At 48.0% G+C, this 121,896-nt stretch overlaps 3 protein-coding genes across 8 annotated transcripts in view; 2 read left to right on the plus strand and 1 right to left on the minus strand.

Annotated features, from left to right (window-relative positions):
• CRTAP (cartilage associated protein) overlaps nucleotides 1-12,544 on the minus strand; it is a 24,053-nt gene extending 11,509 nt beyond the window's left edge. Inside the window, exons 1-4 of the mRNA XM_066246119.1 lie at nucleotides 11,976-12,544; nucleotides 6,046-6,195; nucleotides 4,626-4,797; nucleotides 2,250-2,378 (exon numbers count right to left, since the gene is read on the minus strand). Coding sequence (XP_066102216.1) covers nucleotides 2,250-2,378; nucleotides 4,626-4,797; nucleotides 6,046-6,195; nucleotides 11,976-12,452 — 928 coding nt within the window. The 5' untranslated portion in view covers nucleotides 12,453-12,544. The remainder of the gene's footprint in view (nucleotides 1-2,249; nucleotides 2,379-4,625; nucleotides 4,798-6,045; nucleotides 6,196-11,975) is intronic.
• Nucleotides 12,545-25,775: 13,231 nt separating this feature from the next.
• On the plus strand, nucleotides 25,776-118,047 carry GLB1 (galactosidase beta 1). The gene is made up of 16 exons (XM_066246102.1): nucleotides 25,776-25,949; nucleotides 48,577-48,746; nucleotides 52,172-52,322; nucleotides 53,285-53,345; nucleotides 54,853-54,947; nucleotides 60,711-60,891; nucleotides 64,260-64,318; nucleotides 66,816-66,937; nucleotides 67,038-67,078; nucleotides 71,373-71,485; nucleotides 87,652-87,726; nucleotides 89,853-89,942; nucleotides 93,888-94,001; nucleotides 95,964-96,095; nucleotides 99,101-99,352; nucleotides 117,455-118,047. Exons 1-16 carry the CDS (start codon nucleotides 25,878-25,880, stop codon nucleotides 117,722-117,724), a joined length of 1,998 nt encoding a protein of 665 aa, XP_066102199.1. The 5' UTR covers nucleotides 25,776-25,877; the 3' UTR covers nucleotides 117,725-118,047.
• Nucleotides 26,143-31,390, plus strand: TMPPE (transmembrane protein with metallophosphoesterase domain). Of its 6 annotated transcripts, XM_066246114.1 has the most exons (3): nucleotides 26,448-26,466; nucleotides 27,161-27,247; nucleotides 27,544-31,390. In XM_066246114.1, the coding sequence occupies exon 3, from the start codon at nucleotides 28,093-28,095 to the stop codon at nucleotides 29,437-29,439; it is 1,347 nt and encodes a 448-aa protein (XP_066102211.1). In that variant the 5' UTR covers nucleotides 26,448-26,466; nucleotides 27,161-27,247; nucleotides 27,544-28,092; the 3' UTR covers nucleotides 29,440-31,390. The 6 variants fall into 6 exon arrangements, with proteins under 6 accessions (XP_066102209.1, XP_066102214.1, XP_066102211.1 ...); XM_066246112.1 differs by lacking the exons at nucleotides 26,448-26,466; nucleotides 27,161-27,247 and adding an exon at nucleotides 26,143-26,232; XM_066246117.1 differs by lacking the exons at nucleotides 26,448-26,466; nucleotides 27,161-27,247 and adding an exon at nucleotides 26,147-26,232 and having other exon boundaries at nucleotides 27,984-31,390.
• Nucleotides 118,048-121,896: the final 3,849 nt, after the last annotated feature.

The following is a 121,896-nucleotide window of genomic DNA, read 5'->3' on the forward strand; positions in this document are numbered from 1 at the left end:
AAAAAGGGGGGGGGGAGGGCTCTTCACAAGCAAAAACACTGCCTAGTAGGAAACTATCCCTTTAACACTAGAATCTAGTCAATAAATAATTGCTGGGAGCCTACTGTGAGCTCAGCGCATGTTTGTAGATTATATAGAACATGACTCTTTTCCTCTCTGCTAAATAATCCTCTACCAAACAGCTAGTACCAGGGTTACGGTGATAATTAAAACCTCATCCCTGACACCCATGAATGGGGACTTATGGGAAGAACCCCTGTTTAAAATAAGCCTTGTTCTCTTGTTGATCTGGGAAATGTACCGACTGAAAAGGCGAAGCCCTTCCTGGCGTCCTTCGCGGATGTTCAGGCTGCCAGGAGACCAGGTTCACTACCGAGAGAGGCAAGCTGCCTTACCCAGGAAGTCCTGGTGTAAACGACTGGTTCAGAGGAACGATCTCGATTAAAAGCATAGATTTGAAATATATGTGTGTATGTGTGTAGAAAAATCTCCTTGGCCCTGGCCGGTTGGCTCAGTGGTAGAGCGTCGGCCTGGCGTGCAGAAGTCCTGGGTTCGATTCCCGGCCAGGGCACACAGGAGAAGCACCCATCTGCTTCTCCACCCCTCCCCCTCTCCTTCCTCTCTGTCTCTCTCTTCCCCTCTCGCAGCCAAGGCTCCATTGGAGCAAAGATGGCCTGGGCGCTGGGGATGGCTCTGTGGCCTCTGCCTCAGGCGCTAGAGTGGCTCTGGTCGCAGCAGAGCATCGCCCCTGGTGGGCATGCCAGGTGGATCCCGGTCGGGCGCATGCGGGAGTCTGTCTGACTGTCTCTCCCCGTTTCCAGCTTCAGAAAAATACCAAAAAAAAAAAAAAAGAAAAATCTTCTTTCCTTTTCACCTTCAGCAGGCAAGTCTTTCAGTGTGTCCTGAAGAGGACAGGAGACGGGGTAGAAAGGGAGGTGACTGTGGCAGGAAGAGGGAACCCAGCTAAGAGCAAGATGCTCCCAGATGGGAAGGAGTGCTGTGGAGGCCAAGGGCACCTGTCACTCCTCCTGGGACAGCCCCGCATGCCCGAGGCCAGCCGCTCCTAGGTCTGAAAGGTGGCCCAGGGGAGTCTAGCCAGACGCTTGCCACTGGAGCAAGGCACGTCATCAGTAGGGCACAGTAGTCCAGCTGCAAGTGTCCCTAATACTCTTCCCGGGCTCGTCACTGAGCCACCAAGGTGCACGCTGCTCAAACACGTGGCCCTCGGCGAAGTCAGTCACAGGGAGAGGAGGAAAGGACAGAAAGGACAGAATCTGAGGCCGGAACTGGGAGCTACTCTCCCTCGTGCCGTTTCCCCCCTTTGTTCTCTTAGGACGTTCTGACTTATGGACTCCAATCTCAGGCCAAGGGAAGGCCAGCTGGAATGAAATCTGGCAGTCAGAGGAGCGAGTCCCAGGATGGTGAGGAAGGGAAATAATGACAAAAGGAATAAACACTTCTGCCCGACCTATGATGGCACAGTGGATAGAGTGCCGACCTGAAACGCTGAGGTCACTGGTTCAAAACCCTGGGCTTGCCCGGTCAAGGCTCATACGACAAGCAACCAGTGAACAGCTAGAGTGAGGCGTCTATGAGTTGATACTTCTTGCTCTCCTCTACCCCTCTCTCTATATAAAATCAGTAAATAAAATCTTTAAGGCCTGACCTGTGGTGGCGCAGTGGTTAAAGCGTTGACCTGGAAATGCTGAGGTTGCCAGTTTGAAACCCTGGGCTTGCCTGGTCAAGGCACATATGGGAGTTGATGCTCCTGCTCCTCCCCCCTTCTCTCTCTCTCTCTCTCTCTCTCCCTCTCTCTCTCCTCTCTAAAAATGAATAAATTAAAAAAAATTTTTAAAAAATCTTTAAAAAAAAAAGAACACTTATATAGAGTACGCTATGCACAGTGTATGAATACCCCCAGCATCCCCATCTACCAGCTGATTTAATCCTCACCTGTCTCTTATGAGGTTAGTGCTATCTGTCTGCTTTACAGATGAGGAACCTGAGACACAGAGAAAGGAGGAAGTGACGAAGTTAGAATTTGCACCCAGGCAGTCTGGTTCCAGGGTCTATGCCCTGTGTCACCATGCCATGCTTGCTGCCTTTTTGTGCAAAGCATGGCACTTGCCCTTGAAGAATCCTCTCAAAACCGTAAGTAAGGGTTATCACCTCTCTTCTACAGAGGGGGAGGCTGAGCCTTAGAAGGATCAAGTACCTTGCCCGAGACCTCATAGAAGAGGACTACTTACACTTATAGTAAGCAAACTGCAAATAATGATACATGGTGGCCACAAATTTCTCCACTGGATAGCCTCCCACCACGGGGGTGAGGTTCTCTTCACACTGCAGTTTGCATTCCAGAACTTCCACGTAATGATCTGAAAGAACACACGCACATTTTCAGAGCCGTGCACGCATTACTTTCTTAGTAGCACCTCCACGCCCACCTCCCAAATGATAACGATAAAAGTGGTAAGTGATAAAGGTAAAATATTTGCAACTCAATAAAGGACTAAAATCTTTAATGTGCAAAGTTTCTCAAAAGTAATAAGGAAACAACAAATACCCAATATAAAAACAGTCAACAAGATGTTAAGAGAGAAGAAATAATAAAAAGTGGCTAATAAACATTGTGAAAAGATGCCAAACAGGAACAAATTTTTCAAAGAGTAATTTGGTGAAAATTAATCAAAGGTTAAAACACACATATCCTCTGACCCAGCAGTCTAGCTCTGGGAAATTTTTTTTAGACATGGTCCCACATAAGCACTGTTCATAACAGCAAACAATCTTGGAAACAGCCTAAATGCTAATCAACAGAATGATGATTAATTATGGTACGTAAAAACAGTAGAATATATATAGGCTTTGAAAGAGAATAGGTCTACCTAAATGTGGTAACATAGAAAGATATCAAAGACTACATTTCCCAGCCTCCTTTGCCGTTGAGTTGAGGCCATAGGACTAGCAGTGCCAATGAATGTGAAAAGCAACGACTAATAAATATGACTTCTGGGCCTGCTCTGCAAAAATCTCCCTTGTGATCCTTGGTCCCCTGCCTTTTCTCACTTCACGCAACCAGAAGCAAAGGACTCCAGAATAATGGGGCACATTTTGTTGAAAAAAAAAAAAAAAAACTGTAGAAGAACAAGCACTCTTTTACATTGCTGGTAGGAACACAACATGGTAACAAAATACTGAACAATTTACAAAAACACTCTTTGAGCAATTGATCCCACTTAAGTTGATTCTGAAAGCATGCCTCCATATTTAGAAAAAATAGATGTAATAGCAAAATATTGGAACAACCCACATGTCCATCAGATAACTGAATAACTGTGGTGGTACATTGCCCCCCTGCGGCCAATGAAGTATTTGGCAGCAGTAAAGAATAGTGACTCGATCTCAGTGTACTCATCAGGATATACTGTTTAGTGGAAAAGATAAAGAACAGAACAGTGTGTAAAGCATGGTACTTACATTGTATGAAAGAAGCAGACATTAAAATAAGAGGAAAATAGACTTGTATATACAGCCTTTATAGAAAAAATAATGATTCAGGCAAGAATCCCCAATAGATGCTGTATCAGAGGAGTGGGTGTGGAGGAGAGACGGAGTTTGATGGAGAGCAAGTTGTGACTCTCTGAAAATTATTTATTAATCTCAAAAGGGAAGAATAGTAATTATATTGTGGAGAAACTAGAAGCTGAAAAGCCGCCCACGACCAGTTACAAAGAAACCTCAGGGTAATCTGGACTACGTCTGAATGGTGTTTTAAATTTTCCTTCTTCATTCTTCCTTGTGTTTTTCTAAACTTCCTACAGTGAATATGCATTGTTTTATAATCAGAAAATATTTTTCCGGGCCCTGGCCGGTTAGCTCAGTGGTAGAGCGTCGGACTGGCGTGCAGAGGTCCCGGGTTTGATTCCCGGCCAGGGCACACAGGAGAGGCACCCATCTGCTTCTCCACCCCTCCCCCTCTCCTTCCTCTCTGTCTCTCTCTTCCCTTCCCGCAGCTAAGGCTCCATTGGAGCAAAGATGGCCCGGGCGCTGGGGATGGCTCTGTGGCCTCTGCCCCAGGCGCTAGAGTGGCTCTGGTCGCAACATAGCGATGCCCCGGAGGGGCAGAGCATCGCCCCCTGGTGGGCAGAGCTTTGCCCCTGGTGGGCGTGCCGGGTGGATCCCAGTCGGGCGCATGCGGGAGTCTGACTGTCTTTCCCCGTTTCCAGCTTCAGAAAAATACAAAAAAAAAAAAAAAAGAAAGAAAGAAAATATTTTTCCAAAAGTTACCATAATGACAACTACTTAGAGGCTTATTGTACTCTTCATTGTACCTTTATGTGTGCTGAAGAATTTCCACTATTAGAGTTATCTGGGTCCATCTCACTTTTCCAAAAGCCTATGGGGAGCTGTAATTGGGCAGGGCCGATAGGTCAGCCTTCTGTGGGGAGCTGTAATTGGGCAGGGCTGATAGGTCAACCTCCTCTGCAGGTCCGTGCTTAGGCACTATACCCACTATTTCTTCCGAAGCCCCTGCCAAGTCTGCCCTACGTCGGTGCTGGCTACACTCAAAAGTTCCTCAGAGGCCACGGGCATTTACATCTGGGAATTCAGCCCCCACCAACCTGCTATGGAAAGATAGAAGTCCTTGAAGTCCTTGATCTCCCTGGAGCCCTCGCAGGCTGCAAGACACTCATAAAAGGCTTTGAAGAAGTCAGGGAGGGCCAGCTCCATGTCCGTGATGGAAGTCCTCCAGTTCTCGCCGTTGTAAGCCCGGACCGCGCGAATGAACAGGCTCTGAAAAGCAAGGGGCGGCTAATGAAACTTCCAGACCTGAAGGGGGAGGGACTAGTCCTCCCAAAGGAATCAGACCAAACAGAGCTCCACTCTCATTAATTCTGAAGAAACCGCGCTGACCCTTAACTAAATATGAAATCAATCGGTGACTACTATTTATGGCTAGTTTTTTCTGCCCTGTGTACAACGGTACACTTCTTCTTTCACTTAATTCGAAAAGTCTCAGGCGCTTAATCATAAACTCAAGTTCAAACCAAAGATAAAGGGTAAGTGATAGTGACAGAAATCACAGCGGTGGCCCCCCCAGGGGTCAAGGGTTGGGACAAAGGCTTGACTGCAAAAGAATATGAGGGAACGTGGTCTCCTCTATGGAGGGAGCATTTTAGGGGAAATGACAATATTCTATATCATGATTATAGGACTGCATGTATTTGTCCAAACTCATTGACTTATACATTTAAATTCTGTACTTAAATTTTAAATTAATTACACCTAAATAAAACTGATCTTAAAAATTGAAGCAAGAAAAAAAATATAAGCTTGAGAGCAGGTGTCCAATACCTGTCTCTTAACAGTGAAGTAATAACTAGGAAGGCCATACATCGTCAGCATTAGTGACAGGGGAAGGCAGCCACGTGACGGACAGGGGAAACTTCAAGGAACTTCTGCTAACTGTTGACCAGACCGGGTCAAAGGGAAGTAACAAGGGTGGAGGAAGCAGCTTGGTCTCACAAGAAAGAGGGATGTTGGACACACGCGAAACCTGCTAACCCGGAGGGACCAGGACAGGGCTGATGTAAGCAGGGGACTCTCCATTCGGCTTTCCTTCTCAGCTGCTCCAGAAAGGGGGCATCGGAGGGACACCCCTTGGACTTGGAACTGTCACCAAGTTTCAAACCTCTGGGAGAAGGGTGATCTCCTTCAGCCTGGGCAGGGAGTAAGACAGGCAGAGAACGGAAGGGGCCTTGCTTGGCGCCCGGGGACACGGGCAGCTACTCCAATCAAATGACTATATTTCTAAAAGGGAGCATTTAAAGGAAGGGTGGCTTTGAAAGCATCACAGAATGTAAAATCTCCTTCTTAAATGGGTCAAATCTGTGCCAAAGTCAACCATTTCTACTGTCACGGTATTCATCGAATGTCATCAAAAGTCACTAGAAGTCCTTAGATGTCTATAGATGGTCACTGAGATACACTTCTTCAACAATTCACATGGCGACTGACCACTGTGTAAAACTCCCAATATACCTCGTATGACTTGGTTTCCAAGTCTTTAATGTAGTCCTCGGCGTCAGGCAAGCTCTTGTAATAAGCCATGTTTCTCTTCATCATTTCGTCGTCCGGATGCTTCAGGAGAAAGGTGTGAGCCGCTGCGATGGCTTTCGGGAAATTATTCGCCTAAAGTACAAAGGAGAAAGACGAAGGCTACTCAATGGATGGTGAGCAGTGATTTTGGCAAAACAAGGTGTGCTGGGTGCTTCAGTAACTCAGTGTTGCTACACAGTGTTTCCAGCTGAGAGTCCAGTGACTTCCATGGCCCATCGAGACCTGGTCCAGCCACTCTCCGTGAGCGTTTATTCCCTGAAGGTGACCAGATGGCCCCTGTGGGCCTTTTACACTCTACTGTCCCCCATCTCCACCCTGCTCTGTACCCCAGGAGGCTGGCCTTTATAGACTAGAACAACGGACTCCTTTGCCCTCTAGCTTCCAGTGGGGTTCATCAACAAGGAACCCCAACAGGAAACTAAAGGGAGGAAAATTAGTAAGTTTGGGTGAGTCTCCTGGCTCCCTCCCTGCCTAGTACAAAGGCTGCTGTGCACACCAGTAGCTCCCCCTATCTCCCAACAACCTTGATTAGGAGCCTCTCTTTCATTACCCACGCTCTGTTCCCCCTTTTCACACCACCCTGTGGGCTCAGCCAATGCGTCTACCTCCCCCTCCAGACGAGGATCGTTTTAGGACCCAGAGGTGTCATTCAGGTCTGCATTCCTCATGCCTGGCACACTTCCTGGGACAAGGACACAGGGTCCAGTATTTGGACATGAGATTATGACTACATAATATATATATATATATATATATATATATATATATATATATTTTTTTTTTTTTTTTTTTTTTTTTTTTTTTTTTTTTGTATTTTTCTGAAGCTGGAAAACGGGGAGGCAGTCAGACAGACTCCCGCATGCGCCCGACCGGGATCCACCCGGCATGCCCACCAGGGGGCGATGCTCTGCCCATCTGGGGTGCCGCTCTGTTGCAACCAGAGCCACTCTAGCGCCTGAGGCAGAGGCCATGGAGCCACCCTCAGCGCCCGGGCCAACTTTGCTCCAATGGAGCCTTGGCTGCGGGAGGGGAAGAGAGAGACAGAGAGGAAGGAGAGGCGGAGGGGTGGAGAAGCAGATGGGCATCTCTCCTGTGTGCCCTGGCCGGGAATCAAACCCAGGACTCCTGCGACTACATAATATTTTTAATAAAACAAATACATATTTTCCTCTTTTCCCCTTTCTCTTCTCTCCCGTGAGGCAGTGGCCAACCGATCCCGAGTTTTACTGCTTTAGGAGAGGTAATGTCTGGTCGGAATGCAGAAATTAGTCCTGTGACAAAAGCCCTGTGCCCTCGCAAGAACTTGGCAAGTGTGAGGAGAGAAGGAAACTGGGAGAGGGAGCAGAGGGTTGGTCTAAACGACTGGCCTAAAGAAGGAGAGGGAGAGAGGGTCCCCTAGGCTAGAAAACAGTTCCCCTTGGCATCTGCAGGAGAGGCAGGGTCTGTGACCCGGGGCTGCAGGTGTGGCACCCCTGTGGGCAGGGCCCAGGAGGGCCAAAGTCTTCAGAGAAGAAAGGTGTGCTGTGGGGGCAGGGGGGATTCAAGAGGGCCGAAGACAGAGACCTGGACACCTCCCTGTGCAGACACGTGACCAGCAACCAGCGCCCCTCCCCCATTGATGTTCTGGCTCTGGCTGTCCCCTACAATCATGGCAAAACCTGGTGCGGGCAGGGGAGGAACCCATACATGTGCACAGAGACTCCTTCAGCCAATCCAAAGGGACACTCGGAGGCAGGGATGAAGGAGCTCGTTTTGGAGAGAGAAAATGAAGGGATATTCGCTACACTTGGATTTCTGAGGATCAAAGGGTAGCACATATCTGTATGAAATTCCCCCAGAATTGGAGCCAACTCATTCAGATACAATGGCGGTGGCTGCAACAGAGAAGCGGTGGGTGGTGATGAGGGCAGAGTCCACATGTCAATGCTGATACTTTGGGAACAGCAGTCCGTGGCCTGAGGCGGGGACTGCATCGAGTCCTGGCCAGAAAGGGCCAGTGTGGCAGCTGGCAGGAAGGGAGGCGTATGAATGCAGCCCTTTTAAAGCCTTTACCAGTGAAATTAGACTCCTTGATTCTCAGAAGAGCACATAGAAAGAGGGGTGCAGAGTGGGATCCGTAAGGCCCCTCACTTAGGACCTGAGTTTACAAAAAGGAACCCCTTCCAGAAGAGGAGACGGTGACACTATTCACCTGAATTCAAACTCTGCCCGCTGAAATGTGAAGTCACATCTCAGGAGCTAAACGGCAGCGAGAGGCCAGCTGTGAGCTCCTGGGGGGCAGCAGGACAGTCCCCCCTCACCCCACCCCCGCTACCTCCTGCCAGGTGAGCCACTCCTCACTCGGTGTGGTGGCAGGCCTTCTGGTTTGAGAAAGAACAGAGTCCACGTCCGGGCAAAAGGTGGGGCGAGAAAGCCTGTGAGGTGGCCAGCTCTGTCAGCTCAGAGTTCAAGGTCATTAAGGATTCAGTAAAGTGCTGGAGCCCTTTCTCCTTGGCCTGTGAGGAAGATGAGCACTTCCAGGAGATGCCAGCCACAGAGAGAACCCACAGCAAGTGACATGAACCTCAGGTAGGCTGGTGACATGAAATCGATCATGGGCTTGAGTGGCTACACACCAGGAGGACAGCCCCTTCCCTTCTCTACAAAATCACACACGCACGCCTCCTCACCTCTCCAACAGTCTGAATGCACCGTCCCTCTCTGTGTGTTCAGATCAATCATTTGTCCTTAATCGCTGGAACAGACGCCCACAAATCAGACCAGCACAGGAGTATCTACCCCAATCCACCCACAGCAGGCGCCCCATCTCTCTCTAGCCTTCAGGGTCAGGTAGAATGTATGTGCCTGTCACCAGTCATTTTCTCTTTATCCAGGAATAAAATTTGAAAATATAAACATCATTAAGGAAAGAAAAACATACAACATCACCACCTAAAATCACTTTCTCAGAGATTCTCAGTTGCAGCAATGAAGATTCATATTTATTGATAAAATTAATGTTTTTTCTGCCCTGCAAGAGAACTCAAAATACTATGACAGATGGTATTTTACCGACTTTTAAGTAAGCGATTGTTAGAAGACCTATAAAGGGTTTTGAAGAGAGACTATGAACTTCCTAACCTTTGAGGACGTCATGATGAAGGAGAAAATCAGGCCTTAGGCTCACACCCAGTAAAATGCTCTTCCCCTTTTCCCTAAGTCACTTGTTTCAAATTCATCTATATATACTAAAGAAATCAGAGATTTTGGCATTCTGAAGTCCTAAAAATAAAGTGTTTCCCCCTCGACTATACGATCCAATTTTGCTTCTGACTGTATTTGCCAAAAGCTATGCAAAAAGGAGAAAGAATTAAACAAGTCATTTTTAGTTTAAAAACAGTACTGGTATGAGCCAGCCTTCATTTTTCAATGTCCTGGAAATTTATTAATCTTGTACCCAGTTCCATTTCAAAACTTTTTTTATTGCCAGGACTAACAGCCACAAAACCAATAAGTTACATAAACTGCACCCAAGCATAAAGTAACCCAGCCTCTCTTCTTTTGGGGGTTTTGTGCTATTTTATTGCTCATAGGACTGCAACATACATGTGACTGTTTCAGTGGAAATATGAAAAACACATCTTGCAGGCCAAAGATTCAAAGCTAAATTAAACAAAATAACCATCTTCTATCTCCAGAGTCTGGCAAATGCCATGCATCTAACTTTGTAGTTATTAAAATACGTGCAGCCTGACCTGTGGTGGCGCAGTGTATAAAGCGTCGACCTGGAAATGCTGAGGTTGCCGGTTCGAAACCCTGGGCTTGCCTGGTCAAGGCACATATGAGGGCTGATGCTTCCAGCTCCTCCCCCCTGTCTCTCTCTCCTCTCTCTGTCTCTCTCTCTCTCTCCCTCTCTCTCTCCTCTCTAAAATGAATAAAAAAAAAAAAAAAAAAAAATACGTGCAATAGCCTGACCTGTGGTGGCGCAGTGGATAAAGCGTCGACCTGGAAATGCTGAGGTCACCAGTTCGAAACCCTGGGCCTGCCTGGTCAAGGCACATATGGGAGTTGATGCTTCCAGCTCCTCCCCACCTTCTCTCTCTGTCTCTCTCTCCTCTCTCTCTTCCTCTCTGTCTCTCTCTCCCCCTTTCTCTCTCCTCTCTAAAAAAATGAATAAATAAAATTTAAAAAATAAATAAAACATAAAAAAAACAAAAAAAAAACAAAAAGACTTTAAAAAAAAAAAATACGTGCAATATATTCCTTTAAAAATCATTTTCAATTATATAGAAACTGGGCTTTGAGAGGGCTCTCTTGGCAAAACCCAGCGAAGACCTGCCAAGGTAAAGCCTCTTATCCAGTAACAGGGATTTCAGCCCATTCTTTTTTTTTTTTTTATTTTTTATTTTTATTCATTTTAGAGAGGACAGGGAAAGACAGAGAGAGAGAGAAAGAGAGAGAGAAGGGGGAGGAGCTGGAAGCATCAACTCCCATATGTGCCTTGACCAGGCAAGCCCAGGGTTTTGAACCGGCAACCTCAGCATTTCCAGGTCGACACTTTATCCACTGCGCCACCACAGGTCAGGCTCCATTCTTTCTTTTTTTTTTTTCTTTTTAAGGATTTTTTTTTATTATTTATTCATTTTAGAGAGGAGAGAGAGTCAGAGGAGAGAAAGACAGGGGGGAGGAGCTGGAAGCATCAACTCCCATATGTGCCTTGACCAGGCAAGCCCAGGGCTTCGAACCAGCGACCTCAGCATTTCCAGGTCGACGCTTTATCCACTGTGCCACCACAGGTCAGGCGATTTCAGCCCATTCTTAAAACTTGTGTGTGTCCGCAGAGTAAGGACGCAGAGGATAGAGAACTGTAATTTGTGGCTATTTTTAGCCAGCAATCATATACGATCTAAAGCAGCCGAAAAAAGGAGGAAGGCAACTGTTAAATTCTACATGAAGCCCTGGCCGGTTGGCTCAGCGGTAGAGCGTCGGCCTAGCGTGCGGAGGACCCGGGTTCGATTCCCGGCCAGGGCACACAGGAGAAGCGCCCATTTGCTTCTCCACCCCTCCGCCGCGCTTTCCTCTCTGTCTCTCTCTTCCTCTCCCGCAGCCAAGGCTCCATTGGAGCAAAGATGGCCCGGGCGCTGGGGATGGCTCTGTGGCCTCTGCCTCAGGCGCTAGAGTGGCTCTGGTCGCAACATGGCGACACCCAGGATGGGCAGAGCATCGCCCCCTGGTGGGCAGAGCGTCGCCCCTGGTGGGCGTGCCGGGTGGATCCCGGTCGGGCGCATGCGGGAGTCTGTCTGACTGTCTCTCCCTGTTTCCAGCTTCAGAAAAAAAAAAAAAAAAAAAAAAAAAAATTCTACATGAAAGTGGACAGCGGAGAGCGCCAACGCTGATGAATCAGTGCGTAAAGTCAGCTCCTCCAGGCAGGGACGTGTCCTCCCTACGTGTCCCTGCCCTTTCCCGGTCTCAATTTCCTCTTTAAAAGGGACTAGCCAGCTCCTCTTTGGCTCTATGTCATCACTGTACTTGAGAAAAAGGGATTTTAATGGCATGTACTGAAAAGAGGAGTCTGTCTTCCAATAAAAAGTAACAATGGTCAGGCACTTGGCTGGGTGCCGGACACTGCGCCGGGTGTTCTTTGTACGTATGCACTGCCTTAGAGCAACCCTTCAAAAAAAGTATTTCCATCTCTAAGAGGAAGAAGGGTCACAGGATTTGGAGGAATCCTCTGGCTGGGTGTTAAAGAGAGCCGGGCCCAGAAACCGCGGTGGAACGCGGCCTCCCGGCACGAAGGAGGCGGAGCTTGGGCCTAGGGCGGGGCGGGGCCTGGGCCGTGGGCGGGGGCGGGGCCGAGGGCGGGGCGGACTTGCCTTGAAGTAGGCGAACTGCAGAAACTTGTAAGGCTCCCGGCGCTGGAAGTCGGCCAGTACCTCGCGGCTGGGCTGCGACTGGCGGAAGGCTGGCAGGCCCTGCTTGCAGCGCTTGAGGCAGTGCGCCCGGCGCAGCAGGCCTCCGAAGAGGCGCAGCTCCGGGTAGCGGGCGAGGCTGGGGTCCGGCTCGGGCTGGGGCTGGGCCGCCGCGCTGCAGTTGCGGTGGCAGAAGGCCTCGCTGTCGCGCAGCAGGCGGTGCAGCCGCAGGCTGATCTCCAGGTAGCCCACGCTCTCGGCCCAGTGCTCGCCGCTGTACTGGTCCAGGGCGTGCCGGTAGGCCGACTCGAGCGGCATCAGCTCGTCCCGCGGGAAGCTGCGGAAGCTGTAGCGCTCGTACTGGGCGCGCCCCGAGCGCAGCGCGCAGCCGGCGCACAGCAGCACCAGCAGCGCCGGGGCCGCCCCGCGTCCCGGCTCCATCGCGCCGGCGGAAGGAAGGAAGTAAGGAAAGGAGCAAGAAGGAAAGGAAGGAGGACGGCACGGTGGAATGGCTGGGAGGCGGGGACGCCAGCCTCTGTCCCGCCCCGTCCGGCCGCCCCTCCCCATCCAGACGGGGGGTCCCGGCGCAGCCACCCGCACGGGCGGGGGTTCCTTGGGAAGGGCTCGCTGTCTTCTGGTTCCTACACTGTCCCACCCGTGCTGGCGACTCCGCTGCTCTTTAATATGGAGACGCCGGTCTGCAATCCAGACGCTGTCCTAATAGATCATAGATTAGCGCCACTTAAACTTTATAATCACTTAGAAGACGTGAAAACCCAGATTCCTAGACTGTACCCCCAGTTTCTGATTCCGCAAGTCTGGGGTGGAAGTCTGAGGGTTTGCATTTCCTTTTTACATATATAGTTATGACTCAGAATTTTATTGTAATGTCTCTTATTTTATTTTTCAAATAAATTTACATTCAGCGTAATTTTGTCTTAGTTTCAGGCGTACAACACAGTGATTAAACAATCATATACTTTACAGTCTATTTAAAAATAGAATATAGGCCCGTTATCTTTAAAAATTTCTCTCACTTGGGGTTTCTCTGATGTTCCCTCATGATTAGATTCAGATTAAGCTCATTTGGCTAAAATATCACAGAAGCAATATTGCATTCTGCTCTGATGTCACATGGGAGAAACACAATGGCCCTCATCAATGATGTTAATATTTATTATTACAAGTCGTGTCCATTTTCTCCACTTCATGTTTTTCTTTTGAAATTAGTAAATGGTTTTGGTATAAAATAACACTGTTCTTAACAGCAGAAGACAGAAATAACCTGTCCATAAACAGAAAATGGATGTTTTTAAGTGAGAATATGTACTCAAAGACTATTTTGCCTGACCAGGCGGTGGCACAGTGGATAGAGTGTCAGACTGGGATGTGGAGGACCAAGGTTCGAGACCCCGAGGTCGCCAGCTTGAGCGCAGGCTCATCTGGTTTAAACAAGGCTCACCAGCTTGAGCCCAAGGTTGCTGGCTCGATCAAGGGGTCACTCCATCTGCTGTAGCCCCATGGTCAAGGCACATATGAGAAAGCAATCAATGAACAACTAAGGAGCTGCAACAAAGAATTGATGTTTCTCATCTCTGTCCATCTCTCTGACTGTCTTTGCCACACACACACACACACACACACACACAAGACTATTTTACATTAGGAGGAGATGAAAAAATCATAACTACACATCACACAGTTAAATCTAAAAAAAATTAAAAAAAAAGAGGATAATGCCATTTGTCTAAACTATGTTAAAGTACACAAAATGTTAGGTATTTAAATAGTAGAGTCTTATCTCATACAAGCACACATGGTGAAACTAATAAAGAAGGAACCATGCACAAAAGCTTTGGATAATGATTTCCTGTAAGGCGGAAGGAAGGGCATGCAATTGGGAAAGGGTCACGTGGGGGTAGGGGGTGGAAGTGAGTATGAAGACATCCCCTGTGTCATTTTCTATGCTGTACATTTATAAATATTTTTAAGATGTTGTTTTATAGTTACTTGTTATTTTAGAACCTATTTTATAAAAAAAATTGCAATAGTGATGTGAAGAAAATAAAACACGGGAATGGGATGGGATGGGGGAAGGTTACACTTTGTAATAGTGCTACAAGACAATGTCTGGATCAGCCAGACAGACTGTTCCTCCTCAGCAGAGCGCCAGTGTTCTCCAGGTGATTTTAATGAGAAATTCTCTTTCACATCATTCAGTCAGTCTTCCAATCCAGTGTGTAGCATCCACCTTTTACCTGGTCCTTCCCTTAGCCCCAAATGCAAAGATGGATCAGATATAGAGCCTTGACTTCAGGGAACTTCCAGTTGAGCAGAGGAACTAAGTGATCTATTTCGTTTCTTTGTGTTTTGTTTTGTTACATAAACTTACAGTGAACTATTGTGTGCCAGGCACTGTATAATAGAAATAATCTCAAACCCTTACCCCAGGGAACTCCAAGTCCAGAGAAGACAGATAAGTAAATCTTCAATTACCTGCCCATTCGAGCTGGAATAGCGAGGTAAACAGAGTCCTGTGAGGGCCCCAAAGAGGGCTGGGTACACTTCAGGCTGCTCTAACCAAAATACCACAAACTGGGTGGCTTAGGAAACAGAAATTTATTTCTCACAGTTCTAGAACCCAAGAAGTCCAAGATCAAGTTGTTATCACATTCAGTGTGTGGTTCGGGCCAGCTTCTTGCTGTGTTCTTACATGCAAGGGTGAGAAGGACAAGAGAGCTTTCTGGGGTCTCTTACAAAAGCACTAATTGGGTCCCTGAGGGCCCTGCCCTCATGACCTAATCACCCAAAGACCCACCTCCAGATGCCATCCCACTAGGGATTAGGTTTTAGCTTACGAATTTGGAAAACATGCAAACAGTCGGTCCACAGCACTCATCTAGTCTGCAGGTGAGTCTGGGAAGTTTTCTTACAAGAAGCCGTGCTTGAACTCCTATAAAATGTCTGGAATGAACTAGAAGTTGGCTGGAAGTAAAACAGAGAAGGAAAAATTTCCCACAAAGGGAGTGATACATGCAAAGGCTCAGCTGGGGAAGAAGATGATGGGGCTGGAAGCTAAAAGAACAGTATAGGAGGACCCCAAAGTGATCATCATAAGATAAGGGCCTGAACTACAGCACAGGACATAAAGAGCTGTGCCACAGAGAAAGATAAATGTCAAGTCGGATATGTCCTTCAGCTACTGCCATCAGTATCTTTAATTAAGAAAGGCATTAAGCTCTGACTGGATAGCTCGGTTGGTTAGAGTATTGTCTCAAAGCACGGAGGTTGCTGATTTGATCCTCAGGGCACATACAGGCACAGATCAATGTTTCTCTCTTTCTCTCCCCTTCCTCTCTTTAAATAAATAATATATTAAAATTTTTAAAAAGAAAGAGGCATTGCCTGACCAGGCAATGGCACAGTGGATAGAGCATCGGACTGGGATGCGGAAGGACCCAGGTTCAAGACCCCGAGGTCGCTGGCTTGAGAGTGGGCTCATCTGCTTTGAGCAAAGCTCACCAGCTTAGACCCAAGGTCGCTGGCTCGAGCAACAGGTTACTTGGTCTGCTGAAGGCCCGTGGTCAAGGCACATATGAGAAAGCAATCAATGAACAACTAAGGTGTCACAACGAAAAACTGATGATTGATGCTCTCATCTCCATTCCTGTCTGTCTGTCCCTGTCTATCCCTCTCTCTGACTCTCTGTCTCTGAGGAGAAGAAGAAGAAGAAGGAGGAGGAGGAGGAGGAGGAGGAGGAGGAGAAAGAAGAAGGAAGAAGAAGAAGAAGGAAGAAGAAGAAGAAGGAAGAAGAAGAAGGAGGAGGAGGAGGAAGAGGAAGGAGGAGGAGGAGGAGGAAGAAGAAGGAGGCATTAAATCTAAGGTTTGAGTTGGGACTGAGCTGTGACCTGTGATCCTAAAAGCAAAACCTAGGAGGGCATCCTCAAAACCCTGGGTTGAAGAAAGCTCAAGAAATTTACTCAGGAAACAGTAGGCTGCCAGGCAATTTCATCATGCTGAGTAAATAATGATCTCATCCTGGGCTCTCTAGAAAACAGAGTCTGAGGCAAGAATTAAATGCAAAAAGTTTGTTTGGGAGACACAGTCCCTGACAGGGCATGATAGAGGTTAAGAAGCAACGTTAAGTGATGTGTTACTCTGCTGACTACTGCTTCATAAGAGCCTTGGACAGGTCAGTCAGTTTCTTGGCAGGTGCACCACGAGACCACGTGGAATGTCTCTGGACAGGCTGTACCAAGAAGCCGCACCTTGAAACAGTTCATCTGAGGGAGAAAGGGAGAGGAGATTTATTCACTGGCTCTTTCTTTGCTCGGGTCTCCCACTGCTCAAGGTTTTTCCATGGGGAGTAAACGCGCCTGCCCCTCTGGGCAGTGCTCCCCAGCCTCTGTGGTAGCCAGTTGGGAAAGGTGGCACTTTATTCCAGAGTCCAGATGTGTCTAGAGGGGTCAGATGGTTGGTTTGGGGTGGCAGAAATATTGTAGGGGCAGCTGAGAGGGAACAGTCAGCCTGGGGTTTGGGAGACTGGTGACCAGTGAACCTAAGGTGTGTCTGATACAGCAATCAGAGAGGTGTGATCACATTACCAGAAGCTGCAAACGTCAGTCTCTCCTAGAGCCTGAAGATCATGTTAAAAGTGACGTGGAGGCCCTGCCCGGTTGGCTCAGTGGTAGAGCATCGGCCCAGCGTGCGGAAGTCCCTAGTTTTATTCCCGGCCAGGGCACACAGAAGAAGCGCCCATCTGCTTCTCCATCCTTCCCTCTCTCCTTTCTCTCTGTCTCTCTCTTCCCCTCCCACAGCCAAGGCTCCATTGGAGCAAAATTGGCCTGGGCGCTGAGGATGGCTCCCTGCCTTCTCCTGAGGCTCTAGAATGGCTCTGGTTGCAACAGAGCGATGCCCCAGATGAGCAGAGCATCGCCCCCTGGTGGGCATGCCGGGTGGATCCCGGTCGGGCACATGAGGGAGTCTGTCTGTCTGCCGCCATCGCCTCCCCTCCACTTCTCATTTCAGAAAAATAAATAAATAAATGAATAAGTAAATAAAATAAAAATGACGTGGAGCAGGTGGAGATGACTGCCGACTGGAGGGACCTACCGTGCCTTCAAAATGTCCCAACACGTATCTCCAATTTACTGGTACTCTATGGCAGGGGTCCCCAAACTTTTTACACAGGGGCCCAGTTCACTGTCCCTTAGACCATTGGAGGGCTGGACTATTAAAAAAGCTATGAACAAATCCCTATGCACACTGCACATATCTTATTTTAAAGTAAAAAAACAAAACAGGAACAAATACAATATTTAAAATAAAGAACAAGTAAATTTAAATCAACAAACTGACCAGTATTTCAATGGGAACTATGGGCCTGCTTTTGGCTAATGAGATGGTCAATGTGCTCCTCTCACTGACCACCAATGAAAGAGGTGCCCCTTCCGGAAGTGTGATGGGGGCCGGATAAATGGCCTCAGGGGGCCGCGGGCTGTTGTTTGGGGACCCCTGCTCTATGGAATGGTGGGCCTGGTGTAGCCAACCTTCTGATCTTTGAAGAGAGGCTGGAAATCCAGGTTAAGTAAATTCCCCAGATTAAATATTGACGACCCCGTAATTATACAAAATTTAAGATGTTGGTAAGCCAACGTGGTGATTGTCAGAACAAACAAACGCTCTGGCCATATCTAGTTGTAACCTTCCATTGAGAGAGAAAATTCCTGTGGTCACTGAGAGAAGTGAGCCACGCTGAAGAGAGGGTGGGCTGAACCTAGGGGCCCAGGGGGAGAGGAAACAACAGGCCCAGATCAAACAGGAAGGGGGAAAAATACAACCCTGCCAAGATGCGGCTGAAAGACCCCAGGGAAGCGGGTGCTCTTGACAGGTAGGAAGGTGGTACAAAGAAGACAGGAGAGAAGCGTGTTTAAAACGAAGTCCTCATTCTTTCTCCCTAAAGCAGGCCTCATTTGGGGCGTTTTCTATTCTTGGATAATCATACCTGTTTTTAGAAACTGAAAGGGAGTTTGAAAACATAGGGACAAGGACAGCAGCCATCAGCAACATGGAACACTCATGACTGTCATGTGGTCTGCTGTTCCTGGCACACAGCTGATAACTGTTATTGGAGCTGTGGGGAACTCTCAGCCCATCATGGCACAATTTTATCTCTTATGTTTTCATAACCATACCCATCAGTGGGTTGCACAGCCTGACCCCTGGACACAGGTCTCGGGATTTTCTGTGTGAGAAAATCGAAAGATGTGAGGAAGATAAGCAATTTCTGCACAGCCGAACTGTCCACGTCTGCAGGCTGGAGTCTATTTATTTATTTTTTTTAATTTCTAGGGTTTTTTTTTTTTGGTTTTTTTTTTTACAGGGACAGAGAGAGAGTCAGAGAGAAGGATAGATAGGGACAGACAGACAGGAACGAAGAGAGATAAGAAGCATCAATCATCAGTTCTCGTTGCGACACCTTAGTTGTTCATTGATTGCTTTCTCATATGTGCCTTGACCGCGGGCCTTCGGCAGACCGAGTAACCCCTTGCTGGAGCCAGGGACCTTGGGTCCAAGCTGGTGAGCTTTTTGCTCAAACCAGATGAGTCCGCACTCAAGCTGGCGACCTTGGGGTCTTGAACCTGGGTCCTTCCGCATCCCAGTCCGATGCTCTATCCACTGTGCCACCACCTGGTCAGGCAAAATTTCTAGTTTTTTAAATTACTTTTCTATTTTGAGATAAGAATTCCTGTATGTCCTTTCCCTAATTCACCAATGGGTGACATTTTGCCTTATTTGTTCCATCATTTGCTCTGCCATTGTATGCATGTAATATATATGTATATTTATATAATATAGAAACATATACACATTATCATCACCATTTGAGATTAACTTGAAGACATTATGCTCTTTTACCTCTGAATATTTGAAAGTATATTTCCTAAGAACATAAGCACAATATTATTTTCAAAATTAGGAAATTTAAATTAATAAAATATTGGGCCTGGCCAGTTAGCTCAGTCGATTAGTGTCATCCCAAAACACGAAGGTTGTGAGTTTGATCCCTGGTCAGGGCACATTCAGGAAGCAACCAATGAATGCACAACTGAGTGGAACAACAAAGTGCTTCGCTCTCTTTCTCTCCCTCTCTCTCTTCCTCTCTCTGTCTCTCTAAAATCAATCAATAAAAAATTAATAGAATACTATTTTATAATCCATAGTTTATATTCAACTTTTGTCTAGTGTCCCATAATATATTTTGTAGTTATTATTTTTTTCCTGATCCAAGACCCAATCATGCTTCACAATTTGTTGTCATGTCTTTTTTTATTTTATTTTATTTATTCATTTTAGAGAGGTTGAGGGGGAGAGAGAGGAGAGAGTGAAAGAGTGGGGAGGAGGAGCAGGAAGCATCAACTCCCATATGTGCCTTGACCAGGCAAGCCCAGGGTTTGAACCGGCGACCTCAGCATTTCCAAGTCAACGCTTTACCCACTGTGCCACCACAGGTCAGGCTGTTGTCATGTCTCTTTGGTGGAGGCCTGTTTTTTTCCTTGCCTTTCACATTTATCTAAAACCTATTGTAAATTACAATAATATTAATGAATTTTTAAAAAATATTAGCTATGTAAAACTAGTTACATTTTTACACTGAAAGAAGGTCAGAACTGACATTGGGACTTGAAATTTGCCAAATAGGAAAGCTCTGTTAGGACCACATGGGAAAATTGATCAATCATAGGAACCGAGATTGATTTTGAACTTGTGTGCAAAGCCTTGTTAGGATAGACAAGCAAAGTTTTCACCTGTGTTATTGGGCCGCCCACCTCTCTTCCCTTCATTGTTCTTTTATTTTTATTATTTTTTAATTTTTTAAAATTCATTTTAGAGGAGAGAGAGAGAGAGAGAAAGGGGAGGAGCAGGAAGCATCAACTCCCATATGTGCCTTGACCAGGCAAGCCCAGGGTTTTGAATCGGCGACCTCAGCATTTCCAGGTCGACGCTCTATCCACTGCGCCACCACAGGTCAGGCTCTTCATTGTTCTTATGCTACTGATGAGGCCTCTGTGCTTCTCAAACTACCTTTTGGTGAAAAATCAATTTTGTTTCTATGGTTATCAGTGCTCTTTCCCATCTATCAAGGACCAACCTGTTGTAAAAATATGATGAGAATAAATTACTAGAATAAGCAAATAAAAATAAACATGCAAAATTCACACCCACCTTTTCATTATTAGATTTAACAGACAAATTTCACAAATTGCTACAAGTTTCGAAATAGCTACTTTGAATTTCTGTGCTTAAGCCACTCACTATCTTTGAGTAGCGCTGCTCTGTCTCAGGCATTCACTATACTTGGTTGTGTATGCGAACATCTTTTTCATCGCAGATGAGTCCTCACAGGGCAACAGATTTCTCATGGTCATGTCCTATTCCTTGCGACCTAGAGTAGAAAGTTTTATACCACAGCACACTGTATATCAGGGGTCCCCAAACTTTTTACATAGGGGGCCAGTTCACTGTCCCTCAGATAGTTGGAGGGCTGGACTATAAAAAAACTATGAACAAATCCCTATGCACACTGCACATATCTTATTTTAAAGTAAAAAAACAAAACGGGAACAAATACAATATTTAAAATAAAGAACAAGTAAATTTAAATCAACAAACTGACCAGTATTTCAATGGGAACTATGCTCCTCTCACTGACCACCAATGAAAGAGGTGCCCCTTCCAGAAGTGCAGCGGGGGCCGGATAAATGGCCTCAGGGGGCCGTATGTGGCCCGCGGGCCGTAGTTTGGGGACCCCTGCTGTATATGCATACTTCATTGGACAGGAACTGAAAAATAAAGCGTGGGGAGAATTAGGCGTGACCTTGTAAAGATAACTCAGGCTTTGGCCTGACCTGTGGTGGCGCAGTGGATAAAGCGTCGACCTGGAAATGCTGAGGTCGCCGGTTCGAAACCCTGGGCTTGCCTGGTCAAGGCACATATGGGAGTTGATGCTTCCAGCTCCTCCCCCCCTTCTCTCTCTCTGTTTCTCTCTCTCCTCTCTCTCTTTCCTCTCTAAAATGAATAAATAAAATAAAATAAATTAAAATCTAAAAAAAGAGTAATGAATGAATGAATGAAAAATAAATTAAAAAAAAAAAAAAGAAAAAGATAACTCAGGCTTCAAAGTCAGACAATGTGACTTTAGAGACCCATTACTTCCTGGCTCTGTGGCTATCGGCAAGTCATTTAACTCCACTGTGACCCAGCTTTCACGTCCGTGACATGTGGGTAATAACACGCCACTTGGATCTTCAGGCAGAGTGACACGCTGCTGGCAGAGCAGTCAACACAACCGTGGCTGTTATTATGATTGCTGGTTCGACTACAATACAGTGTCAAGTACTAAAATCTCAGAAACAAACTATAATCTCCAGCCTCTGGGCAAGGTTTTACTATAAAGGGCAAGGCAGAAAATATTTTAGGCTTTGTGGGCCATAAGGTCTCTGCTCTACTCTACTCTACTCTGCCACGCTAGTGCGAAAACAGCCACACGCAATGTGCAGAGAAGTGGGAGTGGCTGTGTTCTAATACAACTCTACGGACCCTGGCCTTTCAGTCTCATATTGTTTTCAAATGTCACAGAATACCACTCTTTCAAATTTTTTTCACCCATTTAAAAATGTAAAGATGTTGGCTCAGCGGTAGAGCGTCGGCCTAGCGTGCGAAGGACCCGGGTTCGATTCCTGGCCAGGGAACACAGGAGAAGCGCCCATTTGCTTCTCCACCCCTCCGCCGTGCTTTCTTCTCTGTCTCTCTCTTCCCCTCCCGCAGCCAAGGCTCCATTGGAGCAAAGATGGCCCGGGCTCTGGGGATGGCTCTGTGGCCTCTGCCTCAGGCACTAGAGTGGCTCTGGTTGCAACATGGCGACGCCCAGGATGGGCAGAGCATCGCCCCCTGGTGGGCAGAGCGTCGCCCCATGGTGGGCGTGCCGGGTGGATCCCGGTTGGGCGCATGCGGGAGTCTGTCTGACTTGTCTCTCCCTGTTTCCAACTTCAGAAAAATGAAAAAAAAAAAAAAAAAAGTAAAGATGAATCTTCACTGACAGGCCACACACAAACAGGCATCTGATGAGATTTGGGCTGCTGGCTTTAGTTTGTTTAGCACAACCTTGTGCTAAATATTTTCTGCCTCAATTCAGTTAAAAATGCCTGCTCTGTATTGTAACCTTGGGTCTATAGGCTGAGGGAAAAAAGGTGGGAAAAGTTGAGGCCCTGGCTGGTTGGCTCAGCAGTAGAATGTTGGCCTGGTGTGTAGAAGTTCCCGTTCAATTCCTGGTCAGGGCACACAGGAGAAGTGACTATCTGCTTCTCCACCCTTCCTCCCTTCTCTCTCTCTCTCTCTCTCCCTCCTGCAGCCATAGCTTATTCAAGCAAATTGGCGCTTGGCTCTGAGGATGGCACCATGGCCTCACCTCAGGTGCTAAGAAGAGCTCAGTTGCTGAGCAACAAAGCAATGTCCCAGATGGGCAGAGCATGGCTCTCTAGTGGGCTTGCCAGGTGGATCCCAGTCGTGATGCGTGCAGGAGTCTGTCTGCCTCCCTGCCTTTCACTTAATAAAAAATAAAAAAAGTTGAATCTGCCTTTTGCTAAGGGTTAAATTTTTAACTTTATTTTGCAATAATTCAGACTTAGAAAAAAGTTGAAAAAACAGCAGAAAGAATTCCTTGATTGATTTTCCTAATGTCAACATTTTACCACATTTGCTTTATGGTTCTATGTGTGTTTATACCCATTTTTTTTTCTCTGAACTGTTTCAGAATTAGTTGCAAAGATGATGCCCTTTTGTTTCCTAAAAACAAGAACATTCTCTTATAAAAGCATAGTGCAGTTATCAAAATCGATAAATTAATGTAAAACTATTATTTAATCTTTAGATTCTTGCATTCGTATGAAAATCAGGCCTAATTCTGATTTCATCAACTGCCCCACTAACATCCTGTAAGTGCCAAGCGTCTTATAAATATCACCTCTTGTAACTCCCCCAACAATCCAGTGAGTTTGACATTATTATCCCTATTTTACCAATGAAAGAACAAAGGCTAAGAGAAGTTAAGTAACTTTTGCACAGTCACACAGATATTAAGTGGCAGAGCTAGAATTCCAACTCTAGTGTACCTGCCTCCAAAGGCCTTGCTCCTTAGTTCTAATGAAATCTTTTTTTTTATTTTTTTATTTTTATTTATTTATTCATTTTTTAGAGAGGAGAGAGAGAGGGGGAGAGAGAGACAGAGAGAGAGAAGGGGGGAGGAGCTGGAAGCATCAACTCCCATATGTGCCTTGACCAGGCAAGCCCAGGGTTTCGAACTGGGGACCTCAGCATTTCCAGGTTGATACTTTATCCACTGCGCCACAGGTCAGGCCGCTCCTTAGTTCTAGATGACGACTGCCAAGTTTATAAAGGACTTAACAGAACAAGTTATGCATTCTAGGCAAGAAAAGAACTGTGAAAGTAAAGCCAGTGACTATATCTCAGTCTCTCAGGGAAATGTTCAGTGGAAAAAGAGAAGGGAATGAGCAAATGAAATTGTAGCTATTTTGTGACACAAAGTATAAGTTTTATTGGAAACACAGTTAAGATTGTTTTTTAACTATTTAAAAGTAAAATAAGAAAATAACTTTTTAACTAACTTTTTAAAAGTTAAAAAATAACTTTTTCACTTATTTTAAACACCTACACAGGAAAGGACTTGACACAAATAAATAACTTACTGAGTTATAGTTTGGCTCATACCCTTGTAACCACTCTGGTTCAAGAAGCAAAACTTCAGACCCAGAGCCAGAGGGAGCCAGTGATCCTTGGCAAGTTAACTCACATCGCAGAGCCTTTGTTTTCTCAGGTGTAAAAGAGATACTACTCCAGTCATATGCCGCATGATGACTTGTCAGTCAACAATGGGCCAACAGCAACCCCACAATATTCTAATGGAGCTGAAAAATTCCTATTGCCTAGTGATGTTAATACTGTAACATCCTAGCACAACACATTCCTCTCGTGTTTGCGGTGAAGTTAGTGTAAACAAATGTGCTGCACTGCCAGTCGCGTACACGTATAGCACATACAATTATAAACAGTACATTCTACTTGATTATAATAGGCAGCTATGTGACTAGTTTATGTATACCTTCTATTGTTTGCATGTATACTCTTTTACATATTAAAAAAAAGTTTACTGTAAAATAGTATGCCATGTTTATCTTGTGTCCTGATTGCATATTTTCTCTTGTACTTGATGATGATGATGATGATTATTGGGAGGCAGAGAGACAGACTCCCAGCATGTGCCCTTACTGGGATCCACCTGGCAAGCCCCCTATGGGCTGATGCTCTGCCTGGCTGGAGCATTGCTCTGTTGCTCAGCAACTGAGCTATTTTAGCACCTGAGGTGAGGCCATGGTGCCATCTCAGTGCCTGGGGCCAACTTGCTCAAATGAGCCATGGCTGTAGGAGAGGGACAGGGGGAGGGGTTGAGAAACAGTTAGTCACTTATCCTGTGTGCCCTGACTGGGAATCAAACCGGGAACTTCCACATGCTGGACCAACAACACTCTATGGCTGAGACAACCGGCCAGAGCTCTTGTGCTTGATTTATCCTCGTGCTGTTTTATACAGTAACATGCTGTACAGTCTTGCAGCCTAGGAGCAATGGGCTATACTATATAACTTAGGTGTGTAGTGGGCAACGCCATCTAGGCTTGAGTAAGTCAGCGATTTTCAATCTTTTTATTTTTTCTCATGGCACACATAAACTAATTACTAAGGGAAAAGAAGGCAGTGCTCCTGACTAAATACCACCATTTTCGTCTCATGACACAAACGGATTAGTTCCTAAGGGAAGAGGTCAGTACTCCTCTTTCTCCTTAGTAATTAGTTTAGGTGTGCCATGAGGGGAAAAAAAAAAGTTGAAAACCACTGGTGTAAGTGATGTTCACACAATGACAAAATCACCTAATGTTGCATTTCTACATGACTGTACTTTTACCCTGATTTGACAGATCTGTCTACATCGGTATCACAGGGCTATTGAGAGGCTCAAGTGCAAAATTCAAAGGTGGGAAGTGTTGCTCTTATCTCTCTAAACCCAAAAATGAAATAAAAATTCTGCAGACCCTGCTGTTTTGAAGGTTGGCATTTGGAATGGTTTTACGACGGCTGAACCATACCTCTAAATTTCTTAGTAACCTAGAACAGTAGTTCTCAAACTTCAGCAAGCACGGTATAACCTGGAGGGTTTGTAAACATACAGATTTCTGGACCCTCGAGTTCCTGGCTGAGAGTTTCTGGGGCGGGGCCTTGGAATGTGCATTCCCAACAAGTTCCTGGTATGCAGTTGGTCCAGGGACTGACTGCATTTCGCGCACCCCTGGTTTAGAGTTTTCCGGAGAATCCGGTGTGCAGGGCGAGGACTCTATCTAGCCCACTTAGGTTTATCTGGTGTCAGCTTCCCCTTTCTGTCCTCTGAGGCAGCCAAGGAGCACGGAGACCCTTGTTAAAGTCCAACCTCCGGACGCGTTATCAAGCCGCTGACAGCGGGGCCTCCCGATCGCTTTTGCAAAGGGTCCGGTCTGGCCGAGGCCGACAAGGGCCAGATAACTCCATCCTGCAGTCACGCGGCCGCGCGTGGCCTCCGGGCTGGTGCCGCGCGGGTTCCCCGCCCCCGGCTCTGCTGTCACCGGGAGGAGCGCGGGGCGGGGCAGGGCTGCGGGCAGGACCCGCGAGGGGCGGTGCCAGACCGCGGGTCCTCAGTCCCGTGACGCCGAGCGGCTGGCCCGGGCGCCGACTGCGGGGGAGTGGAGAAGCCAGAGGGTGGACATGCCGGGGGTCGTCCGCGTCGCCCCTCTGCTGCTGGTGGCGCTGCTGCTGGGCACTGCGCGTGGCTTGCGTGTAAGTCCCCAGGACCCCGCGCTTGGGATGCACTGATAGGCGACATGCTGGCGGAAGACAGGGCTGGGGCTGCGGCCAGCCGGGGTCCTGCAGGGCGAGGGGCCTGGGGCCCCGGGGGCGCCACAGCCGACGGGCAGCCTGCGGGGCGCAGGCAGCGGACTGGCCCTCCCGTCGGGGGCGGGGGCGGGCCGGGCGGGGCGCGCGCGTCCTTCCCGGTAGCCTGTCGCTGTGTGCTCCGCTCCGGTCGCCGGTTTCGCTTGGGCTACCCGAGGGGGTGAACGAGGTGCGCCCACATCCTTCCAGCTCTGCAGTTTTCCGATAGGGGGGGTTCCGAGTGGCGCGCGTCACTAGGGGAAGTCTGGGGCTCTGGCTTGGGGCGCCCTCCTTTGCCTAACGTGCGCTCCGCGGGGCGCTCCGGAAGGAGAAACGCGGGGTCAGGGGAGGTCCCCGCAACGGGAACTTTGCGTTTCCTAAGAGGCGTTCTCTCTTCAAACGTCTCGGGCCCTCTCGCCACTGGGTCTGTGCAGGGACTGGCGGCCCGGGCCGAGGGCGGGCAGGAGGCGGCCGGCAGGTGCAGCCGGAGCCGCTGGAGGGAGTTCTGCGGGAGCGAGTCGTGAGGAGAAGGGAGGGCGCACGTTTGGCGGGAGGAGGAGGCCAACGGGGAATTGAAACCAGCACCTGGCCCTCTGCAAGTCCAGGGAAACAACTTCGTTTCCGCCCGAGTCTGGGTGGGCTGAGACTGGGGCACGTTTTTAAGCAGAAGTCCTGAAATTGGAACTGGTTGACCCGGAAATCACACCCTTTGATCAAAGGCCTTTTATAACTTGCCTAGAGCAAAGCCAAACGTTTAAACCGAAGAATTTTAAGGATGTGGAAACACCTGCTGAAAAATTTTAATTTGGGGTTCTTGGGAAAAGGTCACCTTGAACATAGTATTTGCTAACCCTTGTCTAGTGGGGTCTGTGCTTTCTCTCTCCCTTGTTTTTGGCTAGGAAGCCTAGAAGACACCCCCCCACACACACACACTCCACCCCCACCCCCCACCCCCGAGCCAGGTGAGAGCTAGCCAGATGTGCAAACCACTGGGAACAGTGGCAGAGGATGATAGGTGCAGGGAAGACAAATCTTTATATTTAGGGGGGAAGGGAGAGATATGGATGAGCTGGTGGACAGGGCAGTCCCCTGAGTAATGGTTGCTCATCACTGTGCAGCATTTAGCAGCGGTGTACCCTCAGACTGCCGTGCCAGGGCCCGTGACACGGAGGCTGGCTTCATCCCAGGAATTCTTCAGTGTCTAGGTAGGTGTTCCTCCTGGGCCCAGACACTGAAGAAAACTGCCAGCGGAAAAGCTTTCAGTGACTTCCTTGTTCACATTTACTTAGAACAGCGGTTCTCAAACTTTTAACTGTCCTAGAAATTAAAACTAGATTTTAAAATATTTATTAATTTACTTCAGAAACAGTAAATCTATTACATGTTAAGATACTTACATTTTTTGGGGGTGGGACACTAATAGTGTTTCCCCCCGAGTTTTAGGGCGAAGGGTGGTCTTGGTTTTCATTTTTGCAAATCTCTTTCATGTCTGTCCTAATAGATGACAGTTGGATTCTCCTAATTGCTTCTGCATTCAGTATTGCCATAGCAAACGCCACGTAGCCTCTGGAAAACTCCACTGTACACACATGAGAGAATGGGAAAGGCAAAGGCAGTTACGACCCAGTGTTACTATGAAAACAAGTTGAACTGAATGGCCCCCTGGAAGGGTCTTCTCAGACCACACTTTGAGAACCACTGACTTAGAATAAAGCTATTCTTATTATAGAAGAAATTCAGTATGCATTGTGGGAAGACTGGAAAGAAGACGATGGAAACGGCCCACCATGTTATAATCCAGTGTATTAATCATAAAGTGTCACCACTGACGGGTGGCTTGGATCCAAGGCTGGTTGGGCAGATATAAGTGGCCTTCAGGTTTTGAATGGGGACAAGAAAGCTCTAATATTCCACAAAGTTGATGCCAGTTCCTGGTTGCAGGCGGACCTGACCTGGAACCCTCTCCTTGGCCACTGTCCTTTCTAAGGAACTGACCTTCCAGAGCCCACCTGCACGGAACGGCCAGGGGACCCTGCTAGGAGCGGAGAAAATGGTGACCTTCAGGCAGCTGTCCCTGGGTGCGAAGGCTGCCCTGGCCGCTGGCACCGTCTTCGTGTCCATGATTCTCTCCCGCTCCTACCTGTCCGAGAGCCTGGAGCTCAGGGCCTGGCGTTGGCTGTTCCGCCTGCAGCTTGCCCTGTTTGTCAACTCGCTCATGCTCATTGGCTCCCTCTACATCTGGCGTAGCGCTGTCAGCAACCTTAGCCACTCCCCAGCCGCAGAGTCGGCCTGTTTTCAGCTCTGGAAGATGGCTGTGGTGACGTTTCTGGCCCTGGCCCATTCCAGTTTCTTCACCATGCTCTTTCTCGTGGCGGAGGAGCCCTACCTCTTCTCCTTGGCCGCCTACACCTGCCTCGGGGCATACATCATCATGCTCTTCTTCCTCGGTACCCTCAGCGGCATGGAGCAGGCCTGCCAGCTCTTGGCCTGGCGCAGTGGTAGGGTCGTGGGCAGCCTTGACAAGACAAGAAAGCTGGCCCTCAGGCCGGCCCTGGCCGTGCTGGTGACCGCCGTGCTCAGCGTTGTCGGGCTTCTGAACGCTGCCCAGCCTCCGGCGGTGAAAACCGTGGAGGTACCCGTCCATCGGCTGCCCCCTTCGATGGACAAACTCAAGATCGTGCTCCTCTCGGACATCCACTTGGGCCCCACCGTGGGCAGGACCAAGATGGAGATGTTCGTGAAGATGGTGAACATGCTGGAACCGGATGTCACGGTGATCGTGGGTGACCTCTGTGACTCGGAAGCCTCCATCCTCCGGACAGCTGTCGCTCCTCTGGGCCAGCTTCGTTCCCGCCTGGGCACCTACTTTGTCACAGGGAATCACGAATACTACACGTCAGATGTCAGCAACTGGTTTGCGCTGCTGGAGTCCCTGAACGTCAGGCCCCTTCACAACGAGAACGTGAAGATTTCTGCCATGCGGGCCCAGCGCGGCGGTGGTGGTGAGGATGCCGACTGGATCTGCTTGGCTGGGGTGGATGACATCGAAGCAGACATCCTACACTACTCTGGCCATGGCATGGATCTCGAGAAGGCGCTGGAGGGCTGCAGCCCAGACCACGCCACCATCTTGCTAGCCCACCAGCCCCTGGCTGCCAAGAGAGCCCTTCAGACTCGGCCGGATATTAACCTGATCCTTTCTGGGCACACGCATGCTGGGCAGATCTTCCCCTTGAACGTGGCGGCCTATCTCCTGAACCCTTTCTTTGCTGGTCTCTACCAAGTGGCCCAGACCACGTTTGTCTATGTCAGCCCAGGCACGGCCTACTATGGGATCCCCATGAGACTGGGTAGCAGGGCGGAGATTACGGAGCTCATCCTGCAGCGGGCTCCCTGAGCCTGGCCCTGCCCTGTAAGCCTCTCCATTACCCCTGACCTCCCTTCTCTGTTCCTCTTCAGAACGGGTTGCCTGCTTTGTGCCCTCCAGCCTTTTCTGCCCAGCCCTGCTGACACACCCTTGTCACAAGCCTGGCTTGAACTGTTGATTCCTGGTGGGACTGCCTGGCAGGTTCACCCTGTAGATAGCCAGTTGCCTTTTTTATATGCGTTAGTGAGGCCACTAACGTCACATGCGTAAGAACAGGCGTCCATTTTCCAGACGATGTCGCGTAAACCCGAATTTACAGGGCTCCCAGGGATAAACTGAAACGGTGGGTTGCTTGAATGGGATACCGCTAAGCAGAGTAGGGAAGAAACGCCGAGTGCTTTTGGAACCCTCTGGAGGACTTCGGCAGTTTCGGGGGGGCACTGACGCAGAGCTTTCTGGGCGGGTCGTGTTGCTAGGTGAGCTGAGAGGGCCGGGGAGAGGAGGTGTTGGGCAGGTAAAATGTATTATGCTCACTTTGTTAAAGATGGTGCTGCCCCCCCCCCCCCCCCCCCCCCCCCCCCCCCCGTGGAGGCCGTCACCAGGTGATATTAATGTGTGTTGGGGGTGGGCTGTGGGCAGGCAGGATCCTTGTAGCCTGGGGCTTGGTTTTGGGATTAAGCCTTTCCCACCCTTTTTGATGTGGGGTGGTACAATCCCATCATGCCTCAGATAAGTGACTTTGTATTAGAGACTTCCCTATTTTGTATATTGGATTAAAGGTTTGGATTTCTACACTATAAAATAGGGGCAGAGCGGGAGCTTGCGCTCTCGGTTCCTGAGATTATCATTAGAGGAGAGAGCAGAGCAGAGAGCAGAAGGAGGCCACATGGAGGAGGCCAGGAGAAGCAGCCAAGATGGTGGAGTGCTGAGGGAGAAGCCAGTTAGTGCAGAGTTGTGCAGGGAGAAGGAAGGAGATGGGGAACAGAGGTGAATAAGTCTGGTGAGCTAGAAACCTTTGATTCTAGGAAACTCGGATAAGTCAGTAGCTTTGTGAGCACTGAATGTGAGTGGGTTTTGGAGCCCAGTGTGTGTTTTTACTTGCCCGCCGGGTGCAAGCTAGGATTAAAGATGATGGCCCACCAGGCTTTGGCTCCGTTGTTTCTTTACCGACTGTCCGAATCCAATGCGAACCTGCATGATCCAGGTGGCTGTGATGGTGGCCCTGGCCGTGGCCACTGGCTTTACAGGAGGTCTCCTCAGGCTGCTGGGGAAGCGTGTTTTCTTCCGCCTTTGGCTCTGTTGGCGTCATATTTATTGAGGGAGTCGGCCAAACCTGCCGGAATGCAGAGCACATCTTATGCCAGACCTCGAGGGGTGCTGTTTTACTGTCTGTGCTCCTGAGCGTCGGGGACCTGATGGGGATGGGGCGGATGGAAACGGCGCCCCAGGGCTCCGCGGCAGGTGATGGCAACAGTGCTGGGTGGGACTTCAGGGGCCGTTTGCCTCCTTTTCTACAATTGGGTGAGGTGGTTCGGGACACGCTGCTTACTTAGAGATGAGGAAACTGAGACAAAGAGCTGTAGGTAGGACATTAGCAACATGACAAAGTTACCGGAGATTCTGAGCTAGAAGCCACGCCTTCTGCCTCCAAATCTAAGGGTTCTTTCCACTCTGGTGGTTCAGTAGCTGTATCTGTTACAGATCAGTCCAGGATTCAAACATTCACCAGAATGAAGAGAACAAGGACCTAGATCCTGATGTTCTTTTTTTTTTTTTTTTTTGTATTTTTTCTGAAGCTGGAAACGGGGGGGGGGGGGGAGAGACAATCAGACAGACTCCCGCATGCGCCCGACCGGGATCCACCCGGCACGCCCACCAGGGGCGATGCTCTGCCCACCAGGGGGCAATGCTCTGCCCCTCCGGGGTGTTGCTCTGCCACGACCAGAGCCACTCTAGCGCCTGAGGCAGAGGCCAAGGAGCCATCCCCAGCGCCCAGGCCATCTTTGCTCCAATGGAGCCTTGGCTGTGGGAGGGGAAGAGAGAGACAGAGAGGAAGGAGGGGGGGGGGGTGGAGAAGCAAATGGGCGCTTCTCCTATGTGCCCTGGCTGGGAATCGAACCCGGGTCCCCCGCACGCCAGGCTGACGCTCTACCGCTGAGCCAACCGGCCAGGGCCCTGATGTTCTTTCAAAGTGGTTTGCTTGAGACTGATTTCAGTTCACCCATAACTACGGGGCTCAAGGCCTGGAAGGAAGTTGGCTAGTCTCAGTGTAGGATGTCTGTTAACATTGGAAGAAGAATCAGGAAGTTGGAGTCCCCTCCCTGGGTCTGGGCCTGATTTTTGTGTGTGTGTGTTAGAAACTTAGGCTCACTCTGTACCAGTGGGGAGTGGCAGGCCTCTGCTCTGGCCACCCACTGGGCCCTGGCAGTGGGGCGGGGACCATCCTTCTTTACCACATGGCTTCCAAAGCCTTGGCCTGACCTCGTTAGAGCTGACCTAGGACTCTGGCCACAGAATTGTAGGGCCATCTGTGCTGGCCACCAGACCTATAAAAAAACAGACGGGTTACCCTGTCGGCAGTGACCTTACCTCTCTTGGTCTGGCCCTTGTGCCAGACTCGAAAGCCCCTTTGACCCTGGGGTAGCCATAGCAGTCCTGTTAGGAAAGGGCCTCTCTGAGGAGACGGAGGACCTGGGCTCAGCATTGACATTTTTGTGACCAAGGGTCTTTCTCCGACAGGAAGAGACTCAGCCTGCTGCCCACTGGTCAGGCAGTGATGGGCAAATGGCTTGACTCACTGAGTGCTGGTTTCCCTCACTGTAAAATAGGGATAATGATCATATCTACCTCAAGATTGTTTCTGGGGAGGGGCTGAGACGTGCATAGGTTGCGCATGTCACGGTCACAATGGAAGCACTCAGTGTTGTTTATTTGTAAACATCATACTGGGGCTTCCTAAGGAACTATGAGTGGGTCGTATGCCGGCTGCTGCTGAGACCCAGTGATTTCTGGGGGGTTGCTTTCCTCTGCCTGGTGTATAATGGAATCCTGGTGGGGGGGGGGGGTCCTGAAGACCACCCTACTTAGTTCCAGAGAATTGACAGCAGGCTTTTCAGTCCAGTGTGACTGATTCCTCCCTGTTAGACACAGAACAGGTCCAAGGAATAGTCAGCAACACCTTCTCATACTTGACTTGTATTCCATGACGTGGTGGGAGTTTCCCAGCGGAAGCGTCTCCACTACCGTCCAGATGTGACCCTGAAATGCCGCGCTCTTCACGGCACCCTTCGCATTTCTGTTCTTCACCCCAATATCTTCTCTCTTAATGGCTGGGAGCAGGTGATGAGAAACATTTACTTGGAGCTTGAAAAATTCTTTCGATTTCATTTTAGTTTCTCTTTCTTTTAAAATCCATCAATGCGAGTTCAAATGAAATGCTTTTGAAAAGCAATAGCATGCGTAGTATGATCCTATTATTGTAAAATTTCAGTTCATGAATCCCGTTGTCATCCGTTTCAAATATCCATCCATCTTTCTGTCCCTTATTTTGTTTGTTTTAAACTCTTCGTTGTGGAAAAAAAAAAAAGTTAAATATGCACAAAACGGAGAGGACCTCTTCTTAAATCCCCACGAACTCGTCACGCAGCTTCCACAGCCTGTGACTGTCCTGCTGTTCTTTCTCATTTATCCCTGACCCACACTCTCTTCCTTTATTTTTTCTTTTTTGGCTGGACTAGATGAGGCAAACCTTAGAAAATATAATTTTACCCCAAAATACTTCAGCATGAATCTTTTCTAGAAAATTACATACATAATGCTGTTATATTCAATGAAATTAACCAGAGTTCTTTAATATCATCTAATACCTTGTTAGGTGGTTTGGGGCTAGAAGCCAGGTCTTCTACCTCTCAGTAAAAGTAGAGTTTTCTTTCCGCCCTATGAAGGTTAAGAAACTGAATCTGTTACAAATGAGTAACAGGATTCAAATGCAGTTTACTGTCTAAAGTGTTAGAATTATTGTCTTCATTTTCTTTTCAAATTGTTCTTTGTTAACATATAGAAACACAAGTGATTTTTGTATGTTGATCTTGCTTTCTACAGTTTTGCTGAATTCATTTATTATTCTTTCTTTTTTTTCATTTATTATTGTAACAATTACTTTTCTTGGTGTTTAGAATCTTCAGGGTTTTCTACATATAATATTGTGTCATCTGTGAACAAAGGTAATGTAACTTCTTCCTTCCCGATCAAACGCCTTTTATTTATTTTTTCTTGCCCAGGTGCTCTGGCTAAGACTTCCAATACTGTATTGAATAAAAGTGGTGCTAGCGAGCACCCTGGCCTTGTTCCTGATTGTTGAAGAAAAGCTTCAGACTTTCACCACTGAGTGTGATGCTAGCCATGGGCTTTCATGTATTGCCTTTACTATGTTGACATCATTTCCTTCTATTCCTAATTTACTGTTTTATCATGAGAAGATGTCGAATCCTGGCACATCTATTTCTGCCTCGACTGAGATGATCATGTGGGTTTTGTCCTTCATTCTGTTCGTGTGGAGTACTATTACATTGATTGAATTTTTGTATGTTGAACCATTCTTGCATTCCCAGAATATATCTCACTCTGTCATGGTGTATAATCCTTTTAATGTGTTGCTAAATTTAGTTTGCTGGTATTTTGTTGAGGATTTTTACATCAATATTTATTGATGTAAAATAATTTATTGGTCTGTACTTTTCTTGTTACATCCTGTCTGGCTTTGGTATTGAGGTCATGTTGGCCTCATGTAATGAACTTAGAATGTTCTCTCCTCTTCAATTTTTTGGGAAAGTTTCAGGAGGATTGGTGTCCATTCTTTTTTAAATGTTTGCTAGAATTCTATAGCAGAGCCATCTGGTCTTGGGTTTTCTTTGAAGATCTGCAGTTACTGAGTCAGTCTTACCAGTTATTGGTCTGTTCATATTGGTTTGTTCAGATCTTCTCTTCTTTCATGATTCAGTCTTGGTAGGTTATATGTTTCTAAGAATTTATTTCTTCTAAGTTATCCAGTTTGTTGGTATACAATTGTTCATAGTAGTCTCTCTCTCTTTTTTTTTTTAAATACTTTATTGATTTTACGGAGACAGGAGAGAAAGGGGAGCATGGATTGGGAAGTATCAACTCATAGGTGCTTCATGTTAGTTGTTCATTGCTCGCTTGTTGTATGTGCCTTGGCCAGGGCAGCCCAGGGTTTTGAACCGGCAACCTTGGCACTCCAGGCTGAAGGTTTATCCACTGCACCACCACAGGCCAGGCTCTTTTTTTTTTTAAGAGACAGAGAGAGAGTCAGAGAGAGGTATAGATAGGGACAGACAGACAGGAACGGAGAGAGATGAGAAGCATCAATCATTAGTTTTTCGTTGTGACACCTTGGTTGTTCATTGATTGCTTTCTCATATGTGCCTTGACCTTGCTCGAGCCGGCGACCTTGGGTCTGAGCTGGTGAGCTTTGCTCAAACCAGATGAGCCCGTGCTCAAGCTGGCAACCTCGGGGTCTCGAACTTGGGTCCTCTGCATTCTAGTCCGATGCTCTATCCACTGCGCCACCACCTTGTCAGGCTCATAGTAGTCTCTTATGATCTTTTTTATTTATGTGATATCAATTGTAATGTTTCCACTTTCATTTATTTTTATTTTTTTAAAGACTTTACTTATTTTTTTATTAACAGGCGGTTAGACAAGAAGTAGTTGCTTCGTTCTCGCTGTTCATTGGTAGACATGGAAGAGGGCCTGGCTTGTGTGGCGCTTTGGATAAAGTGCCAGCCTGGAGCTCTGGGGTCGCTAGTTTGAAACTCTGGGCTTGCCTTGGCTAGGCACATATGTGGTGGTGTTTAATATGTTGTCTACTTCTCATAGTTTCTGTAAACTGCTATAGCTAAAGATCTGTAAAAGTTAGAGCTGGAGGCTGGATAGATTCAAGTTTAACTTTGCCCCTTTCTTGATAGGAAGACTTTATTACTTCCAATGATACTAAGATTGACCCATGGGTCCAGGTGTTGTTAGCCTGATCCCTTCACTAGAAAGTTCCTCATCAACTTTTCATATAATGTTTCAGCAGTCATTGATGAGTGTTGTCTAAATTCATTATTCCACTTGGGATTGCAAAATGGTAATTAAAAAAAAAAAATAAGCCTGACCTGTGGTGGCGCAGTGGATAAAGCGTCGACTTGGAATGCTGAGGTTGCCGGTTCAAAACCCTGGGCTTGCCTGGTCAAGGCACATATGGGAGTTGATGCTTCCTGCTCCTCCCCCGTTCTCTCTCTCTTTCCTCTCTCCTCTCTAAAATGAATAAATAAATTAAAAAAAAAAAAAAAAAAAAAAAAAGCCTGACCTGTGGTGGCGCAGTGGATAAAGCATCGACCTGGAAATGCTGAGGTCGCCGGTTCGAAACCCTGGGCTTGCCTGGTCACGGCACATATGGGAGTTGATGCTTCTAGCTCCTCCCCGCTTCTCTCTCTCTGTCTCTCCCTCTCTCTCCTTTCTATAAATGAATAAATAAAATAATAAAATAAGTTAAAAAATATTAGGACATTAAAAAAAAAAAAAAAAAAAAAAAGACTGATTTAAAAAAAAAAAAAAAAAAAATAGTGTGATACCTATAATTCAGACTTGAGTAGGCCAGAGTACTCAATAGGCTTTCTAGGAATAGTTAGTCGGTTGTTATATATTCTGGAGACAATGGGAACTTCTTTCACCTCAGGTTATGCATTCTGAAGGGGTTTTTATGGCACTCAGGGATATAATCCTACCATTAGCCCCGAAAATGGCAAGTTTTAATTTCATCATGTCTTTTGAGTTTACTAGTTGTGGTTCTTCTACAAAGAGATCTCAGCCGTTGTGTGGTTACTCTGAAAAAAAGTCTGTAATAAAGGCATGGCACTCGATTCTCCTCCTTTATTCATCAGTGTTCAGGTCAGTGAGCTGCTGCCCCAACAATCTCCAAGGCTAACCAATAAGCTTTTCTTTGGGATGGGAGGGAGTATTCTAAGTTTGGCTATTTGTATATATCTAATGTGTTTCAATCTGTTGATGTGATACCTGTTTTGATGCTTAAAACATCCCTTCCTTGGCCAGTTAGAGCCCCTTCAAATTGGCTCTTATGTCAATTTGTTTTGACCCTAACAGTTTTTGATAGTTTTAGGCTTATTTTGGACATATTGCGCACCAGATGTAGATTAAGTAATTTCCTGAGGATCCTGGTTCTTCTTAGTGGGAAATGCTTAGAGACCATAATTTAAGTGCTAGAGAAACTAACTGCTACTGGCTAGTGTAGTTCTAAGCTGTTTCAGTGGATGTTGCTAAGAAATATAAATTTTTATAGAAAAAGAAAAAAGTAAGTTCATAATAGCATTTACAATGAAGATCGAAGATTATGGGCTTTTTTTTAAAAAAAAATTTGAGTTTATGTTTTAGAGCAGTTTTATGTTCACAGTACAATTTAGTGGAAGGCACAAAAACTTCCCACATGTCCCTGATTCCAGGGTTTATACCTGACTTTCTTTGATTTTGTTTCTCTTTTACGCTGAAATTTTTGATTCCTAACAACCCCGTGCAATTACTTTTTCCTACCTATATATAAATATTATAGATTCAAAATAGTAACGCGGTATGATTACTAAGATAACATCTCCTGGATTCAGGTTGTGTGTGTATTTTACCTGACAGTGTTTGTGAACCCTGGAGGATTGGTACTGGTTCAAACTGTCCTCATTTCTCCTTCCTTCTGTCATATCCTCTCTTCTTCCATTTTAATTTACACTCTTTAGCCACAGTCTTTTGGAATACCGAACAAAAGTTTTGCAGAATAAGACAGGCCTAAATAAATCAATAAAAATAGAATGCATAAGATTTTTGCAGTGTGTCCACGGATTTCTCCAGATCCATATTGATTCTTGCCTGTCTGATGTTATGGTGTTTCCATGGCATTTCCTGTTTGCAAGATTCATGGCAAGATCTGGCATAATTCAAGTATGTTTTATTATCTGAAGTATGCCTTCTCTTTCTCTTTGTTCTGTGAGCTAAAGGCTCTGGGAAGCCCATGGTGTGTAAAGACTCGCCCGCCCCTATCTTCTCTCCTCCCCTTAATCCCTCTCCTCTCAACCCGAGAATGCTAGCAGCCTGGGAGACTTGGAGCTCTGACTCCTTGGAGTAAACAGCTCGTGTCAGGAAATCTCCACGCTCTTGAGTCTCTAGGGCAGGGATCGGGAACCTTTTTGGCTGAGAGAGCCATGAATGCCACATATTTTAAAATGTAATTTCATGAGAGCCATACAACGACCCATGTACTTTTACACATTATCCAATAAAAATTTGGTGTTGTCCCAGAGGACAGCTGTGATTGGCTCCAGCCACCCGCAACCATGAACATGAGCGGTAGGAAATGAATGGATTGTAATACATGAGAATGTTTTATATTTTTAACATTATTTTTATTAAAGATTTGTCTGCGAGCCAGATGCAGCCATCAAAAGAGCCACATCTGGCTGGCGAGCCATAGGTTCCCGAGCCCTGCTCTAGGATGAGTAAAGGGTAGGTAGGGTACTGGGAGAGGGATAAGTGCTTACCAGAGTTTCACAGAGGAACTTGAAGACGCATCTTCACATAATTGGCATGACCCAAAACCCGTGATGTCACTGAGTTCCTTTTATTTCTTTATTCTAGTTGAGGAATGTGCACAAGTAATGCAAATATAATTATTGTTGTTCCTGAGGATTAGGAAATTTAGCAGGTGTTCACATTACCTGGTGATGTAATTAATATGTGTTATGTTTAATTACTAGGTTTTTTAAAATATAAGGTCTACCAGAAAGTTCTGTCCGTTTTTGGAATAAAACAAAATACAAATTTTTCTTACTGTCAATAAACTTTATTAAATAATATATTTCCACACCAATCCTATTTTCTGAATATGGTCCGAAATGGTTTGCTGAGCTGAATTAAGACGTTCTGTGATCTCCGATGTTGTCAGAAAAGGATCTTGCTCCAACATGGTCTTAACAACATCGTCATCGATCAAAGATGGTCGCCCAGAACGTGGCTTATCAGAAAGGTCAAAATCACCTGTTTTGAATTTTTTGAACCATCTTCTGCATGTTCTATCAGGAACTGTACCTTCACCAAACACTTTCAATAAATTTCTACATGCTTCTGTAGCATTTCTCCCTTGTTGAAATTCGTATACAATACAGTGGCGTAAATGAACTTTATCAGTAGCCATGGGTACACTATCGCTTCACACATAAGACTAACGTGAATCAACTTTGTTTTAGTTAATTTGCTACGTCAGTATGTATACATTCAGTGATAAAAATAGAGAGGCACGCATGCGCCAAATAAACGTGCTTACGTGTCGAAACTTGTGATAGAAACGGACAGAACTTTCCGGTAGACCTTATACTTATTTACTACTGGAATAATCTAAACTAAATAAGTAACTTTAAAATTATTATGTTGAGCTTGACTGGTGGTGACACAGTGAACAGAGTGTCAACTTGGGACGCTGAGGACCCACGTTCAAAACCCCGAGGTCACCAGCTTGAGTGCAAGGTTGTCAGCTTGAGCATGGGATCATTGACATGATCTTATGGTGACTGGTTTGAGCCCAGGGTTGCTGGCTTGAGCAAGGGGTCACTGGCTTAGCTGCAGCCCCCTGGTCAAGGCAGTATGAGAAGCAATCAATGACACAACTATGAGTTGATGCTTCTCATTTCTCTCCATTCCTATCTGTCTGTCTTTCCCTTTCTCTCTCTGTCTCTGTCTCCCTGCCTCTTTCTTACTAAAAAAATAAAAATTATGTTGGACAGTATTAAGTCCCTGATGTATGTTTGGTCTGAGGGTATTTATACTGCTGTGTGTTTTTTTTTTTCCCTCCATTAATATATGTATCATGTACATGAGGGGCCTTGGGAAAGTGTGGGATTGACCTGGCTCGGAATTACTTTTATTTTATATGTTTTCTGTGACTTCATGCATTGTAAGCACTGACGCTACCACTCCCCTGCAAGTGTGAAATAAAACTGGCTCTTCAGCATTTTGTCCCAGTGCCAATTAATTTAGAAGGGGTGGAAGTTGCCCACAGGGCACATTTGGCATTATTTTCATCTGGGGGGAATAGACCCTAAAGGCAGCCTTTCCTCCTCCCTCCTCCCCTTGATCACCTGTCAGTGGTGCCACAGTGGAGAGAGGTTAAGGAAGCTGGCTCCTTTAAGCTGGATCCTCTCAGATCCTTGGATGTCCTTTGGAGCTATGAAGTAGATTTTCCCCGTTAACCTTGACGGCGACAGTCGCCATTTGGAAGCTTCCTCTTGGGTGACGCTGCTCCTGCAGCTGTCTGTATTGTGAGTCTCTCCGTGCCGCTTGTCTAAGCTTCCGTTTCAGAGACTTGGCACTGCTCCCCAGGTCCAAACTGCGTTGTGTCATTTATATATTAAAATAGAGGGGCAGCCCATGGCATGTCAACCTCACAGTCAAAAGTTTTCTCATGGGAGACCAGCGGGGCTGTTCGCCGGGAACTGGCGCGAGAGAGGATGTGTACTGCTGTCCTGGCCACTTACAAACCGCTCTTGATCCTTCTTTTAAAGGTTTTTTTTTGTTTGTTTGTTTGTTTTTTTAAATTTTTATTTATTTATTTATTCATTTTAGAGAGGAGAGAGAGAGGGAAAGAGAGAGACAGAGAGGAGAGAGAGACGGGGGGAGGAGCTGGAAGCATCAACTCCCATATGTGCCTTGACCAGGCAAGCCCAGGGTTTTGAACCGGCGACCTCAGCATTTCCAGGTCGACGCTTTATCCACTGCGCCACCACAGGTCAGGCTCTTGATCCTTCTTATGGATAGGTTTGAAAAGATTAGAACGGTAGCCACCAACCAAATGCCAAAGGTTGTGTTGATCGGATTTTAGTAATCCCACACCCACGGGGCAGCTGCCACTGGGGCTACTACTTGTTTAATAAGTAGGCAGATGCCATCATCCACCGGGATCTGTCCGTTTTTTTACTGGGGCTCACAGGTCATTTGGGTGGGGAGATGATGGGCATGCCCTGTGAGTCTTTGTGGAGGAGGCACTATAGCTGCAAATTCAGGAGGAACTGTGGCTTTGCTCCAGATTCATCTTGAGTGGAGGGTCCAGTGCCAGGATTTCTACTTGACCCTTTCCTCCATAATGGCTCTTCCTCAGGGTGCCAGTGCTGGGGGTTGTTAGGTAAAACCATCCCAGCTTGTACTCAGGACCAGTGAGATAACCGTAAGGTAGGTCCTCTGACGTGTGGGACCCGCTGTGAGAAGGGCTTGGGCCAGGGCCCCTTTGTTCCCTTGGCTTCTCAAAAAGCAATAAGGGACAGTGACAGCATTTCAGGTCCCCTGGTATCTGTATTCGGCTCAGACCATTTCCAACAATCCTCGGAATGTCTGGGGGAGCCGCTTTCCTTAGGACACAAGTCCCACTGAGGAAGGATTGAAGGACTGTGTTGTGTTCAATACTTGGGATGACATCGCAGGGCCCTCCCTCAAGGGGAGGACTACCAGCCTTCGGTTCAGTCAGTTGGCTGTTTGTCAGAGAGCTGCCCCACAGCTACCAACTGGAGAAAGGGGTCCATTTTCCATGGCGGTGGCCGACATCAGCCTTTTGCTCATGAGATCTTGATTTGTTTTTTCTTGTTAGACACCCTCTCTGGTTGCTCAACCGTCTCGCTGTCTAGGAACGCTAGGGTTTATGAGCCACTGCCTAGGATGTCCACTGCTCAGCACGCCCTGGCTGCCATGGTGGTGATTATACGCACCTGCTCCTCCTGATGGCCGAGCGCTCTCTCTCCTTTTTAGAGATTTCATTGATTGCTGTTACAGAGGAGAGGAGGGGGGAGTGAGGAAGAAGTATCAACTCAGAGCTGCTTCACTTCCGTTGTCCATTGGTTGCTTGTCATATGTGCCTTGACCGGGCAAGCCCAGGGTTTTGAACCAGTGACCTCAGCATTCCAGGACAATGCTTTATCCCCTGTGACACCGTATGCCAGGCATGTGGTCGCTCTTTGATTGTCAGGAGCTCATCATCCCCAACGACACTACCGCAGAATTTTCTGTCACCGTTGGCCTACAGAGGACAGCACCCTCGTTGGGCTTTTCAGAGATGCCAGGCTCCTCACTGGTGCAGTCCTCCCTGAAGGGAGTGCCCTGGGTTGAAGGGTTGTTGGTGGGTTGTTGAGTCACCATGTTTACATTCCCAGTGCTATGAGCCATGTCTCATCTTCCTCAGGATGCCAGCGCCGTGCTGGCATCTCCGGACCATTTCCTGGAGGCCTGAATTGCACCCGGGTTCCGGGGAGCGATCCCCACAGCGCAGGGATGAGGTTCCGGTGCCTTACCAAGATGCTGACTGGCAGGTCACGGAAGAGCACGCCATGTCAGCAGACTCCCGCCATCCACCTTTATGTTCTGGCCCTTCAAGATGCACTCCCAGCATTCCCTGCGATTAAAGCCCTGAGCCTGACTTTTCTGGCACAGATGTAGGTCTCTAATCGTTGCCACGGAGGCCTCTGCGTTCACAGAATGCTCTGAGTGGGTGGCTGGCATGAGCCTCTCAGCCAGTCTCTTTCTTCAAAGCTTCCAAGTCTGTACAAAAGCCAGGCAACCTCACAGTCCTTACACCTCCCAGCTACACTGCCTCCCACGCCCCATTCCAGGGGGAGAGCTAATGCAGGTGCCACGGTTCCCCTCTGCCTGGACCGCCTCCCAGGCTGGCACAGGTGAGGGCCTCAGTATTTGTACTGCATACCTGGGAGTGTCCCCACCCACTTAGCGCCGGCTGCTGGGTTCTTGTTGCTGATTGACATACACAAGACGGCCAGGCTCAGACTCACATCCTGGGGCTCTGCTATGTAGGTCGATCCTGGCACCAAATGTCTTCCTCCGGGCTCCTCTGGAAGCCCGCCTTGAAATGGGCTTGGGTGCAGGTGGCCTGAGAAGTGATTCAAGAGTGCAGGAGTGAGGGGCAGGTGGGAAGAAGCAAAGCCAGAAGGATGCGTCTCGTGGGTCTCACTCTGGGCAACGGCCATGGTTCTGCCAAGGAAAGTGTAGATAGTGTCTCCGGGATTGAGGGCTGGCCTAGGGACATGGACTCCCAGTTCTCCTGGGCTCCTGGCAGAGCAGGGTCCTGTGGTGTTGGGGCAGGAGGGCACAATTTGAGATGTGAGTTTGAGTTGAGACACTGTCCTCGCAAAGTCTACCGAGCTCATGGCAGGGCTCTTGGTAGGAGCTGCAGCTGACAGGCATGTTTTTAAAAAAAGTTCTCCCCTTCTCTTAGTCTCTCTGTCGGAGATCTTTCCACGATGTCAAGAGGCCCTGGCCAGTTGGCTCAGCGGTAGAGCGTCGGCCTGGCGTGCGGGGGACCTGGGTTCGATTCTCAGCCAGGGCACATAGGAGAGGCGCCCATTTGCTTCTCCACCCCCCCTCCTTCCTCTCTGTCTCTCTCTTCCCCTCCCGCAGCCAAGGCTCCATTGGAGCAAAGATGGCCCGGGCGCTGGGGATGGCTCCTTGGCCTCTGCCCCAGGCGCTAGAGTGGCTCTGGTCGCGGCAGAGCGACACCCCGGAGGGGCAGAGCATCGCCCCCTGGTGGGCAGAGCGTCGCCCCTGGTGGGCATGCCGGGTGGATCCCGGTCGGGCGCATGCGGGAGTCTGTCTGACTGTCTCTCCCCTTTTCTAGCTGCAGAAAAATACAAAAAAAAAAAAAAAAGAGTAGACTTCATTACTCTCAGGTGCTATATACTATTTCATCATATATGTATATATACATACATGTAGATATAATATACACACTATAGGAACCATAATGTACTCATCAGTCCACTTACTTGTATCAACATTTTACTAGGAAAAAACTTCAGACGTACAGAGAATTGAGAGAATTGTCTACCCATGACCCGGATGAAAGCATTAACATATCACTGGCCATCTACCCCTCCATCTATCCATCAAGCCATTTTATTTTTTGGATACATTTCAAAGTAAGTTGCAGACATCAGTGCATTCACGTCCCTCCCCCCCCTTCTCCCACCCACACAAATATTTCAGCACCTATATCATTAACCAATTCCCACATTGCATTAGGCTGTTATGCCTCTTAAGAGCTCTTTCATTTTCTAACAATACTCTTATGTTATTTTGTTTGATTGGTTAGAGCGGCTCCATCACTGGACTTTCAGAATGTCCTACATTTTGAATTCGACTTAAACAGCTTTCATGGGTAGCATTGGATTCAGGTTCAATAACGAGGACTGCTTCTAGGAGAGGCTGTGCACTTCCTGTTGAGAGATATGCCTGCTAATTCCATTTTCATGAGGCTGACATTGAGCAGCGGGCCCACATAGCATCTGCCTGATCCCTTCTTCTTTTTTTTTTTTAATTTTTTTTTTTTATTTATTCATTTTAGAGAGGAGAGGGAGAGACAGAGAGAGAGAGAGAGGAGAGACAGAGAGAGAGAAGGGGGAGGAGCTGGAAGCATCAACTCCCATATGTGCCTTGACCAGGCAAGCCCAGGGTTTCGAACCGGCGACCTCAGCATTTCCAGGTCGACGCTTTATCCACTGTGCCACCACAGGTCAGGCCCTGATCCCTTCTTGATAAAATTTCCACCAACCTTGCTGATGGTTTTAACATCCACAGATGATTTGGCTTAAATTCATGACCTCACTATGCGTTAGAAAAGGGTATATTTTTCAGATTCTATTATTCCATCTTCATTTAGTAGCTGGAATCCTGTGGGATAATTTTCCACTGTTGACTTGTCGGTTGCCCTGAAATACAGTTTCGACGGGAAAGGGAAGTAAACCCCTCGGTTCATTCCCTTTGTCTCTGATTTTTGTTCGGAGTAAAGAGTAATCTAGAAATCTCCAAAGGCGACCAGTGAGTTTATTCCCCCTCTGTGCATCATTATAAACTCACAGGTGGTAATATCTATGCAATCTTTTTTTTTCCCCTGTTGATATTTTTCTTAAGTCTCTATCTCTCTATTTTTAAAATAATGCTCAGAATTTCCCACCTGGGGCCAGTGGAGCCTCTAAGCTTAGCCCCTGTGCCCTACATCTAACCAAGCCCCTGACCCTGTGGGGTCCACCCCCCATCACCACTGCCCACTCCCCTGTCACCAACATGGTCCATGTCTCTGCTTCCTTTTATGCCACTTCAGGAAAAGGCAAGAGTCCCAAATATTTGAAAAGATGTGTTTGAGTCTACCGCTCTTCCGTTGAAGTTGTTTTCCATTGCTTTTTTTTTTTTTTTTTTTTTACAGGGACCGAGAGAGAGTCAGAGAGAGGGATAGATAGGGGCAGAGAGACAGGAACGGAGAGATGAGAAGCGTCAATCATCAGTTTTTTGTTGCGACACCTTAGTTGCTCATCGATTGCTTTCTCATATGTGCCTTGACCACGGGCCTTCAGCAGACCAAGTAATCTCTTGCTCGAGCCATCGACCTTGGGTCCAAGCTGGTGAGCTTTTTGCTTAAGCCAGATGAGCCCGCACTCAAGCTGGCGACCTCAGACCTCGAACCTGGGTCCTCAGCGTCCCAGTCTGACACTCTATCCACTGTGCCACTGCCTGGTCAGGCTGTTTTCCATAGCTCTCGGCAGAAAGTTCAGGCCCTTAAACTTGGGCTTCAGGGCTCATTCGGTCTGGCCCCTGCCCGTCTCTGTTTCTGCAGCTGTCATGCTCTATCTGTGTGGAGGTCTATTGCTCCTCTTTTCTTCTTCTTCTTTTTTTTTTTTTCAAGGCGAGAGGAAGGGAGATAGTGAGGCAGACTTCCACATGCACCCTGGCTAGGATCCTCCCAGCAACCCCATCTGGGGCTAATGCTTGAGTATTGAGCTATTATTAGTGCCTGAGGCTGATGTGCTCCAACAGAGCTATCCTCAGTGCCCTGGGCAACGCTCGAAGCAGTTGAGCCACTGGCTGTGGGAGAAGAAGAGGGAGAGAAGGGAGGGGAGTAGAAGCAGATGGTTGCTTCTCCTCTGTGTCCTGGCTAGCAGTTGAACCTGGGACGTCTATATGCCGGCCTGGTGCTCTATCCACTGTGTCAGTGGCCAGGGTTTGGCTAACTCTTCTTCATCCTAGGGTTTCATTTAGACCAGGTGTTCTCAAACCTGCCACACATGACCTCATCTGGGGAGGTCTAAGAAATGCCAGTGCCTGGGCTCCACCCAAGATCACTGAAAATATGAATGTCTGGAGGATGAGGCCTGACTTCACTATTTTTTTTTTTTTTTTTTTGTATTTTTCTGTAGCTGGAAATGGGGAGAGACAGTCAGACAGACTCCCGCGTGCCCCCGACCGGATCCACCTGGCACACCCACCAGGGGCGATGCTCTGCCCCTCCGGAGCGTCGCTCTGTTGCGACCAGAGCCACTCTAGCGCCTGGGGCAGAGGCCAAGGAGCCATCCCCAGCGCCTGGGCCATCTTTGCTCCAATGGAGCCTTGGCTGCGGGAGGGGAAGAGAGAGACAGAGAGGAAGGAGAGGGGGAGAGGTGGAGAAGCAGATGGGCGCTTCTCCTGTGTGCCCTGGCCGGGAATCGAACCCGGGACTTCTGCACGCCAGGCCGATGCTCTACCACTGAGCCAACCGGCCAGGGCCTGACTTCACTATTTTTAAAAGCTTGCGTGCAGCCAGCATGGAGAATCAGTGTGGAGTGTCCCTTCCTCAGAAACTTGCCCTCGCCACCCCCCACCCCACCCCCCGCCTACCTGGGTTACATGTCATTTACTACCCTTGTGGCGTTCTCCTCAAATCCTTTTTTATCCCCAGCTTTGTTGAGATAGAGTTGGTGGATAACAATGTGTAAGTTTAAGGTGCTCAACGTGATGATCTTGTCTTTCTCATCTCAGCCTCACTGTGTTAACTCCTGGCTTTCTTCCACGTTAGACGGAAACGCCATGCGGGCTGTGGCCCACCTGGGTGCTCTGGGCCTCCTTAGCGCAGAGTAGGTGCTTGGCAGTATTTCTGAATGGATGGTTGGGAGGTGTTTGGGCTGGATTTCGAGGCTGTTATAAATACAGGGATGGCGCTTTGCTATGTGAGACGAAGGCCAGATTATACGGTCTGCCAACGTAATTTCTCACCAGCTCATCCCCGGCTTTTCTGAACCCCTCCCTCTAGACACACGGACGTCACACGGTCCTTTCCTGTCACCCCATTCTGCCCAAAGCTACTTATTCCCTTCATACCTGTTCAAAGAATGTCCCCAACCCACAGGCCCCCTTTGAACTCGAAAGAGCTTGTGGGAAACCCTTTTTTGATACCCTGTCATATGCGTGTTGTGAAAATGTTTTCAAAATTGAGGCACTTGGGATATGAAATAGTTTCCGTAGTTTGTGAGTTTTTTTTAGGAATATTTTGCCAGAGCCTTGGTTTATCAGAAGAATAAACTGATGTTAAAATGATTGTTTTATTGTTATTTATTTTTCACTTTTGGATAGCTTTATTGAGGTGTAATTCACATACAGTGAAGCTTCCCTTTGGCCCCAAAGCGATCTCCTTGGAATGGTTTAACTTACAGTCACAGGGCTCTGATGTCCTTGTTGGGCTTCAGGCCATGGGTCTAGGACCTATATGCTCTTGGTTGCTTCAGAAATGATTTCAAGGCTCCCTCATATCCCCCCACCCAAAGCTCTCACTAATTGTGATGATGCTGTGAAAAAAAAAAGTTTTTAAAAAAGTCTGTATAGTGACCTTGGAAGCCAAACACTACACAGGCATCTTATCAACGAAATGGTTTCTTGTATCCCTGGTTTTGTGGACCCCTGTGGCCTGCTGCTGCCTTTTTCATCCACCAGAGGGCAGTATTTCCCTCTGCCTAATTGTTGGCCTCCCCTCTGAGGTTCAAACCCCTAGCATTTCCAGCTTCTGAAGTCGTGCCAGAAGAGTGTTTCTCGACATTTGATCTGACTGCTAAAGATACCTCACATTGCAACCGCATGGAGACGTACATACCCCTGCAATCCTAAATACGTATATATAACAAAAGCTTCACAAAATAATACTTGTCTTTATTACGTGCAAGACACCCTCTTTTCTAGTCTCTTTTATTAGCAAAAGGTGCCCATCATCATCCAAACTGAGTTCGTGAACCACAAATTGGGTTGCAGCCCACAAGTTGAAAAATACTGCTTTAGAGTTAGTTCACTTAGTCCGACATCCTGCATTTTTACGGATGAGGAGATGCTGTGGAAGGGAACTGCCCAGATCATTCTGGAACTTTGAGCAACACCTAGGATGAGGCTCCAGGGCCTTGCACTTCTAATCTGTTGCTCTCAGCCCACTGACCTTCCTGTTGTACATCTGGTGCTCCAGCAGGTCGCAGCCACACGGAGGGAGGCATGCTTGTATGGGCGTTGTATTCCCGGCACACTGGGCTTTGCTGCACCAAGCGAGAGTCACCTCCATCAGGTTTTCTTTGGGGGAAGTATGACCTCCGCATCTCAGCCACTGACGGTCAGATCGGTGCTGGACTCTGGACGGTCAGCCCTGCACGTGGGTCCTCCGTGATTTCTGTTTCCTGAGCACCTACCGTGAACCTGGTTTAGCCATGGTTTGTTCTATAGCCCAGAAACCAAACATGGACCCCCACCAGCACCTGATGCAATTAAATAGGCAGGGAGTCGGCCCTGGCTGGTTGGCTCAGCGGTAGAGCGTTGGCCTGGTGTGCGGGGGACCCAGGTTCGATTCCCGGCCAGGGCACATAGGGGAAGCGCCCATCTGCTTCTCCACCCCTCCCCCTCTCCTTCCTCTCTGTCTCTCTCTTCCCCTCCCGCAGCCAAGGCTCCATTGAAGCAAAGATGGCCCGGGCGCTGGGGATGGCTCCTTGGCCTCTGCCCCAGGCGCTAGAGTGGCTCTGGTCGCGGCAGAGCGACACCCCGGAGGGGCAGAGCATTGCCCCCTGGTGGGCAGAGCATCGCCCCCTGGTGGGCGTGCCGGGTGGATCCCGGTCGGGTGCATGCGGGAGTCTGTCTGACTGTCTCTCCCTGTTTCCAGCTTCAGAAAAAAAAAATACCAAAAAAAAAAAAAAAAAAAAAAAAAAAGGGGCAGGGAGTCACGTGTCACTGTCATCGTGCTGAAGGTGCAGGTTCTCAAGTGGTCTCACCCTTGCTCTGCAGAATGCCTCCCGGAAGACGTTCGAGATCGATTACGACCACAACTGCTTCCTCAAGGACGGCCAGCGCTTCCGCTACGTCTCGGGCAGCGTGCACTACTTCCGCGTGCCCCGCTTCTACTGGAAGGACCGGCTGCTGAAGATGAGGATGGCGGGGCTGAACGCCATCCAGGTGTGAGTAGGAGGGCCCTGGGCTCTCCCCGCGGCCTGGACGCGCACATCTGGGGAGAGGGTGCAGCGCGCTTCTCAGTGCAGCCGTTTCATTGCTCAGCGTGGGAAACGGCGTCGCCTGGTGATCTGGCAGGGGCTCGTCATGAGCTTGATTGACCCTTCTGATAATTCATCACCTCTTCTAGTTTTGAACTTCATCGCCAGAAATCATAGAATGAATATCATCTTAAAAAGGCGAAGGGAAACCTGACCTGGTGGTGGTGCAGTGGATAGAGCATTGACCTGGGACGCTGAGGACCCAGGTTGGAAACCCCAAGGTCACTGGCTTGAGTGTAGGCTCACCAGCTGGAGTAGAGGGTCACTGGTTTGAGCGCAGGGTTGCTGGCTTGAGCATGGGATTACAGACATGACCCCATGGTCGCTGGCCTGAGCCTAAGGTTGCTGGCTTGAGCAAGAAATCACTGACTCAGCTGGAGCCCCCCAGTCAAGGCACATATGAGAAAGCAATCAGTGAACAACTAAGGTGCCACAACTATAAGTTGATGTTTCTCATCTCTCTCCCTTCCTGTCTTTCTGTGTGTGTCTCTCACTCACTCTCTTGCTAAAAAAAAAAAAGAGGCAAAGATAAGTAACAATGATTGAGCGTCCAGCATGTGTAGGGCACTTGACGTGCATGATTCCATTTCTTGAAGGTCTTACCATTCCGGTGTATAGCTGGTTGAACTTGAAATTCACCTCAGGACATATTTTCGGCCAGAAGTCCAGCTAAGATTTGAAGCTAAAGGTGTTTGTAAGCAGTGATAGTGTCCCTCAGCTTAGGGGAAGATGCCTTACCTGGCCTGTCTTCCTGGTTCTTCTGGGTTCATTCTGTAGCCCAGGGTTTTAGAATTACCTCAGCAGCTCTCTCTCTTCATCTCTTCTCTCTGTTGCAAGGTGACTAATTGGGAAGCTTTGGGGCGGCTGGCCAGTCTGGGTTTTGCACTGCTGATGTAAATTGCCGATAACTTGGCAAAAATATAGAGTGAGAAAACCCTGAGGCAGATTCCTGGGACAGATAATTTAGGGGGAACCCCACTTGTTATTCTGGTTCTAAGATCCCTGGGGCCTGTCCGTAATTTCAACCCTGTGTTCGAGGGGACTGAGACTGTCTGTTCCGGGGACCCCTGAAACTATAGACTCTTGGGGAGAGGACACAAGTCAGGGTCATCAGAGAGACCTCTGTGACCGGTGGTGGGTGGGTCTCTATTTAAATGTATATTCCATGCCAGAGGCAGAGAGGGAAGCTGACAGGGACTTTTGTCATTTACTTCCTGAGTGGTGTTCCTGACAAAGTCTTTGGCTAGGAGGATGCAAGGGTTGAAGCTTCTCTCATTTTATTAAACAGTACTTTTCTTTTCTTCTCTTTTTTCTGTTGGGCCATCATCTAACCAGGCATCCCCAAACTATGGCCCGCGGGCCGCATGAGGCCCCCTGAGGCCATTTATCCGGCCCCGCCGCACTTCTGGAAGGGGCACCTCTTTCATTGGTGGTCAGTGAGAGGAGCACTATATGTGGCGGCCCTCCAACGGTCTGAGGGACAGTGAACTGGCTCTCTGTGTAAAAAGTTTGGGGACCCCTGAAACAGTACTTTTCAAAAAGTAAGTACGTACAGTCATGCACCACGTGACAACGTTTCGGCCAATGACAGACCGCGTGTATGAAACAGTTCTGTAAGATTATAATGGAAGTATAAAATTTCTATTGCCCAGGGATGTCCTATGACATCATAGCCGCTGTCACATCGTAGTGTGGCACGTTCCCTGCATGTCTGCGTTGATGCTGGTGAGCACACCTGCTGCCCACCAGTCGGAGAAGTGGAGCACACACAGTGATGCACAGGACATTAGCATGACAGTGATGATAAGTGACCGTGTTACTGGTTCTGTATTTACTCTACTTTTTACTGTTATTTTAGAGTATACTATTTCTACTGATTTTAAGATTTTTTTTAAAATTTATTCATTTTAGAGAGGAGGGGGGGGAGAGAGAGAGAGAGAGAGAGAGAGAGAGAAGGGGGAGGAGCAGGAAGCATCAACTCCCATATGTGCCTTGACCAGGCAAGCCAGGGTTTTTTTTTTGTTTGTTTTTGTTTTTTTTTTTTTTTATATTTCTGAAGCTGGAAACAGGGAGAGACAGTCAGACAGACTCCCGCATGCGCCCGACCGGGATCCACCCGGCACGCCCACCAGGGGGCGACGCTCTGCCCACCAGGGGGCGATGCTCTGCCCATCCTGGGCGTCGCCATGTTGCGACCAGAGCCACTCTAGCGCCTGGGGCGGAGGCCACAGAGCCATCCCCAGCGCCTGGGCCATCTTTGCTCCAATGGAGCCTTGGCTGCGGGAGGGGAAGAGAGAGACAGAGAGGAAGGCGCGGCGGAGGGGTGGAGAAGCAAATGGGCGCTTTTCCTGTGTGCCCTGGCCGGGAATCGAACCCGGGTCCTCCGCACACTAGGCCGACGCTCTACTGCTGAGCCAACCGGCCAGGGCCGGCAAGCCAGGGTTTTGAACCAGCAACCTCAGTGTTTCCAGGTTGACGCTTTATCCACTGCGCCACCACAGGTCAGGCCTATTTTAAGATTTTTATTTATTCATTTTTCAGAGAGGAGAGAGAAGAGAGAGAAAGAGAGAGAAGGGGGGAGGAGCAGGAAGCATCAACTCCTCCATAGGTGCCTTGACCAGGGAAGCCCGGGGTTTCGAACCGGCGACCTCAGCATTCCAGGCTGACGCTTTTATCCACTGAGCCACCACCACAGGCCAGGCACTATTTTTTTTTTTTTTAAAGAGTTTGTTGTAAAACAGTATGTGGTGTTATTGTGGCCACAACCTCATCCATCTCATGTTTGTGGCGCCTCTTGACAGCATCATTTTCTCTTGTGTTTGATTTAATTATGTGCGGTTTTGCTGCACGGCCTTGTAGCCTAAGGAGCAGTGGGCCAGACCAGCCAGGTTTACAAGGGCAACTCTGTGCTGCTTGCACAGCGACAAAACCGCCTCACGACGGTTTTTAGAACGGACGCCTGCCGTGAAGTGGTCACTTAGCATACCTCTTATTACTTTAACTCAGGTATTTTCATCATTCCTGAGCCTTATACACAGTGTCATTTTTATGTAGTAACAATTTGTGTTTATGTAATTCCGTATCTTTTAAAAAGTCAAGCAGTAAATAGGAATGGACATTCTTTGTGGGTCCTACGTGTCCCCCACCCACGTTTGATTCACTTGGGCAGCCGCTGTGAAAACTCGGAACAAAGCCTGTTTCCCAAGAGGCTGCCCGCAGGAGAGGTCTGTGCACCCGTGCGTATATAGCTCTGCGGACAGCGCAGAAATGCCCGTAGCACGTCTGGACTGTTGAGCTGTTTCCGGGAAGGGGCTGTGTGTGTGTCTTGGCAGATACGTGCCCTGGAACTTCCACGAGCCCCAGCCAGGACAGTACCAGTTTTCTGAGGACCATGATGTGGAATATTTTATTCAACTGGCACATGAGCTGGGGCTGCTCGTCATCCTGAGGCCCGGACCCTACATCTGTGCAGAGTGGGAGATGGTGAGTGGGTGCAGACTGGCCCTGGTGTGTGTCCCGGGGCAGGGAGTGGGCTGGCAGGCAGGGACCTGTGGGAAAGGGAATCAAAGCAGTTTAAATAATCCTCCAGGCCCTGGCCAGTTGGCTCAGTGGTAGAGTGTTGGCTTGGCGTGCAGGAGTCCCGGGTTCGATTCCCGGCCAGGGCACACAGGAGAAGCGCCCATCTGCTTCTCCACCCCTCCCCCTCTCCTTCCTCTCTGTCTCTCTCTTCCCCTCCCGCAGCCGAGGCTCCATTGGGGCAAAGTTGGCCTGGGCGCTGAGGATGGCACTGTGGCCTCTGCCTCAGATGCTAGAATGGCTCTGGTTGCAACAGAGCGACGTCCCAGATGGGCAGAGCATCGCCCCCTGGTGGGCAGAGCATTGCCCCCTGGTGGGCATGCCGGGTGGATCCCGGTCAGGCGCATGTGGGAGTCTGTCTGACTGCCTCCCCGTTTCTAACTTCAGAAATAAATAAATAAATAATCCTCCAATTCCAGGTAACGCAGAACCTGTGACTGTAACCAGTGCAGGTGTCTTTTCCCTTCAGAGGTGCCCAGGCAGAGGGGAACAGGTGAGGGTCAGAGGTACGGGCTCCCCTCTCATTGGTCACTCACCCAACTCAGTTCCCTCCTCTGTAAAGAGCAGGTAAGGGGGTGGGGTCTGTCTACCTCACAGGGGAGCTGTGAAGTTCAGTGGAATGAGCTATATATATATAAAAGGCTTTGAAACATTGCATTGCATTCATGAAGAGTGATCATATTTTTACCATGTTCCAGTTTCTTATTTCCCTAAAAGTTTCTAAATCAGGATGCCCAACGCCCAACTCGAATACCCCTTCTCAGAAAACGTTTCTCCCTTCACGGCTCGTAGTGATTGTTATCTCCTCTAAGTGCCTTTTCATGAAACAGGCCGGGCCATTTAATGGCTTCCTTTCTCTCCTCTCCCAGGGAGGCTTGCCTGCATGGCTGTTAGAGAAGGAAAGCATTGTACTCCGTTCTTCTGATCCAGGTAAGTTGTTGCAGATGCCTTGAGAGAATTTATGAAAGCTCAGACAACGTCTAGCAAGAGGAGCAAGTATATATTTTGAAGGCTGGAGTACCTCTGGGCAAACACGTCTGAAAGGTCAGGGAAAGTGCTTATCACTGTCCACTGCAGAACACCAGACATCGGAAGGGAATGGAATAGGCTTTCTTGAACGACTTGACCAGATCTTGCTGACAAACTGATAACTCTCTGAGTTGGCATTGGGCCCTGTCTGCGGCTGGCTGACTGACGTGAACGCTCTGTCCTCCGGCGTTCTTAGAGTATTGCAGGGCCGGGGAGAGCGTCGGGCTGATCAACACAGCAGGCGCGCTTTCTGGAACGGTGTCTCCGGATTGCTTGGGACCACCAGGGCTTTCTACCCTTTCATCATCCCTGTGGCAGAGTGATGTGTAAATGATAGGGGTTTTTTTTGTTTGTTTTGTTTTGTTTCGTCAAGTGAGACAGACAGGAAGGGAGAGAGATGAGAAGCATCAACATGTAGTTGCCGCACCTTAGTTGTTTACTGATTGCTTTCTCATGTGTGCCTTGACCAGGGGGGGCTCCAGCTGAGCCAGTGACCCCTTGCTCAAGCCAGCGACCTTGAGCTACTAGCCAGTGACCTTTGGACTCAAGCCAGTGACCATGGGGTCATATCCATAATCCCACACTCAAGCTGGTGACCCTGCACTCAAGCTGGATGAGCCCGTGCTCAAGCTGGTGACCTCAGAGTTTGGAACCTGGGTCTTCAGCCTCCTGGGCCAATGCTCTGTTTGCTGCGCCACCACCTGGTCAAGCAAATGATAGGTCTTTATTTCTTGTCTGTTTAAACCACCAGAGGTTATTCTAGCTGCATGTCGACCTTCCGGAGCTTCAGTTTCTCTTGGTGGTGGTGGTGGTGGTGGTCACAAAAGCAGCTGACGCTGATGAAGTTCACTGTGTGAAAGGCACATGTGTGTCACACTCTGTGCGTGTTTGCTTCTTAGTGCATTCCCCTCACGTTTTGCACTCTTTAACATCCGATTAGTGTTTTCACACGTATGATCTTCTCATTTCATCCGTACGGCAACTGTATGAAGTACGTACTCTATTGTCCCTACTAGGCAATGTAAAACATATCATTTTTTGGAACTTAATTGTAAAAAGAGAGACAACCCTATTGTGACAGAGAGGCAGACCCACCGTTCAGTCACCCTTTTCTTCATTGAACACACAATGGCAGGCTGCCCCCCTACGCTCCAGGCTTTGTGTCCCGGTGGCAGGGACAGACACCAGGCATACCGGTTCTTGCCCACTGAGAGCTCAGCAGCGGCGACAGCTCCTGGCAGGACAACTTGTACCTGACTCTTAGGCCATGTTGGTGCCTCATTTCAGAAGGTGGTTGTTGAACCCGGTATTTTCTGATCTCTGCAGCCAACCCCAAGGTAATAAATTTGTGCTGTGTCTATTTGTACTAAAAGGTGCATGACGGTTTTAAAGCTGTCTTGTTTTCCAGATTACCTTGCAGCTGTGGACAAGTGGTTGGGAGTCCTTCTGCCCAAGATGAAGCCTCTCCTCTATCAGAACGGAGGGCCGATTATCACAGTGCAGGTAACCATGGAGATGTGTGCATGGGCTGCTGGTGGGGGAAGGCCTCCATCCATTCTCTGTATCTATAGGAGTGATGCGGACCTGAACTGCAAACGTCTGTTTCTCTTAGAGGCAATACCATAGATGGTGCTTTGATTTAAATTGCATTTGGGGGAGGCATTGCCATGTTTGAATGCCTGCTATGGGCCAGACTCTGTTCTGGATGCCCTGTGAATGCTACTCAATTATTTCAACCACTGTCTTTTTACAGTCAGTTCATACTGCGTGGACAGCTTTCTATCTTCATTTTCTTTTTACTTTATTCTTACGTCATAAGAATTTTTTCCTATCATTAAAAATTCTCTTGCCTGACCAGGCGGTGGCGCAGTGGATAGAGCATCAGACTAGGATGCGGAGGACTCAGGTTCGAGACCCCAAGGTCACCGGCTTCATCTGGTTTGAGCAAAGCTTACCAGCTTGGACCCAAGGTCGCTGGCTTGAGCAAGGGGTTACTCGGTCTGCTGAAGGCCCGCGGTCAAGGCACATATGAGAAAGCAATCAATGAACAACTAAGGTGTCGCAATGAAAACTGATGGTTGATGCTTCTCATCTTTCTCCATTCCTGTCTGTCTGTTCCTATCTATCCCTCTGTCTGACTCTCTCTCTGTCTCTGTGTAAAAAAAAAAAAAAAAAGCTTTATGGTTGATTTAACTGGCGACCACTTGATTCTTAGAACCCTCAGTTAGTGCCTCTCTCTGTCTGTGACGCATTTGTGGAAGTTTATCTCCTTCTGTCCCTGCCCAGGTGCCTCTGTAGTCTGTTCTGCTTCCCACACGTCTGCCTGGCAGCCAAGAGGTCACATCCCATGTGTGTGAACATCGCATGACTACCAAGTGGTCTGGAATTGAGTAGAGGCGGCTGGGTTAGATAAGCAAGAAGCTGGCATTGGTGGCCAGTGTTTCAGTGCGTGGACGTTTCTATAAGAGCTGATTTCTATCTCTGTCTTAATTCAGTCCAAGGGGCATTAAGGACGAGTACACCCCCGTTCACAATGCTGGTGCTTTCTCTGCGTGCCTGGAGGGTTTAAAGAGGCCACCAAGGAGCTGTGTCTGCCAGCAGGGCAAAGATGCTTTATACCAGAAGGTTCAGATCCCTGCCTGAGGGTAGTTAGGGCCCTCAACACTATTGTCTGACAGTTATGGGAAGCCCAGCCTGGACCTTCACTCATCCTTATGATTCAGCCGTAGACATCTCTATGATTCGACGGTAGAAGCAAATACTGTCTTCTGGAAGTATTAGCTAGACCAGTGCCATGGAAACTGGTTTGCACTTGTGGATGTTTATTTCAGGCTGCACCAAGACCACACCTAAGAGAAGGAAAGCCACATACACCTATTAATGATATCCCGGGTGAAAACAATATGGAGTGGGAACCTGCCACCCACAACATCGCTTCCCCCAATGTATAGAGCATTAATCATGAAGTAACAGCCTCTTTCTACCTGTTGCTGTGGAGAATCAACTACTTTATTTACTTATTTTTAGAGGGAGAGGGAGAGAGAGAGAGAGAGAGAGAGAAAGGGGAAGAGCTGGAAGCATCAATTCTCATATGTGCCTTGACCAGGCAAGCCCAGGGTTTCAAACCGGCAACCTCACTGTTACAGGTTGGAGAATCAACTACTTTAAAAGCCCACAGTGCTTCGTTGCTTCGCTAAGGAGCTTACAGGATGGGATAGTTACTCTAGAACTAAGACGTGCAGATGATGGCCCATGAGCCAGCTGGCCCGGCTGCCAGTCTTTGTAAATAAAGGTCCATTGGAACACAGTCACACCTGCTTGTTCGTAGCTGGGCCATGGCTGCTTATATGCTGCAATAGCAGAGACTCGTCATTGAGCGGACGAGTCAATGTCAAAAGGCCTAAACTATTTACTCTCTGGCCCTTTATTGAAAACTGTTCACTGACCCCTGCTCTAGAAAAATCCGTGTTTCTCTGAGTCGCACCGTGACTCCTCCGAGTCTGTCGAGCCCTTTTCTCTGCGTGTTTCTACTCTCCCCTCCCTTGCCTTCCTACACACCTTTTTTCTCTGGTTGGCAATCATATAGAACTTGAGAATGCTCCTAGCTGCTGGTGTTTTGAGCACTTACTGGGTGCCAGGCATTGTGCAAGCCTGTTCGTGTATTGACACAGATTATGTGCATGAAATAAAGTCCTGTTTATGTCAAGGTACTTAGTACAGTGATGATGATGGATAAGTGAATCTTGAAAAAGTAAGCAGAGAGAAAAGAGGTTGGATTGGGGCGTGGGGGTGGGCAGAAGAGAACACAAGATGCAAAGGCTCTGGCCCATAGTTGGTAGCGCTGACCCTGAAATGTAGCTCTGAACTTGACAGCCAAATGATGAAGGGGGATGGCCATTTAAATGGCTCTTCTTAAAAGAGGAGAAAAAAGAAAATGAGGGGGAAGATACTTCACCAGTATTTGCAGAGCTTTTCTTTTATTTTTTTATCTTTTATTTTTTTGGTATTTTTTTTTTGAAGTGAGAAGCAGGAGGCAGAGAGACAGACTCTTGCATGTGCCCCACTGGGATTCACCCGGTATGCCCACCAGGGGGCGATACTCTGCTCATCTGGGGCATTGTTACGTTGCTACCGGAGACATTCTAGCACCTGAGGCGGAGGCCATGGAGCCATCCTCAGCACCGGGGCCAACTTTGCTCCAGTGGAGCCTTGGCTGCGGGAGGGGAAGAGAGAGACAGAGCGGAAAGAGAGAGGGAAGGGTGGAGAAGCAGATGGGCGCTTCTCTTGTGTGCCCTGGCCGTTAATCCAACCTGGGACTTCCACACGCCAGGTCGACCATCTACCACTGAGCCAACCAGCCAGGGCCTGCAGAGCTTCTTTAGCATTTATCTCAATTGTTTCCAAAGGGACCTCTGTGGGACTAATCAAAGTGTCAGGATATGCCGCCCAAGGGGAGTTTTCTACTCTGTGTAAGTGGCAAATGCCTCCTTTTTCAGGATGGCTTCTTGACCAGCGAAGCCCTTGGGACTGGGCATGCTGACTGTGCTCACTGTGGTCTGTTTTATTTCTTAAACCCAAAACCTGAAAGTATTGTCAGAGGGATCCTTTCCGGAAAACACTCATCCATTAAACCATTTGGGGGCAGGACCGTGCCAATGATGATGGTGGTATTCAGTTCATCTGCACCACCCACCCTTCCTTTGCTCCTCCCGACTCCGTCCACAGGCCATCAGGTGCTTCCGCGGTGCACACCCAGGCAGGACGACTTCCCACCCGTCCCCCGCCGAGTGCCTTCCCTTGCAGAGCGGCGGCGGGCAGCCCCTCCGAGGAAGCTTCCGTGGTGCACACTCAGGCAGGACGACTTCCCACCCGTCCCCGCCCCCGCCGAGTGCCTCCCCTTGCAGAGCGGCGGCGGACAGCCCCTCGGAGGAGGCCTCCTTGCCCGTCTCTCCAGCCTCCGTCAGGCTGGCCCCCTCCTTCCTAGGGGCTCACAGCTCTTTGTGCTTATGTTTAAAGACCACGTATTCCTGGAATCACAATTTATTTTTTTTTTAGATTTTATTTATTCTTTTTTTTTTTTTTCTGAAGCTGGAAACGGGGAGAGACAGTCAGACAGACTCCCGCATGCGCCCGACCGGGATCCACCCGGCACGCCCACCAGGAGCGACGCTCTGCCCACCAGGGGGCGTTGCTCTGCCGCGACCAGAGCCACTCTAGCGCCTGGGGCAGAGGCCAAGGAGCCATCCCCAGCGCCCGGGCCATCTTTGCTCCAATGGAGCCTCAGCTGCGGGAGGGGAAGAGAGAGACAGAAAGGAGAGGGGGAGGGGTGGAGAAGCAGATGGGCGCTTCTCCTGTGTGCCCTGGCCGGGAATCGAACCCGGGACTTCTACACGCCAGGCCGACGCTCTACCGCTGGGCCGACCGGCCAGGGCCTTATTTATTCATTTTAGAGAGAGGAGACAGAGAGAGACAGAGACAGAGAAGGAGGGAGGAGCAGAAAGCATCAACTCTCCTATGTGCCTTGACCAGGCAAGCCCAAGGTTTCGAACCAGTGATCTCAGTGTTCCAGGTCGATGCTCTACCCACTACGCCACCACAGGCCGAGCACAAAATTTTGTTTTGCACTCGAAGCAACGAAGCACTGTGGGCTTTTAAAGTAGTTGATTCTCCACAGTAACAGGTAGAAACAGGGCTGTTACCTCATGATTAATGCTCTATTAATGCTCTGAGTCGCACCGTGACTCCTCCGAGTCTGTCGAGCCCTTTTCTCCGCGTGTTTCTCCCTCTCCCCTCCCCTGCCTTCCTACACACCTTTTTTCTCTGGTCGGCAATCATATAGAACTTGAGAATGCTCCTAGCTGCTGGTGTTTTGAGCACTTCTTGGGTGCCAGGTTGAGATTTTCCAGTTGGGGATTAAAACAATTGTCTTTGTCAAATTATGAGCTGTCACACATATGTAGATGCGCAACATTACAAAGCATTATGATGTTCTCCACCCTCACCACTCTCCAAGGTGAGAACTAGCCCGTGTCCGGACCCGGAAGCCTCGCGGTGTCCTTGATCACACCCCACTTCCTCCCAGTGTCCCGGCTTCCGCGCCGTCAGTTTCCTGCTCGTTTTTGTGATATGCTCTTACTCCCTGTGCGCGGTGCACACACCCAGACTCCACCGGTTGGCCTTGACTGCTGTGCCTCTTCTCTCCGGGGGACGGTACTGGCTGTCGTTCTCAGGGTCGCGCTCCCTCCCCTCGGCAGTACACCTCTAAGGCTCTGTGGTGCACTGGGTGGAGCCGGAGGGCGTTCATTTTATTGCTTTAGAGCAAATGTGTCATAGCCTTTTTTATTGCTGCTCCCTAAAGAGCCTCTTTAGACATTTTTCCTAGTTGCCTCTATGACATTTTAATGCCTGCAATATACCGTATAACTGTCCATATCTGTATGTCTCTACTTATATATAAAAAGAACAGGATTTTTAAAAAATAGATGAGTCCATTTCCACCTCTTGAGGGTGCCGTCCACCCGGACTGTGAGTGTATGCTTCAGAGCAGGGTACCCCCGCCAACCCTGTTTTGCCATTTTGCACCCAATAATTCTTCATTGTGAAGGCCAACAGTGTAAGATATATGCCATCTTTTGGCCCCTTACCCACTAGATGCCAGTAGCACGCCCCCTGCTGGTTGTGACAGCTATGTCTGAAGTACATGACGGTGGACCCATGTTCAGCATTCACACTCCTTACTGGCATGGATGTTTGCATGACATGTAGAGGGGAAAGTAATGTTATAACGAGTGCACGCAATATGATACCGGTCGTGTGTGTGCGCGTGTGTGTGTGGAAAACTATGCCCAGAGGCTTACAGTGATTGTCTCTAGATAATAGAATTAACGGGTAATTTTTCCTTTTTTTTCCCATTTCTCTCCATATTATAATATTTCTAACATGGGAAGGTATTATTTATGTAATGCTTACAAGATCTATGATCTATAATAGCGTAGAAATCACTACAATCCGAAAACTAGCACACTGGTTTCCTTTTTTTTTTTTCTTTCTAGGTGGGAAGGTAAGTTTTTATGCTGAGTTGCTTTTTGGAAAATGGGTTCGGAGGACTGAGTGTAGTAGGGGATATAGTTTTAGCGATCTTTAAGCCTTGTTATGTCACCACAGATGGCTTAGGTATTTTCTCCAAACAAGAACGTGCATTAATAGAATGGCTCCACGGGGATCTCTTAATTTCCCCCCCCCACCCTCTTCTTTTGTGATCTGCAGGTGGAAAACGAATACGGAAGCTACTTTAGCTGTGACTACGACTACCTGCGCTTCCTGCAGAAGTGTTTCCGCCACCACCTGGGTGATGACGTCATTCTGTTCACCACCGACGGTGTGAACGAGAGACTTGTTCAGTGTGGGGCTCTGCAGGGGCTGTACGCCACCGTGGACTTTGGGCCAGGTTGGTGTTTGAAGTAACAGAAAACCCAGCTAAGGCCAGGCGTGTGGGCGTGGGCTTTTCGCGCGGTCGATCGCTCCGGTTGGCCAGTTGTTTTCAGTGGCATCAGCCTGTTGAATGAGATTTCCTCTGTCAAGTAACAGGTAAAACAGAATCGTTGATAAAGCTGCCCTCCGCGTGGCTAAGATGATTTTATTTAAACTGATTCAGTGTTTAGGACCAGAGCTCCGTTTTCAGTGCTGACAGGGTGAGGCGGGGTCCCCGGGGGTGCTGTCCTCTTAGGGGCCGGGAGCTGTGCCAGCTCTGAGAAGCTCCGCCCCAGGGCAGTCGCCTTTCAGACTCCTTCTCTGTGTGTGTGTCCCCACCCTCCATGCCCCGCTCCCGCCCAATTGTGGCTGGATGCTCGGGGGCTGTGTTGTGGCCATAGTGGACTCTGAGGTCAGCCAGCCACTGGCTGGGCGGTGTGGGCCTGTCAGCCCTGGAGTGCAGGAACTCACCTCACACTCTTGTTGTCTTTCTGTGACCTGTCATGGGCCGGAGGTGGTTTGGTAGATGCTACAAAACTCTTGCCTGACTCGTAAGTGGCAGAGGTTCCACAAGTGAAAGTTCTGGGGAAGGGCGGCGTGGCTAAGGTGCCTCTGGATACAATCAACTTCCGGCTCAACTTCTCTTCCCTGAGGTTGAGAGCAGCATTCACAAAGGACACGACAGGGAACTGCAAGGTGCAATCCTCTGGAGGATCCTGGACTAGACTTTTTTTTTCCCCTCCTCTTAATTTTTTGCTGGGAAGAGCATTATTGTGACAATTGCAATCTGAATGCAATCTGTAGATTAGATTAGATAATAGTATTGTATTCCTGTCAGTTTCCTGGTTTTTAATATTTGTATTGTGTTTGTTTAAGGGATGCCCTCGCTCTTTAGGTCAAGCACACTGAGTAAGAAGAGTCAAGGGCCATCATATCTGCAACTTGTTTTCCAAAGATTTTAAAAATACATATGTCTGTCTTTCTATGGAGAAAGAAATTGATAAAGTAAATGTGGTAAAATGTTAACAACTGGAGAATCTGAGGGAAGGGAATACTATTCGCACAACTTTTAAGTTTACAATGCTTTCAAAACACAAATTATTAACCACCCCCAGAAGACCAGTCCTTCAGGGAGCAGCACAAAGACCCCGCTGTTCTCCTGCCTGAGGACTAAGATACTCCATGCACGTTGCAACGTCCCAACAGTTACCTGCCTTCTCCTGAGAAGGATGTCATTGTATTTTTAAAGGGATTCTTCCACATTGAAGAATGAAAGAGATTCAGAAAAGAAAAGCACTGGCTGTAAGTGAGTTGAGTGTTTCTAGAAACACGGTCCACTGCTGAGAGCACTTGGTGATGAAATCACTCATCTACAAAGAGCCGCACAGGAAGCGGCTTGCTGGCTTCCTCCCGCACTGCACCGCTCCCGCCCAGTGATGAAAAAGCACAATACTCTCTGTTGGGAGGAACAAATGCAAGATTAGCCCAAGTGCATCGGGATAATGCACTTTTGCTACCTGTGGGTTGAAGGACAGACCACTGCAGGGCCAGTGTGTGTGTGTGTGTGGGGGGGGTTGTGGCAGCTCCATTCATTTGCAGGGCTTTGCCTGGGTGTCAGAGCACGGGAGGAGGCTCCTGAGAAGAGAAACTAAAGGTATCAACGCCATCTGATGCTTATATAGGGAGAAATTTACAGCCATCAGGTAAATAGGTAAATGAGATGACACTCCTTGATCAACACACTCTCTCCTGAAAGCTGGCCTTCCAGAGAAGCCAGCGCCCCTCCGAGAGCCAGGGGTAATGGGGAGGTCTTGGCTGGTGTCACTTCTACTCCCGGATACCTGCTGTGGGGACTGGATCCGGAAGTTTGGGACCAGGGTGTCCTGTGCTGTGGCTGGAGAGACACTGGTCATGCTCATTCTCTCCTGCTGTAAGGCAGCCATGACCCCTCTGTGGGGAGACTCTTTCTCTTGGTAGAACAGGAAGGGAGAAGAGAAGACATGGGAAGAGAAGACACAGGCATCCTAAGGAGTATTTCAGAAGGAAAAATGGACAGCAAGTAGCTGATGATGTACAAACTAAAATTCAGAGGATACTCTATTATTTAAGGAGAGGCACAATTTGTTATTGTTGTTTTGACAGAGACAGAGAGTCAGAGAGAGGGCATAGACAGGAAGGGAGAGAGACGAGAAGCATCAATTCTTTTTTTTTTTTTTTCTGAAGCTGGAAACGGGGAGAGACAGTCAGACAGACTCCCGCATGCGCCCCACCGGGATCCACCCGGCACGCCCACCAGGAGCGATGCTCTGCCCACCAGGGGGCGATGCTCTGCCCCTCCGGGGCGTCGCTCTGCTGCGACCAGAGCCACTCTAGCGCTTGGGGCAGAGGCCAAGGAGCCATCCCCAGCACCCGGGCCATCTTTGCTCCAATGGAGCCTTGGCTGCGGGAGGGGAAGAGAGAGACAGAGAGGAAGGAGGGGGCGGGGGTGGAGAAGCAAATGGGCGCTTCTCCTGTGTGCCCTGGCCGGGAATCAAACCCGGGTCCCCCGCATGCCAGGCCGACGCTCTACCGCTGAGCCAACCGGCCAGGGCCAGAAGCATCAATTCTTCATTGCAACACTTTAGTTGTTCTCATAACATTAGTTCTCAAAACATTGCTTTCTCATATGTGCCTTGACCGTGGAGCTACAGCAGACCTAGTGACCCCTTGCTCGAGCCAGTGACCTTGGGTCCAAGCTGGTGAGCTCTGCTCAAAGCAAATGTGCTCAAGCAAGATGTGTTTGAGCTCAAACCCCGTGCTCAAGCTGGCAACCTCGGGGTTTTGAACCTGGGGCCTCCACATCCCAGCCCAACGCTCTATCCACTGCGCCACCGCCTAGCCAGGCGGCACAATTAAACCACATTCATCTCTTTGATTCGTTAATTAATCGGCAAATATCTGTGGCACTATTCCGGGTGTGGCACTGTGGAGGCTACAAGGGGGTGTCTTCAGAGCATCTTGTGGGGAGCATCTGGGTCAACCAGATGTCCATGTGAAGAGAGACTCACCGGGGACATATGTGCAGGCTGTGGTGAAACACAGGTGAAGAAGACGAGCCCGTGACGTGAACCCAGGGCAGTGCAGTCAGGAAAGGCCATGCGGACCTGTGGAGAGGAGGCAGTGTTTTGTGGTCCACATACATCTATTGGGCCGAGTACACCCTGAAGCTAGCTTGGAAGTGTTCCAGGCCCATGGGAGTGTGGGGAAGCGTTGGGGCCTCCGGTTCAAGTCCTACAAAGGGCTCTTTTTGTTTCACTTCTTGTCATTCCCGTGACTGACCTTTCTTCTCCCTCCGGTAATGTTCAGGTGGCAACATCACAAATGCTTTCCTAATCCAGAGGAAGTATGAACCCAAAGGACCCTTGGTAAGCATGGGGAGTGAATGTGGAGAGACCGCTGTGCCAACTTCAGTACGATTGTTGGGAGAAAGATCCGGCCCTGGGGTCGTGGGGACGCAGTCCTCCGGGTACCTGAGTGACAGCAGCAGCAATGCTCCTGCTTGAAGCTGAGGCCCGGCCCTGGAGTGGACTAGGATGGGGACTAACAGGATCGTCCTGTCATCACCTGGCTTCATGTTCTTGCCTATCTCATCTCAGCTGGTCCTCATGGCAACTCTCATAAGTGGTATTTTTATTGATTGCTTGATTTGATAGAGAGAAAGAGAGAGAAACATCGATTTGTTGTTCCACTTATTTATGCATTCATTGGTTGGTGCTCATATGTGCCCTGACCAGGGATCAAACTTGCAAACTTGGCATATCGGGATGATGCTCTAACCCAGTGGTCGGCAAACTCATTAGTCAACAGAGCCAAGTATCAACAGTACAACAGTTGAAATTTCTTTTGAAAGCCAAATTTTTTAAACTTAAACTATATAGGTAGATACATTCCTTATCGAGGTAGCTCCTGCACATGGTATTTTGTGGAAGAGCCACTCTCAAGGGGCCAAAGAGCCACATGTGGCTTGTGAGCCACTGTTTGCTGACCACTGCTCTAACCAACTGAGCTACCCGGTGAGAGCCATAAGTAATATTTTTTATCTCTAGTTTCAGTGAGGCTCAGACAACACGCCATTGTACAGCTAGAGAGTGATAGGGCCAGGATCTGAATTCGGGTCTGTGTTTCCATCTTTAATGTGCTTATGAATCACATAAGAATCTTTTTTTTTTTAATTTTTTAATTTTATTTTTTTTACAGAGACAGAGAGAGGGATAGACAGGGACAGACAGGAACGGAGAGAGATGAGAAGCATCAATCATTAGTTTTTCATTGCGCGTTGCAACACCTTAGTTGTTCATTGATTGCTTTCTCTTATGTGCCTTGACCGCAGGCCTTCAGCAGACCGAGTAACCCCCTGCTTGAGCCAGCAACCTTGGGTTCAAGCTGGTGGGATTTTGCTCAAACTAGATGAGCCTGCGCTCAAGCCGGTGACCTCGGGGTCTCGAACCTGAGTCCTCTGCATTCCAGTCTGATGCTCTATCCACTGCACCACCGCCCGGCCAGGCACATAAGAATCTTGTTAAAATGCAAACGTGGATCAACCAGGACTGGGGTGGGGCCTGAGCTTCTGCCTGACAGGCAACCAGCTGGCATTGGGCTGCAGGTCAGCTGACCGCACTTTGAGTTGTAGGGCTTTGGGGCATCGTGCTGTGTAGGCAGCAAGGAGGAGGAGACGGTGGCAAGGTTCATGCAGGTGGACAGAGGCCATCAGTCCAGAACTCTGTTCTTTCCTTCTCTGCTCTGGTTTTTTGTGACTTGCATCAGTTTAAGGGCTTATGCCCTGTGCTTTCTCTGTGGCAGGACTGGCTGCCCCACCTGTGGTCAGACCTTTGTACCCAATAGCCTTTTCTGAATCTGGCCTCGGCTTAGTGAGCAGTGTAGAACCCGCACTCACAGGCTTTGGGTGGAGCTATAGTATTTCCTGAGGTGAGGAGGCCCCAGAACATGCCCAGATTTCTTTTTCCTTCTCTAGACCTAGTGCTTGCCGGTAGTGCATGCCCAGGAGAGACATGAAGTGCTTAGGGCCTGTTTTGCAGAATACTTGGACAAGTTACCTCCCTTTAAGTCAATCTGAAATCTGAAAATCAAAGGGTCAATTTGGAGCTGGTCATATTATAACAATATTTTGCCATCTGATTCTTTTGCCCAACAAACTTCCCTACCATACTTAAACTGGAGATTGGTTAACAAAATGTTGATGCAGACATTACTTTTCAGGAATACCAGATTATCGGTGTCTGAGTACTGAGTTTGGGCGATGCTATTGTCAGAAGTCTTCATTGGTTCCCACTGCTCTACTTTATATACATATATATATATATATATATATTTTTTTTTTTTTTTTATTTTTTTTTTGTATTTTTCCAAAGCTGGAAACGGGGAGGCAGTCAGACAGACTCCTGCATGCGCCCGACTAGAATCCACCTGGCATGCCCACCAGGGGGCGATGCTCTGCCCATCTGGGGCGTTGCTCTGTTGCAACGAGAGCCATTCTAGCTCCTGAGGCAGAGGCCATGGAACCATCCTCAGTGCCTGGGCCAACTTTGCTCCAATGGAGCCTCGGCTGCGGGAGGGGAAGAGAGAGACAGAGAGGAAGGAGAGGAGGAGGGGTAGAGAAGCAGATGGGCGCTTCTCCTGTGTGCCCTGGCTGGGAATCGAACCCGGGACTCCTGCATGCCAGGCTGACACTCTACCATTGAGCCAACCGGCCAGGGCCCACTGCTCTACTTTAAACAGCACAAGTCAACTCCTCCTTCTACCTGTCCCTTGGTGGGGGACCTGGGGTGACAGTTACAGGGCAATAGCCCCAGCATTTAAAAGTCATCACTCTATCCTAAGTTCCACGTCTCTTTCTCTTTTTAGATCAATTCTGAATTTTACACTGGCTGGTTAGACCATTGGGGCCAACCTCACTCCACAGTCAAGACTGAAGCGGTAGTATCTTCCCTACAAGATATACTTGCCCATGGAGCGAATGTAAACTTGTGAGTGTTCATTTCTGGAGGGGAGGGCGTTCCCCCCGGACCCCCTCCTCCAGCTGTGGGCTCACAGTGAAGTACTGTCTGTTCTCTTGTTTCCTTATAGGTACATGTTTATAGGTGGGACCAATTTTGGCTATTGGAATGGTAAGAGCAATCTAACATCTGCTTGTAGAAACTTATGCTTATATGTTTCTGGTGCTGGATTTGGGGGGGGGTGTCTACAGACAATTTTTATTTTCTACTTTTGTTTATCTTCTATATTTTTTAATATATAAGAATCACCTATATAATTTAAGAAAAAATTTTTTTTTCACAAAGTTTTTAAGGGTCATCAGTTGTGCATTGAAGAACTTGATTGTTTTAAACCAGGCTGGCTCCGTCTCAGTCTCTGGCTATAGCTCACTTGTGTGTATATGTTCCGCTGTGGTCATTTTTTCTTTTTTAACATTTTGTTTCGTGGAGGTATAATTCACGTGTCATAAAATTCATGATTTTAAAGTGTACAATTCAGTGTTATTTAGGATGTCACAAAGCTTTGTGACCATTATTACTACCATCTAATTCCGGAACGCTTTTATCAGTTCACAAAGAAACCCCACACCTGGGAAACTCTCCACTCTCCCTCCCAAGCCCCTGGCAACTGCTGGTTTACTCTCTCTCTATGGATTTGTCTACTTTGGACATTTCATATAAATAGAACCATACAATATGTGGTCTTTTGTGTTCAACGTTTTTCATTTAGCTTGACCTTTTAAGGTTCATCCATGTGGTGGCATGTATCAGTACCCCATTCCTTTTTTTTTTTTTTTTTTGTATTTTTTGTATTTTTCTGAAGCTGGAAATGGGGAGAGACAGTCCGACAGACTCCCGCATGCGCCCAACCGGGATCCACCTGGCATGCCCACCAGGGGCGACGCTCTGCCCACCAGGGGGCGATGCTCTGCCCCTCCGGGGCGTCGCTCTGCCGTGACCAGAGCCACTCTAGCACCTGGGGCAGAGGCCAAGGAGCCATCCCCAGCGCCCGGACCATCTTTGCTCCAATGGAGCCTTGGCTGCGGGAGGGGAAGAGAGAGACAGAGAGGAAGAAGGGGGGGTGGAGAAGCAAATGGGCACTTCTCCTATGTGCCCTGGCCGGGAATCAAACCCGGGTCCCCTGCACGCCAGGCCGATGCTCTACCGCTGAGCCAACCGGCCAGGGCCCCCATTCCTTTTTATTGCCGAGTAACATCCCGTTGTATGGATGCACAACATGCTGTTTATTCACTCATCAGCTGATGGATATTTGGGTTGTTTCCACTTTGGGGCTATTTTGAACAATGTATGAACATTAATGTATGTGTAAGTATTTGTTTGTATCCATTTCCATTTTGGAGGGTGTATGCCTAGGAGCGGAATTGCTAGGTCACGTTATAACTCTGTGTTGAGGGAACCGCCATAGTGTTTCCCATAGTGGCTGCACCATTTTACATTTCTATATGGTTGTGGGTTTTTATTTTTGCAGGAAAAATTATGACAAAATTCTCTTCATTGCCATTAATTTTTACAAAGACATACCGTGCTCTGTTGGCCTTTCCCTAATCCTTATTCCCCACCTCTCTTTACATCTGTATTTTTCTCTCTGAATCGGGAAGGATGCCCTACTGTTGAATTTTGAAGGGTTAGTTTGAACCTCATTATCCTAAGATCTTTGCTTGTATACTATCTGCTCTTAATGAATTTTCTCCTTAGAACAGCTGTCTTTGATGCAGGGTGGGGTGGGCTAGGAGAAGGCTTGGCTTACAAGCATTATTAATGTTACTAATACTTTGCCTGACCAGGGGGTGGCGCAGTGGATAGAGCATTGGACAGGGACACGGAGGACCCAGGTTTGAAACCCTGAGGTCACCAGTTTGAACACGGGTTTGCTGGCTTGAGCATGGGATCATAGACATGACCCCATGGTCGCTGGCTTGAGCCCAAAGTCGCTGGCTTGAGCAAGAAGTCACTGGCTCTGCTGCAGGCCCTCCACCCCACCCCCCACCCCCCGTCAAGGCGCATATGAGAAAGCAATCAATTAACAACTAAGGAGCCGCAACGAAGAATTGATGCTTCTCATCTCTCTCCCTTCCTGTCTGTCTCTATCTGTCACTCTCTCTGTCTCTTTCACACACACACACACACACACACACACAAAAGAAATAGTTACTACTACTTGTTAGAGCCAAGAAATGAAGAAATGAAGAATTAGAGTTTTAGTCCACCCTTTAACCGCCCAGCCAGGTTCCCCGCCTGGGTTCCCTTGGCCTGTGAAGTTTGCTTCCGGAAGTCACACTTGTTCAACTCAACTTGGCAGCTGGTAGAGCTCCTCTTCCGTCCCGGCTGTGGCGGGGGTCCGGGTCAGTGAGGCCACATCTATGTCGAAGGTGCATGCATTGTCTAGCGTGCAGCGAGAGACAGCAGAAACACAGGCGGCCCAGTCTCTGCCACTTTAGAACTAGAGAAGGGACTACAGAGAGAAGGTGAGCTCTCCTTGCAGAAAGGGATGTGGTTTTCTTTTTCCATTGCCTCTCACAGCAAAGGATGTGTTTTATCATCGGGACCCCCAGAGGCGGGCAGACCTGTTGGCAGGCAGCTCGCTGTCTCTGGTTAATAAGAAATGGGGGAAAGTCATGTGGCTGAATCATTTCAGCTGGTTTAGATACTTCCAAATGCAGGCTCTGTGCAGAGAACTAATGAAAAAATGTCTTTACGGGGATGACCTGACCCTTGGCCTGGCTCATGTTGCCAACTCCACCACCCGAAGGCCACCCAGGGCTGACCCATCATGTGTGAGCTGTGAGAACCACCCGAAAGAATTTGTCACTAAGTCATATGTGAACTCTCAATATTGGGGCCTCATTCACTTAAACTTCAGGTTGGATAAAAGATTATTCTAAAATAACTATTCCCATACACTGTAACTATTCTTACACTGCAAAATGCTCCGTGGAGGAGAAGTGAAAGGGGTGGTCCAGAGCCTTGCTGGTCCGCAGACAGCGGTGACGTCAGTGTCACCTGGGAGCCGGTTAGGAATGCAGAGTCTCAGGTCCCACCCTAGACCTGCTCAATCAGGGTCTCGGGTGGGGCTTATGACTCTGTTTTAGCAAGCTCTCCATGAGTCTTTCATGCTTGGGGTGGATTTTCTAAATTCACTGGCATCCGGTCATGGCCCAATGTTGCACACAATTCCTCCCTGTGAGTATTACGTGTGACGAGGTTGGGGGCCTCTGTTCTAGACTCCGCCCCCTCGGCAGGAATTGCGAGACCGTTTGCTTTCCTAGTCTTTGTGTACACCCAGGCTTGGCCTTATTTTCTGCTCTCTGTTGTGGGCTCTGTTCCCCGGGAAATAGACTTTGAGGCTACCCAGCAGAAGATTGAAAGCTCTTTGGGCTGTGCCCTCAGAAGCTCACAGACACCCAGGAGGGCGTGTGGGAGGGAGGACTGAGCCGAAGGAGAAGCTAGGCTGTGATGCGGTCTCACAGGTAGCTTAGCTGCTTCCAGAGGGAGCTCTGGATGGAGCTGGGATGGCCCTTTGTAACAAAGGGACTCAGTTTTTATATCCCAGGGGTTCCCAAACTTTTTACACAGGGGGCCAGTTCACTGTCCCTCAGACTGTTGGAGGGCTGGACTATAAAAAAAAAAAACTATGAACAAATCCCTATGCACACTGCACATATCTTATTTTAAAGTAAAAAAACAAAATGGGAAGAAATACAATATTTAAAATAACAAGTAAATTTAAATCAACAAACTGACCAATATTTGAATGGGAACTATGCTCCTTTCACTGACCACCAATGAAAGAGGTGCCCCTTCTAGAAGTGCGGGGGGGGGCCGGATAAATGGCCTCAGGGGGCCGCATGTGGCCTGCGGGCCGTAGTTTGGGGACCCCTGTTATATCCCCACATCAGTCAGTTGATGGATACGGGCTATCCCAGGAGGATTGCAACTATAAGCAAGGCAGCCTAGCGGAGGCCAATGACCAGAGAGGGACCCCTCCACTGACTGACCTTTTCTCAGCCCCAGAGTTCGAGGTCATGAAAAAGATCACGGTTAACCGTCAGAGATGCAAGTCATGCCATAAGCCCTGCCGTGACTGGTTGTGATGAGCGAGTCTTGTAGAGTTTCGGATTCTCTGCTTGTCCCGTGGCAGTGGTATCTACTGGGCTCGCCCTGTGAGCTCTGCCGAGGGGGTGGGGAAAGGGCTCGCTAGACTCCAAGGTGCTTGGTAAGGGCCCCCTGTGGGAAGACACGAATGTCTCTAAACCTTGCATCCAGAAGCCCACCTCTGTCTCACTGAACAGTTGGTTCAAATGGGTCCTGTATTTTCTCCCTCCATAATGCTGAACCCGTGAATCTCAAAGACCTTGTCCCAGGCAAGGGCCTTCAGTAGTAACTAATGTCATGTTTTGTCTCCTAGGGGCCAACATGCCCTACCAAGCGCAGCCCACCAGTTACGACTACGACGCCCCCCTGAGCGAGGCAGGTGACCTCACCGAGAAGTACTTTGCCGTGCGAGATGTGATTCGGAAGGTGGGTGCTTTGTATGGGCTGCGGTGGGCTGGCCTTGGACAGAGATGCCTGGGACTCACTGTGCCTGGTAGGACAGCTTCCCAGGGCGCTGGGGCTTCCAAGTCCAGGTGAAGGCCAGACGGACTGGGCCTTGAGCCTTGGCCCCCGCCTGATGCAGAGTGAGCCTGTGATCAAGTTACTCCACTAGTTTATTCCTTTGTAAAACGGGACCCACTGCTGTTTGTGCTGGGAGGACTAAAAAGAACCTACATAAGGCATCGTGTTGTCCAGTAAGTGGTAGCCGTTACTATTGTTTGTACTCAAGGTAAGAAACTGTGTGTCTGTATAAATAGCTAAGCTGTGTAGGAGAGAATCTGTGGCAATGGAGCAAGGTGCAAATGTGAGCTGTCAGCACGGGCTCACTTGTCTATCTGGGACAGTGGTTGCTGGCCTGCCACCTGAACTGCTTAGACCTGCTAACATTGTGACCTTTTGAGGCATCTAGAGCACCCAGGTGGGGTTTCCTGTCTCTGCTGTGGGTTAAAAAAAACCCCACAGTTTTTCTGCTCAGTCACCTGAGATTGAAGTTTAAAAACATAGATTTTCTGCCTATAAATGGTTTGAACTATTTTTTTGTTTAAGTATGCTGTAGTCTAATTGTAAGCGTGTTAACAGCTAGATGATGAACTGCATTAAACATATTGAAAGAGATGATCTGTACTTACCTAAGAATTTGTCTACTTCATCTAAGCTTTCAGATGTGTGGTTAGAATGTTGCTCATTCTGTCTTTTGCTATGGATTTGATCACTGCAGAATTTGTAGTGAGGACTTGCAAGCTCTCTCTCATGTGCCTGTTCTCTTTCAGAGCTCTCTGTTTCTATCTTCACCGCTTCCTTCTTTTATTTGAAACTTAGGTTCTTTTTTTCTTTTTTTTTTTTTGTATTTTTCTGAAGCTGGAAACGGGGAGAGACAGTCAGACAGACTCCCGCATGCGCCCGGCTGGGATCCACCCGGCACGCCCACCAGGGGCAACGCTCTGCCCACCAGGGGGCGATGCTCTGCCCCTCCGGGGCGTCGCTCTGCCGCAACCAGAGCCACTCTAGCACCTGGGGCAGAGGCCAAGGAGCCATCTTCAGCGCCCGGACCATCTTTGCTCCAATGGAGCCTTGGCTGCAGGAGGGGAAGAGAGAGACAGAAAGGAAGGGGGGGGGGAGTGGAGAAGCTAATGGGCGCTTCTCCAATGTGCCCTGGCCGGGAATCTAACCCGGGTCCCCTGCACGCCAGGCCGACGCTCTACCGCTGAGCCAACCGGCCAGGGTTTTTTTTTTCTTAAGTGAAAAGTGGGGAGGCAGAGAGACAGAATCCTGCATGCGCCCCAACTGGATCCACCCAGCATGCCCCCTATGGGGTGATGCTCTGCCCATCTGGGGTCATTGCTCTGTTGCTCGGTAACTAGGCTATTTTAGCACCTGAGGAGAGGCCATGGAGCCATCCTCAGCGCCCAGGGCCAACTTGCTCCACCTGAGCCATGGCTACAGGAGGGAAAGAGAGAGACAGAGAGAAGGGAGAGGGAGAGGGGTGGAGAAATAGATGGCACTTCTCCTGTGTGCCCTGGCCGGGAATCAAACCAGAGACATCCATATGCCAGGCTGATACTCTACCATTGATCCAACCAGCCAGGGTGAAATTTAGCTTTTTAATCAAGCCTTTCTTCTTTTCTAATACAAATATTCATTCAAAGGTGATACATTTCTTTCAAGTACAGCTATAGCTTCATCTCATAAGTTTTAATACAGAACATATTTATTATAGTTTGCTTCTAAATTTGTTTATTTTGATATCTCTTTGACCCTTGAAATGCTCAGAAGTGGGTTTTTCAATTAGTAAACATAAGTATTTGTCTAGTTTGTTGGTTTCTAACATATTTTCACCTGTTTAGAGAACAGTCTGTATGATACCTATTCCTTAAAATTTGTTGAACCTAATCGTAGAGTCTAACATATACCAACGTGTCCCTGAAGAGACTGCAGGTTTTATACTTGGACACAGTCTATATACATGTTCATTAGATTAAGCTTATCAGTGCACCTGTTGATAATTTTGTTATTCATTCTTTTTTTTTTTTTGACAGAAACAGAGAGAGGGACAGATAAGGACAGACAGCAGGAAGGGAGAGATGAGAAGTATCAATTCTTCGTTGCGGCTCCTTAGTTGTTCATTGATTGCTTTCTCATATGTGCCTTAACTGGGGGCAAGTGACCCCTTGCTCAAGCCAGCAACCTTGGGCTCAAGCCAGCGACCATGGGGTCATGTCTATGATCCCATGCTCAAGCCAGCAACCCCAAGCTCAAGCTGGTGAGCCATTGCTCAGCCAGATGAGCCTACCCTCAAGCCGGCGACCTCAGGATTTCAAACCTGGGTCCTCTGCATCCCAGTTCGACGCTCTACCCACTGCGCCACCGCCTGGTCAAGATCATTCTTTTTTTTAAGTGGCAGGATGGGTGATAGTGAGACAGACTCCTGCATGTGCCCAGACCAGGATCCACTTGGCAAGCCCCGTCTGGAACCAATGCTCAAATCAACCTTGCTATATTTAGCACCTGAGGCTGCCACTTTAACCAACTGAACTATCCTCAATGCCTGGAGCTACATGTGGACCAATGAAGCCACTGGAGGCAGGAAGGGAAGAGGGAGAGAAAGGGGAGGGGGAGGGGGAGGGGGAGAGAAGCAGATGGTCAATTCTCTTATGTGCTTTAATTGGGAATCAAACCCAGGACATCCATAGACCGGGCTGACACTCTATCCACTGAGCCAGCCAGAGCCTTGTTATTTATGCTAATTATTGTTTGTTTGTTCTCTTATTGAGAGAGTTGTTTATGTACCTCTCTTCATAGTTTTATGACTTTTTATGGTCAAACTATTAGATATGCAAATTCAGAATCAAATCTTTTAGTATCCTTATGTGTTAATCCTCTATCTCTACCAATGCTTTTTGTCCTACACTCTTTTTTGTCTGATACTAATAGAGTTTGCCTGCATTGTTCCAGGTATTATTTACCTGGTATATCTTTCACAATACTTTAATTTCAACTTCTTTATATTCTTTTTTTTTTTTAGCATGTCACCCATAGCTGGATCTTTTAAAAATCTAATTTGAACATTTTTGTCTTTTAACTGGTGCATTTATTCATTCTCATTCATTATAATTTGGGATACACATCAATTCACTTCAACCATCTTATTGTATATTAATCGACTTGTCCAGGTTTTCTCTTTCGTCTTCCCTTTATTACTTCTTTCTGAATTGTGTGATTAATTCTTTTCTCTTATTTCACCTCTCCCCCACCGACACACACCCCAGTTTGGAAGTTATTCTGATATTTTTAGCCCACTAGTGGTTATCTACTGACGTGTAAAATGTACACTCCCCCCAAAAGCACAACTCATAAGTGTATATAGCTCAGTGGATTTATACAAAGTGAACGCACCCCTCTAACCAACACTCAGCACCCCGGAAACCCCCTCATGCCCCTTTCTAGTCGTGACCCTTCCATCCCCAGGGTTCACTGCTGTCATGACCTCTGTCACCAGAGGTTAGTTTTTCTTCTTTTCCGACTTTCTATGAGTGGGTTCACACAGTACACGCTCCTATGTGTCCATCTCTCAGAAACACTTTAACATTCAGTTTTAACCTGTAATTATTCAAAATTAATCCATATCTTTCCTTTCTCCATACAGAACTTATTTCCTCCTTTGGTTTTTAAAGATTGCTTTTTTTTTTTTTATTTAATTTTGTTCAATTGTACAAAATGGGTGAGGTGATTTTAGACATTTCCTCTATGGTTGCTAAGATTTCTGAGAGAGATGACTTCACTTTCCTGTCTGTAAGGAGCAAGAAGGGGCTGTCTGGCAGTGTTCCAGGCCCTGGGGCAGGGTTCTAGTGTGGGTGGTTACTGTTTACTACATATATATAATCACATTACCCCTTTTTATTATAATAACATGTCCCCAACTGTGCAGCATGCCCTTGAGCTCAGAGACTCTGGTTTCTTCTCTCCAGAGAGTAAATTCCTAATCTTTACATATAGCCTTCACCCAGTCCCCCCTTACTTTAGCACCTGTAACTCCCAGTTCCGGAAGGATCTGGTACTGCCAGTGTCGAGCCTGTTGGTAATTCTGCAGTCAAATTAAACTGATTCTTAGTTTTCTCCTATCCTGAGTTAGGACCTGGATTTTTTATTACTGACTTGCTATTCATTTGTCCATTTTTCAGTTGTCAAAATTTTCTTGCTGTTATCACCTCTCCTGTTCCTCAGCTCAGTGTATTTATATCTTAAAAGCCTTTTCACCGTGACTTTGTGGGCATTCTGGGAAAGAATGAGATAGATGTGTATGCTTAGAATACCTTAACCCGGGTGATCTCATTCTCTTGAACGGTTGCCTGCTGTAATACTATTTATATTGACTGCCATTTACTTAATCAGTTTTTAAATGATGGGCATTGAAATTATTTTCAACTTTTAAATGATATGTCATGTACCAATATAAAGACAGCTACAAGGAAATTTTCTTGAGTTGGAATTAGTGGGTCAAAGTTGCTTGCACCCAACGTTTTGATAGTTCTTACCAAATGGCCTTTCAGTAACATTGCATCAGTTGAGTCTTATGTCCCCACAGTTTTACCAATATTGGGAATTATTAGGTTGACTGCATGCTGTTTGATTGCCTCCTCATTAACCACCACATCTGCGATCTTGTCCTCTAGAGAAAATGGAAATCTTTCTCCCTAGCATGGCTGATTGGAATTTTTAGTATTGATAGTTTAGAAAAACAGAAAGCCTCACATGTGGTTACCGATAATGTTGTATAAATACTTAGGATTGTTATCAAAATCGGGGCGATCTGTCTCCAGGTCTTTCACATGTGAACGGTAATGTTTAGAAGAAATTTCTATAGACCTGTTCCGGCCCCACGCCTTTCAAACCTTGTTTCTCCTCCACAGCTCACACGCGTTGCAAATGAGTGTTAGGAATCATCTGTGGGCGATAAGTTACCTCCTCAGAGACTTGACAGTGAACCATGTAAATATACTCCATACCCAAATCAAATAAATCCCCTCCTCAGCTCTCCTTTGGTTAAATCCCAGAGATGCCTGCAGTTCCTCTGAACCCTCCCGATGCAAGAGCGTGTGTGACACAGGGGAGCGGGTGCAGAAGGAGACAGGGGTCTTAGCCTGTTGTGCTTAAATGATATCCATTTTGCAGATTTTACAAAGACCCATACCCACGGGAACACTGGGAGGACCCTGCCTTGGGGCACTTCCGGATGCAGAAGATGAGTTAGGGGGCTGCTCTAGTGACCTGGGAATGAGGTGATAGCGGGAGCAGCAGGCAATGGAGAGGAAGCAATTGATTTTAAAAACAGGAAGTAAAGCCTGACCAGATGGTGGCGCAAGGGATAGAGCATTGATCTGGGATGCAGAGGACCCAGGTTTTAAACCCAAAGGTCACCAGCTTGAGCACAGGCTCATCTGGCTTGAGCCTAAGGTCGCTGGCTTGAGCAAGGAGTCATTGGTTCAGCTGGAGCCCCTCCCTGGTCAAGGCACATAGGAGAGAGCAATCAATGAACAACTAAAGTGCCAGAACTACAAGTAGATACTTCTCATCTCTCTCCCTTCCTGTCTGTCCATATCTGTTCCCCCACCTCTCTAAATAAATAAATAAATATATATATATATATATATATATATATATATATATGAATAGAAAATAAAATTGGTCAGGTTTGGTGATGGACTTAACGCAGATGAGAAAGAATAAGGAGTTGTCAGTTTGTCAGATTACAACCCTCGTTGGGTAACTGGATGGGTATTGATGTCTGCAACTCAGATAGGAGATGGCAGAGAAAGCACAGGCTGGGATAAGGGGCAGAGAGCAGTCAGTTCTGGGCTTGTTCAGCTCAAGATGCCTCTGGTGATATTAGGGGGAGGTGTCTGTCCAGCAGACACCTCACTTAGGAGTGAGAAGTCATTAGAGCAGGCTCAGATTCTGGGGTCAGCCGTGGACATGGAGGCTAAAGTCCAGTGAAGGTTGAGATTGAACGTGGAGAGCTGAGCGAGAAGGGCGGTGAGCGAAAGACAAACCCAGCGCATAATCAGGGACATAGCAGATGAACACATGAAGGACGCAGTCTTCACAAATACATGTCATTCAATAGTTTGTAACGGATTATAGCTTAACCTCTAGGCATCTTCCCCCCCCCTTTTTTTTGATGTTTTAAGTTTGGAAGAGGGAAGTAGACTACTTTAAAAGTGGGCTCTTTCTAATGAGATTTTGTAGACGGTCAGTTAACTAAGTGGTTTTCAACCTTCTTACACTTGGCGACCAGTAAAAACAGAAAAATTGCTTCGGGGACCACTAAGGCAGAAATCACCCTGAGCATAAGCAGATTCGACTAAGATCACTGAGTCTGTAATCTTCTTTTTTTTTTCCTTCATATATATATATATATATATATATATATATATATACATTTTTTTTTTTTTTCTGTAGCTGGAAACGGGGAGAGACAGTCAGACAGACTCCCGCATGCGCCCGACTGGGATCCACCCAGCACGCCCACCAGGGGCAACGCTCTGCCCACCAGGGGGCCATGCTCTGCCCCTCCGGGGCGTTGCTCTGTCGCGACCAGAGCCACTCTAGCGCCTGGGGCAGAGGCCAAGGAGCCATCCCCAGTGCCCAGGCCATCTTTGCTCCAATGGAGCCTTGGCTGCGGGAGGGGAAGAGAGAGACAGAGAGGAAGGAGAGGGGGAAGGGTGGAGAAGCAGATGGGCGCTTCTCCTGTGTGCCCTGGCCGGGAATCGAACCTGGGACTTCTGCATGCCAGGCCGACGCTCTACCACTGAGCCAACCAGCCAGGGCTGTAATCTTCTTATAACATCAAGGTGGTTTGCCCTTTTGCAGACTGGCACAAAATTTCCAGCAAGCTGGCGCTGGTCCGTGGACCGGCCATTGAAAAACACTGAGTTAACAGGTCTGTTAAATGATATTCAAAATACTTGCTTGCAACAAGAGAAATAATGGGATCATAAATACCCCCTCTTATAGCTCTTCCTGCCTCTTTCCTTTACCAAAGACTTACAAAGTGGAATGGGTCTCTTCTTTAATCTTTACCTCTTGTTTAATTAGTTGGGAGATGATGGACAATATCTTTCACTGACATGGACTCCCAGGGATAATTTCCCAGCAGGCTGCACAGGTCTGTTTTCAGTAGTGAGAGCTCCAGGTGGCCCCTTGCATATGACTCTTCGATGCATGACAGAGCTCATGACATTTGCATTTTCTAAGGTGTTCTCTTTGGTGTGGGTAAACTCAACCAGACATGGTTAACACTTCGACCTCGAGGTTGAACCATAAGACTGTAGGACAGCACCCTTCCTCTACCCTACTAATCCTAAAAGGGGTAGTGGGGAGTTTATTTTTGTATGCCTTTGAATGAATTTAAGACCTACTTTTTAAGATTTCTTCATCAAAGATAAGAATCCAGTGGCTTTTTGGAGATGGGTTATTCTGCAGAAGTTAATCATGTAATTGTTGAGGACCTTGATGATTGGAGTTGATTTTGGGATTCCTTGAAGTGGTTATTGGGGCTGACTGTGGGAGCAGAGGGAAGGGCTGGGGATGTGAGAATGCCACAGTGATTTTCAATCCTTCAAAAGTTTAGTGAAGTTTGCAACTTGGTTCAAGACCAGTCTACAATGGCTGATTATCTTCTTGGTCTTCAGCTGGAATGATATTAGCTCAGTGTGCAGACACAAGCTGTCTCTTGCAATCGTGATGCTGGTGGAAACACAGTGTGGTATGTCTGATAATGAAGGGTAATAAAGTCAAAAGACTTAATGAATGTTAGTCTTTTAAAGCATCCTCTGCACCCTTGTGGCACTAGTCTTTGTATTTCCTACAGACTTGGCTTTTCTCATCTGTCTTCCAGAGTGATTTCTCTAAAGCACCGATCTGGTCAGGAAGCCTTTTACGACTTGGCCCCATTTTCCTCAAGCCTCATCTTCCAATTCCTCCTTTCTCTGTGACTCTGTGGCCTGAAATGAAGGTCCGTAAAATTCCCTGAGAGGGACAGTGCTGTTTCTCACTCTCGGCCCCTGCAGATGCTGTTCCCCTGAGCACGCCTCAGTTACCTTCTCCGCCGAGTCGTCTTTGTCTGTCTCTCTGCAATGAGTCACACTTTGTTTTCTGCCACCACCTTGTAGTGTAGAGATCTGGAATACACAACTTCTCCTAGTGAGTTCATTAACTTGCTTACCCACCTGTCACGCTGTTAGAAGTTGTTTACATTGCCAGTACCAAGCAAAGGACCTGACACAAAGTACATATTTTTTTAATAAGACTTTGTTACATGAATGAACAAAAACATTACAGATAATCTTAGGGAAAGAAAAGTTTGTCAACATTGAAGCTATGGGCTTCCATTGGGAAAACAGCAACTTCCCGTATTGAACTTGTTCAACTAAATAAGTAGGATAAGAAGAATGACCTTGGCCAGAGGCTCAGTTGATAGAACATCAGCCCAGTGTATGAGTGTCCTGGGTCTGATTCCCCATCAAGGCACACAGGAGAAGCAATCGTCTGCTTCGCCTCTTCTTTACCTTCCTTTTCTCTCCCTCTTCCCCTCCCACAGATAGTAGGTCAATCGGTTTGAGCATGGCTCTGGGCACTGAGGATAGCTCCATTGGAGTACATCAGCCTCAGGCACTAAAAAGAGCTCAGTACTCTAGCATCATCCCTAGATCAGGTTGCTGGGTGGATCTCAGTCAGGGTGCATGCAGGAGTCTGCCTCACTAATTCCTCTCCTTTCACCTAAAATTTTTAAAAAAGTAATATTTATGATTAGTCTAAAAATTATGGTTAAAGCACAAATCATAATGGAGAATAAAAGTTCTGAAGTATAGTGTTTTGGTATATTTGTCTATTTCTTTTTTTTTTTTTGTATTTTTCTGAAGTTGGAAACGAGGAGGCAGTCAGACAGACTTCCGCATGTGCCCAATCGGGATCCACCTGGCACCCCACCAGGGGGCAATGCTCTGCCCATCTGGGGCATCACTCTGTTACAACCAGAGCCATTCTACCTCCTGAGGCAGAGGTCATAGAGCCATGCTCCAGTGGAGCCTTGGCTGCGGGAGGGGAAGAGAGAGACAGAGAGGAAGGAGAGGGGGAGGGGTGGAGAGGGGGAGGGGTGGAGAAGCAGATGGGCGCTTCTCCTGTGTGCCCTGGCCGGGAATCGAACCCAGGACTCCTGCACGCCAGGCTGATGCTCTAACACTGAGCCAACCGGCCAGGACCTATTTGTCTATTTCTTTTCTGAAACATTAATTAATTGAATAGAAAGATTAGGTCTTTGCTACATGATAATCAATGAAAAACAACTAAAACTGTTAAAAAGAAAACGGAGATGGTTGTGGCAAATGAGATAGACAGAGGGAGACTTAATATTGATAAAATGAGTTCATGCCACTGATTTAAAAATCAAGATCCAAACAGATAATTGGGCAAAAAACATAAGCAAGTATAGACCTTTGATGAAAAGCTTGGTATACACTATACTAAGAATCATATAAAATGTTCATATCACTTGACCTGGTAACCCCTCACTTGGGGCTTTATTTTTTTTAAAAAAATTAAGCAATAACTATGAAGTCCACTGCAGCATTATTTATAATATCAAAAACTAGAAATAGCCTGACCTGTGGTGGCGCAGTGGATAAAGCATCGACCTGGAAATGCTGAGGTTGCCGGTTCGAAACCCTGGACTTGCCTGGTCAAGGCACATATGGGAGTTGATGCTTCCAGCTCCTCCCCCTTCTCTCTGTCTCTCTCTCCTCTCTCTCCCTCTCTGTCTCTCTCCTCTAAAAATGAATAAAAAAAAAACAAAAAAAACCTAGAAATAATCCAATTCCTAATATTCAAAAGATGGTTATATAAATTCTGTCATATCCACTTGAATATAATATGCAATTAATCAGTGGTAGTCAACCTGGTCCCTACCGTCCACTAGTGGGAATTCCAGCTTTCATGGTGGGCAGTAGCAGAGCAACCAAAGTATAAATAAAAAGATAAATTTAACTATAGTAAGTTGTTTTATAAAGATTTATTCTGCCAAACTTAGTGAAAATCCGACATAAAGTACTTGGTAAGTAATTATTATTATATGCTTTAACTTGCTGTAACTCTGCTTTATAAATTTTATAAAGTAAAGTTACTTCCCTACTTTATAAATCACCATTACTGTGGAACCGGTGGGCGGTTAGAAAATTTTACTACTAACAGAGATTCAAAAGTGGTCAGTAAGTATAAAAAGGTTGACTACTCCTGCAATAAATGAACTTACTGCTAACATTTGGTCATGCCAAAAGCGCTTTTAATAAGCGGTGATAGCAAATTACAAAATTACCTCTTACCTTTATACTGTATGTGTGTAAGGGGAAGGCCTAGGAGGGAAATTAAGAGAGAGAAGGTTTAGTGGCATGTTTTTAGAATTATGCATTGAAATTAACAGAAGAGGCCCTGGCCGGTTGGCTCAGCGGTAGAGCGTCGGCCTAGCGTGCGGAGGACCCGGGTTCGATTCCCGGCCAGGGCACACAGGAGAAGCGCCCATTTGCTTCTCCACCCCTCCGCCGCGCTTTCCTCTCTGTCTCTCTCTTCCCCTCCCGCAGCCAAGGCTCCATTGGAGCAAAGATGGCCCAGGCGCTGGGGATGGCTCCTTGGCCGCTGCCCCAGGTGCTAGAGTGGCTCTGGTCACAACGTGGTGACGCCCAGGATGGGCAGAGCATCACCCCCTGGTGGGCAGAGCGTCGCCCCATGGTGGGTGTGCCGGGTGGATCCCGGTCGGGCGAATGCGGGAGTCTGTCTGACTGTCTCTCCCTGTTTCCAGCTTCAGAAAAAAAAAAAAAAAAAAAAAAAGGAGAAATTAACAGAAGACACCTTCTGTTATTGTTACAACAATGAAGGAGGTAAGATGGAGCAATAGAAACAGCAGTAGAAGTAGAGTCAAAACCCCAGCCCCGGCCCTGGCCTTCTTTATAATCTTGAGCAAGTTCTTCAGTCTGACCTCTAAAAAAAGAAATACAATAGCTATGAGGGCTTTTGTGAGTAGTTGACAAAACTGTCATATAAGGGCCACATCAAAGTTAACTGCATGTAAGTTGGATAAAGATGTCTTTCTGCCAATGTGGAAAAAGAGATTGTAGTCCTAGTTATATTGGAATTCACTGTGACTGTAGGAGTTAGCCATGACAGGGCCACTACTTTGTACAGGTAAATAAGGAACCTCAGAAAACAAATAATACTGCTTCCAGGTCCCCTGTGTGGATTTGTGTTTCCTGCTTTTATTGGCCAGCATGTGGAGTGAAAGAGGAAGGGGTGGGCCCTGGCCTGTTGGCTCAGCGGTAGAGCGTCGGCCTGGCGTACGGGGGACCCGGGTTCGATTCCCAGCCAGGGCACATAGGAGAAGCGCCCATTTGCTTCTCCACTCCCCCCCTCCTTCCTCTCTGTCTCTCTCTTCCTCCCGCAGCATTGGAGCAAAGATGGCCCGGGCGCTGGGGATGGCTCCTTGGCCTCTGCCCCAGGCGCTAGAGTGGCTCTGGTTGCAGCAGAGCGACGCCCCAGAGGGGCAGAGCATCGCCCCCTGGTGGGCGTGCCAGGTGGATCCCGGTTGGGTGCATGCGGGAGTCTGTCTGACTGTCTCTCCCCGTTTCTAGCTTCAGAAAAATACAAAAAAAAAAAAAAAAAAGAGGGAGGGGTGGACCCACTGCCAAAGAAGAAGGAGTGTGGTCTAGACTTCAGGGACAGCTGGGAAGAAAGATCTTAACATCTTGCTCTAAGATCAACGGTAACTCTTGGCCCTGGCCGGTTGGCTCAGTGGTAGACTGTTGGCCTGGGCGTGCAGGAGTCCCAGGTTCGATTCCCGGCCAGGGCACACAGGAGAAGCGCCCATCTGCTTCTCCACCCCTCCTCCCCCCTCCTTCCTCTCTGTCTCTCTCTTCCCCTCCCCCAGCCAAGGCTCCATTGGAGCAAAGTTGGCCTGGTTGCTGAGGATGGCTCCATGGCCTCTGCCTCAGGCGCTAGAATGGCTCTGGTTGCAACAGAGCGATGCCCCAGAGGGGCAGAGCATCGCCCCCTGGTGGACGTGCCGGGTGGATCCCGGTCGAGCGCATGCAGGAGTCTGTCTGACTTCCTCCCCGTTTCCAACTTCAGAAAAAAACAAAAAAAAACCCAGTAACTCTTTGGCCTTACATTCAATATGAATCATGATGACCATTTTAATATGACCTTTTAAAAATGTCATAGAAATATAGCGTTATAGAATACTGTAAATGCAAAGGACTCTAAGTTCCAGATGGTTGACTGAGCACACATTAATCTCTTCTTCCTTTCAAAATGTTCCTAAGTGATAAAAAGAAAATTTCTTTTTCATGAAGCCAATAAGACAGGTGCTGTCTATGCACGAGAGATTTTTAAAGATGTCTGGGAAACAGAAATAGGAGGAGGAGTGCTGACTGAAGAAGCGGGGTGAGGATATCTCGGTCCCCAGTGAGTGTGGAAGGGGTTACAGGAGCAGAGACTAGATTGACCTGGACAGCTGGGGTCCTGGAGGCGCAGGTATGACAAAGGACAGAAATGAAATGGAGCTGAAAATGGGAGGGCTAATTAAACTCTTTCTCCTGTCAGGTCCTCCTCACCTTTGTCCCACTTTCTAATAGACTGCCCATCAGGGAAGCATCTTTCTACCAATCAAAGTAATCAGATTTTTTTTTTCTTTAAAAAATAAATGCTCAGCCCCAAAGCAAAGATCCTACATTTTATATCTGAATACCTGTCAAATTGCTCTAAAAAAAGTGTTCCCCAATGCATAAGCTTTTCTCCTCTTCACAAAGCAGGAAGGGCTAGAAAAGATGATTATGCAAATGTTGGTGCATTTATTTGCATCACCATTAAATATGAATGGACAACCTAGAATGGCCAGAGGTTTGAGAACATCTATAAAACCTGCAATGGGAAAGAAAAAGACCAGGATGAAGTAAACAGAAAATTAATCCTGAAGGCAACAGAGAAAGAGCTTAAGCAAAACAAAGCAAGCCCTCTCAAATTTATATTCCGTAAAGATTTGCGAAGATATTGAATCCATTAAATAGGAATGAGATGCTTTGAAAAAGGAGCAGTTAGGGAACAAGAAAGGGTTATTGGAAAATATAAATAATCCCCTAGAAATAGAACCAGAAGACAGAGATGGAAATTGGAAATGAGAGATGTAGAAGAACAACCTGGGATGTATAACTTACTTACAGGAAAGAAAAAAATGGAGAAAAAGGTAATATCAAAGACACAGTATAGAATTCTTTTTAAAACAGAAAAAGATACTTGAGTTACCAACATAATGAATGTGAAAAACATATGTATCCAAACATATTTTTGGAAAATGTTAAAACATAAAGAATAAAGCACCTATAAGCTTCTACAGAGAAAAGGTTGGTTACCTTCAAAAGAACAAGAATGAGCGTACATAAGCCACACTGGATGATAGAAGACACAGAAGAATACCTTTAACATTTTAAGGGAAGATGATTTTCAACATAGAATTCTATACCCATCCAAATTATCCACAAAATGTGACATTTTCAGACATTCAAAGATTCCGGAAATTTACCTTCCACATGGCAGTTCTTAGGAAGCTACTTCCTAAGATGCTCCAGTGTAATGATGTAGTCATGAGACCCTAAAAACAGGAGCTAAAAGCCAGGACAGTAATGAAGAAGAGTCTCAGGATATCAAGTTGAGTGGAGAGGCAGTCCCTTGGAGCAAGGAAACTGAGGGTTCCACTAGGGAGTTTTCTAAGGGAGAAAAGGGGTGTTTAGAGAAACTTGATATCATCTTTGAAAACTTGGAGCAACCTAAAGAGGTGTTAACCTAAAGGCAGACAGGAAAAAAAGGAAGGCAATTAGAAACCTCCGGGAGGAAAATGAACACAAAAGTCTGAGTAAAACAGAATGTACCATCATAACACACACCACGTGGCTGTACAGAGAAAACTATGTATAGAGTTTTATTTTTTTATTTTATTTTTATTTTATTTATTCATTTTTAGAGAGGAGAGAGAGAGAGGGAGAGAAACAGAGAGAGAGAGAGAAGAGAGAGAGACAGAGAGAGAGAGAAGGGAGGAGGAGCTGGAAGCATCAACTCCCATATGTGCCTTGACCAGGCAAGCCCAGGGTTTCGAACCGGCGACCTCAGCATTTCCAGGGGAATGCTTTATCCACTGTGCCACCACAGGTCAGGCTGTATAGAGTTTTAATAGTGTGATCACTATTAGTCGATTTTGAATTTAGAGTCAATATACAGATGAAGAGAGGACTCATGGCTGTAGGACAGATTGTTTTAACCTTGACAATGTGAAAGGATAGCTAATGGTTTGGAGTAGGGAGGAGAGCTCAGGGAAGGAAGCAAATAGCTTTGTCTTAAAAAAAAAAGTGTGGACACGAAGGATAATCTTAATTGAAGGAACTAAGAAATAAAGGTATAGGATGTTATTTAAATCTGCAAAGCTAACCAGTAGAGAAATCGAAACTGGTGATATAACCATGATTGCAAGAAAGGGATATCCGGAATAGTACAACTGAGCTAAATTCTCATGTACTGGAGAAATCAATGATAGTAGTTGAAATGGATCAGACAAGAATAGCAGGTAAGTGTATTATTTAGAGACCAAAATAAGCAAAAATAGGTACAATTAAATGATTTTAAAATGGTTCCCGCTGAAGAATATAACTAAGAAAATAGTGAGTCAAGAGACTATTGCTTTTCCTTATACCAGTGTCGTGTCCTCTTCTTTTTTTTTTTTTTTTTTTAATTTTATAATTTTATTTTTTTAATGGGGTGACAACAATAAATCAGGATACATATATTCAAAGATAACAAGTCCAGGTTATCTTGTCGTTCAATTATGTTGCATACCCACCACCCAAAGTCAGATTGTCCTCTGTCACCTTCTATCTTGTTTTCTTTGTGCCCCTCCCCACCCCCTATCCCTCTCCCACTCCCCCCTCCCCCCCGTAACCACCACACTCTTATCAATGTGTCCTCTTCTTTTTAAAAATTACTTTTAGAAAGGGAAACAAGAAAGGGGTGAAGGAAGGAAAGAAGGAAGGAAGGAAGGAAGGAAGGAAGGAAGGAAGGAAGGAAGGAAGGAAGGAAGGAGAGAGAGGGGAGAAAGAAAGAGAGAGAGACAGAGAGAAAAAAAGAGAAAGAAAGAGAGAGAGAGAGAGAGAGAAAGAGAAAGAAAGAAAGAAAGAAAGAAAGAAAGAAAGAAAGAAAGAAAGAAAGAAAGAAAGAAAGAAAGATCCTAAAAGATCATAATGCAGTCTACTTGGAGATTCCAGATAGACAGACTTTTCTAAGACCTAAGAGTTACACCCATATCTTCTGATGTTAATATGTGTGTATACACATATTTAATAGGGTTTTATTATTTCATTTTTAACTTTTTATTTAAAAATAATTTCAACTTACATAAAAGTTTTAAGAATAAAAATTATTCAAAGAACATTTGTATATTCCTTACTCAGATTTACCATTTCATTCTTTTGAGCCAACATTTACCCTTAAACCTCTCCTGTGTTTTCTAAACCATTGAAGAGTTACACACGTCATGACCTGCACCATGAAGTACTTCCGTGTATGTTTCATAAGCATAGGTAGGAATGTGCTCTTAAATAACCCTGACAATTTTAACATTAATGCAAAACCTTAATCTATCAATAAGACAATGTAGAAATAATATTTTTCTACCCTGGGCTACCTCCCTTTAGCCTCTGTATCTTTTTCCTTGTCTTCCCCCACTCCAGTCTTCTGCCGTCAGCCTCATTCTATTTGTCTTTGCCCTCTGTTTAGAAATCTTTAGTCTATAATTACTTAAATTGTTTCTGGAGTTTAAAACAAAAACACACGTAGAAGTAAACACTTAACCAGATCCCGTCTTGGAAGGACGTCTTTTGTTCCTTTGTTTTTCCAAAGCATCGCTGGCACTGTTGTTACGGTCTCTGACCCTCCTTTTGAAAAATGAATTGTATAGGTATGTTTCTGAGGGTTTAATGGCTGTTATTTTTCCCCCCTCTGGTTTATAGTTTGAAAAAGTACCAGAAGGTCCTATCCCTCCGTCCACACCAAAGTTTGCGTATGGAAAAGTGGCTCTGAGAAAGGTAAGAAAGTAAAACCACCAGAAACACTGAGAGTGAGGAAATGGAATTTAGTCGTCGGAGTGAAAGTGTCATGCTGGGAAATCGGTTCGTTATTTTTCTGTGAATTTGTTTTCTCCGAGACTGATGGGGAAGATGATGTTTCTGGGGAAACGAGGAAATGGGAGGCGAGAGGGTGTGTATGCATGTTGACAGAGTGAGCAAACCAGGCCCGGGCAGGAGCAGGGAGGCGTTCCAGATCATCCCGGTCATTTTGGTTCAATTATCAGCTGTCCAAAGCAGTCCCGGGAGACTTTGAAGGAATAACGTGCCACCCTGTGTGGCTGGTGAGGTTCTTTTTCATAATTCACCTTTATTTTAGGGGGTTCTCAACAGCCACAGGCATCTTGATCGGTCTTTGCCCTAAAATTGTCCACTCCCATCTCAAAATCATGTCCTAATTTTTGTGGTCTGTAGGGTGAATGAGACATCAGAGGGGAAAGCTAGAATTCAATCAATAAGAGTTAAGGACATTTTATTCTAGGAAAAGAGAAAAAGTGACGTAAGCCAAAGTCAGTTTGTTTTGACCATCTCTGTCTTGAGGTTTTCCCCTTTTATCATCCCTAACTCCTACATGAGTGAACTCACAAGAAAAAGAAAAAGAAGAAAAAAAAAAAACCTGAACAGTTGCATGTTTCTTAAGAATCTTGATATTCTAAAATAGCATCATAAGTTCTTATCTTTAAGCAAAATGCCAAACATGATTGTATGAGTTTTTTCCATTCATGAAGCCCTTTGATATTACAGTTGGTTGAGTTCTTGTAACTTTTTCCACCTAGTGTCAGATACGTGTGTTACATCCTACAAAGAATGTGGTAGGTCTGCCTGATAGGTATCTTTCTTCAGACTAATCAAGCTTTAATCAGACCTGTGAAAGGAGCATGTTCGACTTCTTCATTGCTCTTGCCACTTAACGAAAAGTTGGTTTATGGGATTTAGAGCTGTGAGGAATTTTATTTTTACACAACAGAAAATAACTGAACGTGGCTAACGCAACATTACTAAAACAAATCTAGCTTAGCGTTGAAAGCATGTTCTGTTTACTGTGAAAGAAAATCGTGTGAGCAGAAACGGCTTCTTCTTCTTAACGAAATACTTAGAATGTAAGAGAGCAAATCAGCATATAGCTGAATTAAATTTATATAGAACAGAGTGACAGAGGATGAAACTTTCACCGTTGAGTTGAGTTGTCCAAGTGGGAAACGTCTAAGTGAGTAGCCAACTTGATAGAATTGGATTTGAGATTATTTTTCCCCCGCCCCTCGATGCTGCCCATCAGCAGGGTAACCATGGATCATGCTTATAAAATTCCTAACCAGTATCGTGACGTGGAAAGTTCTGGGTTTGGAGCCCAACCTAACCGCAAATCCTGGTTCTGCCAAATGCTCAAGGGAGCTTCTCTGAGTCCCTAACTTCGGGACAATAATGCCTCCCTCACTGGGTAGTTGGGAGGATTCGATGAGTTGTGTGTGTGTAAAGCTCTGTCTCCCTAGGAGTTTGCTAGGCAACCAGTGTTGGGTAGCTGTTGTCATTGTTACTGCACCAGAATAGGCATCCTGTGTTGGAAGAAGACACAATCATTCGGATCGAATATGTGTATTTGTTGGGTGGCTGCTGTGTGCCGGGCATTGGGGTTAAGCACAGTACAGACCCAGGCCTTGCGGAGCGGACAGTCGGGCAAAGGGATACAGCTGGTGAACGAAAGAGGCGTGGAAGGTGTGCTGCAGACAGACTCAGAGGGTGCAGTCACGGTTACTTTGCTCGGAGGGTGTTGGGGAAGGCTTCAGAAGAGGCGGCCTCCTGAGCCTCGGTTTTCATTTATTTTAAGAGCCTTTTCTAGACGGGAGCTTGTATTTGCAAATAGGGATGTTTGAAACTCTTTTTAAGATTACCATCAGGTGTGTGCTGCATCAAATGTTAAGAAAGTGCTAAGAGCCGAATAAAGGTGACTGGAGAACAGTCTGAACCATTTAGGTTTATTTAGGGGTTTGGTCAAACCCATTAACTTTAATGATTTACAAATGACATTCCCGACTCGGATGACCAGGGAGGGGTGACAGTGAGTGAACGCCGCTTTTGTCTCTTTTCAGTTAAAGACAGTGGAGGAATCTCTGAACATCCTGTGTCCCACGGGGCCTATAAAAAGCCTGTATCCCTTGACATTTATCCAGGTGAAACAGGTAGGTCTTCAAAGGTAACGCTTTAGCTATTTTCTACTTGGCAGAAATGTGCTTTGCGCCCTGCCTTGCAGTGTCTGTTCTGAGCCCAGGGACCAAAACAGTAAGCAGAGAAATCAGACCACAAGGAACCTAGCAGTGGATTTCCAGGCTCTCTTTAGCTTTAAGTATATGGCACATTAGGCTGGCCTTTTCTGTATCTCCCCCATTTCGTATTCTCACTCAAATAAGTTGTAGCCCACCGGATTTCAACATAATTGTGTGCAGGTTATAAATTAAGTGCATTTCTGATCGAATTACTCTTTCTTACTAGGTAACCAGTGGAAAACTGCTATTTGTTAGACTCAAAAGCGACAATTTAATTTGTCCTTAGTTAGCTCAAAGGGATAAGGACTATGTTCTTACTAGATTAGCTTCTTAGAGGTTACTTTGCCTGCTTTTGAAGAGAACAGAAAACGAGCACTGTGTGTGTGTGTGTGTGTGTGTGTGTGTGTGTGTGTGCGCGCGCGTGCATGCTTTTAGTCTCCAGGCATTGTCTCATCTTTAATTTAAAAGCTTTTCCGCCTGATCAGGCAGTGGCGCAGTGGATAGAGCGTCGGACTGGGATGTGGAAGGACCCATGTTCGAGACCCCGGGGTTGCCAGCTTGAGCACAGGCTCATCTGGCTTGAGCAAAAGCTCACTAGCATGGACCCAAGGCCACTGGCTCAAGCGGGGGCGGGGGGGGGGGAGGGGTTACTCAGTCTGCTGAAGGCCCATGGTCATGGCACATATGAGAGAGCAATCAATGAACAATTATGGTGTCTCAATGAAAAACTGATGATTGATGCTTCTCATCTCTCTCCGTTCCTGCCTGTCTGTCTCTATCCCTCTATCTGACTCTCTCTGTCCTTGTAAAAAATAAAAAAAAATTAAAAGCTTTTCCAACTTTTTATTTTGGAAATTTTTAAATCTAAAAGAGATGCAAGAATAGTGCGACCAACAGCTAGCTCCCACCTAGATTCACCAAGTGTTCACAGCGGCTTCCCTTGCTTTATCTTTCTGTGGGTGTATGTCACCAAGCGCTGGTTTTGTTTTTCTCTTATAGTCTGAGTGAGTTGTCAACATCACGACACTTCACACCTAGGTATTACCGCATATATCTTTCAAGAAGGACATTATCCTGCATGACCACAATATAATGATCACACTTAAGAAACTGGATTGCTTCTCGGCCTTTTGGCCGAGATCAAGTGAAGAAAGTTGACATTGATGCAATCTAATTATCTAATATACATTCCAAAATCAAGTATCCCTGGTTATTCCAGTAATGTCTTTGATTGCCTAACCTTTTTCAATCCAGTTTTCGATCCCCGATCGTGCGTTACATTTTATAATGTCTCTTTCGTCTTCTTGCATTGGAAACTGTTCCTAAGTCTTTTTCTTCTTCTTTCTCTAGTGACATCAACATTTCCAAAGCATTCAGACCATTTGTTTGGTAGACTGCCTGCCCCTCACCGATTAGATTCAGTAGAACATTTTTGGCACAAACACAACAGAGGTGATTTGTCTTCAGGGTGCCTATGCGGTCAACTTGTCCGTTTGGTGCCATGTTAAGTCCGAGCACCCAGTTAGGAACTCAGCCCCATTTCTGGAGTGGGTCCTCCTTTCTGACTTTCTGTAGCGATTGCCTTCCGGAAGGTGTCTGAACAAAGTGATAGAATAATAGCATGTCTAATCTTCATTTAATGCATTTTGCCTCCAATGACTATTTTTACACGTGTAACGTTTTACAAGTGACTATACACTTGTAAAATTTTACAAGAACCTTCTATTCCAACAACTCTGATTGATGTGTGATGGATAAAATGCATAATTAAGCTCCCCACCCCATATTTTTTCATCACCATCGGGGAGAGTTCTTCCTCTGATTCTAGCACGCACTGGCTGTCTGTGCATGTCTTCAACTAGAAAGTAGAGCACGCCCGTTCTACCTGGCAGGGCCGTGGAGCACATCAGAGAAGACCTGGGCACTAGAGCTGCTGGAGCCTAGGAGTGAATTCCAGGTTAACGTGTAGACACTTACAGTCTCTGTTCTTTCTCAGGCCCCTTCCACTTTCTGATCATTGCTCACGGATTGGGTGGGACTCCCTGACTGAGCCCTGGCTCTTTCGGGTCTAGGGCAAGCCCACAAAATGTTGAATTCCAATGAAACCCGTGGGAGGGCGCAGCTGCAGGGAGTGGGGTGCAGCCCTGGCACACCTCCTACCCCCCCCCAACTTCAGAAGCTTCAGCTCCACCTTTTCAGGGACCATCAGAGTTTCCACTCCCCTCTCGGAAGCTTTTGCAGTTTTCCTCAGCCTCTGAGTTCACACCTGCCACCATTTTGGTTATTTTCAAAAAACAAAACAAAAGGCAGCAGGATAGAGACTTGGCGGAGGGGAGAGAGGCATCCTGGACTTGAAGGTTCGGTGATGGCACCAAAGGCACTTCTTGAGTTCGGGCCTCTCCTGCCACACAGGAACACGAGTTAACAATGTTGTTGTTGTTTTTTTGAAGCTGGAAACGGGGAGAGAGTCAGACAGACTCCCGCATGCGCCCGACCGGGATCCACCCGGCACGCCCACCAGGGGCGACACTCTGCCCACCAGGGGGCGATGCTCTGCCCCTCCGGGGTCGCGAGCCACTCTAGCACCTGGGGCAGAGGCTAAGGAGCCATCCCCAGCGCCTGGGCCATCTTTGCTCCAATGGAGCCTTGGCTGCGGGAGGGGAAGAGAGAGACAGAGAGGAAGGAGGGGGGGTGGAGAAGCAAATGGGCGCTTCTCCTGTGTGCCCTGGCCGGGAATCGAACCCAGGTCCCCCGCACGCCAGGCCGACACTCTACCGCTGAGCCAACCAGCCAGGGCCAGAGTTAACAATGTTTTCAGCTCCTCCAGGTCACCTTTCCACTTGCCTGAGGTGCACCGCCTCGCTTTCCAGGCCCTAGAGACAAGGAACTTTTTCTCTGGTCCCTGCAGGAGTTTGGTCTGCATTCTTTTCACTGGCCCAGGACTTGGTCCGGCTCACCCTGGCTAGTGTCCACAGCAGGAGGGTCACTCCCCGAGGCGGTGGGCGCTGTTGCTGCCCAGGGCTGCCTGATTGGGGCCCCTGCCTGTTTGGGGCCTGTGTTCGGAGCAGGGATTCCAGCGCCCGAAAGTGTTTTCTGACTTAGCAGCAGGTTACGCCCCTCCCTGTCACTGTCTCCGTTTCCCCCACTCCTCCACTCGCAACAGTTTCCGATTGACTCTTGTTTTGTATGTTAGAGCCCGACTGAGGCCAAGAGCCAGGAGTTTTGTTTCACTGAACATCCTTGGCTTTATCGTTGGTTGTCATTTTTTTTTGTTTCTTTGTTTTGTTTTGTGTTTTTGAGGTAACATACATAACCATGTATGTGATAGGATGCCCCTTAGTGATTCGGGGCAAATCACTGAACACGTCCCAGAGTCGCAGGGAAGGGATGTTTTAAACAGTTCTCTTTTATTTATTTTTTAATTATTTTTATTTATTCATTTTAGAGAAGACAGAGAGAGAGAGTTAAAGAGAGAGAGAGAGAGAAGGGGGGGAGGAGCAGGAAGCATCAGCTCCCCTATGTGCCTTGACCAGGCAAGGCCAGGGTTTTGAACCGGCGACCTCAGCATTTCCAGGTCGACGCTTGATCCACTGCGCCACCACAGGTCAGGCCGGGAAGGGATGTTTGATGAAACGCTCTTCAGGGTTCTTTGACGTTCCCTGGTGTGATAGTCATTCCGCGAGCTACAAAGTGAAGCCAGTCCCCTTCTTTCAGACTGAACTTCTCCCAGAGGCTGGGGAAGCGTTTTATCCCTTAAAGTTTTTAGAAGCCTCACTGTCATGCAGATCGAGGGTGACCACATTCTCGTAAAACAAACAGCAAAAGCGATGAATTGTTGTTCTTTCATCCTTTCCTAACCAGTATTTTGGGTTTGTGCTGTACCGAACGACACTTCCTGAAGACTGCAGCGACCCAACCCCCCTCTCTTCACCGCTTCGTGGAGTCCACGACCGGGCCTATGTCTCTGTGGATGGGGTAAGGATCGCCCCTGAACTGTGTGTATCTGCCCCACGGGGCGGGTGTGGGTCTGCACTCGGTGACACAACATTCAAGTCCTTCGCCCACCTCTCCAGACGCAGGCTCTGCCCCCTCCTCTTGTTGTCCCTTAGCTGTACCCCTTACTAGCTGGCATGGCCTCCCCCACGTTCCGTCTGCCCAGAACCACCCCGGACCCATCTTAGCCTGGATGGCCATGCTCAAGACCCCGCCTTCTCCAACACCTTCCTGGTCTCCCCAATCCAAGGCCGTCCTCTCTGACTGACCACCACATGTCACCCAATGTCTTCTTTGCCTCCTTGAAGACAGGGTCCGTTTCGTACATGCCAGAGTGGTGACTCATTGATGAGAAATTATATTCCAGAGGATTATTCATGATAATTCTAGCTCAAACCCACGGAGAACGTAGTTTCATAACGAAGTAAAGGTACCTGTTGGGATTTCCCTTTGTCTCCCTGAAATGTTCATGTGAAAGAAAGAACACAGGAAAAGTTGTCCGGAAATTTTACATGAAAATATTACCATTTCATCGTCATCAGCAGCTTCCTTTTCAGTGGGAGCAAGTTTCTAAGCCATGATGTGGATACTGATGGCGACTGTCTCTTGGATTTCAGTTCAGGGGTCGTGTTAATGAATTACGATCAGCAGCAATTTTTTTTAATCTCATCTTTTTAACTATTAGGAATATGTTGCTGCTAAAATGCCTGCTGTTCTCGTTCATTCCATTATATAATGTTGGTGGTTCGTGCATCATATCGGGCATTTTGAGGTGACTCTGCTCCACCTAACTCTCTGATTTTTATCTCGTTTATCTGATTCCGTCTCTGTTCGCCATGTTGTTCAGAAGCTACTTTTTTTGTGACTGCCTTCTGTGCTAGAACACGAAGAGTTTCCCGTGACACGAACCCTGCCCTAGGATTTTGGGCTTCCATTCCCTGTCTATTAAAAAGAGACACAAAACAAACCATTGCAGAGCAGAGGAAACCAGAGGCAGATTAAGGTCGGTTGAGGCCCCGGGTGCAGAAGAAAATATTGGGCCCCTTAAAAAAGAGAGAGAGAGAAAGAGAGAGAGAGAGACAGGGAAAATAAAAATACATGTTAACCATGTTTTTTGTTTTTTTTTTTTTTTTTTTTCCATTTTTCTGAAGCTGGAAACAGGGAGAGACAGTCAGACAGACTCCCGCATGCGCCCGACCGGGATCCACCCGGCACGCCCACCAGGGGCGACGCTCTGCCCACCAGGGGGCGATGCTCTGCCCATCCTGGGCGTCGCCATATTGCGACCAGAGCCACTCTAGCGCCTGAGGCAGAGGCCACAGAGCCATCCCCAGCGCCCGGGCCATCTTTGCTCCAATGGAGCCTTGGCTGCGGGAGGGGAAGAGAGAGACAGAGAGGAAAGCGCGGCAGAGGGGTGGAGAAGCAAATGGGCGCTTCTCCTGTGTGCCCTGGCCGGGAATCGAACCCGGGTCCTCCGCACGCTAGGCCGACGCTCTACCGCTGAGCCAACCGGCCAGGGCGTTAACCATGTTTTTAAATAAATAAAAAATATTCTATACTATTCATGTTAAAATTGCACATAGGAAACCAAACTTGGTGTCATTAAAAAAAAAGGTGTCAAGTTGGGGTTTTGCGGGGCCCTTCTGAAGTCGGGGCCCAGGGTGCGCGCCCGGTGCGCCCGCTGTGCAATCCGCCTCTGGAGGAAACCAGTCTAGACCTTGCCATGCACAGAGCTGCGTCTAGCGACTTTCTCGTGTAGAAAGCGGCGATCGGAGAAAGCTGTCCCCCTTGCCTGGTGACCTGAATTAAGGGGCCATCGAAGCATTTCCTCCCCAGTCTGGTGCCGCTTCAAGGCAGGAAAATGAGTGCCGGATTCACTGAGCCAGCTGCCTCTCGGCTGGCCTTCTCCCCTTAGGTAATTCTCACTTGGCATTGAACCCACAGGTCCCCCAGGGAATCCTTGACCGAGACTTTGAGGTCACTCTGAACATCACCGGGAGAGCTGGGGCCACTCTGGACCTTCTGGTGGAGAACATGGGACGCGTGAACTATGGCCAGTTTATCAATGATCGTAAGGTAGGACCAGCCTCGCTGTTCAAAGGTTGGCGGCACTGCGCCTGAGCCGTCCCAGAAAGCTGTTGTCATTCTGTTTAAAAACGCTCATGCACACATTCTTTCCCTCCAACCCTGTTACCATAGGAGCAGTTCTTTTTTGCATTTTTCTGAAGCTGGAAACAGGGAGAGACAGTCAGACAGACTCCCGCATGTGCCCGACCGGGATCCACCCGGCACGCCCACCAGGGGGCGACGCTCTGCCCACCAGGGGGCGATGCTCTGCCCATCCTGGGTGTCGCCATGTTGCGACCAGAGCCACTCTAGCGCCTGGGGCAGAGGCCACAGAGCCATCCCCAGCGCCCGGGCCATCTTTGCTCCAATGGAGCCTTGGCTGCGGGAGGGGAAGAGAGAGACAGAGAGGAAGGCGCGGCAGAGGGGTGGAGAAGCAAATGGGCGCTTCTCCTATGTGCCCTGGCCGGGAATCAAACCCGGGTCCTCCGCACGCTAGGCCGACGCTCTACCGCTGAGCCAACCGGCCAGGGCCATAGGAGCAGTTCTTAAAAGCACACACACACACTTTGTGACATTTGACGAGCGAACCTACCCTGATTTGTAACGCAACCTGGAAGGTGGCTCTTTTGAAGACCCGTTTTCCTCTGCCGGGGATGAGAAAGTTGAGCTTTGCAGACAGAGCGCTTCCCTTGTGTCTGAGTTTAGTCACCCAGTAGAAAGAGAACAGAAGAGGGAAACCCCTCCACTGTGCCTTTCCTTTGCTTATAAAACCCACCTTGCCCTCAGAAGGCACTCATTCCCGTGCCAACAAGGCCAGCTTGGCATTCGGTCTGCTGTTTTCTGGGTGTGGTCAATCCCCGACAAACTGGCACCGTACAAAGCCTCAGTGCACTGCTCACTTCTGTCGGTTACTCTTTGCCCAGGAGTCTAATCCAAATATGTTTTTCTCGCACATATTATTAGAGCCTTACTCAATAGACATTTGTTTAGTGCATACTCTGTGCACGGTGCTCCGTGACGTGCTTCGGGGGATGCAGAGATGTTGAGATCGCTCCCTGGCCACCTCACCTTCTGCTGGAGGAGAGAAGGCCTGCACTGGAGTATGGCACCTCCCGGTGCAGGGCGGGACAGGGGCTGGGGCTATGTCCTGACCCTCTGCATGGCAGCCCAGAGGGAAGGCGAGTACAGCCTCAGGGAGCAGCCATCCTGCCTGGCTTACAGAAACCAGCCACGCTGACGAATGGAGGGAATGGGACACTTGTGTAGTCTCTGGATCTCCAGTTCCCAGCAAAGAGCCTGGCACACAGCTACCTGGTTAATGTTTATTGAATCACTATATGGCAGTTGAGACATGCTCTTGAGGGATGCCCTGAGATAAAATTGGGATCTCAGGAGGAATGGAGGTGTTCTTTTTTTTTTTTTTTTTTTGTATTTTTCTGAAGCTGGAAACGGGGAGAGACAGACAGACTCCCGCATGCACCCGACCGGGATCCACCTGGCACGCCCACCAGGGGGTGACGCTCTGCCCTCTGGGGCTTCGCTCTGTTGCGACCAGAGCCACTCCAGCGCCTGGGGTAGAGGCCAAGGAGCCATCCCCAGCGCCTGGGCCATCTTTGCTCCAATGGAGCCTCACTGTGGGAGGGGAAGAGAGAGACAGAGAGGAAGGAGAGGGGGAGGGGTGGAGAAGCAGATGGGCGCTTCTCCTGTGTGCCCTGGCCGGGAATCGAACCCAGGACTTATTCACACCAGGACGATGCTCCACCACTGAGCCAAACGGCCAGGGCCGAGGTGTTCTCCCACAAAGAAGGCCAAGAAAGGGAAGTTAGAGGAGCCGTGAGCAGAGGCTTGGATGTGGTGGCCAGTGCCGTGGACACCTGCCCTTTCAGGACAAACAGAGCCACTTCAGAATACACATCTGACAGTTCACCACCATCGTCACTGCCCCCGATAGGCCTTCACAGACCCAGTGTCCCCTTAGCCGCGGTATGCACTTTCCACAGTTTCAGTTACCCACAGTCAGCCATGGTCTGAACCTATTACATGGACAGTTCCAGAAACCATTCTAGTTTTAAACTGCATGCTGTTCTGATTAGTGGGATGAAATCTCGGGCCATCCCGCTCCGTCCTGCTTGGAAGCTGCGTCATCTCCCTGTCCAGAATCTCCACTGTACACCCTACGGCTTGTCTCTTAGTCACTCAGTGGCCATCTCAGTTGCCAAATCAACTGTTGCTGTATCACAGTGCTTGTGTTCAGTAGCCCTCGTGTTACATAACAGTGGCCCCAAAGCACAAGAGCAGTGATGCTGATGATTTGAATATGCCAAAGAAAAGCTATAAAGCGCTTCCTTTAAGTGGAAAGGTATGTGTGTGTAGGACAAAGCACAGTATAGATGGGGTTTGGTACTACCCTCAGTTTCAGGCATCCACCGGGGGTCTCGGAACAAATGCCCCACAGGGAAGGGGGGGACTACTGTGTCCAAGTATTCTCGTATGTATTATCTCGTCCAGTCCTCACAGCAGGCGAACGGACTCAGGTGTGTTCATTCTTGTGAGTGCGCTGAGGAGCTCAAGGGCAAGACTTGCTTGCTCTGGGTTACATGTCGTGGGCAGAGTCTGTCCCCTCCCTCCACGTGCAGTGAGATGAATGTCCTTTTGCAATCTTCAGATTCCTTCTTCTCTCCCGTCCCAGCAATGGCTCTGGAGGCTCGGGGTTAAACGCTCAAGCGGCTCGGCCCCCTCACTGGGAGGCAGGACTCTGGGCCTTCCCTGGGGACAGCCCAGCCTGCGAAGGAAAGAGAAAGCTGTGGTTTGGGAATCGCACTGCTTCCCGGGGAGATGTGACTCTTCCTAGGCCAGATCTGCGCCACTTGGATGGACACGCTGTTTGACTTCCGTTTCTGTTGGTGTTTCCTGTCCCAGGTTGCTTCTCCCAGGAATTCAAGGCCGGAACACAGAAGCGCTTAAAAAGCCTTTTCCTTCCCGCCCCAGCTCATTGCCCTGTTTCTCCTTTGCAGGGTCTGATCTCTAACCTGACCCTCAACTCCAGTGTCCTCACGGACTGGACGATCTTCCCGCTGGACATTGAGGACGCGGTGCGCCACCTGGAGGGCTGGCATGGTGATGACAGAAGCTGCCGCGGCGAAGCCTGCGCCCACAGCCCATCGAACTACACACTCCCGACCTTTTACGTGGGGAATTTCTCCATTCCCACTGGCATCCCAGACTTGCCCCAGGACACCTTCATCCAGTTTCCTGGATGGACCAAGGTACATGTCTTCCTAGAAAGTCTTTGAACTCAGGCCTCGAACACCTGGTTTTGAGTGTTTGAGAAAGAATCAAAAAGAGCTGCTACTTAAATGCCGCGCGACAGTTTGGGGAGTGGAAGATGTCGTGCGTTAGGTTACCCACCCCTCGGAAGGGGGGCCATGGCAGATCTTCAGGGATTCAGTGGCCAGCTTGGGGGTGGCACCATCTAAACCATTTTCACTGCCTGACAACTTCCTTAGTGAAGGACAGCTTTTCTGCTCCCTCTAAGAAAATGTATAGCCCCTTTAAATACTGATTTTGAGGGCTACTTTCTCTTTATAATGAGGGAAATCTGGCCCAGGCAATGGGATGAATTTGTGGGAGAGCCTGTTTTCCTTTCATTCGAGCCTAACTTCATATTACCATAACACCCCGCCTTCACACAGCCTCATGCCCGGGGCACCCCCTTTGTCTACTCTTGGCCATTTTACAGCATGGTCTCTCTCCGTGGTTCTTTGAAGACACGTGCTTAGAGGGGGAAATGGTGAGTGTGAGGAAGGGCGTGAGTGTATGAAACACAGAGAAAAGGGAGTGTGGTTCAAAGAAGAGGCTAGAAAGTGGGTGGGGACCAGATTAGAATAGACCAATTAAATCACATTATTAAAGTTTTGTCTTTGTGTTGAGGTGATAAGCCTCTCTGGCTGCAGTCTGCAGAATGGGTTAAGTGAGCGTATGTGTGAATTCAGGGAAACTGTCTAGGAGGTTGGATCATAGTCTCCTGGAGAGACTGGGATGGTGGTAGTCAAGGTGGAGATGACATCAACTATTTGAGAAATGTTTGAAATGAAGTCAATAAGCCGTAATGATGGATTGGATAGGAGAGTTTCAAGGGAAGGGCCTATCCCAGATGACTCTTAGGTTCCAGACTTGCAACCAGATAGATGGTACCATTGACTGAAAGAAGAAATTTCAGAAGAGGACTTGGGTTGGGGCAGCGAGGTCATGAGTTTGGAATTGGACATATTGAGCTTGAGAAGCCTTCGAGAACAGCTCTGAGAAGATGCTGGAGGAGGGCTGTTGGATCTAAGGGTTAGGAGTTCCGAGGAGGGGTCTGGGATGGAAATGTAATGTACGTACAAGATCGTTTGCATATATGGGTGGTCATTGAAGATACGGGGGATAGATGAGGTCCTCTAAAAAGAGAGGCTACAGAAGGAGAAGAGAGGATCTGAGGCTGATCTTTGAAAGACACAAACATGACAGAGAGTGAGGAGAAGAGACCAAAGAAGTAGGAGGAAATCCGGCATTTCCGCTACTGAGAGGACAAGTGAAATGAAGACGGAAACATTTTTGATGGGTTTAGCATCAAGGAAGTCCCTGGGACCCTCGGTGAGGGCTATGCCGGTGGACTGAAGCATCTGCAAACCAAATTGCTTGCTCTTGAGAAGTGCAGGGTAAGGAAATGAACACATGGACATAACTGGATACTTGGATATAAGCATTCTTTTTGAAAAGTTTGACGCTGAAAAAGAAAAAACATCTTCCTAGCTAGAAGAGAACAGGGCAAAAGAGGCACATGGAGTGTGTTCAATAAATGCCTTGTTGTATTTTTTGCTTTTTAAGTATTTGTGGAAATATATTTTCATTATTGTTGGAATACCTTCTGATAGCTCCTATTATCTCTTCTTTGAGCCATAGGTTATTTAGAGGTGTGTTGTTTTATTTTCATATATTTGTAGGAGATTTTTAGCATATTTTATTTTTATTAATTTCTCATTTAATTCCTCTGTGGAAGTTCTAGAAGAAGGAGAAAAATCTTTATGACCCTAGGTTAGGCAAACACTTCTTAGATTTGATACCTAAAGCATGATCCATAAAGAGGAAAATTAATAAATCAGATAGCATTGAAATTTAGAATGTTTTCTCTTCAAAAGAAACCAATAAGAAAATAAAATTCCAAGCTATAGACCAAGAGAAAATATTTTCAAATCATATTTTTAACAAAGGACTTGTATCTAGAATAGGAAGACAAAAAAAAAAATGGGCAAAGGACTGGAATAGACATTTCAGCAAAGAAGGTATACAAATGGCTTGTAAGTACATGAAAAGATGCGTAACGGTCAACAACATTTATCATTAGGGAATTGCAAGTCAAAATCACAATGAAATACTACTTCACACCCACTAGAACAGTGGTTCTCAACCTTTCTAATGCCGTGACCCCGCAATACAGTTCCTCATATTGCAGTGACTCCAAACCAAAAAATAATTTTGGTGGCTACTTCATAACTGTAATTTTGCCACAGTTATGATTTGGAATGTAAATACCTGATATGTATTATGTATTTTCCGATGGCTTTAGGCGACCTCGCTGGGGTCGCGACCCACAGGTTGAGAACCACTGCACTAGAATGACTATAATAATAAAAGACGGACAATCACAAATGTTGGCAAGGATTATGGAGAAACGGGAACCCTCTGACATTGCTGTGGGAATGTAAAATGATACAAACCCTCTGGAACACAATCTGACAGTTTCCTCCAGTGTTGGACTTAGAATTACCACTGGATTCAACAACGCCACTCCTTAGTATATTGTCGAGAGAAATGAAAACATGTCCACCCAAAGACCTAAGTGTCCATATTCACAGCAGCATTATTTGTAATAACCCCAAACCAAAAATAATTCAAATGTTCATCAACTAATAAATGAATGAATGGATAAGTAAAATGTAGTGTATGCATACAATGGAATGGTATTCCACTGTAAAAAGCAAAAAGGCTACTGATACATGCTACATCATGGATAAACCTGAAAAACATTACGCTAAGTAAAATAAGCTAGACACAAAAGACCACATATTATATGAGTCCATTTCTGTGAAATATTCAGAAGAGGCAAATCTGTAGAGACAACACGTAGACTGATGGTTGCCAGGGACTGATGGTATGAATGGAGAATGACTGCGTAGGTGTGGAGTGTGTTTGGGGGGTGATGGAATGTTCCAAAGTTAAATTATAGTGACGGTTCCATAATCTTCTTAGATTTATTGAGACCTGATTTATGACCCAGCATATGGTATATCTTGGTGAGCACAGCTCTGGAATTTTAAGCTCTGATATCCGCTCTCTGGCCACATGTTTCTATGCCCCTAAGCTCTCATGCCTCCCAAGCCCGCTCATGGATCTCACGGATGACCGGAAGCTTCCTGCCGTTATATCTGCAGTCCCTTCCTAGCCAGCCCAGACATCACCACTGTTCTTTGTTTAAGAGCCGTCAATCCACTGACCCCCTCGCCCTTCTCCTCTGTCTGCTCGTTCGTCCTCCATCTTGAGTGGGTCTCCCATTGGCCTGTGCTCGTTCACCAGCAACTGACGAGTGCTGGGGGCCCTCTCCAGTGCACTTAGCAGGGCCAAGATCCTCTCCCTGTCTCCAGCCCCTGGAGGACCTCAGCTTCCCCAGGAGTCCCCGTTCTGTCCTTCCCCTCTTCCTCAGCTGGCCTCTCTAACCTTCACCATTCTCCTTAGGTCACCTTGTCCTTCCTGCCACGTCCTCCGGCTGAGGACTCACCCTTCGTGACTGCTATCAGGTGTGACTCCTTTGTTCCCTCAGCTTCCTGTCAGACTTATCTCTGTGCCTCCACCCTCACTTCCTGCCCAGTGGCCCCTAAGAGGAAGTCTGAGCTCTGAATCCCCTCCCCACCTTCTTCCTCAGGCCAAGATATCTGTTCTCATACTTCTTTCTCCTGCATTTGTCAACCTTTCCATCGTGTCTACCAAGTCCTGTGTCACAGCCAAGAAGTGATACCTGGGGTGGGTGTCTAGGAGCTAAAAGCAGAGGAGAGCCCTCCCAGAGGTTCCCACTCTCACTGTAGGCTCGTTCTTGTTCCCTTGCTTTCTCTCCCCACCCCTCCTTTCTTCCCCCACCCCCATCACCCTCTTGGTGTTTGTTCTGCTCTGTCTTAGACTTCCCTTATTCATGCTTTTCCATTCCCTCACTCTGCCCACCGGGCCATCACATATTCATATGTCAAGACTGGCATCACTCCTCAATGAAACCTCCCTAGACCCTCGGTCCCAGAGAGGATTGGCCCCGCCTCCTCTGAGCCTCTCTGTGCCCCGCCTGGGCTCAGCACCATGACGCCTCATCGCATTCAGGTCGACACGTCGGTTTCGGCCAATGGGGCATATGCTTCATGAGGGGAAATTATTAAAGCACCGAGCTTATTCCCCGTCCTGCCCTCCTCCTGGGCCGGGGTGCTCTGCCCATGCTCTCAGGTGAACAGGTGCACGAACGCCGTGCTGCTGACCCCTGGGAAGACAGCGACTGGGAGTGGTGAGGGGTTTTGCTGGGCGCTATGGATTCAAGGCCAAGGCAGAGGAGAAGATCATTGCTCACCAAGTGCTGTTAGCCTAGTGCCTGAGAGACAGAACTTTCCAGAGGTGCAAAGCAGAAAGAGAACATACCTGTTACCAGGACGCTCAGAAGTGCCGGGTGGGGCCCTGGCCGGTTGGCTCAGCGGTAGAGCATCGGCCTGGCGTGCGGGGGACCCGGGTTCGATTCCCAGCCAGGGCACATAGGAGAAGCGCCCATTTGCTTCTCCACCCCCCCCCTTCCTCTCTGTCTCTCTCTTCCCCTCCCACAGCCAAGGCTCCATTGGAGCAAAGATGGCCCGGGCGCTGAGGATGGCTCCTTGGCCTCTGCCCCAGGCGCTAGAGTGGCTCTGGTCGCAGCAGAGTGACGCCCCGGAGGGGCAGAGCATCGCCCCCTGGTGGGCAGAGCGTCGCCCCTGGTGGGCGTGCCAGGTGGATCCCGGTCGGGCGCATGTGGGAGTCTGTCTGACTGTCTCTCCCCATTTCCAGCTTCAGAAAAATACAAAAAAAAAAAAAAAAAAAAAAGTGCCAGGTGGCTCAAACAGAGCTTGACACAGACCTGAGGGATGGAACACCCCTCATCAGAATCAGAGGGAGGTTTGTCAGGGAAGGAATTTCAGGTAGTAGAAGCAAGAGTGGACATGTGAGAGCAAGGGATGTTTTGGAGGTCAGAGGGGGTTCACCTTGGCCAGGTCATAAAGCTGTCACACCCAAGAGTTAAAGACCCAGGCATCTGCACATCTCTGCAGAGACACTATCTCCATAATCATCAGGAGTGGCATATGTGGTAGGATGTTGTATCATTATCTCCAGTTTGCAGATGGGCAGATAGAGGCTCAGAGGGCTGGGTATCATATGAGGAGGCATGGACATAGGTGGGGGAATGGCTCCCTGAGCCCCAGGCCCATCTGACTGGAAGGCCCAGTGAAAAGGCAAAAAGGCAGGCAGCACTGAAGATGGCCATGGAGGCCAATGAGGAGCTTGTGCTAATGATGTAGGCAGGGCTCTTGACTTACCTCATCAGTCTGATGAGCGGTCTGCACCTTCATGCTTGAAAAGTACATATCCAACCTGACCAGGCAGTGGCGCAGTGGATAGAGCGTCGGACTGGGATACGAAAGGACCCAGGTTCAAGACCCCAGAGTTGCCAGCTTGAGCGTGGGCTCATCTGGCTTGGGCAAAAAAAGCTCACTAGTGTGGACCCAAGGTCACTGGCTAGAGCAGGGGGTTGCTCAGTCTGCTGAAGGCCCACGGTCATGGCACATATGAGAAAGCAATCAATGAACAACTATGGTGTCGCAACGAAAAACTGATGATTGATGCTTCTCATCTCTCTCCGTTCCTGTCTGTCTGTCCCTATCTATCTCTCTGTCCCTGTAAAAAAAAAAAAAAAAAAAAAAAAAAAGGACATATCCACACAATGTCTGTGAATGTGCCAGAGGGTTCAGAACCCTGAAAAGACATCGAATCCATACGTCCACCTAAGAACTGGTCCATAAATGGTCACACCAGCATTATCCAAAATTGCCAAAAGGTAGAAAAACCCAAATGTCCATCAACTGATGAATGAATAGACAGCATGTAGCATGTGCCTGTAATGGACTATCATTCAGCAGTAAAAAGAAGGAAGTACTAATACATGGTAGGACATGGATGAACTTTGAACACATGTTAATGGAAAGAAGCCAGTCAGAAACCATTCATCTGGTTTGATTCCATTTATGTGAAATGTCCCAGAATTGGCAAATCTGTGGACACAGGAAGATTAGTGGTTGCCTAGAGCAGGGAGAGGGGAGGAGAGTGTTGGGGGGGGCATGGGGAATCACTGTGAAAAGGGTGCAGGGTATCTTTTTTGGAGTGATGAAAATAATCTAAAATTGATTGTGGTGACAGTTGCATAACTATGTAGTATACTAAAGACCACTGAGTTATAAAGTTTCAATGAGGGAATTGAATGGAAGTGAATTATATATCTCAACAAAGCTTTACGTACACACACATGCCCGTCAGCAAGATGTGTGGCCCTGGGTTGCGTAGGTCTGCAGATGAGAGGACGTGCCTATCTCATACACACAACAGCGTCTGTGTTTTCTGGGGATCAGTGGTCCCTGGTGCTGAAGACTGCCCCAGCCAGCTCCGGGGGTCCTGAATGATCAGCATCCACAGAACAGACAGATCCTTCCCCCGCAGGTGTCTGATTTCTGAGTTTTGGGAGAAGGAGCACTTTGGCAGTTGTGGGGGCAGGGACAGACTGAATGGCCCTCGGGTGGCCCCGTCAGGACTCCTGTCTCCAGCCTCCTGGGTGATGCTATTCTATTCACTCGCTGTAAACAAACGACTTTGATTTAGCGAATGAAGTCACTGGTACGAACGATGATGCAGCAGATAAACAGAATCACTTCTGACCACTTTGGCTTTGCTTGAGTCAGATGTGGCTTTCTGGTTAGTTGCCTGAATGTGAGCTGGGAAGGCAGTGGGAAATCAAGCCTGTTTTGCTGTATCCGAGGGACACGGAGCTCTGGTCTGACCACACCCTCCCTAAGAGAGCAGTGCCCCGACTGTGTCCTGCCAATGCAGTGACACTTGTACTGTCTCTCCTGCCTTCAGGTGGCTGTGGATGAACCTCTATGAATCTCCTCTGCAGCTCTCCTGCATTGTTTTAGCCACTTGTAGGTTTGGGTATATATCAGAGCATGTTCCACCTTTCCTCGACCAGAACCAGGCTTTGAAAAGCTAAGAATCAACATATATAGAATACTGACTGAAAGCAGTTTTATTTTTTTTATTTATTTTTTTATTTTTTTGTATTTTTCCAAAGCTGGAAACGGGGTGGCAGTCAGACAGACTCCCGCATGCGCCCGACCGGGATCCACCCGGCATGCCCACCAGGGGGTGATGCTCTGCCCATCTTGGGACGTTGCTCTGCCACAATCAGAGCCATTCTAGCGCCTGAGGCAGAGGCCACAGAGCCATCCTCAGCACCCGGGCAAACTTTGCTCCAGTGGAGCCTCGGCTGCAGGAGGGGAAGAGAGAGACAGAGGAAGGAGAGGGGGAAGGGTGGAGAAGCAGGTGGGCGCTTCTCCTGTGTGCCCTGGCCAGGAATCGAACCTGGGACTCCTGCACGCCAGGCCGACGCTCTACCACTGAGCCAACCGGCCAGGGCCAGTTTTATTTTTTAAAGGCAAACATGACCTCTTTCAAGACATAAAAAAATCACAAGATAAAAATTTAGGACGAAAGACTGACAAAAATCCCTTTGTCACTGGTCCTATCCTGAGGTTGGGTCACCCAAAAGGCCAAATGATTAGAGGGTTGGAAATTTCAGCTCCACCCCCAACCTCTGGGGTAGCGTTGGGATCGGAGGCAGGAGATGGAGCTCTAGAATGAGGAGATTGGGAGAGTGTCTGGGTTTGTGGACACACCCAGGTGCTGGAAGGTGCACCGGAAGAGGGCGGAAGCTCCACCCCCCACCCCCGTGCCTTGCCCTATGCGTGTCTTTCTCCCATCTGGCCATTCCTGAGATAGATCCTTTATAATAAACCCATGCATGTAAGTAAAACATTTTCCTGAGAACTGTGAGCCATTCTAACAAATAATTAGACCTCAGGAGGGGGGTGTGGGGAACCCCCAATTTATAGCTTGTCCAGAAGCACAGATGGCTTGAGGCTTGTGACGGGTGTCTGAGTGGGGGGCAGTCTTGGAGGACTGAACCCTTTAATTTATGGGGTCTGACTTCAACTCTAGGTAGATGGTGTCAGAACTGAGTTGGTGGTTTCGGGGCCTCATGGACCAAGGAATTTGGATGTGACCTTGAGAACTTTGTAGAACGAGGGGAGATTCTAAGTATCAAAGTGTTCTTTTTTTTTTTTTTTTTTTTTTTTTTTTCATTTTTACAAAGCTGGAAATGGGGAGGCAGTCAGACAGACTCCCGCATGCGCCCGACCAGGATCCACCCGGCATGCCCACCAGGGGGCGATGCTTTGCCCATCTGGGGCATCGCTCTGTTGCATCCAGAGCCATTCTAGTGCCTGAGGCAGAGGCCACCGAGCCATCCCCAGCGCCCGGGCCAACTTTGCTCCAATGGAGCCTTGGCTGCGGGAGGGGAAGAGACAGAGAGGAGAGGGGGAGGGGTGGAGAAGCAAATGGGTGCCTCTCCTGTGTGCCCTGGCTGGGAATTGAACCCAGGACTCCTGCACGCCAGGCCGATGCTCCACCGCTGAGCCAACCGGCCAGGGCCTAAGTATCAAAGTGTTCTGAATGGACGTGGCGGCAGTGTGTCCAATGTTCCAGAGCGGAGAAGTGGCTGTTGATGACTGGCTGTTGAGCATGTAATCATGACAGACAAGGTGGTGCTAGTAGGGAAACATCACATTTCTATTCCTCCTGATGGTTACTAGAGTAGTCTTATAAAACACCATGGGCGTGGGCGGTGGTAGCAGGACAAGATCTGTATAGAAAAGAAAGGGCAAGATTTGCTGAAGGACTAAGTGTGCTGTTGGAGAGCAGGAGGTGTCAGTGTCAAGGAGGACTCCAGAGTGTGGGGCCACGCCACCGGAGGGTTGGAGCTGGGTCACCAGGAGCTCTGTTTTGGACACATTCAGTCTCAAATACTGACCAATCAGTCAAGAGAAGCTGTCTACTCTTGGCCATCAAAGAGGTAGCCATACCATCTGGAAACACAATAAAAAATAATAGTAATAAAGTTGCATTCAGTACAAGGAAATAGTATCATCTATGTTTTCAGGTCTTTTAGCCATCCTGTAGGAGGCCTGTCAGCCTGTATAAGTCTGTATCAATCCAGAGGTGGGTGTCATATAAGTTCAAGGTAGGTGTTCAGTGCTTGTAATGGGACTGCAGAGGGAGGTACCTGTGCCAGGTTTGGAGCTATTAGGAAAGCTGGCCACCAGTAGAACTGACTCCAGAGTGGAGGGCAGCGAGTAGGAAGGACTCTTCTGTTCCCACACTCCCCTGAAGCTGTCCCCCGGCCAAGGCCCCCAGGGGCATGTTCCCGGACTTTCTTGGGACTCGTCTTACTTGACCTCTTGGCATGTGACATCTGATACAAGGAACCACTTCCTCCCTTGAAACTCTTCTCCTGGCTTTTTTTTTTTTTTTAATTTTTAAATTTTATTTATTGATTTTTAGAGAGAGAGAGAAAGAGAGGGAGAGACAGAAAGAAGGGGGAGAAGTGAGAAACATCAATTCATACTAGTTGCTTCCTGTGTGTGACTTGACCAGGCAAGCCACCAGGGTTTCGAACTGGCGACCTCAGCATTCCGGGTCGATGCTTTATCCACTGTGCCACTACAGATCAGGCTCTTCTGACTTCTGTGACCAAACTTCTCCTGGTTTTTCTTCCCCCAATTTGTTCCTTCTCAGGCTTCCCTTTCGGTTTCTATGTTTCCGATATAAGGGCATAGTTCTAGACACCCTTCTTACACTTTCAAGGGATGTCATCCCCACAGATGTGCTGGTAACACCCAACTCAGCCTTTCTTTCTTTCTTTTTTTTTTTTTTTTTACAGGGACAGAGAGAGGGATAGATAGAGACAGACAGGACAGAGAGAGATGAGAAGCATCAATCATCAATTTTTCATTGCGACATCTTAGTTGTTCATTGATTGCTTTCTCATATGTGCCTTGACCGTGGGCCTTAAGCAGACTGAGCAACCCCTTGCTCGAGCCAGCGACCTTGGGTCCAAGCTGGTGAGCTTTTGCTCAAACCAGATGAGCCCACGCTCAAGCTGACGACCTCGGGGTCTTGAACCTGGGTCTTCTGCATCCCAGTCCGACACTCTATCCACTGCGCCACCGCCTGGTCGGGCCCAACTCAGCCTTTTTGAGGACCCAGAGTACCACACCTCCTGCTGACCATGGGGGTCTCAAAGGTACCTTCAGCTTTATTCACATAAAACAGAACTCTTCCTCCTCTTTTCCGGAAAACCTGCTACTCTGCTGGAGAAGTGGTCCAGGGAGAAAGGATGAAGCTGAGACCAGGGTAGCAGTGGGGATGGGGGGGAGGGTTCCGGAAAGGAAACGAGTAGTAACAGCCACAACGCTGACGGCTTACCACGTGCCAATCATTGTGCTGAGTGCTCACACGTGTCCTCTCAGCCAGTCATTCACAACAGCCCTGAGAGGGGCACAGACCCAACTGCAGTGGCCCTGACAAGATTTGATGACTGACTAGTGAAAGGCAAACGACTAGTAGTGGATGATTCCACTGTTTTTAAATTGGGTTTCTAAACATAATTACTTTATTGTAGAGCAGCATGCTAATGCACCTCGATGTGTATCAGTTACCTGCTGCAGCATAACAAATCATCCATTTCAGTGGTTTAAACAGCCATTTATACGGCTCAGCTATCAGGACCATCGGAATAAGTGGTTCTTCAGCTGGTCCCCCCTGGGCGTGTCCTCCTCGTCAGCGAGGGGGCGCTGCTCCGGGGTGTTAGCTGGCTGTCTGCTGGGGTTGTGGAGGAGACTGGGTCATGTCTCCCTTATTACCCAGAAAGCTAGCTCAAGCTTGTTCCCATGGCGACTGGCAGGGTTCCCAGAAAGAATGCAAGTATGGGAGGCTTCTTAAGGCTCAAGTCAGAATTCATATGTCACTTCTTCCACGTTCTTTGGCCAACCCAAGTCACTAGACTATCTCCACCCAAGGGATGGAGAAGCAGGTGCTGCCTCTTGACAGGGGAAGCTGCAAAGGAGTGTGGTCGTTTTTTGCAATCTGCCACGGGTCCTAATACCTTGTATTTGACCCTGCTTTCATTCTGAGGTTGACATGCTTTTTAAACTTTTCTGACCTGATTTACAGTTATTCTTACCCTTTACTCGTTCCATCAGATTTTTTTAATTGAATGTATTGGGATGACGTTGGTTCACAAAACCATACGAGTTGCAAGTGCACAACTCGACAAACCACCCTCTGCCTGCTGCATGGTGCACCTTCTGCCCCTAGCAACATCTCTTTCTGTCTCCATCCGCCCCTTCGCCCACCTCCACGTAGCCTGCCTGGCTGTCCCCACGCTGTTGACTGAGTCTGTGTGTTCTGCATGTATGTTTGTTTGTTTGTTTGTTTTTTGTATTTTTCTGAAACTAGAAACGGGGAGAGACAGTCAGACAGACTCCCGCATGCACCCGACCGGGATCCACCCGGCACGCCCACCAGGGGGCGACGCTCTGCCCACCAGGGGGCGATGCTCTGCCCCTCCGGGGCGTCGCTCTGTCGCGACCAGAGCCACTCCAGCGCCTGGGGCAGAGGCCAAGGAGCCATCCCCAGCACCCGGGCCATCTTTGTTCCAATGGAGCCTCGGCTGCAGGAGGGGAAGAGAGAGACAGAGAGGAAGGAGAGGGGGACGGGTAGAGAAGCAGATGGGCGCTTCCCCTGTGTGCCCTGGCCGGGAATCGAACCCGGGACCCCTGCACGCCAGGCCGACGCTCTACCACTGAGCCACCGGCCAGGGCTGCATGTATGTTTTTTGACTGATGCCTTCACCTGCTTTCATCCAGCCCCCACCCGTCTTCTCTGACAGCTCTCAGGCTTCTCCATGCGTCTCTGCCCGTTTCTGTCTTGTTCATCGGTTTATTCTGTTCATTAGACTCCACATTTAAGTGAGTCCATCTGATTCGTTGTTTCTTGTCACAAGGCCTGTGAACTCGGAAACTGGATAATCGGATTGCTTTCTGTAAATACCTGTGAGCTCAGTGACAACGCTGGGGAGGCCTGTGTGGAAGCAGGGGCAGGTGGGCTCCGAGCGCCGAGGGGCGCCTGCAGTGTTCAGGGCGTGGTCTCAGTACCACATGGTCCATGGCTGCCTGGGGGCGGTTTTCGCTCACCCGTTCTTAGCTTTGGTCCAGATGTATGAGCTGGTATGAAGACTGTTTTAAGTGAGTTCCTCCATAAAAAGGATCAAAATGCTAGAACTTTGGAGAGTTACAAAGGAAAAGAATTTGTATTTGGGGTTCGATGAGGGGAGGAAGTGATTCACCTTTGATGCTAATAGTTGAGGTTTCCATGGCTTCGGTTCTACGTGGCTCTAAAATACAGAGAAACCATAAAGTTTCTTTAACTTTATTACTGGAGGATCAAGGAGGAAGCAAAGGAGTGTGGTTTGATCCCTTTGGGTTGAAGGAAAAGAGAAAATTTATTTTCTCCTGTGCAGTGCAGGGAAATTTATTTAACATCTTATCTAAACAAGCCCTTCACTCGTTTACCTTTAAAAAAAAAAACAAAACTCTTTGTTTTCTCTCTCCCAAGTTAGCCTCACGATGGCTCATGAATTGTGAGTGGTGAGAGCCCTTGAACCTGGAGAAATGGCCCTTGTCTTTTCCATTCTAACTTCTCCAGGTGGCTCCATGTCTTCTTCCAGAGTACAACAAAAATCAACACTCAATCCAAGTTTGTTGTTTTTTTAAATGAACTCTTAGCCGAATTTGAAAAATGTTAAACTGTGACTTAAAAACAACATTGGAACTTTTGCTTTAAATTCTAATGAGGAGACTGACTGCTTTATCTCGACAATTTAAAACAGACACATATCTGTCTGATTAATGAAGTAGGTCAGGCATTTCCTGGAACCCAACACTTAGACTATTATCACCTTAGTAATAATAGCAAAGAGTGGGAATCTGTCAGGGGTCACGCCATGGTCAGAGAAAGTCAGACGTTGTCATGGAAATGTGAGCTGGGACAGCCCCAGGAAGCCCCAGAAAGCCCCAGAGGCTGCTGGTGTGCTCTACAAATGCTTAGCCCCCCCCCCCACTGTATTGATTCAGAGCCTGTCTCTTTTTAAATGACATTCACCAACATGTGCATACTCACCTTCCACCAATAACTTCAGCATAATCTTTAAAGAGAAACAAGTCAGTGTGTCTATTTTCTTAAGTGACGGTGCTAATCAAGGAAGAGTGCAAATACTTTCTTTTTCTTCCAGTAAACAGTTTGTTCTCTAAAACTTCGAAGCCAGGAGCAGAGGAACAGGAAGTATTCTTCCAGTAGGGCTTCGTGTTATCTCGTAGGTAAAGGTTTTCTCGGGGCAGAATGATCGGTAAGCCAGCATGATGCCACCAGTGCTGCTGGGTGTCTGTGGGGTAGCGCTCCGCTGAGTGCTGAGAAGCTAACCTTGAACAAGACGGACGAAGCTTTTCCCTTCATAGAGCCCATGCTGGAAATAGGTGATAAGCCAGTCATCAAACAAATGATACAAATATCAAACAATGACAATAACGAGAAGGAAAAAAAAAAAAAAGAGAGATGAGATTAAAAGGGTGGTTGGTGGCTTGGCATGGAAGGCCCAGGACTGAGGCAGGTGGCTGGGACCCTGCTCTCTGAAGAGGGGAGGGTGGATTGAGACCTGAGCCATCAGGCTTCAGGTCTGGGGGGAACGGGCATGGGGAATGTTTAGAGCACAGGTGAGGAACGGGAGTGTTAGGGGACTGGGGGAAAGTTCAGTGTGGGGAGCTGTGTGAGGGCGGGGCAGAGCTGCAGAGACAGGGTGCGGAGGAAGAAGGCAGGAGTCTGTGGACCACCGACCGGAAGGAGGGAAGAAGCAGGCATGCGGGAGAATCCCCTGATTGTCATTTGGCGGCTGTGTGGGGCCTGGGGCTCTGAGGTGACTAGAGAAGTCGGGAGACCTGTGAGGAGGCTGCAGGAGTCTAAGGCTGCAGAAGACCGACCATGTGGATGGAAAGAGGCGGAGGGACTGGGATCTGAGGATGAAGTTACAGGCATTTCACCATACATAGCCGTATGGTAGCCACTAGCGTCCTGTGGCTACTTCTGTTTAAATTTAAATTAATTGAAAGGGAAAATTCAGTTTCCCTCTTTGCACTTGCCACATTTCAAGGGCTCAACAGTCACCCCCAAGTGCACACAGCTGCTCGGTTGGGCAGCACAGAGCAGTCCATCATCGCACAAAGTTTCTGTTGAGTGGGAGTGACCCCAAGGTATGTGTCTATGACTGTTCTTTCCAAATTCTTCATTCTCCTCTCTTGTAAGGGCAACCAAACTGCCATAAATTTTATTTAGTGTACATTCTGTCAAGAGCTGAGGGTGGCCTGACCAGGCATGTTTTAATGGTTTTCACACCAACATCAGAATAAGGTTGGATGCTTGCTTCACGAAGCAGAGGGGACCCTACACGCTACAAAGACCATTTCTGTGAGTAGGAGAAGCTGGGTGAGCTGGGATAATCCCCAGGCGCAGTGGATAGAGTGTCGGACTGGGATGCCGAGGACCCAGGTTCGAGACCCCGAGGTCGCCAGCTTGAGCGCGGGCTCAACTGGTTTGAGCAAAGCTCACCAGCTTGGACCCAAGGTTGCTGGCTCAAGCAAGGGGTTACTCGGTCTGCTGAAGGCCCACGGTCAAGGCACATATGAGAAAGCAATCAATGAACAACTAAAGTGTTGCAACAAAAAACTGATGATTGATGCTTCTCATCTCTTCGTTCCTGTCTGTCTATCCCTATCTATCCCTCTCTCTCTCTCTCTCTCTGTCTCTGTGGAAAAAAAAAAAAGCTGAGGGTGGAGGGAAATTTTGTCCTGAAGTAAGTTCATAGCTTTAGAGCATTAACTGAGGCCCAAGAAGATGTAACCTTGGGTTTGTGGAAAGTTCTAGAGGGAAGGTGAGAGGCATGATACCTCCATATTGGAGAGCCATTTGGGTGTGTCAAGAGGCAGAGTCCAGGCCTGACCTGTGGTGGCGCAGTGGATAAAGCATCGACCTGGGAACACTGAGGTCGCCTGTTCAAAACCCTGCACTTGTCTGGTCAAGGCACATATGGGAGTTGATGCTTCCTGCTGCTCCTCCCTCCTTTCTCTTTCTCTCTCTCTCTCTCACTCTGCCTCTCCTCTCTAAAATGAATAAATAAAAAGAAATTTTTTAGAAAAAGAGGCAGAGTCCATATGGCAGATAAAGGCTCAAAATGGGCACAGGTGATAATTTGGGGGAAGAAAAGAATAAATAGAACAGATCATGCAGTGTCCAGAAGTAAAGAAGTGATTAAGAGAAAGATTACTGACTTTGATCAATAACTAGGAGCGAGAGTTTAGGATTACATCTGTCCATCACCGTGCAGTCCAGGATGGGGGCAAGGGGGTGACGGGCTCAAAGGCAGGTTAGTGAGCAGTACACGAGGAACAGCTCACTAACACAAGTGTGGGAGACCTTACACAAGTGTGGGAGGAGCTGGCAAAGTGGAAGTTGGAAGAGTGGTTGGAGTCAAAGGAGGAGACGATAATCAGCCTTCCAGTGTGGATCTGGTCGGCACCTCGCTGGACTCTCGGGCGCAAGTCCAGCTGCCCAAGCAGCACAGGGGGGTGCTCACGGGGAGGTCGTTGGGACTGTTGCCTTTGAGGCTACCACACTGTTGGTCAGCAGAGTAGCCTTCAGGAAGACGAGCTGGACAGGGAGCAGAGGAGGCCAGGGATGTTCTGAACCCGTAGCGCCCCGGTCCTGTCGGTCCTGGGTGAGCTGGGATAACCCCCCAGGAGCAAGGGCTGCTGCTTCCCGTCCACCGTCCCAACCTCAAGGTCCTCTCTGGGCCCACCCTGACCCAGAACCTTCCGATGAGGGGATTTAGGGAAAGGGTCTCCAGCTTTCCAGGGGGACAGGCCTGATTCAGCTCCAAGGAATGTGAGGGGCAGTCTCTTGGATGCTGATGAAATGGAGTTTTAGGCGTGAGAAGGAACCAAACCTCAGTGCTGTTCACCTCACCCTTTGGTCCAGAGCTGGCTTGGCCCTTGCCAGGAACGTGGTGAGGATCCCGCGTCCCACGGGCCGTTCCCCGTGTGCTGCTCACTAACCTGCCTTTGAGCCCATCACCCCCCTTGACCACAAAAGTGAAGTGTTGCTGTTCGTTAATACTGTGAAAACAAGGCAGCGGCAGATGTTAAACTGATAAAAAACCTGGTAAAGCTGTCATTGTTCCTGCCTTTCAGGATAGATCAAGATAGCATATCCCCTGGTAAAAAACAAGAGTAAAATGGTTCCGAGTACTGTGAAACTCATTCTTTTTCTAAATGACTGAATCCAACCAACAGGTGGTTTTGAATCGAGGGCCTCCTTTTGTGGGCGCGCGAATGCCCCGATCTTTTCATTTTAGTTGTGTGAGGAGCGCAACTGGTCACTGAGCTCTTCCCCCGTGCTGGGCGCTGTGCTGACCAGGGTGCCGGCATGCGCTGCGTCCTCTTGTCCGCAGTGTCCCCAGTGACCGGTATGAGCTGGGACCTGCCGAAGGTCCCGACAGCCGGTAAGTGGCGGGACTGTGATTCCAACCCAGCTAGGAAATTCAGAGGGAGCTGGAATTCAAGGAAATGCCTGGAGGCTGAAAAAATATCCAAAGCTGAGCAACTAAGTAGCTCTGAGGTGAGTGACGGCAGTTGTGACAGGGAGCACGCTAGGGATCAGGGGTCAGCAGGTGACAGCCATGGTCAGGCCTCCTGCAGGGTTCCCCCCCACCCGATATACGGACGCACCTCGACTTACGGTGGGGTTACACTCCAAATGAACCCATCGTAAGTTGAAAATATTTTGTCAGAAATGCATTTAATAGGCCTCACCTGGCAAAGGCATAGCTTAGCCTAGCCTGCCTTCCATGTGCTCAGAACACTTACATTAGCCCACAGTTGGGCCGAACCGTCTGACCCAAAACCTATCTTGTAATAACATCTCGTGTAATTTATTATACGTATATCCTTGGCACAGTTCATGAAGCTGAAACCACCTGAAGTTGGGGGCTGGATTCGGTCCACTGTGGGGAGCAATTTCTCTCCTCCTTCCTCTCCCATTACTCCTTCTTTTCTTCCTCTCCCACACATTCTCTCTTTTCCTCGCTCTCCTCTGTGTGATCTTCCCTCCTGTGTTCTCTGTCTTTGCGATGAAATCTTCCATCTCTTCAGCTGTCTGTTGAGTCCTACCCAATGAGCAGACACGCCCAGACATCGTCCCTATTCCTCAGGAGGGTCTCTGCTCTCGGTTTTGTAGCGGAAGCAGCTTCTCCTACTCACGGAAATGGTCTTTGCAGCGTGTAGGGTCCCCTCTGCTTCATGAAGCAAGCATCCACCCTCATTCTGATGTTGGTGTGAGAACCATTAAAACACAGCAGTAGTACAGACATCCGACTGGGTGGGCCCCTGTCTCTCCCGCCCCCACACCCCACATACTTCTCGAGGGGCTGTTTGGAAACGGCTCCGGGGACCCTGTGTGTTCCCAGGCTGCAGACCCTGTCTGCTCACCTTGTGCATGAAGACAGTGTGATCAAGACGTACCTCCACGAGCAGAGAACAGAGAAGGAAAGCTCACCCCTTTGAGGAGGCCGTTTGGCAATTCTGTGCATAGAAGAGTCAGAGGGAGGCTCTTATATAGAGACAAGTGGTCCTCCAGGGCCCGGGATGAAATCCAGACACTTGGCGAACCTGCCAGTGTTGTCCGGCACTGACGTGTGACTGCGGAAGTCAGTCGGGCGACCAGACGTGTATTTTCCTGAAGCAGGTGTGGATCTTTGGGGCCACTTCTTGTTATTTCTTCCACTGAGCCCCTGCCCAGTTTGGCCAGTCACCCCAGCGGAATGCTGGAACCCAGACTGGCCTGGGCCTGGTTCTCAGGCCCTGACTGTGGAGGGAGAGGGCTTTTGTGGGGGCGTCCCCGGCCTCTGCCCACTGCTAGCCAACCCACGTGCATCGTCCCTCCTGTTCCTCAGCATTAATGCCACTGGGGTTGATCGTTGCTCTTTCTCTCTCTCTCTCCAGGGTCAGGTGTGGATTAATGGCTTTAACCTTGGTCGCTACTGGCCAGCACGGGGCCCCCAGATGACCTTGTTCGTGCCACAGCACATCCTGGTGACATCGGCCCCGAACACCATCATAGTGCTGGAGCTGGAGCGTGCGCCCTGCGGGGATGATGCCCCAGAACTGTGCACCGTGGAGTTCGTGGACAAGCCGGTTATCAGCGCAGCTGTGACCTACAGCCATCTCCCTCCAGACCTGCCCGATGAAGACTTGTGGCAGGATCTCCGATGACGACTAAAGCCTGTGACGCTCGGGAGCTCTAGCCTTTCACATACCTCACGTGTCCCCCTCCACTGGCAACATTTACTGGAGAGTTCGATTGGAAAATTGATTTAGCTTGTGTGTTTTCACCTGAGGTTTCCCTGAAGCCTTGCAGAGCCTGACCCACCTCTGCCAGGAGCCACCGTGGCCAGTGACAGCCGTGTGACGGCCGTGGCAGCACCGTGGTACGCAGGTGCATCTGCAGAGTTGGGACGGAAGCTTCCGATGTGTTTCTGATTTTTATTTTGGAAGAATCATGTTGTCTTTTTGTTAAATAAAATTTGCATTCGTGATGTTACTGTTTTTGACGTTGAGCGGGTATGAAATTATAGATTCTGATTTAAATCATAACTAGACTTGAGTGGGCTGAATAAGCCACTTCACTCACTTGAGGTTCAAAGTCATGGAAAATCATCTTGGTTTGATCTAGTGGACTGCTAGTTTCCTGATTCTTATTTAAAGCTCACTCTCATTTTGTGTGTTTAGCTGTAACAATTTTACATTCTCCACACACTAACACAGGCCTATGCACATAGACACACATACACATGAGTGCGTGCACTATGTATGTACATGAATATATGCAGGGACAAGGTGTTGCATAATATCAATATGTCCTGCCCGGGGCTGTAGCTCTCTGTTGTTGAACACCGTCCTATACCATGCCTGGTTCTGGGCATATTATATATTTTATTCGCTTGTCCTGCACGAGAACTCTGAGGAATGTACTGTCATCTTCCCCAACCTACCAGGAAACAACGCTATGAGTGGTAGAGGTAAAGTTTGAATCCAGGTCATCTGGCTCTAGTGTCCAGGCACACACTACACACATATAATACATGCTCATGTTCCCATCAGAAAGGATTGGAACAACATAAACAAAAATGCTTGTTTGTTAGGGTTTATTTTTTATTATTTTTATTTTTTAGTGAGAGAGACAGACAGACAGGAAGGGAGAGATGAGAAGCACCAACTCATAGTTGTGGGACCTTAGTTGTTCATTGATTGCTTTCTCATATGTGCCTTGACTGGGCGGCTCCAGCCGAACCACTGACCTCTTGTTCAAGCCAGTGACCTTTGGGCTCAAACCAGCAACCATGGGGTCATGTCTATGATCCCACACTCAAGTCGGTGACCCCACGCTCAAGCCAGATGAGCCCACACTCAAGCCGGCAACCCTAGGGTTTCAAACCTGGGTCCTCAGCATCCCAGGTCAATGTTCTAGCCACTGTGCCACTGCCTGGTCAGGCGGTTAGGGGTTGTTGTTTTTTAAATTGACTTTAGAGAAAAAGGAAAGAAGAGAAAGAAAAACATCTATTTGGTTGTTCCACTTATATATACATTCACTGGTTGTTTCTTGTATATGCCATGATTTGGGATCAAACCCACAACTTGGACATATCAGAACTACACTCAAACCAACTGAGCTACCAGCCAGGGCTAAACAGAAATGTTAACATGATCCTATCTGGTTGCTGATGTTTGAGAGATTGCTCACTTTTTCTTTTTTGCTTACCTGTGTTTTAAATCCTTTACAGAACCTGACCTGTGGTGGCACAGTGGATAAAGCGTCGACCTGGAAATGCTGAGGTCGCCGGTTCAAAACCCTGGGCTTGCCAGGCCGAGGCACATATGGGAGTTGATGCTTCCAGCTCCTCCCCCCTTCTCTCTCTCTGTCTCTCTCTCCTCTCTAAAATGAATAAATAAAATAAAATAAAAAAATAAATCCTTTACAGAGAAGATGTGAGTTTCTTTTTAAGGGAGGGGAAAAGAAAGAATTTTGAAGCTGATCTACGATGTATTTTCATGCCAGTGTATTCTCCCCATCTCGTAGACATAAGTAATGAAGCTGGGAGTCAACAGGGAGTTGGGAAAGTGGTTGCGCCCGCTGCAGGAGTAGAGACAAACTCCCGAGACTGAAACTCCGTGGAGGACTGCTGGCCAACAGCATTTTCTTGATGCTCTGCATCCCGCGGTGTTTGGGCACCCCACAGGGTGAAGGAGGTGCTACATGGACCCAGGCCTCGCTTCACTACTCTTCCTTCCCCTGCTGAGTTACCAAAATGTGTCACATGGCACTCCTTGGAAAGCATGATGTATGTAGGGGAACTGCACCTGCCCTGTCTCAGAGGTCAGCGTGGAGTCGCCAGGAGGCGCGGGCAGTGGAGTGTGATCGCCTCGTGGAGGGTTCTCTTCCTTTCCGTGCTTTCATCTGGCCTTCAGAACCACACTGCACGGTAGGCAGCAGTAAGTCCATTTCACCGATGAAAACGTTGCAAGTTTCAGCAGCAGGTAACATTGGATTTCAATCTGGTCTGTCCCCATTCGAAGCCAACGTGTTTTGTCTTGTCGGTGTACAGCAATCTTTTGGGTTTCTCCCCTTTCTAGAGCACCGTGATTTCTCTTGTCCAGGATGTCGTGTTCTGGAAAATGAGATCTTAACCCATAAATAGTACCCCCATGGACTCTGCTCGGAACCTGTCAACTGGCCACACTCCCTCCGAGAGCCATACCTTTACCTCCTACAAGGTCATTCTCACAGTGCGATGTGGCTTTAAGTTCCTCCTGATTTCTGAGTCTCTGTATGGATGCTACCTTTGAAAATAATAAGGGCAGTACCTTTACTGCCTGCTATGCAAATATTTTATATTAACTTCCTCCCTAAGCCGGTGTTAATATTCCAGGACTTTCTGAGCTGGCTTGGGCTAACCCAACCTTAACACCAAGGACCTCGGAATACTATCATCGCCTCAGTCATCCTTGTGATGATCACCATGTTCTTTTCCTTTGCACGCTTGCTTCTACGTATCCCAGATTTCCATCACCTGCAGAACATCTTGTTTAAAAACAGCTTTACTATAAAGTGTGATTTCCATACCGTAAAATTCAGCCATATGAAGATACAGCCTGATGAGTTATACTAAATGTATGCAGTGGCACAAGCATCCCCACAGCCCAGTTCTCAAACACTCCCTTCAGTCCAGAAAGTTCTCTTGAGCAGGATACGTTCATTCCCACCCCCACACCAGGCAAGCACCAATCTGCTTCCTGTCTCTATAGTTTGCCTTTTATAGGGATTTCCTCTAACTGGATCACAGTAGGTAATCGTCTGTGTTCTTTCACTTAGCATAGTGTTTGAGGATTACCTATGTCTTAGCATGTTCAAGAATGTGCTCCTGGCCCTGGCCTGTTGGCTCAGCGGTAGAGCGTCGGCCTGGCGTGCGGGGGACCCTGGTTCGATTCCCGGCCAGGGCACATAGGAGAAGCACTCATTTGCTTCTCCACCCCCCCCTCCTTCCTCTCTGTCTCTTTCTTCCCCTCCCGCAGCCAAGGCTCCATTGGAGCAAAGATGGTCCGGGCGCTGGGGATGGCTCCTTGGCCTCTGCCCCAGGTGCTAGAGTGGCTCTGGTCACGGCAGAGCGACACCCCGGAGGGGCAGAGCATCGCCCCCTGGTGGGCAGAGCGTCGCCCCTGGTGGGCAGAGCGTCGCCCCTGGTGGGCGTGCCGGGTGGATCCCGGTCCGACGCATGCGGGAGTCTGTCTGACTGTCTCTTCCCGTTTCCAGCTTCAGAAAAATACAAAAAAAAAAAAAAAGAATGTGCTCCCTTTCACTGCAGAGGAGTATCCCATTGTGTGGGCAATACCACATTCTGTCCATCCGTTGGTCTCAGGTGGTGAGCATTTGAATCGTTTCCAGTTTAAAGCTATTATGAATAATGCTGCTCTGAATATCTGTGTGCCATTCTTTGTATGGTCGTATGTTTTCGTTTCTTGGGTACATAGCTCGCAGTGGAATTGTTTAGTCATACGGTAAATGTATGTTTAACTTTTGAAGAAACTGCCGAACAATTTGGGAACACCTTCTCTGAGGCTGGCGAGGAACGCAGTAGCAGCAGGTGGCACTCAGCAGAGCCCCACCCCCCTGCAGTTTGCTCTCCTTCCCCTGTCCCCTCTCTTTCCCTGCTCTGCCTCGGGCTGTTCAATGCCTCTCTCTTTTTGTCTCTGTTCACTGTCAATCTTTGTTTCTCAGCAAATCCAGTTTATTCAGAATGAAATTGTTTAGCACTAATCTTGAGTTCGGGTTTTTTTTCATTGTTTCCCCAACAAGCAATAGGTCTTCTATCAGATGATACAAATAGGAA

Source organism: Saccopteryx bilineata, chromosome 10 (assembly GCF_036850765.1).
Source record: "Saccopteryx bilineata isolate mSacBil1 chromosome 10, mSacBil1_pri_phased_curated, whole genome shotgun sequence".
Classification (NCBI taxonomy): Eukaryota; Metazoa; Chordata; class Mammalia; order Chiroptera; family Emballonuridae; genus Saccopteryx; species Saccopteryx bilineata.

Coding starts and splice junctions, on each gene's coding strand:
- GLB1 (XM_066246102.1), top strand. CDS start 25,878: ATGCCGGGGGTCGTCCGCGTCGCCCCTCTGCTGCTGGTGGCGCTGCTG. Junction 54,948..60,710: donor GGCCGATTATCACAGTGCAG/GTAACCATGGAG, acceptor TGTGATCTGCAG/GTGGAAAACGAATACGGAAG. Junction 96,096..99,100: donor AGTTTATCAATGATCGTAAG/GTAGGACCAGCC, acceptor TCTCCTTTGCAG/GGTCTGATCTCTAACCTGAC.
- TMPPE (XM_066246112.1), top strand. CDS start 28,093: ATGGTGACCTTCAGGCAGCTGTCCCTGGGTGCGAAGGCTGCCCTGGCC.